General features: G+C 50.2%; 2 protein-coding genes across 14 annotated transcripts; one reads left to right on the forward strand and one right to left on the reverse strand.

The window, feature by feature from the left end:
• The first annotated feature begins 245 nt into the window (after positions 1-245).
• Positions 246-29,533, forward strand: LOC143831233 (uncharacterized). Its single transcript, XM_077324294.1, has 9 exons — positions 246-503; positions 17,048-17,316; positions 18,722-18,883; positions 19,551-19,629; positions 21,100-21,162; positions 25,034-25,449; positions 26,175-26,333; positions 26,904-26,979; positions 27,980-29,533. Exons 2-9 carry the CDS (start codon positions 17,178-17,180, stop codon positions 28,044-28,046), a joined length of 1,161 nt encoding a protein of 386 aa, XP_077180409.1. The 5' UTR covers positions 246-503; positions 17,048-17,177; the 3' UTR covers positions 28,047-29,533.
• A 5,870-nt stretch (positions 29,534-35,403) lies between these two features.
• LOC143833494 (uncharacterized) lies at positions 35,404-115,331 on the reverse strand. Of its 13 annotated transcripts, none has more exons than XM_077329365.1 (21): positions 81,469-81,651; positions 80,937-81,087; positions 75,925-76,039; positions 74,046-74,087; positions 71,620-71,924; positions 68,854-68,939; positions 68,102-68,142; positions 66,839-66,982; positions 66,533-66,667; positions 63,148-63,198; positions 62,495-62,563; positions 61,601-61,678; positions 60,280-60,345; positions 58,765-58,821; positions 57,701-57,787; positions 52,886-53,050; positions 42,563-42,754; positions 39,568-39,816; positions 38,213-38,323; positions 37,879-37,998; positions 35,406-37,016 (listed from the first exon to the last, which is right to left on the reverse strand). In XM_077329365.1, the coding sequence occupies exons 2-21, from the start codon at positions 81,044-81,046 to the stop codon at positions 36,555-36,557; spliced, it is 2,685 nt and encodes an 894-aa protein (XP_077185480.1). In that variant the 5' UTR covers positions 81,047-81,087; positions 81,469-81,651; the 3' UTR covers positions 35,406-36,554. The 13 variants fall into 13 exon arrangements, with proteins under 13 accessions (XP_077185482.1, XP_077185480.1, XP_077185478.1 ...); XM_077329363.1 differs by lacking the exon at positions 81,469-81,651 and adding an exon at positions 114,118-114,332 and having other exon boundaries at positions 35,407-37,016; XM_077329362.1 differs by lacking the exon at positions 81,469-81,651 and adding an exon at positions 115,157-115,330 and having other exon boundaries at positions 35,409-37,016.
• Between the last annotated feature and the right edge of the window lie 210 nt (positions 115,332-115,541).

Below are 115,541 nucleotides of genomic sequence, written 5' to 3' on the forward strand. Positions count from 1 at the left end.
AAACCTGGCGCGCTCGATTAGAGGCCACCGCCATTAACCATGACACCACGCTGGCTAAGAAAAAGAGGTGGCTTGGCCGTGATTTCCTCTACAGAGCCTTGCTTGGTGGTCTGCCTTCCAAGTCCTGACCCTGCTTGCCTTCTGAGATCTATCAACATCGGGCTGTGCCCTCCCGCCTTCCTTCCAACTATGCATTTATATGCAGCAAAAATGAGAAGCGGAACTGTAGCAGAACACAGGAAAGGTCAAGGGAGTGAAAGGAAACTTACAGTCAGCTAGGCTACCTCCTCCATATCTATCCAGGCCAGCGCTTTTCATAATCCTAGCTAGTTCACATCTATTGAACCATTTTGCATTGGCAACGGACAGAAGGAGGAAGACGAGGAGGGCTGCAATGTCCCGATTCTTCATGTCTGCAGCTCTTCCAGGGATGAAAGGTGGATTCAACCAGTCTCTTTTGACTTTTGTACCTCCGCAGTGGGGTTGATCCTGGCCGGCTGCGAGTGAGTAGGAAGAAGCTTAGTTCCTTGTGGGCATTCCAGGTACTCATTTCACAGTCAGCCTCTGCTTTATGGGCCAGGAGGTCGCCACAACTAAAAATAGCCCGTTGACTGGCAGGGCAGAAGCGTGTTTTGGAGGGATTGGAAGTCCCTTGCTTGGTTCGGACGGCACTTGTGTTCGTATGCCAGGGATTGATCTGTAAAGAAATATTTGGCACAGATTCCTTGGATGAACCCCTTAGGAATAAGATAACGGAGACCTCCATGTTCAGTGGGAGATGCAAATTGCACACGGCCAAAGAGCAGCAAAGCAAGGAGAAAAGATTAGGATGGGTTTTTTTTTTCCTACCATAACTTTTCTTGTGACTTATCATAACTTATTGGCTTCCCCAAGACACTGCTAGAGCATTCCGATAAAGCAGGGGCAGTCAACCTGTGGTCCTCCAGATGTCCATGGACTACAATTCCCATGAGCCCCTGCCAGCATTGTAGTCCATGGACATCTGGAGGACCACAGGTTGACTACCCCTGGGATAAAGGGAAAGCTATAGTTCCTGTCTGAATGTTCTGACACCGATGTCTGCTATTCCACTCCAGGTATACAATCTTGGATTAATCCATGTTGGTCTTAAAGGTACCATTGGTCTCTATTTTGTTGGGCTACTTCAGACCAACCGGGCTCCCCGCTTGAATCTTTGCTTTCAAGCCAAGGTTGGATATTCAAGCCAAGGTTGGATACACACTTTTCTTGGATGCTTTAGGATGCTTTGGTCTGATCCTGCGTTGAGCAGGGGGTTGGACTAGATGGCCTGTGTGGCCCCTTCCAACTCTATGATTCTATGATTCTAAGCTTGAAGACTTAGTGAACAGCTGTGGACTTGGGGTGCCCCCTAATGGCACACCTGAGTATCCACAGCCTTTAGTCCAAGGAGAGAGATTTCTTCTTCCTTTGCACTAATGCCACCAAGCGACCCTGGAAGTCAGAACAAAAGCAAGAAATATACCCACAATCGACTGTCCTGTTGACATCTGCAGGTCAAGTATGCCTCTTATGAGAAAGACATTCAGGACATTTCTTTGCAAGGCACTCCTTGTTCTTTCACCCACTGAGTAGACAAGAAATTCGTTAGCGGTTAAGCCTCAGGTCTGATTACTGTGGTGGAACCAGCCTGCTTCCGCCTTGCAGGCCCCGTTCGGTCTTTGCCCACCCCCTGATCCGGCTGGTTGCCAACTCCAGGCGGGTGGCACAACAAACGCTCTGGGTAACCGCTGCCACCATGTAGCTAAAGGACAGAGTCACAGCTGGGAGATCCAGGACCCTTTTCTGCCCCTTCCACACCTGAGGCCCCGCCTCTCTGGGACCTCCCACAGCCTCAGCTCCTGAGCACTGTGAGGGATGAGATACTGGGAGGGTTCACCCCTCTGGGCCTTCCCTTTGCACTTCCGCTAGGGCTTCCGAGGAGGGGGAGCTCTACTTAGATCAGAGAACCATGGCCCACTTTCAACTTATAAAAGATCTAGTCAGAGTACAAGTTTTTTTTTTAAAGCAAATCTTTAGCACAGCACAGAGTTAAGGAAAAGAGACCAAAAGAAACTGGATGAAACGCAGTCTTTCTGTCCCTCTGCTATCTGTCCCTCGGGTTAAGTTCAACTTCAATACCAGGGTATGTTTAGCAGAGGGACAGCTTGGTGTGTTGTTGTTGTTGTTATGTGCGAAGTCGTGTCCGACCCATCGCGACCCCATGGACAATGATCCTCCAGGCCTTCCTGTCCTCTACCATTCCCCGGAGTCCATTTAAGTTTGCACCGACTGCTTCAGTGACTCCATCCAGCCACATCACTCTCTGTCGTCCCCTTCTTCTTTTGCCCTCGATCGCTCCCAGCATTAGGCTCTTCTCCAAGCTTGGTGTAGTGGTTAGGAATGCAGACTTCTAATCTGGTGAGCCAGGTTTGATTCCACACTCCCCCACATGCAGCCAGCTGGGTGACCTTGGGCTAGTCACAGCACTGATAAAGCTGTTCTGACCGAGCAGTAATCTCAGGGCTCTCTCAGCCTCACCCACCTCACAGGGTGTCTCTTGTGGGGAGAGGAAAGCAAATGTTTTGAGCCTCCTTCAGGTAGAGAAAAGCCGCTCAAAGCGGGAATGTTCAGCCTGGAGAACAGGAGGTTGAGAAGGACTTGATGGCTCCCTTGGAGGATCTGAAAGGTTGCCACTTAGAGGAGGAATGGTAACGGGCTTGGGTACTGCAAAACCCAAACAGTAATGGGTTTAAACGACATGCAGAACAATACCAGCTGGATATCAGGAAAAATATTTCCACAGACTAGTTCAGCAGGCGAATGTGCTGCCTAAGGAGGTGGTGAGCTCCCCCACACTGGTGGTCTTCAAGCAGTGGCTGGACAGATCCTTCTCCTGGATGCTTTATGCTGACCCTGCACTGAGCAGGGGGTGGGACCAGAAGGCCTGTCTGGCCCCTTCCAACTCTATGATTCTGTGATTCTAAGCAGCGGCTGGACAGATGCTTCTCCTGGATGCTTTATGCTGACCCTGCACTGAGCAGGGGGTGGGACTAGAAGGCCTGTCTGGCCCCTTCCAACTCTATGATTCTGTGATTCTAAGCAGTGGCTGGACAGATCCTTCTCCTGGATGCTTTATGCTGACCCTGCACTGAGCAGGGGGTGGGACCAGAAGGCCTGTCTGGCCCCTTCCAACTCTATGATTCTGTGATTCTAAGCAGCGGCTGGACAGATGCTTCTCCTGGATGCTTTATGCTGACCCTGCACTGAGCAGGGGGTGGGACCAGAAGGCCTGTCTGGCCCCTTCCAACTCTATGATTCTGTGATTCTAAGCAGTGGCTGGACAGATGCTTCTCCTGGATGCTTTATGCTGACCCTGCACTGAGCAGGGGGTGGGACCAGAAGGCCTGTCTGGCCCCTTCCAACTCTATGATTCTGTGATTCTAAGCAGTGGCTGGACAGATGCTTCTCCTGGATGCTTTATGCTGACCCTGCACTGAGCAGGGGGTGGGACCAGAAGGCCTGTCTGGCCCCTTCCAACTCTATGATTCTGTGATTCTAAGCAGTGGCTGGACAGATGCTTCTCCTGGATGCTTGAGGCTGATCCTGCACTGAGCAGGGGGTGGGACTAGATGGCCTGTCTGGCCCCTTCCAACTCCAGGATTCTATGATTCTAAGCAGTGGCTGGACAGATGCTTCTCCTGGATGCTTTATGCTGACCCTGCACTGAGCAGGGGGTGGGACTAGAAGGCCTGTCTGGCCCCTTCCAACTCTATGGTTCTATGATTCTAAGCAGTGGCTGGACAGATGCTTCTCCTGGATGCTTTATGCTGACCCTGCACTGAGCAGGGGGTGGGACCAGAAGGCCTGTCTGGCCCCTTCCAACTCTATGATTCTGTGATTCTAAGCAGTGGCTGGACAGATGCTTCTCCTGGATGCTTTATGCTGACCCTGCACTGAGCAGGGGGTGGGACCAGAAGGCCTGTCTGGCCCCTTCCAACTCTATGATTCTGTGATTCTAAGCAGTGGCTGGACAGATGCTTCTCCTGGATGCTTGAGGCTGATCCTGCACTGAGCAGGGGGTGGGACTAGATGGCCTGTCTGGCCCCTTCCAACTCCAGGATTCTATGATTCTAAGCAGTGGCTGGACAGATGCTTCTCCTGGATGCTTTATGCTGACCCTGCACTGAGCAGGGGGTGGGACTAGAAGGCCTGTCTGGCCCCTTCCAACTCTATGGTTCTATGATTCTAAGCAGTGGCTGGACAGATGCTTCTCCTGGATGCTTTATGCTGATCCTGCACTGAGCAGGGGGTGGGACCAGAAGGCCTGTCTGGCCCCTTCCAACTCTATGATTCTGTGATTCTAAGCAGTGGCTGGACAGATGCTTCTCCTGGATGCTTTATGCTGACCCTGCACTGAGCAAGGGGTGGGACTAGAAGGCCTGTCTGGCCCCTTCCAACTCCAGGATTCTATGATTCTAAGCAGTGGCTGGACAGATGCTTCTCCTGGATGCTTTATGCTGACCCTGCACTGAGCAGGGGGTGGGACTAGAAGGCCTGTCTGGCCCCTTCCAACTCTATGGTTCTATGATTCTAAGCAGTGGCTGGACAGATGCTTCTCCTGGATGCTTTATGCTGACCCTGCACTGAGCAGGGGGTGGGACTAGAAGGCCTGTCTGGCCCCTTCCAACTCCAGGATTCTATGATTCTAAGCAGTGGCTGGACAGATGCTTCTCCTGGATGCTTGAGGCTGATCCTGCACTGAGCAGGGGGTGGGACTAGAAGGCCTGTCTGGCCCCTTCCAACTCCAGGATTCTATGATTCTAAGCAGTGGCTGGACAGATGCTTCTCCTGGATGCTTGAGGCTGATCCTGCACTGAGCAGGGGGTGGGACTAGAAGGCCTGTCTGGCCCCTTCCAACTCCAGGATTCTATGATTCTAAGCAGTGGCTGGACAGATGCTTCTCCTGGATGCTTTATGCTGACCCTGCACTGAGCAGGGGGTGGGACCAGAAGGCCTGTCTGGCCCCTTCCAACTCTATGATTCTGTGATTCTAAGCAGTGGCTGGACAGATGCTTCTCCTGGATGCTTGAGGCTGATCCTGCACTGAGCAGGGGGTGGGACTAGAAGGCCTGTCTGGCCCCTTCCAACTCCAGGATTCTATGATTCTAAGCAGTGGCTGGACAGATGCTTCTCCTGGATGCTTTATGCTGACCCTGCACTGAGCAGGGGGTGGGACTAGATGGCCTGTCTGGCCCCTTCCAACTCTATGGTTCTATGATTCTAAGCAGCGGCTGGACAGATGCTTCTCCTGGATGCTTTATGCTGACCCTGCACTGAGCAGGGGGTGGGACTAGAAGGCCTGTCTGGCCCCTTCCAACTCTATGATTCTGTGATTCTAAGCAGTGGCTGGACAGATGCTTCTCCTGGATGCTTTATGCTGACCCTGCACTGAGCAGGGGGTGGGACTAGAAGGCCTGTCTGGCCCCTTCCAACTCTATGATTCTGTGATTCTAAGCAGTGGCTGGACAGATGCTTCTCCTGGATGCTTTATGCTGACCCTGCACTGAGCAGGGGGTGGGACCAGAAGGCCTGTCTGGCCCCTTCCAACTCTATGATTCTGTGATTCTAAGCAGTGGCTGGACAGATGCTTCTCCTGGATGCTTTATGCTGACCCTGCACTGAGCAGGGGGTGGGACCAGAAGGCCTGTCTGGCCCCTTCCAACTCTATGATTCTGTGATTCTAAGCAGTGGCTGGACAGATGCTTCTCCTGGATGCTTTATGCTGACCCTGCACTGAGCAGGGGGTGGGACTAGAAGGCCTGTCTGGCCCCTTCCAACTCTATGATTCTGTGATTCTAAGCAGTGGCTGGACAGATGCTTCTCCTGGATGCTTTATGCTGACCCTGCACTGAGCAGGGGGTGGGACTAGAAGGCCTGTCTGGCCCCTTCCAACTCTATGATTCTGTGATTCTAAGCAGTGGCTGGACAGATCCTTCTCCTGGATGCTTTATGCTGACCCTGCACTGAGCAGGGGGTGGGACCAGAAGGCCTGTCTGGCCCCTTCCAACTCTATGATTCTGTGATTCTAAGCAGCGGCTGGACAGATGCTTCTCCTGGATGCTTTATGCTGACCCTGCACTGAGCAGGGGGTGGGACTAGAAGGCCTGTCTGGCCCCTTCCAACTCTATGATTCTGTGATTCTAAGCAGTGGCTGGACAGATGCTTCTCCTGGATGCTTTATGCTGACCCTGCACTGAGCAGGGGGTGGGACTAGAAGGCCTTTCTGGCCCCTTCCAACTCTATGATTCTGTGATTCTAAGCAGTGGCTGGACAGATGCTTCTCCTGGATGCTTGAGGCTGATCCTGCATTGAGCAGGGGTGGGACTAGATGGCCTGTCTGGCCCCTTCCAACTCTATGATTCTGTGATTCTAAGCAGTGGCTGGACAGATGCTTCTCCTGGATGCTTGAGGCTGATCCTGCATTGAGCAGGGGGTGGGACTAGAAGGCCTGTCTGGCCCCTTCCAACTCTATGATTCTGTGATTCTAAGCAGTGGCTGGACAGATGCTTCTCCTGGATGCTTTATGCTGACCCTGCACTGAGCAGGGGGTGGGACTAGAAGGCCTGTCTGGCCCCTTCCAACTCTATGATTCTGTGATTCTAAGCAGTGGCTGGACAGATGCTTCTCCTGGATGCTTTATGCTGACCCTGCACTGAGCAGGGGGTGGGACTAGATGGCCTGTCTGGCCCCTTCCAACTCCAGGATTCTATGATTCTAAGCAGTGGCTGGACAGATGCTTCTCCTGGATGCTTTATGCTGACCCTGCACTGAGCAGGGGGTGGGACTAGAAGGCCTGTCTGGCCCCTTCCAACTCTATGATTCTGTGATTCTAAGCAGTGGCTGGACAGATGCTTCTCCTGGATGCTTGAGGCTGATCCTGCACTGAGCAGGGGGTGGGACTAGAAGGCCTGTCTGGCCCCTTCCAACTCTATGGTTCTATGATTCTAAGCAGTGGCTGGACAGATGCTTCTCCTGGATGCTTTATGCTGACCCTGCACTGAGCAGGGGGTGGGACTAGATGGCCTGTCTGGCCCCTTCCAACTCTATGATTCTGTGATTCTAAGCAGCGGCTGGACAGATGCTTCTCCTGGATGCTTTATGCTGACCCTGCACTGAGCAGGGGGTGGGACTAGATGGCCTGTCTGGCCCCTTCCAACTCTATGGTTCTATGATTCTAAGCAGTGGCTGGACAGATGCTTCTCCTGGATGCTTATCCTGCGTTGAGCAGGGGGTGGGACTAGAAGGCCTGTCTGGCCCCTTCCAACTCCAGGATTCTATGATTCTAAGCAGTGGCTGGACAGATGCTTCTCCTGGATGCTTGAGGCTGATCCTGCACTGAGCAGGGGGTGGGACTAGAAGGCCTGTCTGGCCCCTTCCAACTCCAGGATTCTATGATTCTAAGCAGTGGCTGGACAGATGCTTCTCCTGGATGCTTTATGCTGACCCTGCACTGAGCAGGGGGTGGGACTAGAAGGCCTGTCTGGCCCCTTCCAACTCTATGATTCTGTGATTCTAAGCAGTGGCTGGACAGATGCTTCTCCTGGATGCTTGAGGCTGATCCTGCACTGAGCAGGGGGTGGGACTAGAAGGCCTGTCTGGCCCCTTCCAACTCTATGGTTCTATGATTCTAAGCAGTGGCTGGACAGATGCTTCTCCTGGATGCTTTATGCTGACCCTGCACTGAGCAGGGGGTGGGACTAGATGGCCTGTCTGGCCCCTTCCAACTCTATGATTCTGTGATTCTAAGCAGCGGCTGGACAGATGCTTCTCCTGGATGCTTTATGCTGACCCTGCACTGAGCAGGGGGTGGGACTAGATGGCCTGTCTGGCCCCTTCCAACTCTATGGTTCTATGATTCTAAGCAGTGGCTGGACAGATGCTTCTCCTGGATGCTTGAGGCTGATCCTGCGTTGAGCAGGGGGTGGGACTAGAAGGCCTGTCTGGCCCCTTCCAACTCCAGGATTCTATGATTCTAAGCAGTGGCTGGACAGATGCTTCTCCTGGATGCTTGAGGCTGATCCTGCACTGAGCAGGGGGTGGGACTAGAAGGCCTGTCTGGCCCCTTCCAACTCCAGGATTCTATGATTCTAAGCAGTGGCTGGACAGATGCTTCTCCTGGATGCTTTATGCTGACCCTGCACTGAGCAGGGGGTGGGACTAGATGGCCTGTCTGGCCCCTTCCAACTCTATGGTTCTATGATTCTAAGCAGTGGCTGGACAGATGCTTCTCCTGGATGCTTGAGGCTGATCCTGCGTTGAGCAGGGGGTGGGACTAGAAGGCCTGTCTGGCCCCTTCCAACTCTATGATTCTGTGATTCTAAGCAGTGGCTGGACAGATGCTTCTCCTGGATGCTTTATGCTGACCCTGCACTGAGCAGGGGGTGGGACTAGATGGCCTGTCTGGCCCCTTCCAACTCCAGGATTCTATGATTCTAAGCAGTGGCTGGACAGATGCTTCTCCTGGATGCTTTATGCTGACCCTGCACTGAGCAGGGGGTGGGACTAGATGGCCTGTCTGGCCCCTTCCAACTCCAGGATTCTATGATTCTAAGCAGTGGCTGGACAGATGCTTCTCCTGGATGCTTTATGGTGACCCTGCACTGAGCAGGGGGTGGGACTAGATGGCCTGTCTGGCCCCTTCCAACTCTATGGTTCTATGATTCTAAGCAGTGGCTGGACAGATGCTTCTCCTGGATGCTTTATGCTGACCCTGCATTGAGCAGGGGGTGGGACTAGATGGCCTGTCTGGCCCCTTCCAACTCCAGGATTCTATGATTCTAAGCAGTGGCTGGACAGATGCTTCTCCTGGATGCTTTATGCTGACCCTGCACTGAGCAGGGGGTGGGACTAGAAGGCCTGTCTGGCCCCTTCCAACTCCAGGATTCTATGATTCTAAGCAGTGGCTGGACAGATGCTTCTCCTGGATGCTTTATGCTGACCCTGCACTGAGCAAGGGGTGGGACTAGAAGGCCTGTCTGGCCCCTTCCAACTCTATGGTTCTATGATTCTAAGCAGTGGCTGGACAGATGCTTCTCCTGGATGCTTTATGCTGACCCTGCACTGAGCAAGGGGTGGGACTAGAAGGCCTGTCTGGCCCCTTCCAACTCTATGGTTCTATGATTCTAAGCAGTGGCTGGACAGATGCTTCTCCTGGATGCTTTATGCTGACCCTGCACTGAGCAAGGGGTGGGACTAGAAGGCCTGTCTGGCCCCTTCCAACTCCAGGATTCTATGATTCTAAGCAGTGGCTGGACAGATGCTTCTCCTGGATGCTTTATGCTGACCCTGCACTGAGCAAGGGGTGGGACTAGAAGGCCTGTCTGGCCCCTTCCAACTCTATGGTTCTATGATTCTAAGCAGTGGCTGGACAGATGCTTCTCCTGGATGCTTTATGCTGACCCTCCACTGAGCAAGGGGTGGGACTAGAAGGCCTGTCTGGCCCCTTCCAACTCTATGGTTCTATGATTCTAAGCAGTGGCTGGACAGATGCTTCTCCTGGATGCTTTATGCTGACCCTGCACTGAGCAGGGGGTGGGACTAGAAGGCCTGTCTGGCCCCTTCCAACTCTATGATTCTGTGATTCTAAGCAGTGGCTGGACAGATGCTTCTCCTGGATGCTTTATGCTGACCCTGCACTGAGCAGGGGGTGGGACTAGAAGGCCTGTCTGGCCCCTTCCAACTCTATGATTCTGTGATTCTAAGCAGTGGCTGGACAGATGCTTCTCCTGGATGCTTTATGCTGACCCTGCACTGAGCAAGGGGTGGGACTAGAAGGCCTGTCTGGCCCCTTCCAACTCTATGGTTCTATGATTCTAAGCAGTGGCTGGACAGATGCTTCTCCTGGATGCTTTATGCTGACCCTGCACTGAGCAAGGGGTGGGACTAGAAGGCCTGTCTGGCCCCTTCCAACTCTATGGTTCTATGATTCTAAGCAGTGGCTGGACAGATGCTTCTCCTGGATGCTTTATGCTGACCCTGCACTGAGCAAGGGGTGGGACTAGAAGGCCTGTCTGGCCCCTTCCAACTCCAGGATTCTATGATTCTAAGCAGTGGCTGGACAGATGCTTCTCCTGGATGCTTTATGCTGACCCTGCACTGAGCAGGGGGTGGGACTAGATGGCCTGTCTGGCCCCTTCCAACTCTATGGTTCTATGATTCTAAGCAGTGGCTGGACAGATGCTTCTCCTGGATGCTTTATGCTGACCCTGCACTGAGCAAGGGGTGGGACTAGAAGGCCTGTCTGGCCCCTTCCAACTCTATGGTTCTATGATTCTAAGCAGTGGCTGGACAGATGCTTCTCCTGGATGCTTTATGCTGACCCTGCACTGAGCAGGGGGTGGGACTAGAAGGCCTGTCTGGCCCCTTCAACTCTATGATTCTGTGATTCTAAGCAGTGGCTGGACAGATGCTTCTCCTGGATGCTTTATGCTGACCCTGCACTGAGCAGGGGGTGGGACTAGAAGGCCTGTCTGGCCCCTTCCAACTCTATGATTCTGTGATTCTAAGCAGTGGCTGGACAGATGCTTCTCCTGGATGCTTTATGCTGACCCTGCACTGAGCAAGGGGTGGGACTAGAAGGCCTGTCTGGCCCCTTCCAACTCTATGGTTCTATGATTCTAAGCAGTGGCTGGACAGATGCTTCTCCTGGATGCTTTATGCTGACCCTGCACTGAGCAAGGGGTGGGACTAGAAGGCCTGTCTGGCCCCTTCCAACTCTATGGTTCTATGATTCTAAGCAGTGGCTGGACAGATGCTTCTCCTGGATGCTTTATGCTGACCCTGCACTGAGCAAGGGGTGGGACTAGAAGGCCTGTCTGGCCCCTTCCAACTCCAGGATTCTATGATTCTAAGCAGTGGCTGGACAGATGCTTCTCCTGGATGCTTTATGCTGACCCTGCACTGAGCAGGGGGTGGGACTAGAAGGCCTGTCTGGCCCCTTCCAACTCTATGATTCTGTGATTCTAAGCAGTGGCTGGACAGATGCTTCTCCTGGATGCTTTATGCTGACCCTGCACTGAGCAGGGGGTGGGACTAGATGGCCTGTCTGGCCCCTTCCAACTCCAGGATTCTATGATTCTAAGCAGTGGCTGGACAGATGCTTCTCCTGGATGCTTTATGCTGACCCTGCACTGAGCAGGGGGTGGGACTAGAAGGCCTGTCTGGCCCCTTCCAACTCTATGATTCTGTGATTCTAATCAGTGGCTGGACAGATGCTTCTCCTGGATGCTTTATGCTGACCCTGCACTGAGCAGGGGGTGGGACTAGATGGCCTGTCTGGCCCCTTCCTACTCTAGGATTCTATGGTTCCATGTATTCCTTACTTGCAGCACCTGACTGCTTCCAACCTCGGCATAGCGCCACTAATGATTGTGACCTTCATCTGACCAGGGTGGCCCAGGATTACCCAGTCTCCTCAGAGCTCAAAAGCTAAGTACGGCTTGAGCCTACTAGGAGGGGAGACCCCTGCAGAAGTCCAGGTTTGCCAGACAGAAGCAGGCAATCACAAACCTATTCATCCCTTGCCTTGAAAAGCTCATGAGTTAACTGCAGCTTGATGGCACTTGCTCACAACTTCATCTAGCGCCTTCTTTAGCCTGCCTGAGGCAAGACTTATAATTACTTACTATGTGGAGAGAGGCTAGGCGAAACCATCAAGTGATACCACACACATAGTGCAAGCTGTCCATCAAGGAGGTGAGGTTGCCTGCATTCCATACACACCTGCATTCCAAAGTGCATAAAGTAATCAACATGTGGAGTTCACTGCCACAGGATGTGGTAGCAGCTCCAAGCACAGACAGCTTCAAGAGGGGGTTGGATGAACATCTGGAGCAGAGGGCCATCAGTGGCTCTTGGCCACATGGTTTAGATGGAACACTTTGTCTGGGGCAGCGATGCTCTGTATTCTTGATGGCTCAAGGGGCAACAATTGGATGGCTTCTGGAGTTCTTGCCCCATTGGTGGACTTCCTGATGGCCCCTGGGCTTTGAGCACTATGTGATACAAAGTGTTGGACTGGATGGGCCATTGGCCTGACCCAACATAGCTTCTCTTATGTTCTTAAAACTGCTGGTGGACCTCCTGATGGCCCCTGGATTTTGGCCACTGTGTGACACAGATTGTTGGACTGGATGGGCCACTGGTCTGATTCAACGTAGCTTCTCTTATTTTCTCATGGCCCTGATGGAGGACCTCCTGATGGTGCCAGGGTTTGGGCTACTGTGTGACACAGAGTGTTGGATTGAATGGGTCATTGGCCTGATCCAACACGGCTTCTCTTATGTTCTTCAAGCCAACATTAAATTACGGTTGGGAATCATTTCTGTGGGTAGACCCAAGAAGATCGGGGAAGCCTGCAGGTGTATGCAAAGAGGGACTTCGGCAAAGCAGGGAATCTTCTGCCACCATGTCAGATTCCTCGGAGAGCGGCAGGGTTGTTTGATAGCAAGTCTTTGCCTTTCAAAACACAGCCCTTGGAGCCAAACGCCAGCTGGCCAGCACCCACCTTTTAAACCTTGTGTATTTGTTACTCATGGTCCAGAACAGTGAAGAAATCGTTCTTGGAAAACTGAGAAGAGATAAGTGGCATTTAAACACTTTCTCGTTCAGGGTTAGCAATCGTTCCAGTTAGACAAGACAGGGTTTCCCCCTTTTCGTAACTACCAGGAAACGTCCTCGCGGGCTTCTCGGTACACAGGGGATGAGAAACTTGAGAAACTCAATCTACTGTTGCCATGCTGAACAGTGAACCAAACTGATCCTCTTTTCCATGCCCGATGCAGCACACACCCGAGGCATGAGTAGAAGCATGCATTAGAAGCATAGTTTCCTGTGGAGAAGAAAGCCAGCCACAGGTGAAAGGGGAATTCCTGCAGGATACCAGAGCAAGGGTAGCCAAACCGTGGCTCTCCAGATGTCCATGGACTACAATTGGACATGTAGATATCTCCACAGATATCTGGAGAGCTATGGTTTGGCCACCCCTGCCCTAGACGAAATGCCCAGAGGCCAAGAGACTTTGCATTGTAGTTCCTCTTCCAGCCAACTCCTGCTGTCCCTCCCTATCTCAAAAACTTCATGCACACTTCTTTTTGCACGTGCACACACACAACACACTCCATTCCCCTCCATTTTATTTACCGGATTTATATCCCGCTTTCCCACTAGGGTTATCCAACCAAGGAACAATTCGTCATACATGATACGTTTTCCTCTCAGTGAAATTCTGGTTTTGACGCTTTTAAACGGATTATGTGATATCACAATGTAATTTGTTTGATGTTTTGCTTTTGGATGTTGCATGCATTTGAGCTGTTCTACAAGTTATAGATTTAATGCAGGTATTGGCCGCTGAGGAAGTCCATCGAAAAACCAGGTCACCCGGTAAGGTTTTCAGCTGTTGCTTTGAATAAACAGTTATATTGATCACAGCTTATTTGGAAGCCCCAACTCAAGTGTTTTGTTTTGGGGCTTGGACATCCTATGGCTGAGGGGCTCATTGGCTAGTTTCCCTTCCCACGACAGTTGCCAAGCAACCAGAGGGAGATGCCAGGAAGTTGGGACTTCATCTGGCTTCATTTTCAAAAATACAACAGGACTCCAAGCAGAATCTCTGTGTCTCTCCTTCAGATCCACGTTAAAAGGCTTTAAATGGGTTGGGACCCACATACCTGAGAGACCACCTATTGTCCTAGGCAGGGCCTTACGCTCTGTGGGTGACAATATACTGGTCGTTCCTGGCCCCAAAAAGGCCTCAACCAGGGCCAGGGCCTTTTTGGTCCTGGCCCCGACCTGGTGGAATGAGCTCCCGGGTGAGCTGTGGGCCCTGTGGGACCTTTTGGTATTCCACGAGGCCTGGGGACCAAGCCCTGTGAGGAAAGGCGGAGGGACTTGGGGATGTTCAGCCTGGGGAAGAGGACGATGAGAGGGGACAGGATGGCTTTCTTGAAGTATTGGAAAGGTTGTCCCTTGAAGAAGGGCTGGAAGCGGTTCCTGTTGGTAGCAGAGGACAGGACGGGCAGTAATGGGCTTAAACTATGTGTACCGGCTAGATATCAAGGGGGGAAATTCATAGTCTGAGTAGTTCATCAGTGGGATGGGTTGCCTAAGGAGGTGGGGAGCTCCCTCTCATTGGCAGTCTTCAAGCAGTGGCTGGACAGATGCTTATCCTGGATGCTTTAGGCTGACCTTGCATTGAGCAGGGGGTTGGCCTAGATGGCCTGTGTGGCCCCTTCCAGGTCTATGATCCTATGATTTTTTGAAAATCCCATTTTCATAAGGGAGACCAGTAGTCATTTGGAAGGCCATTGCATTAATTCGGGAGATGAATGTGAGGCCTGCCTTTGGCTCATGAGCACACAAAGAAGACAACAGCAAAAAAAAAAAAAAAAAAAGGTGGGGCAGTGGGGTAGATCAATGGGCACTCCCTGGTGTCAAACTGCAACTCTGGCTATCTTGTCTCTCCTTCCTCTTGCCTCTAGAGCAGGGGTAGTCAAACTGAGGCCCTCCAGATGTCCATGGACTACAATTCCCATGAGCAAGGGTCCATGGACATCTGGAGGGCCACAGTTTGACAACCCCTGCTCTAGAGGTAGGGGTGGGGTGGGGATAAGGGGGGTTCCGCCATGTTGTTGGGGTTGCTTGGGTTTATTGTATCTTATATTTTTGCATCCATCTGTAACCCGCCACGAGCCGGCTTGAGAGTGGCGCATAACAAATTGAATAATAATAATTAAAAAAAAGAAATCCTGTTCCACCTAATGTGCCAGAGGTTCACACTGAACTTCACCACATTCTTTGTCTACTTCTTTCCGTTCTTTTTCAAGACAAATCTACTGCTTCTTCACTCTGATTGCCGTTCAGGCAGCATGGAGGGGCTGCCTCCATAAGAACATCAGGCTCTGATGCTGAGGTTTTAATGCTGTTTGCAATCTCAATGGCGCATTGTTTTATCCATAGGCTCAAAAGAAGCCAGGACCATTGGGCGTTCAGTCAGCTCGTTATTGGGATCTCAGCATGATGTTCCAAGAGGCAGAACTGAACTGAGAAACCCCTGAGAAAAACCCAGCTTATACACAGTAGCAAAAAATGGATCTTCCCAGCAGGGCATGCTATTGGTCAATTTCAGGGGTTCCACAGACTAGTCGTGCATTGGTCAATTTCATTGCCAGCTCCGATCCTGCCTTGGACCTCAAGCTGGATCTTCGCGCCTTCCGGTTGGCCCCTCTGCTTGTCAGTCCGGGAGCAAGGGACCAATCCGGGATCTCAATCCTGGACTCGGCCCACCCTGACTCCCCTTAGCCTTTTATTTATACCGCAGAGTGCGGTATACAGATATTTGTATTTTAACCTATTTTGTTGCTCAGCCTTCAGGTTCCCGACTATCTTGGTGTTTGTCCATGAGCCTAGCAATCAGGACTTAACACCAAAAGTTATTAGTAAGACATCAAAACACATTGTTGATGAATGTTGCAAATGTCAAGATGCTATCAGATCTTTCTGATGAGGAAATTTCGGATCAAAGTTCTTGTTCGATGTATTGTTCCTTTACATTCCATGTGAACTGCCCTGAGGGGAGGGCAGTATACTAATGTAAGAAATAAATGATAAATTGCAAGCAGTGCTTAAATGTAAATTTGCATTGGATCCAAAGAATATGTTGTTAAGCATTTTGTCCACAGGTATACCAAAACAGGGTGCTGAATTCTTCTTTCATGCAACAACAGCAACAAGACTCAGGGCACTTCCGCACATCAGTAAAAATAGCATTACGCCAGCTGAATGGTAAAGCACTAAATCTTTTCACACTTCACAACCCCTCCTCATGTTTTTGCTGTCTCGCCTTTGTCTGCCACCTTTTCACCCTCCACATCTGCTGTTGAAAATGGCAGAAGAGAGCAACGTGCTTTATACGCAACTCGCTTCCGTCTGTCAAACGATTCAGGCAACCAATCCCCTTTCTCCAACAGTTTAAAGGTCCCGTGGTGCCTGCTAATTTTTGTTTTTAATTCATACTTCCCAGTTGCAATGCCTATGGATGGAATCATAGATGCATAGTGCTTTTTTAACACCACCTCTTAGAGGATCACGAGTCCTCTGATACATCTAAAAATATAATTCCTAATATTGTTCCAGCTTGGTGTAGTGCTTGGGAGTGCGGGCTTCCAATCTGGTGAGCCAGGTTTAATTGAATGCTCCCCCACATGCAGCCAGCTGGGTGACCTTGGGCTCGCCACAGCATTGATAAAGCTGTTCTAACCAAGCAGTAATATCAGGGCTCTCTCAGCCTCACCTCCCTCACTGGATGTCTGTTGGGGGGAGAGGAAAGGAAAGGGGATTATAAGCCGCTTTGAGACTCCCTCAGGTAGAGAAAAGTGGCCTATATTATTTTTGGATTGTGTGAGCCAAAAAGCAGATGCAAGATGAAACAAAAACAAACAAACAAACAAACAAAAACAGAACCCCACCTGGTTGTTTACTCCCCAAACAAAAACTCAGCAAGCGGACTTTTTGTTACCACATAGACCGTTTATGCACTGGAGGTTTCATGCTGGGCTGCAGGCTGGAGTTTTAGTCATGGCAGGTTGCCCCACCTCTTCCTGCACCCACACGGGGGAGCATTTGGCCCAATGCACCTCATCTGCCCACAAATTGTGCTCCTGCACGAGAGCCAGGGCAGTGAAGTGCCCAGTGCATAAACGGTCATAGATGCTCACCTAATGTGATGAGTTTCGACAGATTCAATCAAGGTGATCCAGCCCAAAGCTCACCTTCTTGGAAACCACGGTATCTCCAAACTAATGCATGCTCTCCCCGCCACTTGTAGCCTTGCAGTCTTGTTCTCCGACAGGTTTGTTTCTTTGTCAGATGGGTATTTTTGCCATTGGTCAATGGGCTGTCCTCTTCCCTTTACTATCCAGGGAGCAAGAGAAAACAATGCCAATTAAGTAATTAGCATGTAAATCAGTTCCAGGAAAATCATCAGCCGTCTTCCTGCTCGCCGGCTATGTCCTAATGCAAAGGCCAGAGGCCTGGCCTATAAAAGCCCATGGGGAATCTGGGCTAAGCTCTGCCTCACCCTCCAAGAAGCTGCAGCCATGAAGATCCAGGGTCTCGCCGCTCTCCTCTTCTTCTTGATTGCCGCAAATGAAGCCAAAGTGATGGAAAAATGCGAAGTGGCCAAGATCCTGAAAAGCCATGACATGGATGGTTTCCACGGTGCCTCCCTGGGGGACTGTAAGTTTGCTCTTCATTTTCATTCCTTTCTGTTCTTAAGTGCTAGGGCCCAGGCCCAAGGAGGGGTTTGGGTCGCGTCACTCCCTGTGGAAACTCTCATTTCCGAGGGAAACAAAAAGTGTTCTTCTCCGAATTTCTATTCTATCACCTCGCTGTTGGCCTCAGGCTTCAGAGTGGGGCTGTCATAGAGTCAGAGAGAGGCTCGGACGCAGAATATTCTTTCCCACTCTGCTCGGCAGCTCTCCCTTGGATGGGTCAAATGCTACTGTGCGGGAACCTTCCTTCCTTTGGCTTTTGGTACCTACTCTCCACACCTTGGCGTAGCGGTTAAGAGCGGCGGCTTCTAATCTGGAGAGCCGGGATTGATTCCCTGCTCCTCCGCATGTAGCCAGCTGGGTGACTTTGGACTAGTCACAGTCCTGCTGGAGCTGTTCTCACAGAGCAATTCTCGCAGAGCTCTCTCAGCCCCACCTACCTCGCAGGGTGTCTGTTGTGGGGAGAGGAAAGGAAGGTGACTGTAAGCCACTTTGAGACTCCTTCAGGTAGAGAAAAGCAGCATATAAGAACCAACTCTTCTTCTTCTTCAGTAATATCAGGGCTCCCTCAGCCTCACCTCCCTCACAGGGTGTCTGTTGTGGGGAGAGGAAAGGAAGGCGACTGTAAGCCACTTTGAGATTCCTTTGGGCAGAGAAAAGCTGGGTACACAAACCAAGTCACCTGATTAGAGGCCACTGATGTTAACCACGACACCAAGCTGGCTCTATACCTTGCACACACACAGGAGAAGAGTTGGTTCTTATATGCGGCTTGTCTCTACCCGAAGGAGCCTCAAAGCAGCTCACATTCGCCTTCCCTTTCCTCTCCCCACAACAGGCACTCTGTGAGGGAGGTGAGGCTGAGAGAGCCCTGATCTTACTGCTCGGTCAGAACAGTTTTATCAGTGCTGTGGCGAGTCCAAGGTCACCCAGCCAGCTGTCTGCGGGGAAGGAACGGGGAATCAAACCTGGCTCGCCAGATTAGAAGTCCATGCTCCTCACCATGACACCAAGTTGATGCGCCTCTCCATCGAAGCCACAGGCTTACAACAGACTTCACAATTTATTCAGACAAGAGAGAACTTGAGGGCATGCAAGGAGAACCCATGACCTTCAGCAATTCTGAGGGATCCCCACGTTCTGCCTGGAGACCGGCCTCCCTAGTTCCGTGACATTTCTGCGGAGAGTTCTGTTTGGCTTTGGGTGTTGAAATCTTGAAGTAGATCCTTCCCCTGGGCTCCTTCAGGAGTACTGAAAACGTTTAGAAGGTTGGAAACCTAGTGGCAAAACATATGTTTCTGCACAGTTATTCCCTACTGCCGTTTCCTTGAAAATGTCCCCCTTCCCCTTTTCTGCTCCATTTGTTGCAGGGGTCTGCATGGCGCATTACGAGAGCGGTTTCAATACTGCAGCCGTGGGGCCCCCAAATACGGACGGCAGCCAAGACTTTGGGATTTTTCAGATAAACAGCAAATACTGGTGCGCCCATAACAAACTTCCATCGCACAACGGGTGCAATACCAACTGCAACAGTAAGTACCATGCTCATGTTGGCCTGTCTAGACAAAGGTCTGTGAAATCTCTCGAACGTGGATCAAGATGGGGAGCCATGTTTGTCTGTAGGAGTAGAAAGAATCCAGGAGGAGCACCTTGAAGAATAACAACATTTGTGGCAGGGAAAGAGCTTTCAGGAGTCAAGAAGACTCAAGGAAGCCAATAAAAGCGTAGGACTGCCCTAGTCTCAATCGTAGGCCTGGCGGAAAAGTTCCATCTTGCAGGCCCCTGCAGACCTTTGTCAGCTCCGTCAGGGCCCAGGTCTCAACAAGCAACTAATTCCGCCATGTTGGAGACTTGGTGGATGGCCTTGGGACTAGGAACCACTGGCAGATTGGGGTTTGCAGAATGTAATGCCTTTTGGGGATGTATAAACTCAATAATGCTATTGTATTGAAGATTCCCCTGAAGAATCCTTTTATGGACAAGATGTGTTTAAAAATGAGCAATAAGATAAATTTGTCGATGTGGCGCCATTGTCCTTGGTCTTGTTCTCCCTTGAGAAAAGTGAGAAAGTTCCAGAAGACTTCCCTGTACAATGAGAACGTTCCTGTGGACCCAATCCAGAGAGTCATTTGCAGAAAGAGTTTGAAAGAACCGGGACATTTGAAGCTCCTGTGTCTCCTAACCATTTTTCCCCTGCAGGTTTCCTGAACGATGACATCACAGATGACATTGTGTGCGCTAAGAGGATCATCCAGGACCCCAACAAGATGAATGCCTGGTGAGTCCTCCTCAACTTATCCCTCTGCTTGTGAGAGTCAACAGCAGCCTGTGAAGTTATAATAGGGACTAGGGGTGGTCTTAGCCAATGGTTAACATGGGAAACTTCTCAAGCCTGAGAGTCCTCAATCAACCATGCCTCCACACCTGATAGGAGCAAAAGAAGAAGAGTAAGGTCATGTTGAGCAGGGGGTTGGACTAGATGGCATGTGTGGCCCCTTCCAACTCTATGATTCTATGATTCTATGTTTCATCCAAGGCTCAGTCAACTAACATATACACGACCATGCAAAATTTGCTAAAGATCCCTGGCCCCAGAGAAGCAAAACTGGCCTTAGCCAGAGCCAGGGCCTTCTCTGCGCTGGCACCAGCCTAGTGGAACGTTCTCCTGAGATCAAGGTTCTGCAGAACCTAAAGCAATTCTGCAAGGCCTGCAAGACAACGTTGTCCCACCAAGACTATAGAAACATCAGCAGTAACTGGCCTCCATATGTAGACTATATCATCAATCACCCGTGCCTCCACCCCCCTGATCATCAAGATGCCATACAGGACATTCCATCTCAGCACTTTATTCTACCTCCTTGGTCAAGGTTGAGGCCAGGCGAGCTTCTCTAGGGCCGGGAACAACCAACAAATCAGTATCTGCAGAGCGTAAAGCCCTGTGGGGGGTGCAGGGCAAGAGATGGTCCCTCAGATATGTGGGTTCCAGACCACGAAGGGCCTTTAACCAAGAATACCAGATTGATAGGTTATGACTAGCCAGCTGTTGGGTGCTGGGAGGGCGGAAGAGGTGGGAGGGAAGCCCGAGATTTAGGCCTGGCAGAAGAGTTCCATCTTACAGGCCCTGCAGAACTTAGGACATTGATTTGTTGTTGCTGAGCAAAACACCCTCTGGGGGGTGTATGGAGACAGGAGGCCCCTTTGATACACCGGACACAGACCACATATGGCCTTGAAGGCAAGAACCGGAATCTTGAGGTGAACCCAGAACTCTACTGGGAGTTGTACAAATGGGGGTAGCTAGAAGCATGGTACTCAAATACTTTGGCCACCTCATGAGAAGGAAGGACTCCCTGGAGAAGACCCTAATGCTGGGAGCGATCGAGGGCAAAAGAGGAAGGGGACGACAGAGAATGAGGTGGCTGGATGGAGTCACTGAAGCAGTAGGTGCAAACTTAAATGGACTCCATGGAATGGTAGAGGACAGGAAGGCCTGGAGGATCATTGTCCATGGGGCCGCGATGGGTTGGACACGACTTCGCACCTAACAACAACAAGATGCATGGTTTGCTTGGGTGCTTAATCGGCCGCTGTCAAGAGACATTGAATGGGAAGGTTGATGGAGCCTCTCTTGGAAGCGACCTGAACCTCTATCTCCAAGAAGGCCCACCTTCCCTGGAGCTGTCCAAGAAAGAGGCCTGTGACCGATGCATTCCCTCCTGCTCATTCCTCTTTTTATGACTTTTAGGGTTGCCTGGGTAAGAAACTGCAAGGGGAAAGACCTCTCAGAATGGACTAGGGGCTGCAATCTGTGAGGACCTGAGCACCAGCACTTCTCTTCATGCTCTGCCAATGAAAGGAGACCTCGCCGTTCTTTGGATTCATCCAGTTCTTCTTGTTGTACATGTGTATTGGGTGGGGAGAATGCCTGTCGTTGCATACGAACAAGAAGTTAATTGAAAAATGTCTGTGGGGGGGGGGCAGAGCAGATTTTTGCTTTGAGTGAATGGTTTCCCTCCCTCAAAACCTTCAATAAATTGAGTGCAATCACATCCGAATGTGCTGTTTTGATGAATGGGTGAAAGGGAAATTAAGTAAGGTGTCCAGATCCTTCCTGGACACCATCAAGAGTTGGGGGGTAGGGTTGCCACCTCTGTGAAAACTCCTAGAAATTTGGGGGTGGGACCAGGAAAGGACAGTAGGCTTGGAGGAAAAACCTTCAGCTAGTTCCCCTGAAGCCTGACTGGGGTGGAAAAGGAACTCCCAAGGTGACCCGAGTACTTCTAGAACTGTTAGCCAAGGCCTTCTCAACCAGAGTTTCATGAAACCCTGGGGGTTCCTGAATGGGTGGGAGTTAATTAATTTTTAATATTTTTTTATGTGTTAAACATTTATCAGATGATATGACCATATAGAGCCTCTTGCAGCGCAGGGTGGTAAGGCAGCGGATGTGCTGTCTGAAGCTCTGCTCATGAGGCTGGGAGTTCGATCCCAGCAGCCGGCTCAAGGTTGACTCAGCCTTCCATCCTTCCGAGGTCGGTAAAATGAGTACACAGCTTGCTGGGGGGTAAATGGTAATGACTGGGGAAGGCACTGGCAAACCACCCCGTATTGAGTCTGCCATGAAAACGCTGGAGGGCGTCACCCCAAGGGTCAGACATGACCCGGTGCTTGCACAGGGGATACCTTTACCTTTATGACCATATATGGTCATGTCAACCTGCCCCTTCTCCCACAATGGCCAATGATGGGCCTGGAAGGGGTGGGAAGGGGAGGAGCCTTTGTGCGCTTCAGCTGCCGAAGCAGCCAGCACCATGGTGTGGGGGGGGGGGACGGGCGGCGCCAGTCTCAGTGCCACGGTGCTGCCCACTTCAGACTCCAACAGCCACCTTGGCAGCCGAATCGCACAACCCTAATCATAACTATATACATGGACAGAGTCTGAACTGGTGGTAACTGAGTGGGAAAGAAAGTGGCGTCATGGTAGACAACTCACTGGCGATGTTGACTCAGAGAGTGACCGCCATAAAAATGCCATGCCGGGGATTGAAATCCAATCAGCCAATGGCATCATACCCAAGAATAAATCTATATCTATTGATTGAACACCTCTCTTGGTTTCGTCTCGGAGTGGTTGCATCAATTTTAGTTATTGAAGTCTGGTTGTAGCCAGGAAATGTTAACATATGGGGAGGGGGAGGAAAAGGAGGGCAAAGGAGGCTGGAGTGAGGCCCGATATTTCTACAGTTGTTATCTAGCTCAGGGGTAGTCTATTTGTGGGCCTCCAGATGTTCATGGACTACAATTCCCATTAGCCCCTGCCAGCAAATGCTGTGGGTTTGGGCCACTGTGTGACACAGAGTGTTGGACTAGATGGGCCCTTGGCCTGATCCAACATGGCTTCTCTTAGGTTCTTAAAGCCACTGATGGACCTCCTGGTGGCACCTGGGTTTGGGCCACTGTGTGACACAGAATGTTGGACTGGATGGGCCATTGGCCTGATCCAACATGGCTTCTCTTAGGTTCTTAAAGCCACTGATGGACCTCCTGGTGGCACCTGGGTTTGGGCCACTGTGTGACACAGAATGTTGGACTAGATGGGCCCTTGGCCTGATCCAACATGGCTTCTCTTAGGTTCTTAAGCCTGCTAGTGGACCTCCTGCTGGCACTTGGGTTTGGGCCACTGTGTGACACAGAGCGTTGGACTGGATGGGCCATTGGCCTGATCCAACATGGCTTCTCTTATGTTCTTAAAGGTCTTGTGGAGCTCCTGATGGTCCCTGGGTTTTGGCTACTGATCCAACATGGCTTCTCTTATGTTCTAATGCTCACACATTCAAGGCCTTGTGTGTGTGTTTTTCTTTACTCAAGGCATTTTCCCACCTTTGTTAGAAGTTTGTCTTTCTGGATAAAAGCCAGCTCAGTCCCCCTGTGTATTGTTATAGTTTTCTATGTACTAATCTATCTTTTCTGCCTGACAAGTCTTTTTTTTTCTGCTTAGGCTATCTCAAATACGTTCCCTCAGCTCTCAAACTCTCCTCCCGCCCCACCATCGTTATGTCACTCTGATATGGCCTTTGATTAATACCTAGCATTTTAACACAACGAGAATTCACAAAGCACAGACTTTGAGTTACATCAGCAGAAATTACTTCATGGCTGAATGATACCTCCATTCAGCTTCTATCCCTGCTCTGACTGTTGACCTCATGGATGCCAAAAGGCTTCTGGGTAATTCATGACTTCTATTGTTTGTGCCCAGTGGTTGGTTCTGCCCCCCTTCAGAGTTGGCTGCCTTTCCTGCCCCAGAGTTTCACATAGCAAGGCTGAACTGAGAAGCCGGGTGCCAAGGTGCGGTACTCCTTCCCTTGACATTCAAATGGCCAATGAGTTCAAAGCCTAAAACTCTCCTCTTGATAGCTACCTGCATGGTGTAGTGGTTAAGAGCAGCAGCTTCTAATCTGGCAGGCCGGGGTGGATTCCTCGCTCCTCCCCATGCAGCCAGCTGCAAAACCTTGGGCTTATCACAACCTTGATAGTGCTGTCCTGATCAAGCAGTCTTATTAGGGCTCCCTCAGCCCCACCTACCTCAGAGGGTGTCTGTTGTGGGGAGAGGAAGGAAAAGCCATTGTCAGCCACTTTGAGACTCCTTCAGGCAGTGCAAAGTGGGGTATAAAACACAACTCTTGTTCTCTCAAGGTGTCACATTCCCGCCAACTCCTCAATGAACCACTCATCAGAGCAGCAAAAGGTGGTATAATGGGAAAGCGAGAAAGAATATGAGAGGCTTCTTGTTGAAGCTCATTTGCTAGTGACCTACAGATCAGAAGAAGAATAGATGGCTTTTATAGGCTAGCTGGGAGGTCCCTCCCGAGAATTGATGGTGTCTCATTGACAGCTGTAGGCTGTCATGTATCCATCACTGGGAGACATGCCTTTCTCTTCCAGCCTCCCTTTCCCCCAGTCTCTGTTCCTCCTGATATTCCTGTTCTCTTCTGTGAGTGGTACTCTTTGGGGTTTGTAAGGAATGCAAACGACCTTGTCCGACTGTTCATGCCGGAGCGTAGATGCATTTGAAGTATGGTTTCGCTTTGTCGTTGACTTTGCATAACCGTGAGAACCCCCTTTGGCGCGCACATTTCTGGGAGGAGGGACATGGTATATCTGTTCCTGGAAAACTCCATTAGGGGTCTTCAACGATGTATGGTCTGTGATGGCATCTTCCAGGGCAGTGGTCCCCAACCCCCGGTCCGGGGACCGGTACCGGTCCATAGATCAGTTGGTACATCCCTCAGCAAAAGACTACCCCCCCGGGCCTCAGTAAAATTGTCAAGCGTTGACCGGTCCCTGGTGATAAAAAGGTTGGGGACCACTGTTCCAGGGGATGCTCCCTTAAGGCTTCCAATAAAGCTACTTCTATTCATCTCGACGATGAGCTCCAAGTCTGCTTTGGTGTCTTCAGGAGTGCAGGTCCTCAGAGTCATCACGTAGACTGTGGTTGCATTCTGTGCTATCATTGGATAAACAAGTGTCCACGGTAGGATGGTCGGCATTTCTTCACTTACACCAGACCCACCAGCTGGCTCCTTAGTTGCCTGGGTCAGACCTTGCCACATCGATCCATGGAACAATTACCTCCAGACTGGACTACTGCAATTCACTCACCTTAGTTTGTGTTTCAGAATTACTGGCGGTACAGCACGAGCAGTTTGGCCGTCCTCCAGACTGAATGGAATTTTGGGATTGTTTAGCTGGGGAACAATGCTGCGCTGGACGGCTTTGGTTTTGGAAATCTGTGAACAAGTTCTAGTAACTGGTGATGGTAGCTCGAAGTTTCCTTGGGCTGGGCTGCCACAGCACTTGATCTATTTCCTGCCGAATCAACGGGGCAGTTCCACCTCTGACTGGCAGCCTATAAAGGCCCCAGTCGTCCTTCACGTAGCCACCACTGTTGAGATGACGACTCATGACTTAGCACGTCTCTTGCTCCTGCTTTTGGTGGCCCAAAATGGCGCCATCGTCCTTGACAGGTGCAGCCTGGCCGCCATATTGAAGGAAAATGGCATGGAAGGATTTGCAGGTGGCAAAGTAGCAGATTGTAAGTGCTTCCCTTTCCCCTCTGCTTGTATTCGTTGGTGTATGTGTAAGGGGAGGGGGGGATTTTGGATGTGGAGGGAGGGAGGGAGGGAGGGAGGGAGGAGGGAAGGAAGGAAGGAAGGAAGGAAGGAAGGAAGGAAGGAAGGAAGGAAGGAAGGAAGGAAGGAAGGAAGGAAAAGCTCAAGGAACTGGGGAGGAAGGAAGGAAGGAAGGAAGGAAGGAAGGAAGGAAGGAAGGAAGGAAGGAAGGAAGGAAGGAAGGAAGGAAGGGAGGGAGGGAGGGAGGGAGGGAGGGAGGGAGGGATTGAAGGAAGGAAGGAAGGAAGGAAGGAAGGAAGGAAGGAAGGAAGGAAGGAAGGAAGGAAGAAAGAAAGAAAGAAAGAAAGAAAGAAAGAAAGAAAGAAAGAAAGAAAGAAAGAAAGAAAGAAAGAAAGAAAGAAAGAAAGAAAGAAAGAAAGAAAGAAAGAAAGGTGGCCAGCCGGCCGGCAGGCCAGCCAGCAGGCCAGCCTCTGGAAAACAAATCACAAATCCCAGTTTGTCCGACCCTTTCTGTGCGTCAGATTCCTCTTGATCACTCACAAAACATTGTTTAAGCATCTAGTCAACGTGTCAGGCTGAGCCCCAACCCCAAAAGGTACGCCTTCCAAAAGCTACACGACAGGGAATTCCACCTGGAAAGATGTGTCTACTGACCTCATTTGCTGTCACCTGCTTTCTCGACCCACAGGGGTTTGTTTGGTGGCTCACAGTAGCCGCTTCAACACCTCAGCCATCAGGGTGGGCCCAAAAGCCACCAGTTACGGACTCTTCCTCTTCAGTGGGCGGTGGTGGTGTGAAGACTTCAAGACGCCAGTCAAGCGCAACAAATGCAACTTACTTTGTGACGGTAAAGGAATCTTCACTTTACAGCATGCTTTTGAATAAGACATTATATATTTATATTTATATTTATATTTATATTTATATTTATATTTATATTTATATTTATATTTATATTTATATTTATATTTATATTTATATTTATATTCACACACACACATACAAGAGCCCCTTGTGGCGCAGAGTGGTAAGGCAGCTGGCATGCTGTCTGAAGCTCTGCTCATGAGGCTGGGAGTTCGATCCCAGCAGCCGGCTCAAGGTCGACTCAGCCTTCCATCCTTCCGAGGTCGGTAAAATGAGTACCCAGCTTGCTGGGGGGTAAACGGTAATGACTGGGGAAGGCACTGGCAAACCACCCCGTATTGAGTCTGCCATGAAAACGCTAGAGGGCGTCACCCCAAGGGTCAGACATGACTCGGTGCTTGCACAGGGGATACCTTTACCTTTACCTTTAATTGAATATCTGACTTGATCGTGCATGTATAGGAAACCAGTCAGCCTTTAATAATTTAATTATGAGTATGCTTTTCTAGACATTTTACCCTTTCTGACTCTGTCTTCATCTTCTCCCTTCCAGCGCTATGCGATGATGACATCACCGATGACATCAATTGTGCGAAGAAGGTTGTACAAGCGACTGGCTTGTGGCCTTGGTAAACAACAGATCACCTTTGTCCCTATATGCAATCTTGAATATCCTTTGTAGAGGTACAAATGGCAAGAATGGACTGGCCATTGAACTGGCGCTCTAGAGTGCCCCTGGTGGCCAAGAATCTGTGCCAAGCCTCAAGATCAGGGGTAGTCAAACTGCGCCCCTCCAGATGTCCATGGACTACAATTCCCATGAGCCCCCTGCCAGCGAGTGCTGGCAGGGGGCTCATGGGAATTGTAGTCCATGGACATCTGGAGGGCCGCAGTTTGACTACCCCTGCTCAAGATGTTCTTCCAAGATCTCAAAGCCCCTTGACACAGATATTTTAGGGTTAAAAGTAATATACACTGGCAGTTCGCTTATGGCAATCAGGCTTTGAGCATTCAAAATACAAGAAAAATGTAATCAAAATAAAAACAGTACACATAGTCCATCCACGTGCCAAGAAAGGATATAAAGGAAATGTGAGAACATAGTCCTTTTACCCTACACTCGATAGTTGGCTGAACAAAGTTTAATTAGGACAAGTTTTTATTTCTTGAATTTTCAGACTATTATTCCCTAGGACCTCCTCCCATTCCATGGTCTCTGGAAGATATTCACGGTTCAGCCTCTATAAACATACTTTGGCAATATCTATGTTATATGAGCCTCTTGTGGCGCAGAGGGGTAAGGCAGCAGACATGCAGTCTGAAAGCTCTGCCCATGAGGCTGGGAGTTCGATCCCAGCAGCCAGCTCACGGTTGACTCAGCCTTCCATCCTTCCGAGGACGGTAAAATGAGTACCCAGCTTGCTGGGGGGTCAACGGTAATGACTGGGGAAGGCACTGGCAAACCACCCTGTATTGAGTCTGCCATGAAAACGCTAGAGGGCGTCACCCCAAGGGTCAGACATGACTTGGTGCTTGCACAGGGGATGCCTTTACCTTTTTATATTGTAGGAGAACAAAAATCTGAGTTCAATGATCGATTGCATTTTGACCAAGACATTTTCATTGCAGGGTTGAATGGAGGAAGCATTGCCAAGGAAAAGACCTGAGCCAGTATGTTGTGGACTGTGAACGTTAAGAAGCAAGCCCTATGCCTCAAGTCAGTGTTTCCCTCCTATAGTGTCCCATAGGACAAATACCAAACATTCAGCCATTGATTTCCCAAATACCATCTTCCCACCCAAAAGTCCTTGCAAATTCGCCACCTCTGAAAAAGAGCCCCCCGCCTCCACTATCCCACCCAAGGCTCCCCTCAAACCCACTGCCCATGAAAAGGAGCTCCCAAATCTACTCTACCAAGGCTCCCTGCCAACATACTGTCTCCATTACAGAGTCCCCCATACAACCACCAAATAGTCCCCCCAAAGAACTGCTTCTAACAAGGAGCTTTCCAAGCCACCCTCCCACACTAGACTGCCCCCAAACTCACCTTCCCTGCCAAAAAGCCTCCCACATCCACCACTCCACCTGAGATTCCCTCTCAAACCCACCATCTTCAGAGAAGAGTTCTCTATGCCCTCCCCCCCAAAGTTCCCTCCCCAACCACTCTTTCCACCAAGGAGCTGGCAAGCCCTGTGGTGTCTTTGGCAGGCTGAAAGACGTCTCTCAGCAGCAGCCATGCTTCTCAGGAAGTGGAATCCCCAACACTGCAGAAAGAGACAGTGTGACACCTGACGTACCACACACACAAAGCCATTGGCCTGCACCTTGCTGAAGAAAACCGAACCAACTGAAGTAATCACATGCCAAATGAGCACTATGGGCTGATCTAGACTTACAAATTACAAAGAAGGCTTGGAGAGACAGTGGGATTTTTACTTTGGAATGACAGCTAAGACTGTGATGATGAGTTTTTGCTATCGTCTCAGCTGAAGTCTACATATGACTTGCCAACCTCCACTGAATGGCCATTGTTGACAACTGCAACTTCTATTGATATCTAAAGGTGAGCTTGTAGAACTGTGTTTCAGAAGCTCCCTTGCTCTTGAAAACTCTCTTTGAACCAATGAAGAGAATGAAACCTACAGTATTTGTTTACAAATATTTGATGTTGGGCAAAAACTATGATGTCCAAGGTCTCTAGCATGAATGGAATTAGGACCTAGATTGTGCTATTTTTGCCAAAGCAATGAGTTATGGCCCTAAATTTTATAGCTGTTATCTGGATGGACCGTGAGCCGTAACATATTCCGCAAGAAAAAGAAAGTTAGGGGATACGGTACACTACTACAGCTCCATTTTAGGAAAGGGCCAAGTCAAGTGACCAATTGTTAGTGCTGTAATAAATTTAAACACACCTATGTTTTGGGCCTTTCCAGTTATTAGGTCATTTCCAGAGGAAGTCAGTACTCGTATCTATTTAGCAGTAGAATATTCATTTATCTTTGAGGATGCTTATGTATTTTTCTACTATCTGCCTGTCTCCTGGAGGTTAGCCAATGCTCAATAGAAATGAATCCTCCCTGCTCTTATTGTGGCCAGAAGAATCATAGTATCATTGAGTTGGAAAGGGCCATGCAGGCCATCTAGTCCAGGGGTAGTCAAACTGCGGCCCTCCAGATGTCCATGGACTACAATTCCCAGAAGCCCCTGCCAGCATTCGCTGTCAGGGGCTTCTGGGAATTGTATTCCATGGACATCTGGAGGGCCGCAGTTTGACTACCCCTTATCTAGTCCAACCCCCTGCTTACATTACAACACTGGAAAGATAAAAATGCCCACTTCCAGTAATCCAATGGATTGAGGATATTACAACTTGAATCAACTATGTTCATATTTTTAGATATCTGTAAACCTTTTCTTAGAGACTTGTCTGCAGAGACTTGTCCCCACCGTTGTTATATTTTGTTACTTTTATTTATTTGTTTCTGTTTGAGGTAATTAAAATAAAAAAATGAAAAGGTTCGTCCCTTGACTTCTCACCAGTGGATTTGGTTGGGTGGTTCGAATCCATTTACCAAATTCAATTCTGGTTCTGCTACCTCTGGTCCCATGCTGGCCTTGGGGTTTTTCTAATCTCCTCTGAGAAGTTTCTGTACCTTTTAAAGCAAAGGCCTACAAGAAAAGCTTCCCCATCAATTTACTGAAGTTATATTAAAATTCCCCTTTGCCCCGGGAGAGAAGACCGGAAAGGTTCCCGTACCAATTCACGGGGTTCAACAACCACCTTCCTGCCACTCTAGTGAAGACAACTGTTCAGAAATAAACCTTAAAGGTAAAGGTAAAAGGTAAAGGTCTCCCCTGTGCAAGCACCGAGTCATGTCTGACCCTTGGGGTGACGCCCTCCAGCGTTTTCATGGCAGACTCAATACGGGGTGGTTTGCCAGTGCCTTCCCCAGTCATGACCGTTTACCCCCTAGCAGCAAGCAGGGTACTCATTTTACCGCCCTCGGAAGGATGGAAGACTGAGTCAACCTTGAGCCGGCTGCTGGGATCGAACTCCCAGCCTCATGGGCAAAGCTTTCAGACGGCTGCCTTACCACTCTGCGCCACAAGAGGCTCATAAAATAAACCTTACGCTGCCATATTTTCTATATCTACAAAATGCCGGCTTCGTAATGCAATGCAAAGCAAGGAGACATTCACAGCCAAGTGGGTATTTTAAAAGGCCGGGTATGGTGGAAACAGTATAGCCTGGTGTTTCCCACTAATTGTTGGGTGACAGTTCGGAGGACTTCCCTTTCACTTTACCCTACCATTATGCTGGGAGGGGATTAATCCCACCCTCTTGCTCGCCATAGTATACTTGCCCCTGGGTTACTCTTAGGCGGTGGATAGTGGGCGAGTTTAGTTATATGCAGTCCGCTGCTTTTGGACATCTTGGGAAATATTTTCGTAATTATGGAATAGTCCTGGTTTTAGGGGAATGTTATTGGGGTATTTTATTGGGGGGGGGGTTATATATGATGTAACCTGCCACGAGCCATTGGGAATGGCAAGCTAGGAATACAAATATAATATGATATAATAATTATAATAATTTATTTATCATACTTCTATACCGCCCTCCCCGGAGGCTCAGGGCGGTTTACATTATAACAGAGAACAATACATAAAACAGTCTGTAGAACATGTATAACTGATAACTAATAATTGTAACCAAATAACAACACAGTATAACAGTAAACAATATAGTAATACAAACAGGTCCAGGGCTTATTGATGGGATTCTGAGGGGGGGGGGGAGCAGGGGCCCTTGGTCGCTGATTGATTACGTCTGGTCTCGGCCAAATGCCTGGTGGAGGAGCTCCTTTTTGCAGGCCCTGCGGAACCGTTTAAGCTCCGTCAGGGCCCTGATCTCCTCTGGGAGCTCGTTCCACCAGGTGGGGGCCAGAACAGAGAATGCTCTGGCCCTGGCTGAGACCAGGCAGACTTTTTAGGGCCAGGGATCCTTAGCTGATTGGAGGCAGTAGAGCGCAGAGCTCTTTTGGGGGCATAGGCGGGGAGGTGGTTGGGCCCTGTAGTTAGTAACCTCCAAGAGTTCTGAGCTGTTGCACTGCAGCTTTAAGTCCTAAGTTCTCATCACCCTCATGGAAACATGGCTGAAAGAAGGAAGATGCAATTCCTACATATCAGCAACACTGTGCAGTCCGTCTTCCTTGCTTAAGGGGACTGAATTTATACACATACACTTTACGGCTTCTATTTTGGCTCAGCATTGCAAAATCAAGCTAAAAGAATGCATACTACTTAAGTTGTCCTGCAAGCACATATATGGCCAAGGATGCTTGGGCTCCACCTTGTGGCGGTTTTCCCACTGAGCCAAACCCTGAGTTGAAAAAGAATTAAGGATTTCCTCTCAGACGCTTCAGAGAAAGGAGGAAAAGATAGTGATTGTTGCATGCTGAACTAATGTCAGCAGGACCAGGATACATCAAAATATAGGCCAATAGGGTCTGAACGTGCTGAGACTGAGAGGGGGAAATATATGGGGGCTGTAGTAGGTAGCTCAATAAAAGTGTCAACCCTGCAGTGGTGAAAAGGGCAAACTACGTTAGGGATTATTAGGAAAGGGACTGAAAACAAAACAGCCAACATTACAATGTCCTTGGTGTGGCCTCATTTGGAGCAATGTGCACAGTCCTGGCCAATGTCTCTCAAAAACAACACTGCAAAGTTGGAAGAAGTACAGAAAAAAGCATCCAGTATTATTAGGGGGTTGAGTACCTTCCCTATGAAGAAAGGCTGACAACTCCCAGAAATAAAGAAGAAGAGTTAGTACTTATATGCCGCTTTTCTCTACCCAAAGGAGGCTCAAAGCAGCTTACAGTCACCTTCGCTTTCCTCTCCCCACAACAGACACCCTGTGAGGTGAGAGAGCACCGTTCCACATTCCTGCTCGTTCAGAACAGCTTTCTCAGTGCTGTGGCGAGCCCAAGGTCACCCAGCTGGCTGCATGTGGGGGAGTGCAGAATTGAACCTGGCATGCCAGATTAGAAGTCTGCACTCCTAACCACTACACCAAACAAAAAGTCCCAGAAAAGAGACAATCAAGGGGGAATATGATAATGTTTATAAAATTATGCACAGGTTGGAGAGAGCTGACCCAGAGCAAGGCTTTCTCCCTTTCCAAAATAGAACAGCTAAAGGGTATCCAGTGATGCTAATGGGTAGCAGCTTCAGGCTACACAAAAGAAAATACTTCTTTATGTAGCGCTTAAAAGAGGGGATTTGCTGCCAGAGGATGCAGTGATGGCCACAGTCATGGACAGCTTGAAAAGGGGATTAGATAGATTCATGGAAGGTAGGTTTATCAGTGGCTCCAACCTATGGTAACTAAAGGGAACCTCCATGTTCAGGAGCAGTCAACTTCTGAATCCTAGAGCAGGAGGCAATCTCAGAGGAAGGCCTAAACCTCTCTGCCCTGTTGTTGGCCGTCCAGAGGAACAGGATGCTGGACTAGATGGACCACTGGTCTGAGCCAGCAGGGCTTGTGCAAGGTGGCCCCGATTTGGACCGTTTCGAATCAGACCATATTGGATCCGAATCGGGTCGATTCGGACAGCTCCGAATAGATTCAGACGGCTCCGAATCGATTTGAAGCCAATGCAAGTCAATGGGCCCATTGCATTGGAAATCCTTCTCCCGCCTTTCCCGGGGGCTGGGGGGGAGGGGGTGTAAATTGCACCCCTGAAACTTCTTGGGGCGGACAGGAAGGGTCTTCCCTGACTCCCCTGCAAGTTTCTAGAAGATTGGACCAAGGGGTTCCATCCTAGGAGCTCCCAAAGAGGCTGACACCATTCCCCAAAGACTTTAAAGGTGGGGGAAAAATAAATTCAGCAGGAATGTAACCAGGAGATTGGCAATTAACCTGCTGAAATTAATTTTCCCCACCTTTAAAGTCTATGGGGAATGGTGTCAGCCTCCTTGGGAGCCATCCCCTTGGTGCAATTTTCTTGAAACTTGCAGGGGAGCTCAGGGGGGGGGGCCAACCACTCTCCGCCCACTTAGCCCTTAACCAATTATTCATACCGCTCCCCAAGCGGTTTAAAGATGAGAGCCAGAAAGAGGTCCGTGATTGACTCTCGTTTTCAGGGTAACCACTTTCCTCAGTAGCTCCCAACACTAAATTGAACACTAGGGGCAAAGTCCATTGCATTCAGGAATACAATGGGCACTAGATTAGGGGGGTGGAGTGGAACTATGCAGACAGCTCCCCCCTTCCCCCAGGAAAGGCTGCAGGCAGCTGTTATGGAACTCACTGGCAGGGGCAGCTCTGACGGAGCAGTGATCTGCAGCCTCCGAGACTCAGAGGGAAGTGGAAGGAGGAGGGGGTGGCCAAGGGTGGGGGACGGACGGTGACTGGCTGGCCGCTAGACAGGCAAGCCGGATGGAGGAGGCAGCACTCAGGGCGGGACAGTTGCCCTGAGTGTGTATTACATGCCTCCTCAAAGCCCTTACCAGAAATATTAAGTGGAACCGATGGCCTTTTCGGCCGTGGCTCTAGCCTGGTGGAATGTGTTGCCAGTCAAGATCCAGGGCGACAGAGCTGTTGAAGTTCTGCAGGGCCTGTAAAATGGGATTCTTCTGCCAGGTCTGTGGTTGGGGTCATGGCGACTTAGAAACATGTGGGCCCCCTCTTTCCTCTCATCTCCCATATTCTTTCTCCCCTCCCCTTGGCTCATACCTTATTGGCGGACTGGAATGCAATGGTTGGTGGGAGGTGGAGCTCTGTGGTTTTAAAGCATTCTATTGTTTTACCTACATGATGTTTTCAACAACAGCTGTGAACCCCCCTGATCCTACTTTTGCGGGAATAGGTGGTATAGAAATGAAATTATAAATTACATCTATAATTATAGAAAATACTTATATAAAAGAAAGCTGCTCCGAGAAGACAATCTCCCGTTCCGTCAGTGCATCTGCACGGACACAGAAGGGGCAGGAAGGATGGTGTTATACTCTTCTGCCTCCATATTACAGCTCCTCCGCCAACCCGCATGGTTATTAGTCCATGGATAACCCAGCAGGGAAGAGCCTCTTGTGGCGCAGGGTGGTAAGGCAGCAGACATACAGTCTGAAAGCTCTGCCCATGAGGCTGGGAGTTCGATCCCAGCAGCCGGCTCAAGGTTGACTCAGCCTTCCATCCTTCTGAGGTCGGGAAAATGAGTACCCACCTTGCTGGGGGGTAAACGGTAATGACTGGGGAAGACACTGGCAAAATACCCCGTATTGAGTCTGCCATGAAAACGCTAGAGGGCGTCACCCCAAGGGTCAGACATGACTCGGTGCTTGCACATAGGATACCTTTACCTTTTAACCCAGCAGGGAACCCACTGGGCAAGGGAGGATAACGCAGAGAAGGTCCACAATCCTTAAGCAACTGCGTGATAATTAGTCTTGAAACAGTAGCTTGAGTGGCGCTGATCCATTCTTACCGTTAACGGGAGATCCTCTAGAATTAGAACAAGACCCTCGCTCCTAAGGAAAGAACTCTGACTGCTGCTGGGCAAGGGAGGAGAGAGAGGGAAGCAACTCCCCAGAACAGCCATCTTTTACGTATTGGAGATTTTGTGGGTTGGATAATTTTATTCTTCTTCTATTTTATTTTTTTTATTGTAAACCCCTGTGAGTCTTTGAGAGCGGCGGTATATAAGTCAAAACATGGATGGATGGATGGATGGATGGATGGATGGATGGATGGATAGATGGATGGATAGATACGTCATGTAATGCAAAATGATCACTGCTGCAGCTTGCCCGTAAACGAGGTTCCCGCCTTTGTGTGTGTGTGTGTGTGGTAACCAGCAGTTCCCCTATTCTACAGTTGTCTGTAGGTCCTGACACCTGTCCGATTTAAAATTCCATCGTCGACTCCATATTTACTTACTTCCGCAAAGAGGCTAAAAAACCCCAACGTGCCCAGAGAGAGAAAGGAAAAAATGACCTCGAGACTGTGGGTTGCTCGTTAAAGTTTTTAATACATTAAAAAAAATAGAGAGACCGGTTCTGATTTTGATAATTTCTTCAAGGGTAGGTTTCATGTTCTTCGGGGGGGGGGGGGGGGGAGGAAGAAGCACAATTTCTTTTTTTACAAAACCAAGAGTGCTGTGAAGGAGAAGGTCCGGGGGGGGGGGGAAAGGGAGGGAGGGAGGGAGGGGTTTTGCTGCTGTTGCCACCGACCCAACGGAAGACGCGAAACGAAACCACAAATTCAGCGAGGGACGCGCAGCTATGGCTTCTGGAGAAGTTCCCTGAACAGGACGTGCCGGGACCTCTCTGCAAGGGAGAGGGCCGGCTGGTCAGCCAGCTGCCTTGTGGCCTTCGAGCCTGGTCTGCTTCACCTTCTGCGTCCCCCAAACAGAACGCCCCTGGTCCTCCGACGGAATTAATCGTCCAAACTCCGAAAACAGAAAAACATGCCCGAGGCAACACTTCAAGTTTTAGATGCATACCGGGGAAAGGAAGGGCGAGGTCTTTGCCAGGAAGCATTCAAGTCAGAGAAGGAGATCCTTTCCTAAAGTCCTACCACTTCCCGTGGCTGGAGAAGGCCATACTGAAGATCTAGACGCCTTTGTGGAACGGTGCTAAATTCAACAGCACGGTGAGGGAGGAGGGAGGGGGTGAGGCAGGCAGGCAGGCAGAAGATGCCGAAAGTGACAAAGAGGCGGGTCCGAACCGGATGCACTAAAAAGTTCCCGCCAGGCCAACGTCTAGACCTACTCTGCTGGACGTCTGAGGTTTAAAGGAACGGAGCGGTGAGGAATCAAGGCTGCCGAGGGCGGCGCGCTGCGGCTCACCGCGCGATGCTCTGGCAGGAGACGAGGGAAGGATGGGAGCAGGACCGCAGCCTGGTCTCTGCGAGAAACTTTTCAATCTCCGTGAGAAACTCCGAAGCGGTTTACGGGGCAGGGGGCGGAGACACAGAAGACGACAAGGGGAAAAAACAAACATACCTGGTTGCGCCAAGCTACCGAACGGGAGGGGGAAAAAAATATAAAGCTATTTGCGGCAAGGAATGACCCTTTCCGAGATCCAAGCCGTTTCCAGTGTCAAAATAAAACTTCTGCCCGTTTGCCGCCCCGCAGGGCCGAGTCCTGCCCGGAGATTTCCCCCCTTCCCTCCCGCCGCCCCTCCAGCTCGGTTCTCAGCGGGTCCCGCTCCCTGACGGCCAGGGGTTCAGCCGGCACTGCGGGCAGCAGCCCGAATGCACCAGGACGTCGCAGGCCTGGGAGCGTTCGCCGGCGTGCCAGCCTGCCGGCCAGCCAAGGCACAGCCGGTAGGCCTCCAGGTCGCAGATCAGATCCACCACTTCGTCGACCGTGGTGAGGCGGGCGGGGTGCTTGGCGTAGAGTTCGTGTTCGGGGGGCACGAGGAGGTTCCGCATCACCACGTGGAAGAAGAGGCCTGGGCGGATGTGGATGACCGCCGCCGACATGGTGGAATGTTTCGAGCGCTGCACCAGGCGCAGGTCTGGGCCGCCCAGCAGGGGCAGCACCTCCCAGTGAGCGGGGAGCGGGATCTCGTTCAGTTCGGCCAGGAACTCGCGCAGGACGCTGTCCAGCTGGCCCAGGGGCTGCACGCCGCCCAGACTGTAGATCTCCATTATCTAGGGAACGAGGAGAGAAGCCAGATTAACACGGGGCAGAAGGAAGCTTTTCTCCCTCTCCCAAAGCGCTGGGACCAGGGGTCGTCCTCTGAAGCGGAAGAGTGGGAGTTTCAGAAAAGACCTCTTTGGTACAAGAGCGAGAACAGTCAGTGTTTAATATTATACATTTCTGAGTTAAAGGAAAGACAGGTGGTGTGGGTGTGTGTGTGAAAGAGACAGAGAGAGTCTAAAATCCTTTTGTGCAGTGGTTTCCAACCCCCAGTCTGGGGATCGGGAATGGTCCGTAGATCAATCAGTACCAAGCCGCGGCTCCTTCTCCTCCTCCTCCTCTCTGGCTGCTGCCTCGGGGGCTGCCCTGCCACTCTGCCACCAGCTCACCTTTGGTGCTCTCCGGCGGTCACCATGGCTGGGGCTCCCCCACGGCATGGCACTGTGCAGCTGCTGCTGGCAGCGCCCCCCAGTGGGCGGGGGGAAGTCAGGGGTGCCGCCGGGAAAGCAAGCGGAGCAGGGGCTCAGGCGGTGGTGGTGGCGGCGACGTCCCTCGGCAAAAGACCGGTGTCAGCAAAAGACGCCGGTCCCCGGCGATAAAAAGGTTAGGGACCACTGCTTTTGTGGACAGGTGATCCTATGAAAGATTCCCTTAGAAGCTCCTGCAGCCTTCTCGTTTTTAGAAAAGGGCCTCACTATGGCAACCTCAGCACCTCTAATGCTACTCTAGTAGTTCTGTTGCCCTCCCCCCAAATGTGGGTGCATACGGACTCCGCCCCTCACACACACACACGGTCACCCATCCTCCACCCCTGCAACAACGGAAAACGACCCATGGTTTCCGAAGGTTGCCCCTGACGCGTTCACCACTCACCACCGGGGGGCGTATCGGTTGCAGCTGCTCCACTTCGTCGTCCTCTTCGTCATCCAGCACGACCACCTCGCTGCCTTGCGTCTCCCTGGGGCCCTTAGACTGGGGCAGCCCCGCCAACACCTGCCACAACAAGCAAATGTCAGGAGCTCCAAACACCCACACACTCACACTGTTTAAGAAAGCAACCCTGCAGACACAGAGAAGGCCATAAACCTAAAGCAGAAATGAGTTGTTACTCCTTCTAGATTCCACCATCTGACCCACGTAGAGACAATCAAGCCTTGCATGGTGCAATGATTAAGAGCAGTCCAATTCTGGATACACTGAGGCTTACCGGTGAATCACTCAACGGGCGATGGTCCCCACCCGGTTCTGTGCGATCTTGCTTGATCCTGGGAGATGTAGCAAGGAGGAGGTTAACAGCAGGTAACCTGGTATCTGATTCCTGTAAAAACAAATTAGAGCTCATCAGGAGCACAACATAGGCACTGCAGGTGTGTGTGGGTTTTTTTGCCAAGAAGGGGAAGCTCTCATTGTGGACAGCACTTCAAAAACACCTGCACAGTGGTGTCACAGTCAACATCTGGACAGAGACCATGTGCACAGGGCAGTTTCAACAGAAAGAGAGGTGGTCTGGAGGGAGAGTTGTGTGAGCAGGTATCGCCATGTGCTGCAACACCTGGATTCTCAGGCAGATGGCAACCTGTAGAGAAAATGATTTGGCAACAAACAAACAAACAAAAAAGAGGAGGTACTTTTCATGTGAATTCTGAGGGGTTGCTCTGCCTGCTGCAGCTTTTTGAAACCAAGCCAAGCCAGCAGCTCTAAAATGGCCTTCTCAATCATGGCACCTGATCCTAGCAATGCTCCTTCCTTGACCATCAGAGGTCCATTCATTGGGGTGAGCTAAGGTTTCAAGCTGGTTTCTATAACTGCTGGTTTGCATTGCTGACCTTGCATTTTCTTAAGAGCACAGGGATTTATGCCAATTTCTCCTTCCGACCGTAGGCCCCATATGCTGTGCCCCACACTGTGCCTAAGATCCCTATCCCCGCAAGCTTTGGTGGGATTTACTTGGGGGGATGTTGTGCCTTTCACCCAAACAAAACTGACTTCGGTCATGGTCATCACTTTGAGTCATCTTCGCCCCATGCTAGGTGCTTCCCCCCTTTGATTCCTATTAGATATGGCTCCTTGCTCCCAGCGGAAGAAAACTTGAGGTTTAACAGGGGAAGGAGGTTAAACCTCAGGTTTAACAGGGGAAGGAGGAGGGAGGGAGGGGATTGGAAATGTTGAGTAAGAGGTTGCCATCTATCTATTCATCTTCTTTTATTGTTGTAAGGGTGTTTTATGGGGTTTTATTGTATTTTAAATAGTGTGAACTGCCGCAAGACCATTGGAAGAGCGGCAGTATAAAAATGGATGGATGGATGGATGGATGGATGGATGGATGGATGGATGGATGGGTGGATGGATGGGTGGATGGATGAAAGTACTTTCTAGTGGCGTGCTCCCTAAGGCGGGATGACGGATTTCATGACCGTCTACATTTTCGTTTGAGGGAGCACGGCAGTAGATGTTTCACATCAAAAGGGAGACACCTGAATGCAGTACCAATGCTAGAAACCTCGACCAATTGAGAATGACTCAACTGGGTAAGCAAGTGTAGCAGGATGTGAGAATTCTCACCTTCACCGGGACCTGAGTGGGTGGGGTGGGTTGGCAGGGGACTTCTGGCTCCTCTTTGACTGGCTGTGGTATCTGCAGCTTCTCCTTGGCTGGCTGTGGTACGATGCGGAGGTCCTTCACGTAGTTTTGAGACAACTCCTTTGCCTCCTTTGCCTCCTCCTTTAGCTTCAGTGGTTGTTGGTCAGAAATATCTCGGTTTGGCACCTTGGACAGATCGATCGGCTTGCTGACGGACGGCAGCTCCTCGGCCTGCAGTAAAATTGGGAGGGAACAGAGTGCGATTAGACCACTCTGTGGAATATGCTCCACAGACATGGAATTGGCATCCCAAGTAGAACCTGGCATTTCGGGGATCGTAAGCCCCTACAACTGATGAGAAGCCTGAAACTTCAGATGGGTCTAGCAAAATCTCAGAGGACAGAGAGATATAATCAGAGCTTCCAGGAATGGGTGTGGATTTCCTGAGATCTCTGAAGTGTCATGGAAAAGTGGCAAAGTTAACGCAAACCAAAATGTATTTGAGTAAATTAGGTATGTAAAATTAAGGTTTTTTTCGCCTTCTCCCTCGCATAGAACATGGGCCCTTGGTCTGAGCACAGTAAATTTTCACAGGCCACATAAAAAAGTAACTAACAAGCTAACCATCACGAAACCTCAGTGCGTTTTAACTTCGTGCAGCTTAACGCGACTGACGCTTTAACAACTGAAGCGTACACTGCTCCTATTTCAGAGGCATCTTAGTAAGAATCCTTGCCACAGAAGCTTAAATGAACTGCAGCTCTTCGGTTTCAATCGAGGAAAAGGAGCGTTCACCGCTTTCCATTCGCGGCCTTGCTCCTCACCTTTAGATTTTTCCCTCCGCGTTTCCTTTCAATTGGTGCTGCCACCAGGGGGATTAGATTGTAATATGACTGTACAGATTCAAGACTACCAGGATTCCGAGGGCTTCTTTAAAAAGCTTTTCTATAGGTTGCCCTGGGTTAGGATATGCATGTGCAGGGTTATGGGGTGAGGGAAAGAAGGGGCCGTATGCAATACCACGGGTTCGAGGTATCCGATCCTCACTAACCGCACAGAACTGTTTTTCATTCATTTATATTTGGAGTCTGCCTTTCTCAATTGCGCGTTTATTGCCAGTGCTGGTTCTCAAAGAACCGGTACGACAAGCTGAGAATTCCCAGTGCCTTCCTGACACAATAAGAATCCGGCGCTACTTCTGGGTGTCCATTTCATACTGCTCTGGTTGAAGCTTCAAAAAGGTCCTGAACAAAACGGAGAGGGTTCACAGGAGAGCGACGAGGATGATCCGGGGTCTGGGGACCAAGCTCGCTGAGGAAAGGCTGAGGGGCTTGGGAATGTTCAGCCTTGAGGAGGTTGAGAGGGGAGATGATTCAAGCAGCGGCTGAACAGATCCTTATCCTGGATGCTTGAAGTGGATCCTGCATTGAGCAGGGGGTGGGACTAGATGGCCTGTCTGGCCCCTTCCAACTCTATGATTCTAAGCTATGATCTAGGAGCATCAGAAGTTCCTTGAAGACATAACTGGGGGGGGGGTCCTTATTTCCCTTGACCAGACAGTACTAGGGATGCACACCAAGGTACACATTGTCTGCTTCTTATTGAACATCACCTCACCGGAATCACATGGAGACCATCAGCTCAACACTTTTACAGAGGACGCCAACAAACTGGGACAAAAAGGAGAGGAAAGTCTTAACCAGGTACCATCCTGCGTCAACGGACAAATGCTAGGTTTCAAGGCCGACTCTCCATCCATCAGTCAAAAACTGTTATTTGGTGCGCACAACTGCATGCACTTGCAGATTCTGGTACTTTGTGCTTTGTCCAGCTCTCCGCAGCCTGATCTAGCCATGTGGTTTTAATCTTCCCACGTATTCCACTCCCCCGCCATTTATTTTAACATATTAAGCCAGAATGGGCCCTAAGATGCTTGCAACCCATACCTCACACATTAATATGCACCTCACTGTACCCGCTAGCACTGTACCCTTTCTCCAGGGGTCACCACAGTGGCGGCGGCAGCCTCCGCGACCCCAAGTGGGTCGTGGTATTAGGAAGGTCGAGAACCACTGCGCTTGTGCCTTAATGGATTCTGAAATTTTCAGGAGGCAGCTCTTTTCAGGTGCTGCTGAGATGGGAGGCCAGAAGCTCAGAAGGCAGCAGGGCTTTCTTGGATGCGGGCCCCTCATTTCGGAATCCCCTGCTTGCTTCAAGAAAACAGTTCATGCTAAGCTTATTTTTTTTAAGGACCCTTTCATCCTGCAATTATGTTCCTTCACCTCTAAGCACCATGTGTTTGCTATGTACTTTTGGAGAAGGCTGGCAGCTGCTGCTGATATATGCTAAATCTCCAGACTCAACATAGGTCTGGCCAGCATTCATCTTAAATCTGATATGGGCAAAAAACCCTAAAGAAATAGCCATGAGCTCCCAGCAGCAAGTCATGGGCCTGTGGGCATACCATCCTGAACTAAACCCCCGCGAGGCTGGAAGTGTCTCTGGACGGCACCTTCCGAGCCCGCTGTCCCTACCTTTCCTTTGCCACAATCAGCCCGTAAAGCACACAGGAGTCCACAGTGGAGAGACACACAGCAGGGAGGAAGAAGAAGACACGAGTAAGACAGAGGCGGTCCAGGTCAGGAAGGAGGAGGCTGATTGGGCCAGAAGGAAACGTAAGGAGGTTTGAGGAGGAAACCCAGGAGCAGGCGGTGGGATGTGGGCGAGGTACATGGAAACTGTTAGATTTCCTCCGAGGCGCCACCCGGGATCCACTGCCTGCAGGGCAGGTTGCAGAGACGTGGCAGAAGAGGACTGAACGAGGAAAGCAAGGGGCACCAGCCAGCTGGGCTACGGTGATGCGCCCCAAGGAGAGACGTGGCAACGGTGCGGCTGGCCAAGGAAACCACCGGATGACGTGGGGGCAGAGCGTATGGGGGCTGCACCTGGGAGTGGGTGGGGAGGGCGGGGCAGTTACCTCTGGCTGGAAGCTGGCTTTTGCCCGGCGCTTCTGGCCACGCCCCTTGGCTCCCCGCCGCCCCACCTGCTTGATCCTGGCCGGCTTGCGGCTGCGGCCGCCGAAGGCGTTCCTCCTCCTCCTGACCTTCCATCCCGCTGCTGCCGCCCCCTCCGCCTCTGGGCTGCTCCACTCCTCGGGAAGCAGCCGCTTCTAGGGAAGGGAAGAGAAGAGGGAGATACGAAGAGGAGCCGGCTGTGGAGGAGGGCAAGCGGCCGAGCGCGGAAGAAGGAGCTTCCCCCTGCCCCGCCCCGAAGCAAGCAGCGCCGCGGCTGGGCCAGCTCCTTCCTGCGGCCGCGGCGCCCGTGCGATCCCCCCCCCCCACCGCCACCTGTGCCCCGCGAAAGCATAGCTTCCCCTCCTTAGCAATCCCCACCTCCCCGAGCACATCCAAGGCACCCGGGGCAGCCCAAGGCATGGAGCAGCAGATCTTCCCACCAGCCTCACAGGAGAAGATGCCAGGTTTGGACGCAAGCGGAGAGAGGACCCCCTGCCCCCCCCCCAGGAGCAAGGACCGCAGATTGAGACCAAGTCATGAGGACAGCTCAAGTAAGCAAGAGGGGGTGGCAGCAGGACCTAAACATAGAGCCCCGACCTGGAGGCCTCTGGCCAACCTGATCATGTCAGATCTCAGGAAACTGTGAGGGTTAGTGATTGGAGGGCAGGCCACCAATGAAGACTGGGGTTACTGTGTAGAGGAAGGCAATGCCGAACTGCCTCACCTCTGCCCTGACTAGATGGCCCCGGCCAGCCTGAACTCATCCAGTCTCACAAGCTAAGCAGGGGCTTGCACCTGGCTATCGTTCAAGAACCTCCAAGGAAGTCAAGGGCTGTGATACAAAGGCAGCCAATGGCCAACCACGTCTGAACATTTCCGGCCTTGAAAAGCCCACACGGGGTCAGCGTTACAGTTCGCTGCAACTCAGCGGCACGCAGAATCATAGAATTGGAAGGGACCTCCTGGGTCATCTAGTCCAACCCCCTGCACTATGCAGGACACTCACAACTTTTTTTATTTCTTGAACTTGTACGCCGCCACTCCTGGCCAGCCAACCCACAGCGGCTCAAAGAACCCAGCTAAAACCATTTCCAACCCACCAGCTTCACAGCTAACCACCCCCCCCAACTGCCTGTCTTTATGGAGGGGCAAGAGCTTCTATCAGTCTAGCCCAGGGGTAGTCAAACTGCGGCCCTCCAGATGTCCATGGACTACAATTCCCAGGAGCCCCCTGCCAGCGTTTGCTGGCAGGGGGCTCTTGGGAATTGTAGTCCATGGACATCTGGAGGGCCGCAGTTTGACTAGCCTCAACCAAACACCTGGCAGAAGAGCTCTGTCTTGAGGTCCTGCGGAACTGAACTAGTTCCGACAGGGCCTTTAGCTCTTCCGGGAGCTCTTTCCGCCAGGTGGGGGCCAAGACCAAAAAGGCCCTGGCTCTGGTCAGGCCAGATGGACTTCACGCGGACCAGGGACCACCAACCTATTTAAACTCGCAGACCGAAGGGCCCAGCAAGGGGCATAAGTAGTAACGAATACGTCAGCTTGGGAGTCTAAGGTCTCTTCTCGTTCACATCCCACTTTGTGCAGTGAGGAGCAAACCATCCCTCCAGCACCCGGCAAGTCCTGGCTCACTGGAAGACTTTTGCCTTCCGTCAGCAGAAGTGCCTGATGAACCTGCTCCACAGCACAGCAATAAAGAAGGGCTCTGAGCAAATGGACAGGTGGGCGGGGCGGAAGCCGAGCCAGCCACCTGCAAAGGGGACAGTCTCTAGTTCCCCCGTCACCTTCCAGGTTGCAAAGTACTGTGCGATCTTAATTAAGGTCAGGCCACTAAGTAGAGCTGCTGCATAGTTCTCACCTCTTGGTTGATCTGTTTTTTATTAGCCATTCATTTTTATCCTGAGTGTACCGTTTTATAGCTTTTTTGTTATGGCTGGCCATTGCTGTGATAAAATCTGATGGATGGAAGGATCGATGGATAGTTTCCAGCCTGCAGGTTGCAGACGGTTTGCAAGAGGTTTTGCCGAACGTTTGGAAAAGAAAGACGGTGGCCCGGGTAACGAGGGGGAGAGCGGGGAACGAAGCGGTCAGGACTGTTCAGAGACGTAAATGTCAGCTGTTCAGCACTCCCCCCCCCGACCCATTTATCCCGCTGCTCTCATCATCATCGGCACTTCCTCCCTCAGCAATGAAACCTGGTTCCGTGGTGGGAGCGTCTGCTCGGAACGCAGAAGGCCCCAGGTTCGATCCCCGACCTCTCCAGTTAAAAGCGATCCGGCAGCAGGTGACGGGAAAGACCTCGGCCTCAGACCCTGGAGAGCTGCTGCCGGTCAGAGCGGGAAAAATCAACTGAAGGCCCGTCGGCCGACAAACTCCAGGCCAAGAGAAAAGAATAAGCTGACGATGGCCGAACAAGCTTGTTCGACGAAGGTCTTGGTGATAGCAAGGTTAAGAGCCAGGGAAACGCACAATGGCTACTGATGAAGGAATTCTCAAAAACAAGCGGTTTTCTTAGGGTTTGATTTGGCTTTGTGTGTTAGTTTCATACATCCTTATCTACTATTCCGCTTAATATTTGTGAAACAGCCCTGGGGGCGGAGAGTGTCCTGGCTGCCCGAGTTGGAATAGGGCCAATCAGCTTTGCTGGCCGCATCCTGGTTGGCCCTGCACCTATGGCTCCCACCTTCCCTCCCTGGAGGCTAGCCACTTTGCTCTCAGACATTGCAGGAGCCAGCATCTGAGAGAGAGACACAGAGAGCCCTTCCAAACCGCAAACGAGCCCTCATTACCTGGTATGGCTCTTGCTGCGAGGGAGAGAGAGACAGAGAAAGCCACCCAAACGAGCCCTGATTCCCTGCTACAAACAGCCCTGATTACCTCCTATGGCTATTTATTAGCCGTAGACATTTATGGACATATTAGTGATATCACCATATATGGCGACACCAGCCTGCCTCCCCCCCAAACAGCCAATGATGGTGGATGGCCCAGGCTAGTTTGACCTCATCAGATCTCATAAGCTAAGCAGGGTTGGCCCCGGTTAGTACTTGGATGGAGACCCACCGAGGAAGTCCAGGATCACTACACAGAGGCAGGTAATGCTAAATTACCTTTGCTCATCTCTTGCCTTGACGTGGAAGGCCCAGGCTAGTTTGACCTCATCAGAGCTCCGAACTTAAGCAGGGTCAGTCCTGGTCAGTATTGGATGGAGACCCAAGGAAGTCTCCAGAGAGACTACGCAGAGGCGGGAGATGGAAAACCAACTCTAAATGTCTATTGCCTTGAAAACCATATAGGGTCGCCTCCCGCGGGCTTTGACTTCACGCCGCTTTTCACAGAGAAGGCACTGCTTGCTTAGTTAGTGATCGCATGGCTTGTATGTCGTGTAGCCAGGAGATCCGAGGACTGTCTGGCAGCCAGGCAAGGGGCATTCAGAGGTGGCTTGCCCTTGCCTGCCTCCACATCATGACCCCTGGTGTTCCTCAGAGGAACTCCACCCAAATCCTTGGAGGTCTCCCATCCAAATACTAGCCCAAGTCGGCCTTGCGTAGCTTCCAAGGTCTGGCAGGATGGGGACTGCCTACGCCACTTAATGTGTTGGCATCAGAGAAGCCTGCAGGAGAGGTGAAGGAAAGCATTAGCCCATTCAACTCCTGGACAGATGTGGTGGCAGAGGTGGGGTAAGCAGGGAGGGAGGGTATCGTTCCCTCCGTCACACCCGCCACTTCAGGCGACTGCCTCCCCCTTGCAAATAAGCCGGCCCAGCCAGTGATGTAATCAGGTTGTCGTGACAACCTACCTTGCCCTCCCCCCTACAAATCAATGTTCCCGCTACTATTTCCCCTCTCGTCCACCCCCCCCCCCCAAGTTCCGAGCAGAGCTGTTCACATCCTGAGCGGAACAGAACTCCCGAATTTTAAAAAGTCTTCTGAGCCCTTTGTGATCAATGTTTAAAGTTAACCTCTAGTTCAGTGGTTCTCAACCTGGGGGTCACGACCCGTTTGGGGGTCGAATGACCCTTTCACAGGGGTTGCGGCAGAGGCTTGGCCGGGGGGGGTACCATCCACACAACAGCCTTGCGGGGTAGATCGAGAGAGAGCGTTCGTCTGTCTGGAGCAGCGGAAAAGAGCGAGATCGGCATGGTGGGACAAGAGGCAGAACTGGACTGAGAAACCCCAGGGAAAAACCAATTTATATACCATCGTGAACAATGGATCTTCGTGCCATGGGTCAGTTTCGGTTTAATTTCTGGGAAAGAACCCTTGCATAATTTTAGGGTTGGGGGTCACCACAACAGGAGGAACTGTATTTAAGGGTCACGGCATTAGGAAGGTAGAGAACCATTGCTCTAGCTGGAACACAAGAATTCTTCTGTTAACAGCCAGATTGACTGACCCGCATGTTGTTGTATTTTTCTCCTGCCAACCACAATACTACGAACAACAATTTCACTTGGCCCCCCCTCGGCACAAATACGCACCCACTGGAACGGAAAAAGTGCCTATTACATCAGCACCTAGAGACTACTGCTTGGATGACAGCCGGGCGGACTGATTTTAACAGGTATCAATTACGATGCTTTAATTGACTGACAGTACGTTGGATTGCACTCGACAAACTAACGAATGGTTTTAAGATGGAATGTGTGGGAAACCACCCAGAGCTCGCTCGCTGGGAAGGGCGGTAAAGAAATCCCGTACACAAACACACAAACGCACAAACAAACATCCCCCCAGTGTGTATGTCCGCTCTGTCATCGTAATTTTAAACGGGGGCAACGGGCCGCCTGAGATTCCGCGCGGCTCCGGATGGCTGCTGAGCGGGGCTTCCAGCGTCCGCAAGCAGCCGCCTGCCCGCGCACACGGCTAGAAACGCAGCTGCAGCTCAAGCTCACGAGAGGAGACAGTCCCCCATCTCCCACAAACCCCTGAAAAGCGCTCTCAAAGGGAGCTGCCTTAAGGCACGGTTTACAAAGAAGAAAATCCCGATGCCTGGCATGTTTCACGCTGATTCGCAGAGCCCTCTCTTCAGCCAAAAGTGGCATGGAAGGTAGCATGTATGTCACACATGAGATGCACTCTCTATGCCAGTGGTTCTCAACCTGGGGGTCAGGACCCCTTTGGGGGTCGAATGACCCTTTCACGGGGGTTGCGGCAGGGAGAGCAGCTTGGCTTGGGGGGGGGGGGGGACTGTTGCCGCTTTTCCTGAAGGCGCCCGCCAATTTATATACGATTTATAACCAATTTATATACAATCCTGAACAATGGATCTTCACGCCATTGGTCAGTTGCGGTTCAATTTCTGTGAAAGGACACTGGCCTAATTTAATGGTTGGGGGTCACCACAATAGGAGGGACTGTATTAAAGGGTCGTGGCATTAGGAAGGTTGAGAATTGCAGCTCTATGCAGAATATAACAATGGCTAAGAGTGGTCTTCCTAGAGATTACGTATTTTAGGTGGTGCTCCAAAAAGAAACACCATGCCAGTATTCGTTGGGGCTACACCTAACAGATTTCCCTTGACCCCCCAGCCGTATTTCATAATGGGTTTTAGATAAGAGGGCATTATTTAATATTATTGACCACGGAGGAAGACCCAGTAGGGTCGAAACGCGTTTGGTCTGTTCATGTGCGGTTAGATCTGTATGGTTTTCTTTCTATAGTTTTTACTTGGTTTTTAACCTAACATTGGTGCACTTTAATAAATAATTGTTAACATTTTATATTGTTTTATAGCTCGTGATTCTACAGTGCCACCGGGATGGGGGAGGGAAGAGAATGCGGCATTCAGATACAAATATTCCATTTCCTGAGGACCTCGGCTTTCGCTGTGAGCGAGTGGTCTGTTAAGCCTGTCTTTACGACTTAAGAACATGCCCGAAAACTGTGCAGAAGAAATGTTTTAAGAGGTGGGGGCAGACTTCCTGCTTCCCTTCCTGCTAACGAAGCAAGAACGACGCAAAACGGCACAAGCCATGCAAGAAAGATGCCATGCAGATGGGCGTGATGAGTATAACTTAGGGTACAATGTGGATTGTCTATGCTCAGAATTCCACCCCTATTTCTAGCATGTCAGAGTTCACAGTCCTGACGACCCAGCTGCTTTCTTTTTTAAGTCTTTTTTAAGTCAAGCCTCCTGCTTGCCTCTTCTTGTGGGTGTCCGAACTGTTAAGAAACAAGCAAGTGTGCCGACTTTCAGTGGGCATCTTTGTGCAAAAGGAAATCGCAAAGGCAATCTTGCAAGTCAGTTCACGAGAATTATGATTCCGCACACGCGCGCACCATTCGCAAGCCTGTAAAGGGTACATTTGAAACACAGAGAGGAGTCCAAATTAGCCAAATGCTGCCCTCAAACTGGCCATGCATGGGAAGAAAGATTGTCACTCACCACAGGTGACCACATAGAACCACAGAATCATAGAGTTGGAAGGGAGTGCTTTACTGGCCACAGGTGAAAGTATTATTTGGTTACTTTACACAATGTTGTTGCTTTATTATAGACTATAATAATTGCAACCACTGAAGAAGTAACTGAAAGCGGGATTGAATACCTGGGACCCCGTTCTGGTTGCAAAACCATTTAAATAACCTAGGACTGCATTTTAAAAAATTTCAAGAAGATACCACTTTTTCCTATTGGGTTCGTTTAACTTTCAGATGTATTTCTACGAGAAACCAACGGTGTTTCTTTATATGGAACACATTTATTGGTGACGTGAATATATGATCGTCGACCTGCCCCCCCCCCCAAATAAATGGCCAATGGGGGGATAGGAAGGGAAGGGACCCTGTGTACCTAGCTATGCTTTCCAGTCATATTCTGCACAATCGCGCCACTTCTGGGGGGTCTCGTAGCCTGAAGAACATTTCAGGGGCTTCTCAATGGTAAAATAATTGAGAAAGGCTGCTTCAGAGTATGAGTTTCACGACAGAACTTCTTAAGCCCTCCAAATTCCCCACTCCTATCTCCAACAGGAAGAGCCTCTTGTGGCGCAGAGTGGTAAGGCAGTGATATGCTTTCTGAAGCTGTCTGCCCATGTGGCTGGGAGTTCGATCCCAGCAGCCGGCTCAAGGTTGACTCAGCCTTCCATCCTTCCGAGGTCGGTAAAATGAGTACCCAGCTTGCTGGGGGGTAAACGGTAATGACTGGGGAAGGCAGTGGCAAACCACCCCGTACTGAGTCTGCCATGAAAACACTGGAGGGCGTCATCCCAAGGGTCAGACATGACCAAAATGGCTTCCTAACCCATGGTAATATGCTAAACGCTCAAGAGAAATCCAAGTTTGGGCAAGACACTAAAGATGAAGGCTTGAATGTTCAATGGCCAATATAGTATTAATCGGTTTCAAGGTTAAAGGGAGCAATCAACATGGAAGGCGGAGCTTTAAGTGAGCAGACCGAGTTTGAACAATCACAAAGCAAAAAGATCATTTGCTACAATGGATATATGTTGCTTCTTAAATTTGAAACTGAAGAAGTGGGAAATGCGTCATGAAATAGATGTAAAATTTTAGAGAGCAAATACCTATGTTACAATGGGAACAGTTATGGGGAAAACGAAATGAGTCTACTGCCGATCAGATGTTAAGAGAAAACTGGTTGAAAATGTTTTTTTACGATGGTACCACTCCTAAGGATACTGAAAACCGGTCATGGGAATGTCAAGAAACAGATGGCCTTTGTTACCATATGGGATGTCAAAAAAAAAAAAAAAATCTGGAAGGAAATACATGGAAAAATGCAAAAATGTTCTAAAATTCAAATTCCCAATAGTCTCTAAGAATAAGCCAGAGGGAATTTTACCCTATCAACTACCAAAAATCCTGGAAGAGATATTTGAGTACATGGTGACTGCAGCTATGATTATTTATGCCACAAAATGGAAAATTAGCATAATATTCTGAAAACAAATCAATTTCAAAGTTTGAGGAGCAGGAGGTAAAACTTATAATGAGGAACGTTTTTGTTTAATGTATAACTATATATAAAAATATGAGCCTCTTGTGGCGCAGAGTGGTAAGGCAGCTGTCTGACAGCTTTGCCCATGAGGTTGGGAGTTCGATCCCAGCAGCCGGCTCAAGGTTTTGACTCAGCCTTCCATCCTTCCGAGGTCGGTAAAATGAGTACCCAGCTTGCTGGGGGGTAAACGGTAATGACTGGGGAAGGCACTGGCAAACCACCCCGTATTGAGTCTGCCATGAAAACGCTGGAGGGCGTCACCCCAAGGGTCAGACATGACTCGGTGCTTGCACAGGGGATACCTTTACCTTTACCTTTATATATAAAAATAAGCTGTATCATAACAATTTATATCTGCATTATCGTCCTCCTTGTGATACCTGATTCATCCTGAATATTATTCTGAAATATCTGTTCCACTTAATATTTCTGGTAAGGGCTTGGAGAAGGAGCGTGTCTCATGGCTTATGTGCCACTCGGCGCTTAACACCCACTCAGGGCAGTTGTCCTGCCCCTGAGTGCCTCCTCCTCCAATCTGCTTCCCTGTTTGTCCAGTGGCCAGCCAATCGCCTTCCGTCCCCCACCCCTGACCACCCCCTCCTCCTTCCACTTCCCTCCGAGGCTTGGAGGCTGCAGATCCCTGCTGTGTGAGTGCTGCTCCCACCAGTGAGTTCCCTGCCCGGGGCTTCCAGCCTGCAGCCTTTCCAGATCCTGGGGGGAGGCCATCCGCAGAGTTCTTTCACTCCACCCCCCTAATCTAGCGTCCATTGTATTCCTGAATGCAACGGGCTTGGTCCCTAATAGTATAATATCATCTTTGTTCAAATGCTAACGTGGATCTCTACAAATGTGCAATGGAATACGTAGCCATAACGGTCACATCGCAATAAACCTTGCTAAATATTAATATTAAGATTCAGATGAAGAGGAGACAGGGAAAAACTACATTAAGAATTTGAGGAGGAAAAGAGGACATGTATTAATCTGTCTTGCGTTGCATTTTACAATGCGTAATACTTCCTATATTGTTATGTATAATCTCTTTTTTTTCCCCGTTTGTCTATTTCTTTGTTTAAAATGTTTTTAAGGACAGACTTTAGGCACACTCAGCCCATAAAGTTTCTTCATCTAAAACTCCTTTACTAGTTCTGTTGAAATATTACATCCACAGCAGCTCGGCAGCCAGGGAAGAAAAAGGTATTATGATCTTCGGAGGCCCTGGTTCCATATTCTTCCCCTTCTCCCAGAGGCAAGATACACAGCTATGCACGGCCTTATCTGTGGTTGCCCCAAGACTTCGGCACCCCTTCCTGGCTTCATGTGCTAAACTCCTACATGGTAAGCTGGATGGGTGGGTGGGTGGATAGATGGATGGATGGATGGATGGATGGATGGGTGGGTGGGTGGATGGATGCATCTATGGATGGGTGGATGGATGGATTGATGGATGGGTGGGTGGATAGATGGATGGATGAATGGATATGGATGGATTGATAGATGGGTGGGTGGATGGATGGATCTATGGGTGGGTGGGTGGATAGATGGATGGATGGATGGATATGGATGGATTGATAGATGGGTGGGTGGGTGGGTGGGTGGGTGGGTGGGTGGGTGGATATATGGATGGATGGATGATGGATGGATGGATGGATGGATGGACAGATGATGGATGGATGGATGGATGGATGGATGGGATGGATGGTTCTATGGATGGATCTATGGATGGATGGATGGATGGATGGATGGATGGATGGATGGATGGATGAATGAATGAATGAATGAAACTGGCCAACAATAGGTTTAAGAGGCATAGGGGGGAAAAGCTCTTTGGCTAAAGAATATTCAGCTTACATTACAAGACTGAACTTACATGTCCAGAGGCAGGGTACTTCCACTTCCCTAATCTCTGAAAACCGGGGGAGTGAGTAATTTTGCATACCCAGCTTGTAAGCTTTCCGACAGTATCTCTTCCTGGCTTCTGGACTACCTGGATCCTCGATCGGACCCGGCAAAGCGTTCTATTACAGATTAGATGCGAGGTCACACAACATGCATCAGAGAAGACGAGACAGCGAGGGGACCACCACACCGGCACATGCTGGGGTGAGAGCTGAGATGGGCAAGGTTCTCGGGGCAGTCTGGAAAACTCATCTAGCCCTTAATATCTACGGCGAACCCTGGGGGGTTATAAGCGCAGTTTAATGCATGTTAGATGCAAAGCAAGCGGTCTTGCATTTAAGCGGGGAGAGAGAGAGAGAGAGATTGAGGAGGCGGGTCAAGGAGATGGGAAAGCGCCAGGAGGGGGGAAACAAGGAGAGGGACCAACCATCGCAAAATGGAGGCACTGTCTCCAGCGGCACTTCTGGCGCTTGAGGTTACCCCCGCCGAACTTGGGCTTGTCCCGGCAGAAGTCGCAGCGGCCGCAGTCGGTTTTCAGCTGGCAGGCTTCACAGTCGCCGCACTTCCGGTTCCGTCGGCTCTTCGTGGTGTGCTGCGTGGGTGGGGGGGGGGGGAAAGCAGTCAGAACCAGGAGGAACCGCGAAGGCTCTACCGTCAACGCTCAGCAGCGCAGGCTCGGGGGCTTAGGTGGACACCGAAACGCGCCACGGGAGCCTTCGCGGAATTCAGAAGCGACGGCGATGAACGCACGGGAGAGAAAGGCGAGGTGTAAATCAACTAAATACATAAATAAGTAGTGTGCTCATAGAGAGGCCTTCTCTACTGTGGCTCCCGCTTTACTGGACGGCCTGTCGGATGAGGTTAGGAAGCAACGTTGCCTCGGATTTTTTCCCACCCCCCTGACTGGGCAGGGTGGTTTACACCCTGAGCAGAATAGAACTGCTGTGATCTTAATACTAAGAGCCTCTTGTGGTACAGAGTGGTAAGGCAGCAGACATGCAGTGTGAAAGCTCTGCCCATGAGGCTGGGAGTTCGATCCCAGCAGCCGGCTCAAGGTCGACTCAGCCTTCCATCCTTCCGAGGTCGGTAAAATGAGTACCCAGCTTGCTGCTGGGGGGTAAACGGTAATGACTGGGGAAGGCACTGGCAAACCACCCCGTATTGAGTCTGCCATGAAAACGCTGGAGGGCGTCACCCCAAGGGTCAGACATGACCCGGTGCTTGCACAGGGGAGACCTTTACCTTTAATCTTAATACTGGTAATGGGCAGTGCGGGACCCTAAGGGGTTCCAGAGTGCCACTGAGCAGAGCTCCCTGTGTTAGAGGGAAGACTGTTAAGACTGCGTCCATTCACCTGACATTCTGCAAACTACAGAATATTCAGGAGGATGTAACAGGGCTACATTGCACTGCAGGGTGTCCCAACCAAGGATCCGGGAAACCCTGGGGTTCCGCGAGAGCTCCCCAAGGGTTCTGCGGCCTTTCCCAGAAGTTCGGATGGCTGCTGACACTGCTAGACGTCCCTGGAACCTGTTTTCTCTGTTGCTCAACAGGCCGAGTCTCTTTCACTCCAATGGAAATGGTCAACAATTACTTGTCTGGCAGGCTTACTTCTGCGCCCACTCCCAGGGTCCCTCAAAGCCTGAGGAATGCTGCAGGGGTTCCTCCGCATTCGGAAGTTTGGAAAAGCCTGTTATAATGGAATGGTCCGGAAAGGAGGCTTTAACGGAGGAGAAGGGCCTGGGGACTGCACCGCTGTGTCTGCCGTTACATGAATTATTCTGCTATATATACGTTTTGCATCATTTTATGTATTGTGTTAATATGCTTTGCTTCAGATTTCTGCCTGGATTCAAGTTGTCTAGTGCAGGGGTAGTCAACCTGTGGTCCTCCAGAAGTCCATGGACTACAATTCCCATGAGCCCCTGCCAGCAAACGCTGGCAGGGGCTCATGGGAATTGTAGTCCATGGACATCTGGAGGGCCACAGGTTGACTACCCCTGGTCTAGTGTATTGACTCATAATGTACAAATTGCCTTCGGTCTCAGTAAGAAATCCAGACTATATATATGAGAGAGAGAGAGAGAGAGAGAGAGAGAGAGAGAGAATGTTGCCGAAAACACACACACACAAGTTGTCATGCAGCCATGATCTGTTTGACCAAAGTCCCAGAACTCCCCACGGGGAACTGACCTGAAGCTGCCTTGCTCATTCCTCCTCCCTTCTGTTCCCACACTCTGAGGCCATCCAGCTCCTTATATTGTGCCCCGTTGTTGTGGTTGTGTCCTGCCATCTGGAGGTGTCAACTGCAAACTGTACTACCCTTTGATGAAACTTAATTGTGTTCAGAAGGGGCGGGGGGTTGCTTCTATAACTGCTTTCAGTTTTTGCTTGTCTGCGTCTTCGGCAACACGAGAGTCTTGTGAAGCCGTTTGTACTCTCCTGAATAAACTACTACGTTTCTAGCCAGAATGCTGAGTTGGCTTTCTTTGTGAGATTTGCCATGGTGGTCGTTATCAATCTTAGGACCTTTTGCCTAAAGCGGGTGGGCCTCCTGCAGGACTCGCTAGAGACCGCGTGAAGCTAGTTTCACAATGCCAGTCAGTCCCAGAGTGTTTTGTGTTTGTGTGTATGTGTGTGTGTGTGTGTTTTGCTGCTAAAGATCCAGGGCCAGAGGACTGACTCCAAATCTTCATTCCCAAGACTGCCAAGTGGGCAGCTGCATTTTTCAACTCAATGCTATGTCATCTGGTCACAACAGGAGGTGGCTGGGTGGGGACAGGGTACATCTAGAGCAAGGGTAGTCGAACTGCGGCCCTCCAGATGTCCATGGACTACAATTCCCAGGAGCCCCCTGCCAGCGAATGCTGGCAGGGGGCTCCTGGGAATTGTAGTCCATGGACATCTGGAGGGCCGCAGTTTGACTACCCCTGCTCTAGAGTCTCCCAGATGTTCTGAATTTTTGCGGGCTTTGTGCACACGCAGACTGTGACCCGCTCAGCAAGGCCTCACAAAACGCTGCTGGCAGCTAGGTTTTGAGACAAAGACCAACCACCTCCAAAAACCATCTCAATAGCAAGCTTTGTATCTCTTCTCAAGGCCAGGCTAATCACTGTAGAGAAGATGATCCTTCACTCAACTGTCCAGCACGTTTCCTGCCTTGCGTGGCTTCCAAGCTACTAAGTGTATACCTGGCCAAGAGCCACAACCCAAGAGATTTCTTCAACAAGATGTTCCACATCTATTGCTTAAGCCAGTGGTACCTTCCTTCCCTTCCTACCACCAGCATTACTACAGCTCACTTAAATGTCACGTTTTCCTTCATCTTGATTGGGACATGGTCTCTAAAGCCCTGTTGGGCCGGATTGCAGGAGGTAAGCAGTGCATGTGATCCACAAAGCTTCCATGGCCGTTTACAGGAGGAAGAGAGAGGAGAGCCATTTGGAGAAGGAGAAGACAAGCAAGCCATTTGAGTGAACTGTGGAGGGGCAACCCAGCAAGGAACAGAGATTTGGAAGACTTAAGGTACTAGAGAGGCTTCAGGAAATACTTTGACTGATCAGTGGGAGGAGAGAGAGAGATGATAAAGTCCTGGGCATGTGGAAGGAGGGTCTCTTTGGGGCTGATTCTATTGAGGCAGATGGAGACCTCTGCTGGGGTCTGCTGGAGGTGGCCATTGACATGTGCAACGCTGCAGGTCCGAGCAGACTCCAAAAGAACAGGAGCCTTTCAAAACCATGTTAATTTTAAAGCTTAAGCGCCTGCATCAAATTAATATCCTCTTGGGCAGGGGTGGCCAATATCCATGGACTACAATTCCCATGAGCCCCCGCCAGGGGCTGGCAGGAGTTTGGGGGAATTGTCGTCCACGGACATCTGGAGAGCCACAGTTTGGCCGCCCTTCCTCTAGGGCATGGCCAGAGGAATTGTGACTTACACTTTTCTTTTGGATCCCTTGCTCAGTCTGTTGCTGTGCTGAGAGTATGTGAAAGGACATTTTCTTTTGAATAAACGCGTTATGAAGTTTAATGCTGGTGGCAGTTCTCTGCATTACACAGATCTTTACTGTCGCGGACCCACTGTTGTGGCAGGAAAAGGAGAGGAGAGGAGAGGAGAGGAGAGGAGAGGAGAGGGGAGGGGAGGGGAGGGGAGGGGAGGGGAGGGGAGGGGAGGGGAGGGGAGAGGGGAGGGGAGGGGAGGGGAGGGGAGGGGAGAGGAGAGGAGAGGAGAGGAGAGGAGAGGAGAGGAGAGGAGAGGAGAGGAGAGGAGAGGAGAGGAGAGGAGAGGAGAGGAGAGGAGAGGAGAGGAGAGGAGAGGAGAGGAGAGGAGAGGAGAGGAGAGGAGAGGAGAGGAGAGGAGAGGAGAGGAGAGGAGAGGAGAGGAGAGGCTGTCTGTTGGCAAGTGGCTACTTCCCCAGTGGTGTGCAAGACACTAAGCTGTCCCTGTGATAACCAGATAACTGGCTAGCAGGAGGACAGCTGCGAGGGCAAAGCCTTAGAAGGTAAGAAGGTAACAGGTAAGCTGGGAACTGGTCCTCTCAATGGACAATATCTAAAGCAGGGGTATTTAACCTGTGGTCCTCCAGACGTTCATGGACTACAATTCCTACGAGCCCCTGCCAGCATTTGCTGGCAGGGGCTCGTGGGAATTGCAGTCCATGAACATCTGGAGGACCACAGGTTGACTACCCCTGATCTAAAGGGCCAGGTGATAGCAGTGGTTGAATCAGGAGAAGGAGAGAACACCTTCTGCACGTTGGGAAAGCCTGGTGAGTGGCATGTGCAAGGTAGAAATCTTGGATGGCCACCGGTGACCTGGTGACCTTGGAGGACCAGATGGAACACAGCCTGCAGGTCAGAGTGGAGCCAATCCGCCACACATGCATTTCAAGAATTGCTACATGATAACCTGATCTCAGGGGAACAAGGCAGAGAGACAGCAGTGAACAACTAAGGTCCATATCAGAGCTTGGGGCAATGCGGAATGAGCTGCCAAAGCCCCTACCCTTCCTCTCCCATCTGCTCCCAACCTGGATGGTTTCTGTTGCCTCACTTTGAGTGTGGCCTTCTTCGAGGACTCAACTGGTTCCCACAATGTGGCTGATAGAGAGACAGCCTTGATCTGTGACCCTCACACAGACATTAAAGGCTTTCCAAGTTACTCTTCTGGGGCGTTACTCCCCGAGGTCAGAGTTCAGCCCTTCCGAAAACAAGCCCCCTGACAAAGCGGAAGAAGCATTTACCACACTGTTCTTGAGCTTGGCTGTGGGATGCTTGGGTGGACGGCCAGCCTTCTTCTGCTCTTTCCCTGTACCCAACTGCTTCTTCTGCTGGAAGGAAAAGAGATGAGTCAGGGACAACGGAGGAGATGGCCTTTACTAAATTAGTCAGTGAAGAAGGGGAAGGAGGAGAAAGAGAAGAAGGAGAAGGAGAAGGAGAAGACTTGCTTTTCTCTCCCCAAAAGAGTCTCAAAGCAGCTTCCAATCGCCTTCCCTTCCTCTCCCCACAAGAGACACCCTGTGAGGGAGGTGAGGCTGAGAGAGCCCTGATATTCCTGCTCAGTCAGAACAGCTTTATCAGTGCTGTGGCGACCCCAAGGTCACACAGCTGGCTGCATGTGGGGGATCACTCCTAACCACTACACCAAGCTGAGGGGCTGTTTCATCCATACCCCACCACCTGTGCATCTAACACAGCCCTTCTCAACTTTTTTACCATTTAGAAACCCCTGAAACCTTCGGGCTTCGAGAAACTCCAGAAGTGACGCAATCGTAAAGAATATGACTGGGAAGCATAGCAGTGTACGTGCCGACTTGGGACCCCCTCCCTTTCCCACCCCCTCCAGGGCCATCATTGGCCACTGGGGAGAGGAGAGGAGGGGCAACATGACCGTTTATGGTTATATCACTGATAAATGTTTAATGAATTTAAAATATTGATAAAAAATTAATTACCCCCACATTCAGGAAACCTTTCCAGGGTTGTCGAGAAGCCCCAAGGATTCAGGATAAACAGTTTGAGAAAGCCAGATCTAGCCTATTCCCCACACAACCTTCCTTCCTCCTTCCAAATTCTGTAGCTGGGCCGATACTCTAGGCCAGGGGTAGTCAAACTGCGCCCCTCCAGATGTCCATGGACTACAATTCCCAGGAGCCCCTGCCAGCATTCGCTGGCAGGGGCTCCTGGGAATTGTAGTCCATGGACATCTGGAGGGCCGCAGTTTGACTACCCCTGCTCTAGGCCCCCATTAAAAAATCCAAAGCCGATGTCTGTACCGCAGAAACTTCGCCCTCTACTGTGTACTCACCCTACGCCGTACTGCGGGGACGCCTCCAGGATCCCGTTCCATGGTAGGCTTCCATTTCTAGAATTGAGAGAGAGAGAGAGAGAAGGGATTGTCTTTCAGAAATTAAAGGCATCAGGCTTTGGACACACAAAGAAACCCCAGGGCAACTAGCAACCGCAGGGAGGGTCAGAAGAAAGAGGGCGTTGAAACATGGTTGAGCTGGTTCCTCTGGCCCAGCTCCTGCGTAACCAGTCAAAGAAGCCAAGCATAATCCTTCCCAAGGAGCTCCTAATTTGATAACACTCTTTTGTGCGGCCAAACGAGAAGACGGTAAAAGACGCAAGCGCTCCACAGAATGTGCCCCCCGTACATTAGGGAGGACATGGACCACTAACCAGCTATCAAAAATGGAAAAATACTTAAATTTAGACGGAGAGGTTTGTCAGCTCTGTCACTCCGAGAGGCAGGAAGATTGAAGCAGGGTGTCTTCCAAGGCGCAGGACAGGAAGTGAAATTTAAGTCCTGCCTCCCTGTTAAAGTGGCGGGAAAACACCCACCGAGACGTCGTCCTGGATCTCAAGGGAGAATTAGTGGTGCCCTCAACACCTGCTTCACGTAACTTGTCCCACCTTAAGATGTGGAGGGTGTTGTAAAATATCCATCTCTACTTTTTGGCCTTATTGGAAGACAGTGGGGGGGGGGGGTTGTGCCCATGCACAATAGAACAGACACCGCTGTTGGGAATCGTCACAGTGACATCAACAGCGACGGTGACATCTTCACATAAGAGAAAGAAGAGTTGGCTTTTATACCCCGCTTTTCACTGCCTGGAGGAGTCCCAAAGCGGTTTACAATCTCCTTCCCTTCCTCTCCCCACAACATACAACTTGGGGGGGGGGAGGGGAGGCTGAGAGGGCTCTGAGAGAACTGCTCTGCGAGAACAGTGCGATCAGGGCTGGGACTAGCCCAAGGTCACCCAGCTGGCTGCACGTGGAGGAGTGGGGAATCAAACCCGGCTCGGCAGATTCGAAGCCGCCGCCCTTAACCACTGGGCCAAGCTGGCTCTCAAATTCGACTGGCGACCGGTATATCCGAAAAGTCGACAAGCTGATCGATACCCGGGCTCCCAAACCCAAATGAAAGACTTTCATTCAAAATGGGGTACCTGTCTGCGGAGGCAGGCCTTCCCCACCACACACACACACACACACACACACAAAACAAAAGGTAGAGACTGTACAGCAGGGGTAGTCAAACTGCGGCCCTCCAGATGTCCATGGACTACAATTCCCAGGAGCCCCTGCCAGCATTCGCTGGCAGGGGCTCCTGGGAATTGTAGTCCACGGACATCTGGAGGGCCGCAGTTTGACTACCCCTGCTGTACAGGCATATACGATATACACCGGCGCAGAAGTGTTGCGTTCTTATGAGTACAAACTGGCCTTCGTCTTCTGCCCACACGCAGCCCCACGTACCCTCCAGCTCCCTAAAACCTGCACAAGCATCCCTGCAAGCCAGAGCATGCAAACCACTCACAGTGGTGGCAGAACGCCTCCGACGTCGGCAGCCTGGGGCCAGCTGAGCCTTGGGAGGGGGCCCATCCTGACAGCCAGAGAGAGCGACAGAAACAGAGAGACAATGAAAGTCAAGAGAGAAAGGGTGAGGATACATTCCGAGACGGCGCAGGGGCCGGAAGGGGGTCGAATCGGAAAGCTCGGCACGGAAATACCAGAAGCACCCTCCTCTAATAGCCCATCCTTCCCCTTAGACCCAGGGCGGGTGACATCAAAATCAGGCAGTATATTCAAATTCGAGCAATAAAGTCAACGAAATCAATCTAAATTAGGTTTGCAAAATTAATTTAGGTCAAAAAGCTGTCTCTTCATTATAGTTAAATGCCTCTGAAAGGGGAAACTGGCAAACCTGCTAAACAGAAGAGCTTTGGAAGAATTTTACTATCGCTGGAATTGGGGTTTTGTTTAGAATTTCAAAATCAGTAGTGGATATTTTATTCTTGTGGTATCAGACAGATCCTTTCTATCCAGTATTTCTAACAAGCTTTAAGAGAAATATCTATTGGAGCGAGAGACATTTTGTACATTTTGAGAAATGTAACTTCCCTTGTTTTCTACTCTGTACATTAAAATCAGATTTATATTTTTAAAAAGCCACCGAGACGGGCTCAGTTGGCATTTGGCAGATTTCTTTAAGATGGTACTCTTTTTTCAGAGAGGGAGGCCAGGATTTTGTTGACATTTGTTTCCTGGCATCAGCTGTAGGCCTAGCTCAGGGGTAGTCAAACTGCGGCCCTCCAGATGTCCATGGACTACAATTCCCATGAGCCCCTGCCCGCGTTCAGGGTAGGGCGGTGAATAAAAATGAAAATGAAAATGAAAATGAAAATGAAAATGAAAATGAAAATGAAAATGAAAATGAAAACAAACACAAACATAAAAATACAATATAAGAAAGCAGCCAGGAACACACATCAAACGTGGTGTGCGTTAGCCCAACGTTTTAGACTTCTTTCCCGCTTGGCCAAAAGAGACTCAGCCAGCCCTGCCACAATCCTTGTATAAATATTTCCTCAGAACCTCCTGCAGCACAGACACCTTCCGGGTTGTATTCCTGGAAACGGTACGTCACTGCTGCCTCACTGAATCACACAAGTGACGTGACTAGAGAGAGGCAGAGCAGCACTGTTACACTTCCTGGGGTGACTACCGCACACAAATCGAGATCGAGAGCCGGGGATGAAGGGCGGGGGCGTGTGGTGGCCCACTGTGTTACAACAACACCCCAAGATTTCGTCCCGCCAGATTCTACAGGAAGTCGGTTATTTCACGCCCACACTCACTGTGGGCACCGGTGGTGCTGCGGACAGCTTCTTGCGGCGGCGCCTGGGGGCCCTCTGGGCCTTGGGAGGGGGCCCGTCCTGGCAAGCAGAAGGAAAGAGGAAAAGAAAAGAGGGGAATCGGAAGTGCTCAGCGGCCAGACTTTTCAACCCCAGGCACACAATCCTAACAGGCTGCTGTATTTGTATCCTCTCCTCTAAAGGAGTTCAGGGAAGCATGCACAGAAATGTCCCCATGTTACACTCCTGATAATCCTGTTCAATAGGCTCGACATAAAGAATGCAAGAACAAAGTCAGCCAATGTTGTCGACAGCTAGTCAGTTCTCTGTGGTTCTCCCTCTCACATTGACCTTTCTTATCCTGCAATGGCCTTGATATCTATAGTCCCGGAGTCTAGGGTTCCCAGATGCCCACTTAGGGCAAGAAGACCTCCAAGGTCAATTGCGGCACTTGCCCACCGATGGCCAAAACTGGGGCCAGGCAGCACAAGAATCAGGCCGGGAAAAATGAAAAAGCAAAACAAAGCCAAATCAGCTTACAGGACGTTCTGACCATAGAGTCCCCCCCACCGGTGATTCCTAGAGCGACCCTGCCACTCCCAGGAGCCTCTAGGAATTGCCAGGAACTCTATGGTAAGCAGCTACGGCCTCATTTTTCTCCCGAGACGCTGCCCCAAGAAAGGCCCTCCCACCAGTTGCCGGGCAACCTCCAACTTGATCCAACAGGCCCTGGTGATACCCAGTCGCGGACTCCGCCCCACAGCATCGTGGCATTGGGGTGGAGAGAAAGGGAAGGGAAAAAAAATACTCAAGCCCTCGATTGGTCTGCATGAGAACACACACACACACAAAGACCTGTCCCCACTCCAAACCGCAACCACAACGGGAGCCACTCACTGTTGCTGACGCAGGCCGCTTCAGCTGTTGTCGTGCTGACGTGGAGGCATCCTTTGGTGGGGACGCTTCCTGGTATGAACCGGGAAAGAGCCGGGAGAGGCTGTTAGGCACAGCCCTCGTTTCGGAGGCGGGGGTGGAGGAGAGGACACAACAACACAATATCTACTCAACGCCACACGGAGAACAACACCAGGCCATGCACAAGGCTCCTTCCGACTCACCATCAGTCACACTCACACCAGACTCTGAGCCAATAGTCAGAGCCCAGCGGCATGAAGAAGGAAGCTTTCTAACATGGTGCCAGGGGACATGCTTACCCTTCCCCATGTGCGAAATCAGGGGTAGTCAAACTGCGGCTCTCCAGATGTCCGTGGACTACAATCCCCAGGAGCCCCTGCCAGCATTCGCTGGCAGGGGCTCCTGGGAATTGTAGTCCAAGGGGATCTGGAGGGCCGCAGTTTGACCACCCCTGTGCTAAATAATCTAAAGAAAAAGGGAACGTGCAAGAGGCCGGGAAACCTGATTCCGAACAAAATCAAAGAAGGCATCTGCGTACAACACTTCGAAACCACGACAAAGGGGAGAGCAGGCCGAGGGAATGGAGAAGAGTTAGCAAGGAGACCCTTAGGTGGAGAAGCCTTGCATTTACTCACCACCACAAGCTTCTTGGAGGTGTAGCCGTCCTTCTTGGGAGGGATTTTTTTCTGGAAGGAACAAGGGTCGGTTACTGGCAGAATCAGAGCACAGGCCTCAGCCGGCATCCCGGGATGGGGTGTCCCAGAGGCAGAGAGCAGCAATTTGTCTCCGCAGAACTTTCCCGTGCCTAGATTCCTGCTCTAGGATGGGGAAGATGGGGGCACCAAGATCAAGGTTGAAGAGAACTGCTAAAGCAACTTTTCCTACCGGTATATGACAATCTCACACCATGGGTAAGTCTTTTAGCGTTCCGCAGGGCCTGCAAAACGGAGCTCTTCCGCCAGGTCTATAGTTGAGGCCGAGCGGCAAGGAAGATCATGCCCCACCCCCACCCCCGGTGGAGTGGCAGTAGCAAATGTCATTGGCACCCTCTTTGCCCCTTTCCCCTCTGGATTAATTGGGAGATTTTGGGTCTGGGTAGAGTTTTTTGTGCTGCGGCATCTTGTTTTATGGGGTTGACTAGTTTCAAAGCCCCTTTATAAAAAGGGGCTTTGAAAGGGGAGAAGGGGGAAGGGTAAGGGACACAGTCCCACCCACCCCCTGTCCTAGAGCCTCCCCCCGAAAAGTGGCGCCGCAGTCCTCTTTCCGAAGGCGAGTGAGAACGCGAGGTATACTCACCGGCTTCGCGCTGTTCCTGCCCGTTAAAGGCGCGGGCGTGGCCGAGGAGGCCGGGCACCATGGAGTAGACACGGGCCAGAGAGGCGCCTGCTGGCCAGCCCCCTCGCCGAGGCTTCTCAGCGGCTGTTGGCTGGCTCGCGGACGCAGCTGCTGCTGCTGCTGGGGCTGGTGGTTCCGGCTGCGGGAAGGCAGCTCGGACTCCGTCGCTGAGGTCCGCTCGTCGCGCCGTGGGTGGAGGCGAAGGTCCGTAGGCGAGGAGACGCGGGCCCGGAGAGGCGGCAGCTGGGCAGCCCCTTCCCCGACGCCTCTCTGCTTGTTTTCTATGGGGGAGGCCGCTGCTGCTGGGGAACAGGGAAGGGCCGCAGGAAGGGCGCGAGGCACTTCCTGTTTCATTGTTCTCCGTCGGGCGGCGGGGCCTTCGTCGGGCAGGGTTTGTTTTCGGCGGATCTGTGAGGCAGCGTGGGCGAGGAGACGCGGCCCCGGAGAGGCGCCTGCTGGGCAGCCCCTTGCCCTACGCTTGGTTTTCTTCGGCCTTGGGGGACGCGGCTGGTGCTGGGGCTCGGGGATCCGTCGGGCGGCCGTTTTTGAGAGTGTCTGTGGGGCGGCGTTTTTTTCTCGGCGGCTCTGTGAGGCGGCGGCCCCTGGGCAGTGAGCCCCCGACAGCCGCGCTCCGCGCGACTGCCGGGGCGCCTCTCGCCGTGTCAGGCCGCCGGGCAGGGAGCCCCCGGCAGCCGCGCGGAGCGCGGCTGCCGGGGGCTCCCTGCCCGGCGGCCTGACACATCGGAGGCGCTGCTGGGGCTCAGGGATCCAGGCGCGGGAAGGGCGCGAGGCACTTCCTGTTTCGTTGTTCTCCGTCGTGCGGCGGGGCCTTCGTCGGGCGGGGTTTGTTTTCGGCGGCTCTGTGAGGCAGCGTGGGCGAGGAGACGCGGCCCCGGAGAGGCGCCTGCTGGGCAGCCCCTTGCCCTACGGTTGGTTTTCTTCGGCCTTGGGGGACGCGGCTGGTGCTGGGGTGTCTGTTGGGCGGCAGTTTTTTCTCGGCGGCTCTGTGAGGCGGCGGCTCCTGGGCAGTGAGCCCCCGGCAGCCGCGCTCCGTGCGACTGCCAGGGCGCCTCTCGCCGCGTCAGGCCGCCGGGCAGGGAGCCCCCGGCAGCCGCGCTCCGCGCAGCTGCCGGGGGCTCCCTGCCCGGCGGCCTGACACATCGGAGGCGCTTCGCGCCTCCGATGCGTGAGGTCAGCAGCAAAGGAGCAACTGCGAGCCGCGCTGCGCGCGGCTCGCAGTTCCTGGGGCTGGGATTCGGAGGGACCAATTGGCAGGCGCTGCGCGCCTGCCAATTGGTCCCTCCGATTGTCTGTCCAGAGGAAGGGTCCAACCCGGACCCTTCCTCATCCCGGACACATCCCGCCCTAGAACCCCTTAGCGTTTTATTTAGTCCGTGGCGCCCGTGGCGCCACGGGCGGTGTTAAGATATTTATTGTGTGAGCCTCTTGTGGCGCGGAGTGGTCAGGCAGCAGAAATGCAGCCTGAAAGCTCTGCCCATGAGGCTGGAAGTTCGATCCCAGCAGCCGGCTCAAGGTTGACTCAGCCTTTCATCCTTCCGAGATCTGTACAATGAGTACCCAGCTTGCTGGGGGGGGGGAAGGGGGTAAACGGTAATGACTGGGGAAGGCACTGGCAAACCACCCCGTATTGAGTCTGCCATGAAAACGCTAGAGGGCGTCACCCCAAGGGTCAGACATGACTCGGTGCTTGCACAGGGGATACCTTTACCTTTATTTATTGTGTATTTTATATTGTATTTGATATTGGTTTTTAAGGTTGTTTGGGGGTTTTATATATGTTGTAACCCACCTCAAGCCTTCGTGGGGGAGGCAAGTAAGAAATTACATCATCATCATCATCATCATCATCATCAAGTACAACTGAGCACCCATTGGCATATAAGAAAAAACTCTTCTTCTAGTTATAGCAAATAATATGAAATGGGGAACTTTCGGGACAAATGCTGGAGGAGAAGGAAACGATTCATTTATTTATTTTCTTAGATTTTGAAACTGCCCTCACATCTTCACAGCTATGAAGGCTAGAAATCGGATTCGTTTTAAAAGGATCCTCAAAGTGAACACTGCATTTTGTGACGTTTTGAGCTCTTGTGGACATCAAGGTTTTCCCCACGTTAAATGCAAGTTGTGTGAGAGGCCCCAGATATGAGGCACGTCACATAATGGTGCTCGGGGGAGGGGGAGGAAGTGACATCACAGCATGAAGTCAGATGTCTAGGTGCTGAGCTCTCGCTTTTAACCTTCTCGCTTTTAATAATTAAACCGTCCCCTTCGCCTTCTCAAATGGGTAAATCCCAGCACAGGAAAGGAGGGTTCTTCAAAAACTTTCAAAGCGTCTTCCCCTCAGCTGATGAAAGGGGTGGGAAACAAGGCTTGAGTGGGGAGGAAGGAGGAGGGGATGCTCTAGGACTCTTGGATGCTTAGGGCTGATCCTGCGTTGAGCAGGCGGTTGGACTAGATGGCCTGTCTGGCCCCTTCCAACTCTATGATTCTGTGATTCTGTGATACAAAATAAAGGTCCAAGAAGGGATGCTGCGGCTAACTTTTTAAGTCACAGATCTCGCCTCCATTGTACTTTCGCCCTTGCTTCCGCTATCCCCCCTCTCCCCACCGTCACCGCGCCGGATTCCTTTCCGGGGGCGCAAAACCGAGTCGAGAGCGCACCTTGCGTTTGAGGCAGCGGCGCTTCAGACATTTCCACTGGCGCTTCATGCCCGGCTTCTGCCGCCGCACGCAGATGTGACAGTTCCCGCAGTCCTCGGTGATTTTGCAGGCCTGACACATACCACATTCGAGACCCTGCAAAGAGGTACGGGGGGAGGGGGAGGGGGAAAGGGGAGAGACCGTCAAGGCTTCCGGCACCCGGGCAGGGGGAGGGGTGGGGGGGGGGGAAGTCCAGGCTGAGAATAAGGAATGGCAGAAGCGGAAAGGGACCCAGGGGAGGGGATAAAAGCAGGGAGTAGCTGGTACCTTTTTGACAATCTTCAGGCATCGTCGCAGCAGGCATTTGATGCCAATGCGGAGCTCGGGGCTCTTGGCTCGCACGACACACACTCTGCAGATGCCGCAGTCCTGAGACATCTGGCAGGCTTGGCACACCCCACAGCCAACTTGCTGCAAGGGCAGAGGGGGAGGGGGTTGGGGTGAGCAGGGATCCAGGGAAGGCAACGTCGTGAGCCTGCCGACGCTTCCACAACGGCACGCCTTTCGAGCCCAACCAGCCAGCCTACTTCCGCCGGGCGGAAAAGCCGGCTCCGCTCGGATCACCCGGCCTAACCGCCCCCCAAGCTGTGCACAAAGGATGCCTCCTGAAGAGTCGCAAATGGGCCCAGTGGGGCCGGGGGGGTAGCGGCCGCTTTCCAGAGTCGCGGACCCGGAGAAAGGTCTGGCCCAGAAGCGGAAGGCTCCTGTTGTGGATGGGGGGATGGCAGTCGTGTAAAACGTGTCCTCTGCCAAAGTTATGGCCCCCCTCTGAAACATCACCATCACAGTATTCAGCTTCTATATGCAGCTCCCAGTAGACTCCTCGCCCAGGGATCGGCCATGCCCACATTACTCTGCTTTCAGCAGAGCTGCAGCAGCAGGGGCTTGACCGTATAAACGTCTCCAATGCAGAGCTCAGAGGCCCCAACACCTGTTGGCCACACACAGTGGTACCTATCGCTCAACCTTATTTTGTTTTAAGAGTGGCTGTTTCCGGCTTGGGGGAGTGGCCCATCCCACTGCTGGACCAATGGGGAAAATGGCAATTAAAAGCCAGCATCTCCTTCCGCTACCTAGATGCTCAACCGCTCCCTTAAACCCCGTCCGCGTATGCACACAAAGGAGGATTTCAAGGTACCAGCGATGACGCACCTTGAAATCAGGGCTTCTGGTTAGCCGACTGAGCTGTTCCTTTAAATACCCCTGCATGCTAACTCCATGAGAGCTATATTGGTCTACTGGTATGTGTCATCCGTTCAGGAAATCCCATTCTTGCACAGACAGGGTGGGAGCCGGACTAAACGGGCAACCTGTCCCGATTCCCTCCTCTTGTGTCGTTCCTTGGGGTCCTCTCTTCCCCAGGATACCCGCTTTCACAGAGAACAGTGGGGTGGCAGCAGAAGAAGGGAGGCAAGAAATTCCCATTCTGCTGATAGCACATTTAGGCTGGATCTGACCTACTTTTTCTGACCAAAGAAAATTGTCAGGGTGCCGTCGCTCGAGACCAAAAGTTAAGGGTCTAGGTCTCACCTTGTAATATCTCTGCTCCCGGTTGAAGTCTCTTCTCTGAGCTGAACAAGGGGAGGGGAGAAGGGGGGGGGAGAAAATTCAGATGTGAGCGAGAACGTGATCAGGAAAACGTTTTTCACAGTCAGAGTAGTTCAGCAGTGGAATAGGCTGCCTAAGGAGGTGGTGAGCTCCCCCTCACTGGAAGTCTTCAAGCAAAGGTTGGATACACACTTTTCTTGGATGCTTTAGGATGCTTAGGGCTGATCCTGCGTTGAGCAGGGGGTTGGACTAGATGGCCTGTATGGCCCCTTCCAACTCTATGATTCTATGATTCTATGATTCTATGATTCTATGATTCTATGATTCTATGATTCTATGATTCTATGATTCAGCCCTACCGAGGAACTCAGCTTATGCGGACAAGAATCCAAGGAAAGGATAAGCAAAGAGAGCAAAGTGTCGGAATCGCCGCCAATCCAATGCTCCCACGCCCAGCGTCTTGCCCTGCTCTCTACCACCCCTGAGACACGGAAGGCGCCCAATGTGCAGTGAGTGTAACCACAGCAGTGCTGAGACTGCCAAGACCCTTCGCTGATAGACCACGGGTGTTTTCCACGTAAGGCATGTGAACAAAAGCCCTAGGGCCTTTTATTTTACCAGAATGGCCTCTTAGCTCCTCCTCAAAGGTCACAATGGCTTTCTAGAGCAGGAAAGCAACATCGCTTGGACCTGACCCTCCCCCCACCGTCCCTGCCGCCGCCCCGGGCACTAACCTCTGCAGTCGGGGCAGAGCCAACGGCAGCGCCTCTGGGATGGAAGCATCACTCCTGGGAACTGGCCTTGACAGCTGGCGCAGCACCTGGAAGGAGGAGAGACGTCAAAGCTGTTAGAAGCAGGGGAGATCCGTTCGCTCATCAGCAAGGCATCTTTGGCCCCCCTAGGTTGGCTGTGCCGAAAGTAACTGTAACACAGCGTGGGCAGGTGAAAGACCCCCAGGCAGGGCAAGGGGGCAAGAAGCCCCTGCATGATGCTCTGCAAAAAAGGGACCCCAGGGAAAGTGCCTGACACTGGGTTGCTCAAGGAGGGATGCTCAGAAAGGGACGGGAATTTGGGGGATGTGTCTGGCAGAGGCACGAGACCTGAACTTCCGCTTCTCTTCCAGTTGCAGGTAGGAAAAGCCCGGACACAGCCAGAGGTGTTGGCCTTTGGGCGCTTCCGGCTCTTACACGGGCCCAACCCAGTGAATACAGGTTCAGACCAGGATGCTTAAGTTGTATTTTGTTCAGTGCTGGTGGAAGCTGGGGTCAAGTCACAGCGACTTATGGCAACCCCCTTGTGGGCTTTTCAAGACAAGGTTTTAAGTACACTCTTTGCAGGGAATGCCATCGTGCACTTTGCATAAAGAATGCACTTTACAAAAAGTATGCACTTTACAGAGTGCCATCATGCACTTTGCATAAAAAATGCACTTTACATAAAGTGACATCATGCATTTTGCATAGTGCCAATTTATGGTAACCCTATAGGGTTTTCAAGGCAATGGTTTGCCATTGTCTGCATAGCAACCCTGGACAACCTTGTTGATCTCCCAATCAAGTATTAACCAGGGCTGACCATGCTTAGCTTCTGAGATCTGACAAGATTGGCCTAAACTGGACCATCCAGGTCTGGGGCTCTTTTGTTTATATGCTGGTATTTTTGAAAGCCAGAATGGGTCCCCCTTGGGGAGAAAAGCAGGATTATAAATGTCCAAGTAAATAAGTGCATTTTGGAATCTGTTTAAAAGCTCATCTCACCACCAAAAGTCACGGACTCATCTTTGGAGAGAACAAGAAGTGAATACAGACGCCTAGACCCTGACTGACATCTCCCCATGTCTTCTTAGCCATTGTTGAAGCCCCCAACTACCAAGGGAGCTGGATTGCACACATTCCTGCCTGCTCTGACCTGGATAACCCAAGCAAGTGTGATAACATCAGATCTGAGGCTAATCCGGGTTGACCCTGGCTAGTACATCAATGGGAGCCAGGCGAGGGCAGACCACTTCTGAACGCCTCTTGCACCATATGGTGTTGCCGTAAGTCAGCTGTGACTTGATAGCAAAAAAAAAAAAGATGGGAGAAGCCAACAAGTGCAGAAACCATCTCATCACCAAGCAAAACTCCTGATGTGTTTCAAAACATGGCACGGATTACAGATCAAGGTTTTCTTCAATGTTGTTCAGCTTTTTAGACATATGAGCACCCGGACCAATGTGTGCTCTCTCTTCTAGAAGGTTGGAAGGTTCCGCATATCAACCACCGGCAGGCGGTAGCTCTTCAAGATCTCAGGCGGTATATCTCAACAGCCGACGCTGATAATGGTGTGCTCTCTCTCAGGTCATCCAAGCTTATCTTATGTTTTTGGTTGTGCAGAATGCAGTGGGATAAATTAAAACACTGAGGAAAGGAAAGATAATATGGAATAGGAGAGGGTGGCAGAGGAGGAGGTTTCAAGATCGCCCTTTTTTGTTCCCGACCGAGGACTGCAATTCGGCGCCAACGAAATCACGGTGTCAACGTCATCTAAGGCAACCTTCCTCCGAGTAGGGTGCTTTTTGTCAAGGTGCTGCTCAATCAACTTAAGCAAACATTAAAATTCACACACTCAGACTCAAGAATATGATTTCGACCATTCACAGGGTAACACACGTTTGTTTTCGAGTGGAGAGAGCTGTGCAGAGCAGCAACAGCTGAACGCTCTTTCAGAAGCGCTTCTGAATAGGCTTGGAGAAGAAACATAGGGGCAACCAACCAGGTTCTTGGAGCTTATGGGGACCAGGACAGCAGTTTAGCCCTCCAATGATATTTGCACTTCTCCTTTTCAGGCACAGCAGATCAGCATTTTGGGTATTTTTGTCACGTTCCGGCCGAGTTCCCCAATAAGCAGACTCTGGGTTGAAGAAATCTCTTTATTGAAGGGTTAACGAAGCAGGTACATGAAACTCTTTGCCAAAACTAAAGTTAGCGGAAGCCCGCCTAGCTTTAAAGCTATTCCCAATCCCCCGCCCCAAGCAACCTTTGGCGTCATAAACCTAAGTGCAATAACTCACAGGTCCCATGCCAAAGACCTGCCAACATAAAGTGAATAAAGATATACCTAGAGTAGCACCCCTGGAGATTTACTGCAAACCTCCCTGGGGTTACAGAGTTAACACAGTATAGTTCACATTTCCTAGCTGCCCCTGTTCTTTGGTCAAACATAATGAAATTCTGAGGGCTAATACATACCATAGAAAATACACAGGATAAGTGCAACATTGATGTCAAAAAATGCAACACAGGGCACGGAAACATGGCAAGTACGTGTGACAACCGAATCTTGATGATTTTAAACTCTGCGGCAGCATGCCTCTGGAACAGATGTGAACAAAGTTCTACCCTGCAGGAGTGAAAGACGGCCAGCAACGGAAGGCTCTTCCTGCCTTCGCATTTAAGGGTACCAAGGGAGGGAAGCTAGAGATTGCAACAAGGAGGAAAGCGGGTGACAAAAAGACTCACGCAATAGATTCCTCGGGGGTGATTTCTAGCATGGTGGCATCTCCCACTTTGCCCTCGGCAAGGATTGGGGGAGGGTGTTTCCGACGCCGTCGTTTGTGGGGTTTGGGGGGTAACGGATCCGCGGGAGCCAGAGGCTCTGGCTGCTGGGCTGGAGTACTGGCAGGGGGCTCAATCGGCATCTCCAGCTCTAGCTCTGGAGGCTTCTGGTCCGGAGGTGGCTCAGATTCCTGCAGGTCAGGTGGCTTCTTGAGCGGAGGGGCGGCTTCTGGCAGAGAAGGAAGTCGCCTCTTGCTACCCTTTTTGACCTGCAGGGGATGGGGACAGACAGATGGGGCCGTCAACCATGTGATGTACTTTGGCCAAGCAAGAGAATTGTCAACATTTAGGCTTCTGGCCACTAAGAAGGGAAGGAACGACAGATGGGAGGAGACGAGATTCTCCTTAACTCTGGAGAAACATGGGGCCAACACATAGGAGGCCCACCTGATAGAAATCTCCATCAACCTCCCAATGGGTTTGGGAGGCCAACCACTCAATAAACAAACTCTCTACTTTCCAAAAGCAATTTTCTCCTCCTCTCCTTCTCCTCAGCTTCCCTTCGGTCCCAATCCCAAAGACCTTCCAACCGCTCAGCAGACAGATGAGGCATTTCTCCTACCTCGTTCGTCTCCTACCCTCTGCCGCGGGCTGAGAGAAGAAATACTAACAGGGAGAATGGCCGCTTTTGTTCTCTCACCAGCCTAGAAACCCAAGATCATGTCCTTGTCTTTTGCATTAGTCTGAAATGTACTTCTTATCATCACTGTTAATGAGGACACTACCTTAGCCAATAACTATGTATGGGGAGGGAGATCCTGCCCTTCTTATAGCCCCTTTTAACTATGCCAAATGTGTGAATGATTAAGACAGAAGGAGGGGGGGAGGAGGAGGAGGAGTTGGTTCTTATATGCCGCTTTTCTCTACCCGAAGGGGTCTCCAAGTGGCTTACAGTCACCTTCCCTTTCCTCTCCCCACAATAGACACCCTGTGAGGGAGCTGAGGCTGAGAGAGCCCTGATATTCCTGCTCGGTCAGAACAGCTCTATCAGTGCTGTGGCGAGCCCAAGGTGACCCAGCTGGCTACATGTGGGGGAGCAGGGAATCAAACACGGCTTGCCAGATTAGAAGTCCGTACTCCTAAACACTACACCAAGCTGGCCCCATGAAGGCAAGTAAACTCATGCTGAGTGGGCTCAGCCTTGCTTGGCAGAAGGCTCGGCCACGGTGAAGCCTGAGAAACATGATTTATATGCTAAATCTGAGTTCAGCAGCCCCATAGAGACCAACAAGATTTAAGGGAGTTTGAGCTCTCAAGAAGTCATGAGCATTCAAAAGTCAATATCTGACAAAGGTAGTTTTGACAGTGTGATGCAGCGGAAAAGGCGGCAAAGCCAGTCTTGGGCTGTATCAAGAGGCATCATATCCAAATCACAAGATGTCCTAGTATACCGCATTGGAAAGGCCCCGCCTGGAATACTGTGTGCAGAGGCCTCACTGCAAAAACAACCCAGACAAAACTGAGTGTTCAGAGGAGAGTGAGGAGGGCCTGGGGACCAAGCCCTATGAGGAAACGCTGAGGGACTTGGGGATGTTCAGCCTGGAGGAGGTTGAGAGGAGACATGGTGGCTCTCTTGAAGGATCTGAAAGGTTGTGACATGGAGGAGAGCAGGGAGCGGTTACTATTGGCAGCAGAGGACAGGACCTGCAGGAATGGCATTAAACTATGTGCAGAATTGTATCAGCTAGATTTCAGGGGCTGAACGTTTCATAGTCCGAGTAGTTCAGCAGTGGAATCGGCTGGCCAAGGAGGCAGGCGGTGAGCTCCCCCTCACTGGTGGTCTTCAAGCAGCAGCTGGACAGACTTATCAAGGATGCTTTAAGCTGATCCTGCATTGAGCAGGGGGTGGGACTAGATGGCCTGTCTGGCCCCTTCCAACTCTATGATCCTATGAGTCTAAGCAGTGGCTGGAAAGATATTTCTCCTGGATGCTTTAGGTTGATCCTGCACTGAGCAGGAGGTGATACTAGTTGGCCTCTATGACCCATTTGATTCTATAACTCTTGAAACCTCATACTCTAAAAATCTTGTCAATTCCTAAGGTGCTACTGGCTCAAAACTCATCCTCCTCCTGCAGACCTACAGAGCTAACTTCTGAAACATGGCTAATAGCAGAAGTTTATAATGTACTCCAGGGGTTTCCTTATCAAAATAGGTCTCCACGGGCACCTTATCGCCTTGGACTCAGCGACACAGAAGCAGCCTCCAACTGCAAGAGATGGTCAACACTTCTGGCATTCTCTCTCCTTCACCCCCAGCCTGCCCTATTGCTTCCCAGGCATCGTTTCGCCTATGCAGCACACGGCTTCAGCCCCAGTCTACGCACTCACCTTCCGATGGCTTTCTGTAGCGGGTGGAACGGATGGCGCGGGCTGCAGCACAAGAAGGCAAGCAAAGCAAACGGTTAGGCTCTACGCTCGGATGCCTCGCTGGTCATCAGCTAACGCTGAGTTCTGGAAGCTAGTGTGGTTGACCGAGAGATGAAATCGTGGCATGCACCGATCCAACAAGCCTGGAGTTCTAGACTTCACGGCAAAACTGACAAACAGCAGGCTACTTACTTGTGGGACTGCTTATTTCCTTATGCCCTCCGCAGGGCATTGTGCTCTGTGGGTAGGAATCTGCTGATGGAGCCGGGACACCAGGAGGTTCGCCTGGGCTCAGTAAAACATGGGGCCAGGGCTTTTTCAGTCCTGGTCCCTACCTGGTGGAATGAGCTCCCTGAAAAGCTGTAGGCCCTGTCGGAGCGCTCTGAATTCCACAGGGCCTGCAAGACGGAGGTCTTCCGCCAGGCGTTCGGTTGAGGCCGGGTGGTGATTCCCGGGGTATGAGATCGGGTCGCCCCCCCTGCCCCTCCCCGGGCTCCTGGGCTCGATGGTAGACGGAGATGGGAGTTTTTGTCTTCTTCTCGTCGTTATTTGTATGAGCATAACCCATATCGGCTACAATGGCCCTGTCGTTGGGGTGGAGTAGTTCTTGTTTTTATCGCCATGTGAGTTGCTGTATATTGTGTAAAAAGGTATCCCCTGTCTGACTCTTGGGGTGACGCACTCTAGCGTTTTCATGGCAGACGCAATACGGGGTGGTTTGCAAGTGCCTTCCCCAGTCATTACCGTTTACCCCCCAGCAAGCTGGGTACTCATTTTACCCACCTCGGAAGGATAGAAGGCTGAGTCAACCTTGAGCTGGCTGCTGGGATAGAACTCCCAGCCTCATGGGCAGAGCTTTCAGACTGCACGTCTGCTGCCTTACCACTCTGCGCCACAAGAGGCTCTGGAGTTTTATTGTATGGAGTTTTTATTATTGTGATCGTGTTGTTTTTATCTGTTATTGTGAACCGCCACGAGCCAGCTTGCTGGGAGCGGCAATATACAAGTTTAATAAATAAATAAGATACTTTGCTCTGGTTCGGCCTCACTTGGAGTCCTGTGTTCAGTTTGGGGCACCCCAGTTGAAGCGGGATGTAGACAAACTGGAGCTTGTCCAGAGGAGGGCAACAAAGATGGTGAGGGGTTTGGAGACCAAGACGTATGAAGAAAGGTTGGGGGAGCTTGGTCTGTTTAGCCTGGAGAGGAGATGACTGAGAGGGGATTTGATAGCCATCTTCAAATATTTAAAAGGCTGCCATATAGAGGATGGAACAGAGTTGTTTTCTCTTGTCCCAGAAGGACGGACCAGAACCAATGGGATGAAATTAATTCAAAAGAAATTCCGTCTAAACATCTGGAAGAAGTTCCTGACAGTCAGAGCAGTTTCTCGGTCAAACAGGCTCCCACGGGAGGTGGTGGGTTCTCCATCTTTGGAAATTTTTAAGCAGAGGCTAGATAGCCATCCGCCAGAGAGGCTGATTCTGTGAAAGCTTAAGGGGATAGCAGGTTACAGTGAATGAGCGATAGGGTTGTGAATGTCCGGCATAGTGCAGGAGGGTTGGACTAGATGACCCATGAGATCCCTCCCAACTCTATTATTCTATGATTCTACCGTCAGTGCCTCAAGTTTGCATGGCTGTGGAAAGACGGCCCCTTGCCCAAGCAAGCAAAGACAACCCACTGAGCTCCCTTTCCATCAATGTCCTTAAAATACATGGTCCCAGGGACTACACGAAGTTATCCAGACATCTCCCCTCTACTATGAATGCAACTGCAGGTAGCTAGACAATTGACGTAAACCACCTCTGCTACTTCAGCCACTGCTATCTGGGATCCGTACCTCGGCACCTGGCTCAACGAAAATCCCTTTCTTGAAATCAAAGTCGGTCAGGTCCCTTGAACACCCCAGCAACCGCGTCAGCTCCACTCTGCTGCGGATCTTTTCTCCTCTGGGGCTAGGAGAAGAGAGAAACAGCTGTTAGAGAGGTTTAAAAAAACTGGATATGTTGTTGTTTTTTTTAAGTGAAGGTTACAGTTCTTCTTCGGGCTCATCTGAAGACGTTCATAATACAGTTAACAAGTAGTCTCAGTAAGTGTGTTGAGAAGGTTATTAAAAAATAATCTCTGGAGAATAATGCTCTGAAGATGCCTTACTGTTAAACTATCACTCTTTGCTGTGCAGAGCAGAATGGGAATAACCTCAACATACTCTTCAAAGGAAGAACCATCAGAGCTGAATCCTCAATATAGGGCAAAGCACTCTGCTACGGCAGCTTCAATGGTTGCTGGAAGAGCCCAACTCAATGCCTGAGTCATGGCCACACCTCCTCGGGCTGCCCCCCCCCCGGCTCCAGAAGTCATCACCAATGACACAGCGGAACTGCCAATGGGCCCAATCCCCTTGGCCAACTGGAATGACCACATGGCAGTCACCAGATCTCTTCCCTGGCCCGGGCCACAAAACCCAACACCCAGTCAACTGGGTTCAGTGCTTATCGTTAGCCAAGAGTCCATTGCTAACCCTACCCAGTTGCAGGATTGGTTTAGGCCTCCATTGGCCAAGACCATAAAGGAGGTCACTCCTTGAGATGCCACTTGAGACTCATTTCTCTTTCATCTCACATGATGCTTCACAAGAAGACATGATGCTTCACAAGAAGATCAGTCTTTTTTTGGGATTTATTTTTACTGAGCCCACCTTCCTGACTCGGACTCAAGGTGGATTACGCAGCGTGAGACAACAGAATCGACAGGATGCGGTATTCATTAAACCAGACAATAGGATTCAGCTTGGAGAACCAATCAGTAATCTAACAAACAGAACTGATGCAAAACAGGTCTTGATGGGATTTAACATTAAACAGGGCACAAATTATACAGATCCCCGTTTCGACACTGTTATGCTATTATGCACTGTTGTGCTGTTATATTGTATTGTGCGCTGTTACAACTTTATTTGTTGGATTATTTAATTGTTACAACCACTGTTGTTAATATTATTGTTTGATTATTAATGCAGATTGTTTCATGTATGGTTCATAAGTTCAATGTAAACCGCCCTGAGCCTCCGGGGAAGGCGGTATATAAATATAATAAATATAATAAATAAATAAATAAACAAGCTACACACAGTGGTACAGATCAAGGTCCCTTAATAATTTATCTACGTTTGTGACTCCTTTAGTACAGCACAGCTGTATTGCTTATGTAGGAAAGTCCTATTTAGTCTAGCTTAGTTTGTGGAAGCCCAAGAGAGTGGGAGCCTTCCTCACCTCCTCAAACACTCCATTCCGCAAGACGGGGGCCCCAGTGAAGAAGGTCTGATACGGACAAGTTGCCAATGTTGTCCATGTGCAGGCCGACACCTGCAGAAGACCTTGCTGTCTATGCTAGCCTTTCTCAACCTTTGTGCGGTTGAAAATCCCCTGAAAGATTCTTCAGACTTGGAGAAACCCCAGAAAGGAGGTGATGGTACAGAATAGGGTTGGGAAGCATCGCTGTGGACACGCCCACCCAGGGCCCCTCCCCTTCCAGGCCCATCACTGGCCATTTTGGGAGGGGGTGGGTGGGTCGACGTGACCGTACATTGTCATATCACCGATAAATGTTTAACAAATTTTTAAAAATGTATACATTCATTAACTCCGGCTCATTTAGGAAATCCTTCCCGGGCCGTCACAAAACCCTGATTGAGAAAGCCTGGTCTACTCTGTCTCAGGAAAAGAAGCCTTTCAGATTTCTTGACATGGAGGCACCAGAGATGGAAGCTGGCTTCCTCTGCATACAACGCAGGCATTTGTCTGAGGAAGGGTGCTTGCACTCAAAAGCTCAGGCCTTGAATAAATCTTTGTTGGTCTTAAAGGTGCTACTAGACTCTGATTTTAAAGCAGGTATTCTGTCACTCCACCAGGAGCCCACCCCCCAATCACTGTCAAATTGGGAATGCAACACATAAAGATTCTAGATAAATAAGATCCTGAAGATGAAACTCAAATACTTTGGCCACCTCATGAGAAGGAAGGACTCCCTGGAGAAGAGCCTAATGCTGGGAGTGATTGAGGGTAAAAGAAGAAGGGGACGACAGAGAATGAGGTGGCTGGATGGAGTCACTGAAGCAGTCAGTGCGAGCTTAAATGGACTCCGGGGAATGGTAGAGGACAGGAAGGCCTGGAGGATCATTGTCCATGGGGTTGCGATGGGTCGGACACGACTTCGCACCTAACAACAACAAAAAGATTCTAATATCCTGATTTCCCCCTGCCTGGGAGGTCTTGCATCTATCCAGCTATTTGACATTCCAAACAGTGCTTCTTTCAGGAGGTCACAAATCAGTTCGGCTCAATTGCTGCATGAACTGTGCAGGTGGACCAACAGCTTCTGAGCCCGATTTGGAATGTCAAATAGCTGGATAGATGCAAGACCTCCCAGGCAGGGGGAAATCAAACTTAATTGAAAACGGTTATAATCTGGAGGCCGTTTTGGTTGTTCAATTAAAAGAAGAGATAAGACACGTTTCAGAGAATGAGGTGGATGGATGGAGTCACTGAAGCAGTAGGTGCAAACTTAAAAGGACTCCAGGGAATGGTAGAGGACAGGAAGGCCTGGAGGATCATTGTCCATGGGGTCGCGATGGGTCGGACACGACTTCGCACATAACAACAACAACAAAGACACGTTTAGTTCCATTCATTGCGAAATTGTTTATTGTGGCCTAGGATAGGTTCTTTTTTTCTGTTAGCACATTCAAGAAGGCAGAAGAAAACACGAACCTTAGCAGTATATAATATACTAGTAATCAAGCCCGCTGCAAAATAAATACAGCGGGCGCTAGGCAAGGACACTCACAATCAAATAAATAAATAGGTTGATTAGAATAAATAAATCTCCCCATCTGGGCACACTGCAAATAAGTGTGAAACTTCCCCCCCCACAAAACTTGGTTGGTCTTAAAGGTGCCCCTGGGCTCTAAATTAGTTCTGCTGCTTCAGAGCACCTTGATTGCCCACTGGAACCTATCTGCATGGCCAGCAGGGCAGGGATGGGCCAAACAATGTACCTATTAAGACCCCAGGCGAATGTCCCTGAAATTATCTGAAGACTTTTAAGTCCTGATAAAGGCTAAGAGTCATGATTAGATAAGACTGCAGGAGCCCTGAAAGCAAATCTAAGAAACTTGGTTGAAATTAAACTCTACGCGAACCAAGCGAACCAAGAGCTAAGCGAACCAAGGCAATAAGAGGCTGCATGAAGAAAGGGCCAGGTGAAGATCGATTCTGGCCGGCAGAGAGCACCACGACGCGACATTATTCGTAGACGAACGTGAAGGGCGCCCGAGGCTTTGTTTCCCGGGGAGAAGAAGATTGGGGAGTTCGAAGCACGCCACTAAAAATAACGACCATAATAAAAAGATTCCGATCCTTCCCTCCCCCCAATGTTGCATGGATGCGGGAAAGGGGGTCGGGGCTGGGCTGGGATTCTCAGGCTTCCAGCCGTCGCTGGGAAATTCAGGAGAAAGGTGAATTGGGCGCTTTTGCAGGGCACGGAGCTTCCAGGGGGGTCAGTGGCCTTCTCCTCTTCCATGGGGGGGGGGGGCGGGGGCGGAAGGCAGCGTCCCTTTCCGTGGCTCCTACAGCGGGAGTTAGCAATCTCTCCCCCCACCCCCCGGGGGGCTATGTTCCCAAGCTCACCTGGGAAGAGAAGGCCTGCAGGGAGGAGGAGGAGGCGCAGAAGTAGAAGGCTCGCATGGGGGGGGGGCATGTCTGAGGACGCGGGGAAGGCAAAGCAGCACAGGTTGCGTGCTCGCTGGGAATCGGCGAAGGCTTTCGGGCAGGGGTGGACTCCGGGCGCGTAGCAAGGTTCCGAGAAGGCAAAGGAGCACGGGAGCGGTGCTGCGCAGCCTTCCCAAAAGCGTTCGGGCTCCGTCCAGCTAGTGGCGTCGTTGCAGAGTTCAGGGAAGGCATGGGCAGGGTGCTCCTGTGCCGTCTCCAAATGGCTTGTTCCTCGGCTGTCTTGCGGTGACGGCTCAGCCTTGGGCAAGGAGCACGGGTGGCACATCCCTGCTCCCTCGTCATTGTGGGGGTGGGCCAGGCAAAGGACCAGTCCCTTTGGCTGGGGTGAGGGCTCCCAATGTGGGCGGCAGTCGGTGGCCTCCAGGAACGGCAAGTGTAAGAAGGGGATGTGGTCAGGTCGCTTTGTACGCCGTAGAAGAAGCTGCGGGGCCCCCCTAGCCGCCAACGTCCCGTGTCAGCTGGGCGCGTCCCTTGGCCTTATCCCGGTGTCGGGAGCAGCCTCGCCATGTCTGCGACGCGGTCAGGCTGCTCCCAAATGAGGGAGAAGGGTGCCCCCCCAGCCACCCAGCCGCACTCCCCCAGCGGTGAAGGCCAAGGGACGCGCAGCAGGGAGCCCCTGGCAGCCACGCAGAGCGCGACTGCTGGAGGCTCCCTCGGGCAGCGGCCTGATGTGGCAAGCCACCGGGCCTTCCAACTCTATGATTCTATGATTGCTGAGCTGCAGCTAATTGTAATGCTGATCCCTTGTGGGCTTTTCAAGGTCAGAGATGTTCAGTTGTTACGGATGGGCTCATTTTTTTCTCACATTTTTGTCTTAACGCTTGCTTCCTGATATCTCGTACCAACATGGCTACCTTGAGGGGGGAATTATTCAATCCCTTCCAACCATATTGAGGATGCATTTTGGAACAGCCTGGGAACCTTTCCCATGTCGGGAAGAGATTAAACTTCCATCTCCTAGGATTCCCCCTTCCCCAAGGATGAGCCCTTCTGGGACTGAAGGCTCCCCCCAACCACCACCACCCCCCCACTCCTTTCCCAAAGGTGACCAAAGCAGCATTACCTTACATAATAGGTGTCTGAGTGTCCTGGCCTCGTTCCGTTTTTGCGCAAGACTTCACGGCGCTGCCAGCCGGGCCCCAACGAGGGGCAATCCACCCAGCCTTCGGTCATAGTGTTGAGCTAGGGCAGAGGACGGTGCGACAGGACGAGGGCTGTAAAAGCAAGGGAGGAAGGGAAGGGTCATCATGATAGTCGTGATCGATTCGCAAGACATCTGAAATAAGCATACACAGAAGTCGGGATTGCACCGAGTATGCAAAAAAGAAGCCGCAACATGCATTCTCGGGGGCTCTCAAGTCCGGAAATGGGTTCTGGGTTTATCCCTTTCTGCACTTGCATGGCTTCCGAACAATGGCAACCCTGCCGTACAAGTTCAACAGCTCGAGACAACCCCCCACCACCATCACCATGTCCTCATTTGTTAAACTGCAAGTCTGTACACCTTTTGGGAAAAGTTTGAATACGAATGAGCAAGGTAAAGCCCAAGTTAGAGGAGGCTAGGGATGCCAGTGGAAAGAATACAGCTCCTCTACCTTCTGCCAATCCTTGTTGACTATCACGGCTCCTCCTCCCGTTAGGCATGCCTCGTAAAGTGTTTGAAAATTCTCCCGAAAGCCTTGATCTTGCAGAGTAAGTTGTTTACCGTGGCTTATTTCAGCGTAACACGCCTTCCTCAGAGCAGGGCACAAGGCCCCGTGTATTAAAGGCAGATTGTGCAAAAACAGCTGGCAATTTCAAGTCTGTTACGCAGGCAAGTGAATTCTCTTCCCCTCCGTAAGCTGGAAATGGGCCCGGGAGTCTTTGTGTTTACAGACTGTAACGAATGCCCTCAAGCTTTCAAGACACACACGCACAGACACAGATGTTTAGATAAACGGCAGAACTGCACTGTGCTGACTTTACTAGTAGGAATGGGCACGAACCAGGAAAAAAGCCGTTCCGTTTATAACCAAACAACAACCAGAACCAAACCGGTTTGTGGCCCCCGCAAACCCTGTTGAGAAAAGACCACTTTCAATGCGTTCTGCAGGAAGTCGAAAAACAGCTGAGCAATGGGAAGCAGCTTGCTACCCGCCACTTAGCTGTTTCGGGCTATCTTGCGCACTTTAAAGAGACTATGCAAGGCAGACTGAAACAGCTGAGCAGCAGGGAGCGCCTCCTCACTGCCCGGCTGTTTTTTGTGGTTTTCATGGGGAACAAAAAGCAGCAGTTTAAAGGGACCCTTGCTTCCTGCTCCATTCACGAAGCACCACAAAATGTTTTAAAAGTTCATGTAAGTTTGTGACCCATGAAAAACTTCCTTCTCTGAACCACGAACAGGGCAATTTGCTTCACGGTTCGGTTTGTGCCGTCCCTTACTAGTCCTTAGAAGTTCACTGGATACTTCTAGGACAAACTGAAACGCACAGTTTCAGATCCAGGAGGTCCTGAACTGCAGGTCCCGGAACTGTTGACAGAACCACCACGAGAGAAGATACGAAGACACTAAAGTTGCACTTGCAGCTTGCAGAAAATTATAAGCTCTCTCACTGTATACAGGGATGCCTTAAAGTTGGGCCCGAAACTTCCACTGGTTAAAAATGCAACAGCACAGGTTCTTACTGGAACCCAGGAGACAGCACCATTGCTATCCCAGCAGCATTGGCTCCAGATTGGAGACCAGATCAGTTATTGTTTTCAATCAAGGATAATCCTAATTTTAACCTGAATGAATTTAAATTTTAAACTTTGATTATATTTTTTATTATATTCGATATGGCTATAATGTTTTTTAACTTGCGTGAGCCGCCCTGTACACTAGGGCAGCTGTCCCCAACCCCTAGTCCGGAGACTGGTACCCGTCCGTGGTTCAGTTGGTACCGGGTCGCGGCTCCTCCTCGTCCTCCTCCCCAGCTGCTGCCTCGGGGGCTGCCTTGCCACTCTGCCGCCAGCTCACCTTTGGTGCTCTTTGGCGGCCGCCATGGCTGGGGCTCCCCCTCAGCATGTTACTGCGCAGGTGCGGCAGTTGCGCCAGTGGGCGGCAGGAAGTCAGGGGAGCCGGCGGGAAAGCAAGCAGAGCAGGGGCTCAGGCGGTGGCAGCGATGTCCCTCAGCAAAAGACTACCCCCCCTGGGCCTCAGTAAAATTGTCAAGCGCTGACCGGTACCCGGTAAGAAAAAGGTTGAGGACCACTGCCCTAGGGGAAGGGTGACATATAGATTCCAAAAGTAATAAAATAAATAAATGTTGCAAAGGCAACCCCGAGAGCTGCCCCAGTGCAAAATACGTAGGTTTATAATCCAGCAACAGAACAAAGAGTAGGAAGATCTGTTGCCTGCATGCTGTTCCCAGCCTGTGCAGGGTAACCCACAGATTGATAACAAAGCCAAGGACAGGCAAGCTTTTCACTGCAAGGAAGATCCCCCTGCTTTTTAAAGGACAACCCCCACACTGTGGGAACGCAAGGAGGAGATAAGCGCAGCTATTCTACATTTCCATGCGCCAAGGTCAGCGAGAGGGGATCTCTTTGTCTTGCAGAAGGGTAGGCATGTGTTAGTCGGTTGTAGCAAAATAAGAGAGAACTCCGAGGGCACATAAGAGACTCAATAATGGGCAGAGAAGTTAGGATGGTTACCCCATGGCAGTCTTGGCATGTCCGGAGGAGCCTCTCTTGTGGCTTTACTTTCTCAGGCTTGCAGTGTAGTGTTTAGGAGCGCCAACTTCTAATCTGGCGAGCCGGGTTTGTTTCCCCACTCCTCCTCCACATGCAGCCAGCTGGGTGGCCTTGGGCTCGCCAGAGCACTGATAAAGCTATTCTGACTGCGCAGTAACATCAGGGCTCTCTCAGCTTCATCTCCTTCACAGGGTGCTTGTTGTGGAGAGAGGAAAGGGAAGGCGATCGTAAGCCACTATGAGACTCATGGTAGAGAAAAGCGGCATATAAGAACCAACTCTTCTTCTCCTCCTTCTACTGCTCCAAGTTTCTGGGTATCGAATGAGGTACAAGGGTGGCCATATCGATAAGTGAGCTTATGCAATCTTCAGTTTCAGCAAAGAACCTCATCCACCTGTTTTGCTATATTTTAATAAAGAGATTTCTTCTTCAAAATTGTCTGCTTATTGAGAATTTGACTGGGCATTGATAGTACTAGCCCTTCTTGGCTACTGAGACTGGGCTAGCCTCAGCCATTCAGGTTAGGCAAATTCCACATTTTAATCCAACTCTGTGTAAAGTTCAATTTCCTTTTGTGCATCCTAAACCCTACTGGCCATCAGTTTCTTTGGATGCCCTCGAGTTTGAGGATTTGGGGAGGGGGAAGAAAAATTTCTCTTGGGTCAGCTCTCTCCATCCTGTGCATCATTTGATACTTCTTCACCACGTCCCCCACTTTATGGTCTCTTTTCTAAGTGGAACTGCCCCAGATTCTTCAGCCTTTCCTCATACAGAAAATGCTCCAACCCCGTAATCGTCTTGGTTGCCCTCCTCTGTACATTTCCTAGCTCTGAAAAAATGGCTTTTTTTTTTTGAGATATGGTGATCAGAACAATATAATTTATTATTTCTTTTCAAATTTGTATACCGCCATTCTCCATTTGAACTCGCAGCGGTTCGCAATAAAAACCAGTAAACCCCAAAACCCACTTAAAAACATCAACATTAACCATAAACATAGCAAGATGGAAATGCAAGGGCCCATAGCTCTTCCGGAAGCTGATTCCAGTACACGGTATTGCAAATGAGGCCACACCATAAATCTATACAAGGGCATTACGCTATCAGCTGTTTTCTGTTCGATCCTTTCCCAGCAATCCCTAACACAGTTTGTCTTTCTCACTGCTGCGGCACGCTGGGTTGGCGCTTTCACTGACCTATCTACTACGACCCCGAGATCTTTTCCCCTAACAGTCTCAGCACGTTCAGACTGCACGAGCCTAGCCGACACGTCGTCTAAAAATAAGGCACAGTCTCCCCACCGAGAAAGACTGCTTATGGATCTATACATCCTTACAACTGAAGAAGCAGTTAAAATGCAAGCTGATTCTGCACACACAGAATGCCCTGGGAGGCGGGTGGAGGATGAGCGAGGTGAACACCACAGTCACCTTCAGCTTTATTGGCAGCCTGTGATTTTCCCCTTGGCCCAGTCTGCAGATACTGGGTCCCAGTGGCCCAGGAGGCAGACACCTGGCTCTGTACAGCTAGCCCTCGCCTGTTCATTTGAAACAATCCCTTGTGCTCCAGCAGTCTCTGGCTCAAGGACACACAATGCCCACGCAGACCTTGTTCGGCGAAGATAAAGGTTGCATCCAAATCTACCATTAAGCAAAGGCTAGAAGCGTGGCAGACGATTTACAATTCCTTGTATGTATACGTGCAGCAATTCAGAACCACCAATCCCATTTGAGAATCTCGAGCGAGGCAGTATTTGAGGTGGGAGTGGGAGAACGGGAAGACAGTGAATTATACGCTGCCTAACTCTGTCTCCTTGGCCTTTTCCCACACATAAATCAGAAATATACTTGAAAGAGACAAAAGAGGGGCGGGCGATTCCAGAAATTTGTGTGCTTGGCGACTCCGTCTCCGGTCTCCGACAAAAAACGTAAACTGATACCAGCTAACCATAACCCCGTACAACTGAATCTGAAGGATCCTATAGAGCATAATGATAGATTCCCTTTTAAGTAGTCCCAGGTTTGACATTCCGGAACGCATCTGTCCATTAATCTTTAAGCTTGACATTTTTATTTCCTTTACTATGTTTTCCCTTCAGAGTTGAGGCCAAATGAATGATGGCCTAATAAACATAGCTTGTTATTTCCATACGATCCTTGTTATATTTGTTCTATATTGTTATATTCTATAAATATTTGTGATATTTGTTGCAATGTTCGAAATAATTATGTTATGCATCATATATGATGTAATATATAAACCACCCAGAGCCATATGGAAGGGCGGTATAAAAATCTAAAATAAATATCTGGCAAACATCTTCATTATGCTGTGTACTAATCCATGACCCACTCTCAGCTTACATACGTGGTCTTGTAACTGCCTTTTCATTGCCTGACAAAGTGTACGGTGCACACGAAAGCTTACACCTTGAATAAAATTTAGTTGGTCTTATACCACTAGACTCAAACTTTGTTCTCAAGAATCCTGTGTACAGGGGAGTGACCTCAAGACTACCCCACTTATCCACTGAATGTCATGTAACGCGTTGGTGTTCTCATACTGGTTTCTAAATCTTGTGACTCTTGACACCAGAGCTGTGTCCATTTATCCTAACCTGTTTGCCCCATGTAGACAACCAAAGGGCACTGTTGGCATTTAATTAGAAGATGAACAAGTGAATGAACCCGAGATGGCATAAGTCCATGTTGTTAGGTCCATTGATGCAAAGCTGGCATCCGGGTTTACTGCAAGCTCTGGCACCAGTATCCGTGTTGAAGTTAGGTGCTGTATTATTGTGGGTAAGGAGTTAATATTGGGAGGTCAGTATCTTTGGGAAAGAAAAGGTCTGCCCCCCCCAGGGCTTGTGAAAATGAACAGCCATTGGTTAGCTTTCCAAGAAGAGTTCATCTCCTCTGAGGACAGGAAGGCACGAACAACTTTTCTTCTTCTTCCTGTCTCTCCTTGGTTGGAGTCACACCCTCCTTTCTATGCTCCAAATGCTATGCTCTGCTCTAGAACTGTAAAAACTAAGAGACAACATTGTGTGGGACAACAACTTGTGACTAATAAACAGTCAACAGTAAAGTAAGAAGTGTGATGCAGGAAGAAGGAAAGATCTGATACGGTAGTAGGCTCATATCCCACAGATGAGAATGAGTTGAAAGGGACAAGATGTCCTCCTTTCCTTGGAGGAGAAGGAACCTTCTCAGTAAGTAAACCATGGTAGTTCTCCCTCTGAGGAGGAGGACATCTTGGTAGGACCTCCCATAGCAGTATCCTAAATTCTGGGTATCACCATCAATTTCCATGACATGCTTGAGAACTCTTCTGCCGAAGGTAGCATATGATGAACCATACAGGTTGATCTTACAGTGTTTAAGAAAGGTTGATATTGAAGACCACCTTGCACATCTCTTCCACTGTGACATGTCTTGTACATGCGAGGTAAATCGCAGCTCTCCTGAGTGGGCAGTGAGGTCCAGAGCTGCCTTTTGTCTTTCAGCCTTATATGCTTCCTATATGCACCTTTTTAAACATCTGCTAATAGTTGACTTAGATATTTTGGATTCCATATTAGGCAGAGAAACTGCAACTATCAGTTTTCCTGATGCTTTCCGTTCTTCTGATGAATAGTCTTGAGTGCTCTTCATCAGGTGGATATTCTAGTTCCAAAAAGGTTTGTTGTAGATCCCTCAGATGAGAATCTCTGTCTGTATCGTTGGAACTGATGTGGTTGTAGCGTAAAAGAAGAGTTGGTTTTTATAGCTTGCTTTTGACTATCTGAGCGAGCCTCCCCACCACAGACAACCTGTGAGGTAGGTGGGGCTGAAGGCGCTCTGAGTAAATTGTGACTGACCCAAGGTCACCCAGCTGGTTACGTCAACAAGTGGAGAACCAAACCTGGTTCTTCAAATTAGAGTCCCCCACTCTTTAACCCCTACACCACTCTGGCTGTATAGAGCCTGGCTGTACATAACAGATAACAGATTGTTGCCTATGCATCCATCATGTAGTCGTACGGTGGTGTCCAGAACATGCATTTCTTGTATAGACTAGCTCATTGTCAGGTTGATGGTGGGATGACAGTTGTTCAACGCCTGATGGAATCTGTCCAGGGCTTCTTCACCATACGTCCAAGCATCAATGTTTAGAAAGTGTTGCTCCAAGCCAGACATGAAGATGCGATTACCCATGACTGCACCATTAATCTGAAGGTACAAGCAATCACTCCCTGCACAGATCCATCTTGAAAGGTCGCCCGGTACTTCTTCTAGTGCAGGGGTAGTCAACCTGTGGTCCTCCAGATGTTCATAGACTACAATTCCCATGAGCCCCTGCCAGCAAATGCAACACAACAGACACCTTGTGAGGGAGTGGAAGCTGAGAGAGCCCTGATATTCCTGCTTGGTCAGAACAGCTTTATCATTGCCGTGGCGAGCCCAAGGTCACCCAGCTGGCTGCATGTGGGGGAGTGCAGAATCGAACCCGGCGTGCCAGATAAGAAGTCCGCACTCCTAACCACTACACCAAGCTGGCTCTCTTGTCTCAATCATGGGATGCTCTCAAACAGCAACTTTGAAGCAGGAAAGATCATTTATTTGCTCAATCCTTTGGCCCTTGACATTTTTAAAACGAAAACATTAAAAGAATGTAACAAAACAGAGAATGGGTTTTCCCCACTAGGGAGAATGGTGTGAAGCCGCACAGCCTGGCAGGAAGATGAGTGGTCATGGTGGAAAGAAAAGGATAGAGGGAGAAATCCTGGTAGGGGGCGTTACTCCGGGGAAATGGCTCCCCAAGAGTAAGCAAGAGAGCTTGCGGGAAGAGCCACCTTAGCATAAACATGCCACTCACATTTTGGAGCAATCAGGAACTTTAGGCAAAGTGCCGTAACAAACTTTTCCAGCAGCCCCCCACACATGCAACAAACCAACCCCCACATGCTTCGCATTCTTTGATGTGCAGAGAATTTACGGCGACATTGTAGGGGGGAAAGAACAAAGAAAACAGTTCCGCGCCCAGCTGACGGGCAGCTATCGTGCTAAATTGTGGCACGTCCACCACTAAATCAGGACTTTGCTCTGAGAGCAGAAAGGGGCCATTGTTCAGGCTGCTTTGAATGGCTGAGGTTTTTTATCCTGTATTTCAGCAGGGCGCACAAAGGAAAACAAGCCACAAAAACCCAACAGGAAGTGACGGATCACGCTTGAGGCTCTGCTGCCCCTCCAAAATTGCCTAATCTATCGTCTAGTTCAGGGGTAGTCAAACTGCGGCCCTCCAGATGTCCATGAACTACAATTCCCAGGAGCCCCCTGCCAGCATTCGCTGGCAGGGGGCTCTTGGGAATTGTAGTCCATGGACATCTGGAGGGCCGCAGTTTGACTACCCCTGGTCTAGTTAGTCGACTAATCCACAGATCAGATTGAAGTTTACGGTCCGAACACACGCCAACATCAAGAAACCAAAGTTGTGGGATGGTTTTATTACGGCCAGCTGAAATATTGTATTTCTCCCAAAGGAAGATGACGACTCTGAATGTAAAAAACTCCCCCCAAAACCCTAAAGTCGTTTTGTTATCATTAATGGTTGCTGATGTTGTTGCTATCATACATAACTATCATACACATATGAATTTAAGACAGAGCCTTTTTCATGATGGCACACGCAGCAAAAAAAAAAACAACTAATTTTCCTTTCAGGTGAGTTGGGCATCAGATTGACACACAATTTTCTGATACTTTCTTCAGACCTAAAGGATACTGGGTCGGATCCCCCCAAAATTTCCACAGATGGAGGGGGACAATTTCCCCTGATATCCCTATCCCGTAGAACAGGGGTAGTCAAATGCTGGCAGGGGCTCATGGGAATTGTAGTCCATGAACATCTGGAGGACCACAGGTTGACTACCCCTGCCGCAGAAGACATCCAGTTCTCACAATTTGTGGTCTCCTCCCGCATCTTGCAGATGGGCCAGAGCAGCTCCCAGCATCTGCCACCGTTATTAACTTTTTAGGTAAGTATAATAAAATCAGAATCCAGTAGCGCCTTTAAGACCAACTAAGATTTATTCAAGACGTGAGCTTTCGAGTGCAAGCTTAGTCTGAGGAAGAGTGCTTGCATTCGAAAGCTCACGCCTTGAATAAATCTTAGTTGGACTTAAAGGTGCTGCTGGACTCTGATTTTATTGTGCTACTTCAGACCAACACGGCTACTCATTTGAATCTCTTTTTAGGTAAGTGCATTCAATCCGAGAATTTTTTAAAAATCTTGCATTTTATTTGTGATTTCTGTTTTTTCTGCAAACCGGAAAAGGGCCTGGAGAGTCACCCAAGTTTGCAGGGAAATTGTTTTAGTGCCAGTGTGACCCCAATCCACAGATGTGAGTCGCACATCGCTATTAGACATACAGATACATTCGTAAACTGAGTGGTACTGACTAGGGCCGGGCAATTCGTTTTGGATCAGATGGCGATTCTGATACTTAATCGATGCTGATTCCGATACTTTTCAGACATAGCTGAGCCGGATTGCCCACCCCCACCCCCACCCCAGGTCAAACCATCCGAATCAGCCTTGTCCGCATCCAGATTCTAATGCAGATCGCGTACTTTGAAATTGAAAGGGAGAGAAAGGAAACAAACTGACCTTCCCGCTCTTGCTCCAGCCGGTCTTTCCCGCCTTTTACACTCCTTCTCATGGCAACAGGGAGGGGGGAGGGGGAAGAAGCATTCTGAGAGACCAATGGGAGGTGCCCCCTACGGAGAGCTTAGCCAATCACTGCAAGGCAATTGCAATGATGTCTGGAAGCTTGCAAAGGGGGAGGAAGGCATGGGTGGGGGGGGAGTTTCAGCCAATAGGGACTGCTGGTTCAGGGGGGAAACTGCTCTTGGCCAGTCACAAAAGGTTGTTCTTTTATGAAATCTTTCTGTGCACAGTCAGAGGACATAAAAGCAAGGGTCCAACTCCATTGCTTTGCTAAGTCTGGTGAGAAGAGACCTGTGACTAGGCAAAAGTCTGACTACATGACTCTGCTGCCTGGAAGACCCTGTGACTGAGCATCTGGACTACTTGGTTGGACTGGAGGATAATCTTTTAAAGAATTTTCATTTTCTCTTTCCTTTTACTCTTTGGGTTCAGTGGTGGGTAGTAGGTGATGGGGGGGAGGGTGGCCAGATTCTGTTGTGTTTCATTGCTGAGGGGGGGTTGACCTTCCGCTGGTGGGGTGAGCAATTTAGAAGACCAACCCATCTGATCTCTAGTCTTGTCCTTTTTCTCACCAAAGAAGAAGAAGAAGAAGAGTTGGTTCTTATATGCCGCTTTTCCCTACCCGAAGGAGGCTCAAAGCGGCTTACAGTCGCCTTCCCATTCCTCTCCCCACAACAGACACCCTGTGGGGTGGGTGAGGCTGAGAGAGTCCTGATATTACTGAAGAAGAAGAGTTGGTTCTTATATGCTGCTTTTCTCTACCCGAAGGAGGCTCAAAGCGGCTTACAGTCACCTTCCCATTCCACAATAGACACCCTGTGGGGTGGGTTAGGCTGAGAGAGCGCTGATATCACTGCCCAGTCAGAACAATTTTATCAGCGCCGTGGCGAGCCCAAGGTCACCCAGCTGGTTGCATGTGGGGGAGCACAGAATCGAACCCGGCATGCCAGATTAGAAGTCCGCACTCCTAACCACTACACCAAACTATGGTGGTTGGATGGGGGCACTCTTTTTGGTGCTTGTGCTCCTTCAAACTCCACCCCCACCCCGACCATGGAATAGACAAAAAGGCAAAATTTCTCACTGACTTTAATGGTGCCATAGGGTATAATGCTGGGAACGATTGAGGGCAAAAGAAGAAGGGGACGACAGAGAATGAGGTGGCTGGATGGAGTCACTGAAGCAGTCAGTGCAAGCTTAAATGGACTCCAGGGAATGGTAGAGGACAGGAAGGCCTGGAGGATCATTGTCCATGGGGTCGTGATGGGTCGGACATGACTTTGCACCTAACAACAACAACAAAGGGTATAATGGCGCCAAATCAATTTGGCCAAACCTGAATCAGTGATTCAATTGATTCAGCTGAATTGGTTGGGCTGAATCCAAAAAGTACAGACCTTTATCCTGTGCCCATCCCTAGTACTGACTTAGCAAAATCATTGCGGATAATGCTGGAATGAGCTTCTAGACCAGCTGCCTCTTGGAAATTTGATTTATTTAATTTATTTATTATTAGATTTCTATACTGCCCTCCCATACGCCACAGGGCGGTTCACATACAACATGGACAATGGATTAGATCCAACATTTGATTAGATCTGAAAATTCATTACAGCTGTTTGGGATGATATATCCACGTGCATAACCCGACCATGGACATAAAATATGAATATATAATGCAATTACGAGCATGCAGTTTTGCTGCTAAAATGCCACTGCAGGCTCTTACAAACTCTGTTCAGTTTTCTAGCTGAGGCCAAAGCCATCCTCCCCTTTCCGGAACCTTTACCGCACATGGAACAAGCCTCAATACTAATTGCGGCATGCAAATTTTCATTTCAAAGGTCACCAGATTTCACATCCACACGTCATGCTAACCGTGTGTCACTCCGAAAAGGGACAGAAGGTTGCAAGCGCTGTGAGAGAGGGCAGGAAGGAGGAGCACCACGAGCATCTACCAATTTTAGATTTGTTTCCTTTTACTATGAACCGTCCTTAAGCATCGTGTAACCTTTCTTCCTTAGGGAGCGAAAGACTGTCTGCAGCAGACAAAGCCATGAGAGGCTGGGAAGCCCCCGCGAAACCTGATGTGCTCAGCAGGGGAGAAGCTTCACCCCACAGTTTTGGTTTATTGAAGCTGTCAGCTCTTTGGGGGCAGAAGCCGCCTCCCGCTGCGTAGCCCAGCCAGGCTCCGTGCAGGAGGCCACAAGCTCCAGGCAAAGGATCCAGGCAAAATTCTCATGGAAAAAAACAACAACAGGCACAACGAGTTGCAGAAGCAGCCATGTTTTCACAGCCACGGGAGTCAGCAGAGCAAAAGCCCGGGGCACGCACAACGGTCTCGTGACCGTTTTTTTTGCATGTTGCTTTAGAAAGATGTCCGCCAGCCTCTCAGAAGCTGCGGTTGCGTTGAAGGCTTGCAAACAGGCAACTCGCACGGCTATCCAACGTGTGGAACGAGGCAGCAGGGCAGTCCCGCAACACGTTGGTTTCGTTTCCAATAACGCTAACAGAGTTTTGTATATTATCCAAGGTAAATGGATGCTTAAGGCCAAACCTTTCCAAAGCTAGCACCTTCTGCTGACTATGTAGTCAACAAGGTAAAGTGTTCAAGAGCTATCAGGAGCCGCGACGGCTTTATCAGGAGACAAAGGGTTTGCATTTGTCAAAAACAGAGAGGCACTGCGGTGCAGTGGTTAAGTGTCGAGACTAGCATCTGGGAGATCCAGGTTCGAATCTCCACTTCTGCTATGAAAGCTCGCTGAATTTGGGCCGGCCATACTCTCTCCGCCTAGTTTACATCACTAGGGTTATTATAAGGATAGCGTGAAGAGCAGGAGAGTGGTGGTTGTGTCTGATTCTGCCGAGGACCAAGCTTGAGGTCTGAGGTAGGATTGGAAGCCTGCCCTGTAATTGACCAATGGGCGGCTTGATCCCGTCTGCTGGATCCAGCCAGTTTAAAGTGAAAGCGACCAATTGTGCACACTTGGCGGGAAGATCTATTGAGGGGCTTTTGTATATAAGTTGGGGTTGGCTGTGGGTTTATTCGTTCAGTCTTGCTCCCTTTCTGTACTGTGCTGGGTTCCTCGTAAAGAGCTGGAATCAATTCCAGTGTCTGTGTCCCCCTGAACCCATGGATTTAACAGCAATGTAAGTTGCTCTGGGTCCTCAAGTAAAAATGCACATTTGGTTATGGTCTCTGAGCAGAGCTCTCAATGATTCAAGGAGCACTTCCTTTTATTGATCAACTTTAAGGGACACATAAGCGTTAAGCAGAGAAAAAAAAACTGTGCATGCCTGTAGAATTTGACATTTAACCTTATCTATGCTGCCATGTAGAGGATGGAGCAGAGTTGCCCCAGAGGGACGAACCAGAATTAATGCAAAAGAAATTCCGTCTAAACCTCCGGAAGAAGTTCCTGACAGTCAGAACGGTTCCTCAGTGGAACAGGCTTCCTCGGGAGGTGGTGGGTTCTCCATCTTTGGAGATTTTTAAACAGAGGCTGGAGAGCCGTCTGACAGAGAGGCTGATTCTGTGAAGCTTCAAGGGGGTGACAGTGGATGAGTGATAGGGTTGTGAGTGTCCTGCATAGTGCAGTGGGTTGGACTAGACGACCCATAGATGATTCTGTGAGTGTACTCATCAGTGATATATATAATGAGTTGCAAGCTCACGGAGTCCTCGGGAAGAGAAAGTTCCACATGAGGGCGAAATTTCTGGCCTGAGATGAAGGCCCTGGCTTGGGATAAGAGTCTTGTGCAGATCTAGCGCGTTTGCACCTGGGTTTGCCCAACCGTGCAATTATGCGAGATCTGCGCCAGCACTCCTACGTCGCAGCGTCTACAATTTTATCAAGCTCCGAAAGGCGAAGCTGTTTATAGGCATATCTCATTTGTTTGCGAGGACCCCAGGGGACTGATGGGCAAATCTTTGCATTCAGGAGGCACTGAATGCAACAACAAGGGGATATTAAGCAGATGATCACTATAAACAGATAGAAAAAGGCTTGATGCAAGGAGGAGAGGTCTGGTAACCGATCTGTTAATCGACCGAACAATCCTTCGTGGGCACGGACATTAGTAATCATATGCTGGAGGCCCCATAATTCATCTTGATTCGTATTACGAAAGTGTACTTGGCAACCTTTTATGTCCTACAATCTTGCAAAATCCTCCAGATTCGGCTAAGAGGTAATCTAAAGCTGTAGGGATCTGTATGTGTTCCTGATGGAAGTCTTCAATCTCCTGTTATAAATCCGTAATGATTGCTCCAGTGGCATTCACCGATTCTTCTCCTGATGCCGGGTTAGCTTCCTAATGGGAGAACCCCTGCCAAAGAACTAATAGGACAGCCCACAACTCCAGTGTATGACAATTGGGCATCAACAATCACCTCATCTTGACAGTGTGGACCCCAAGGCCCCATGCTACGGAAGGGGCGAGGGCAAACGGCATCATTAACTACGTGAACAGGGAATGCAAAGTTGCCACCCCTTACATAGATTCCCTTGCAATGTATGGCTGCGAATGTTGGACCATAAAGAAGGCCAAGCGTCAAAGAATTGAGGCTTTTGAACTCTGGTGCTGGAGAAGACCCTTGCGAGTCCCTTGGACTGCAAGGCGAACAAACCGGTCAGTCCTAGAGGAGATCAGCCCTGACTGCTCCTTAGAAGGCCAGATCCTGAAGATGAAGCTCAAATACTTTGGCCACCTCATGAGAAGGAAGGAAGGACTCCCTGGAGAAGAGCCTAATGCTGGGAGCAATCGAGAGCAAAAGAAGAAGGGGACGACAGAGAATGAGGTGGCTGGATGGAGTCACTGAAGCAGTAGGTACAAACTTAAATGGACTCCGGGGAATGGTAGAGGACAGGAAGGCCTGGAGGATCATTGTCCATGGGGTCGCGATGGGTCGGACACGACTTCGCACCTAACAACAACATAGATTCCCATCTCCAGAAAAGTTGACCGGGGAGGTGAGGAAATTATCATAAATATCAATAATCATAGAGTGGGCTGAAGTTATCCTGGGTAAGAAAGAAGACCTGAGCCCACCCCACATCCAAAAATATTCATCATGGGCTGAATAATTACGACCTGAGTCTGGAACAGGTTTAGCATGAGTCCAATTTTCCTATTTAGAGTGCCATATTCCAGCGGAGTAACAGCAAAAGCACGTTCCTCTGTTAAATCATGAAAAATGTAAAAATCGCCAGGGGGGTTTATTACGTTCAGCTGGAGGATGAGAAAAAAGCATTGATTTGTGTGTAGCAAGAGGCTGCAGCTGGCCCACACTCATAGCGGGGAACGAAATAACGGCTGGAAGGAAGGCTGCAGTAGATAGTGCAAGTAGGTGCTCATAAGACAGTGTGGCATTCTGCCCATGGACCTGCATGTAGTATGCACGAGGCCAACCAAAGGTTCGTGACGTATGAGAGGACCAGGGGTCGTGCTTGACTACAGGGGAAGCCTGAAGGGAGAAACCACACACACAGCAGAAGAGAGTTGGCGATCACCACAGCAAATAAAGCCAGGATAAGATTATCTGGAGTCGGCTCCCGTCATTGTTCCTGCAGCATTTGTTGACCCTGCGTGGTGAGAGCCTTAACATCACCCCCAGGTTATCGGGGACCTCCTCCTGGACCACAGTTGCCAGGTCATCGACATAAGTTGAGGATTGAAGTTCGGAATAGGATGGGTCAGATCTTTGTGCCACATTTTGAGTTCGATGAACAGTGGACGGGAACCCAAACAGGACCTGTAGAAGTGGAGACAGCCGCATGCCCATGGCCCCACGTAATAAGGGGCATTGGACCCTTCCTGGCAGGATCCGGAAGTTCTTTGAAATATACTAATGGGGAAGGGAGGGGTGAGTGCATAGCCAAGTGTCTCTGCATGGGTGTGTGCCCATCTGCATTAAGGGTAAGCTGGTTGACTGTAAATAGCACTTTGACTGGATACTGTGGCAAAATTACAGTGGTTGGGAGTGGGCTACATTCTAGGACCACTTTTAGTGTCCGACTGGCCCATTCCACTATGGCTTGGCCTGTGGAATTATAGGGGATGCCATGAGTTAAGCCAGCGGTTCTCAACCTTACCTCTGCCGTGCGGCCAACTTTGGTGGTGGTAGCTGTGGCAGTGGCAGCGTGCACCCAGGTAGCATGCATGTGCGTGGGTGTGTGCACATGGGCACAACAATCAAGGCGGCGTAGGGGAGGCCATTGCCACGGCTTCGCTGCCTCTGCCCACCGGCGCCAGCCGCCACCTCCACCCGCCTCCACCACCACCACCCGCCTCCGCCACCATGGTGGCCAGCAACCTGGCGATCCCAGGGAAGGGGCTAAGCAACCCCAAATGGGGTCGCGACCCCAAGGTTGAGAACCACTGAGTTAAGTGGATCTGCCATTAAGTGCAGAAACCTGCAAAATATTTAGAAACATATACTGGCCCGTTATACATCTTCAGGTACTGGGGCCTGCTCATGATGGCAATGGCCACAAGCATGTGAGAAATAACACAAGCTGTCATTTCCTTACGAAAAGCTGAGGCCCAAATAAAACCACAGTAAGTATCAATGATTACAAGCAAGCGAGACAGGGGAGCCATAACAGGGCACACAGTAACCTCCATTTGCCGTAACTGATTGGCAGCCGTCCCTCGAGCATAGGGGAAAGGTGGAGGAAGAATGGTGCAATGGGGACAATTGCTTGAGCCTGAGAAAGAGGCAAAGAAAATGCCTTGGCTAGAACCTTAGCAGATTGGTGGGAGAATGGATGACTCTCAAAAGGGTCATCAAAATGGGGAGGCAGTGAAACTATGCAGCGCCTGGTCAGCAGCCATATTGCCTTCGGCTAAGAAACCAGGGAGATTAGAGTGACTTCAAATGTAAGAGACAAAGAACGTCGGATTACGATGAATGAGTAGATTCTTCAGAGTTAGAAAGTGTCCCATAAGATCAGCATCAATATGAGAATTAACAAAAATGGCGGGTAAAAGGTTGACTACAGGGGAAGGTTGAAAGAGCACATAGTATTCACAACAAGATTAAAAGGAATAGAAGAAAAGAGACAAAGAGCCAAAATAAGAGCAGCTGAACGGGAGAGAGGGTTGGTATTTTATCATCTGCCATCTTGCTATGCCACATTATATTTTGTATTAAGGGGTATTTTAGGAGATTTTAGGGCATTTGAGAGCAGCGGTATATAAATATAAACATAAATAAATAAATAAAAAATTCAGCCCATTCACTTCTGAGGTAGAATAAACTGAGCTTGCCAAGAGCCAAGGTCAAGAAAGGTGGCGACACAGTGAAATGAGTAAGTGCATCTGGAATAGGACTGTGCTGATTTTAAAGCATGTGGGAGAGACAGAAATACTGTAAGCCACGGGTCTTTAGGAAGGTTAAACGCTACTTCCCCCACATAATCAGTCAGAGCGATCTGGAAATTAGTGGAGGATGCAAACAGAAAGAAATACTGGCCTTTAGAAATTGGTAATGCTAAAGTCACTAAGTCATAGCGCACTAAGTGGGTGGAGCGCCTGCGAGCCAGAGACACAAGGTCAGCTAATGCTGTAGCGTAAGGGTAAATGTTTCGAGGAAGGGGGATAGAATGCAAATAGAGCCATTCCACAATGACGACTTTAGAGGGAGAATCTAGGACATAAAGCACTCCCATCAGAGAGTGTTTAGTCGCTAATGAAAGGAAAGAATTACAAGGGACTCGATCTACAAATCGACCCCGAAGAAGCTGGTTAATTTCTTCAAGTATTTCTACATGTTCTGGTGGCATGGGGACTTTAAGAGTGGGGTGACTAACACCCTTCAACCAAGAAAACAGTGGTTGTAGAAGAGAAGTAGGCAAGCGAAAATAAGGTCGGGCCCAATTTAATGTACCAAGAACATGTTATAATTGAGTCAACGTGGGACGGCGAGGTAAAGGAAGTGCAGGAACTTCTGGAGCTGCATAAGATATCAAGAGTTTATGTCCAAGGTAAACATAAGGGGACTCACATTGGACTTTCTCAGGAACCACATGAACCAGAATAGAAACTAAGTGATCAAGAACAGGAGGAGGAATCATAAGGTCCAGCAACTAGAATATCATCCATGTATTGATACAACACCAACTGTGGGTGGCGCTGATGGAAAGGAATAAGAGCCGTGTGAGCAAAGTGTTGAAATAATGTGGGACTATTTAGCATCCCTTGGGGGAGAACATTCCAATTATATTGTTCCATAGGTTGTTTATGATTGAGAGAGGGCATTGTAAAGGCAAATTTCTCTCTATCTTGAGGGCAAAGTTTGATACTAAAAAAAGCCATCCTTTAAATCAATAATGGCCAGTTGATAATCGTGGAGAATAAGGTTAGGATTGGGGGGCCCAAACTGAAGAGGGCCCATTGGATTTAAGCGTTTATTAATTTCCCTTAAATCATTCAACAAGCGCCATTTTCCCAATTTCTTTTTCAAGACAAAGACTGGGGTGTTCCAGGGGCTGGTAGTGGATAAAACGTGACCAGCTGCCAGCTGTTCAAGAACCAGAGCCTATAAAGCTTGCCATTTAAAGGCAGGGAGGGCTACCCAGATCAGCTCACCAGGAAGCCATGTAAGAGGAAGGGCGAAAGCAGGAGGAGAGTGATTGTGAGGGCAAATCAAGAGCCTGCCCAGGGAAGATGAATCCAAAAGAATCTTGTATAAGAAGATCTACAACCAGCTGTGTGAGATCTGTGCCAGCACTCCTACAGGGTCCCACTTGGGAGAAAGGCGGGGGAAGTGAAATGAAATAAATATATACTAGGTACCATGGGATCTGTGCCAAGTCCAGCCTGAGGGGTTAGTAAGACTTCCCAAAACCGTACTTCTACCTTTCAAGGTACCAAAGCAGCTGTACAGAACCAAGACTGAACCCAACCCAAGATGCATTTTACTAGCTGTTCTCAGACACTAAGGCCTGCAAGCTTCTCTTCCCAGCAGGGCTCTGCTTCCAACAGAATACCTAAACACAGCCCCTCGTACAGTGGTGCCGTACTTCTCCAAGGGCTAACCTAACCCCCATCTCAACCATATCCATAGGCCTTCCAGGTCCCACCAGATTCCACCACCACCACCCAAAAAAAGGTTATTTTGATTGATCTGGGGAAATTTTGTTTTGCTTGTCCAGAGCTCAAAGCAGCTAACGCGGATGCTTCAAACCAAGCAGTATACGATAAAACTCACCCTATCGTGAAGGAAACGTTTGAGGATGCGAATAAAACAAACTCATACCAACAGCAGACATCTCCAGAGTCTTTTGCTTTTAGCGATACGGGGATGTTCAGTGGAGCATTTGACACAAAAAAGCTATCAGGGAGGAAGCTCTGTGCGTTTCATTCAGAATGCTTGTTTCAGAACAGGGGTAGTCAAACTGCGGCCCTCCAGATGTCCATGGACTACAATTCCCAGGAGCCCCTGCCAGCAAATGCTGGCAGGGGGCTCCTGGGAATTGTAGTCCATGGACATCTGGAGGGCCGCAGTTTGACTACCCCTGTTTCAGAACATGGGCACCATAACTGTAAGGGAGCACATCTTAATGGAAGATGCCCAAATGCGATGGTTAGATGGAACTGCCAACAAAAGACTCTGGACATGTGGGATGGTTCAAGAGGACCAGAAGCCTTACGAATGAACGGGCAGTCCCAAAATGTGCCCTTCCTAAAGGTCTGCTGGATTTAGCAACTTTCACCCCCACCCCTTTTTATTTTACGGTGCTCACTGTTGCCCCAGGGTAGCATAGGATTGTACTTTTAGCTATCTTTCACTGGTTAAGCTTCTTGTATCATATCAGCTTTGTGCTCCAAGAAGGCCCTTCCACCACCCCTCTCACTGGAGCACAGTGAACTTCCCAAATTCTGCCCCTACAGATCATGGAGCCTTCACAAACAGCACAGAGCAGGGATGCCCGAACTTTTTGGTATGATGACCCATGATTCCAAAATGACTTAGTGTTTGATCCATCCAGGGCCAAACCAAGATTTTTGGACACCCTAGGCCAGTGTTTCCCCAACTAGTGGCCCACGTGGTTTCTCTCTTCCTCTTGCTTTTTACGCGCTGAAGAGCTCTTGTCAACTCTTCAGCCATTTTCCTCTCCTTGTCCGGCTATTACCATAAAGTTACTAGTTGTCTGACAGATTCTCCACCACCTCCTTATTATTGACAAGGGAGGTGTGATGTGGCAGAGTAAGCATCACAGAAACAAGGATATAAGTGAGGAACTTTATTCCAGAAAACAGAACTGAGTAAAAAAAAGAAAATGGCGGTATAGAAATCTAAATTGAATGAATGAATGAATGAATGAATGAATGAATGAATGAATGAATGAATGAATGAATGAAACAGAACTATGGCCATTGGAAGACCCTCTAGGACAGGGGTAGTCAAACTGCGGCCCTCCAGATGTCCATGGACTACAATTCCCAGGAGTCCCTGCCAGCGAATGCTGGCAGGGGCTTCTGGGAATTGTAGTCCATGGACATCTGGAGGGCCGCAGTTTGACTACCCCTGTTCTAGGAGAAGATCCTGCCTTGGTAACACAAATCAGCAGCTTTTAAACAGGTCCACAACAAAGAAAGTTGCTTTGACTTGGATGAATGTTCGTTCGTTCGTTCGTTCGTTCATTCAATTTATATACTGCCCCTGACTGCGATGTCTCGTGGCAGTGTACATAAAACCAGCAGAGAATGGGAAAGGTACGTAAAACCCTTGGTACAATATATATGAGAAAGGATAGAAACAGTTAACAGCACAACATACGGGTAATCATACACAGTTGAAGGGGATAGTATCAACAATTGGGACATACTAGATGTCAAGGTTGTCTAGCAAGGACACAGGTTGTAGGGAGGTCCCCGTCTTTGGCCTCACCTGAAAGCCTGGCAGAAGAGCTCTGTTTTGCAGGCCTTGCGGAACTCTTTGAATTCTAATAGGGCCTTGATTTCGGTGGAGAGCTCCTTCCACCAAGTTTGGGCCACGGATGAGAAGGCTCTGGCTCTGGCTCTGGCTCTGGTCAAGTATGCAGCTGAGCCCCCCCCCCCGAGTTACAGAAGCCATTTTTCCTGCTCATTTGGAAGCCAAGAATGTGAGAATTTGGAGGATGAGGAGAGGAAGAAAAGGGCAAAGGGCAGGGGTGGCCATTAGGGTGGGCTGCTCTGCCACCCACTTTGCAATTTGCAGGTCGGTAAACACTGGCACAGAGGGCAGAAATGGGGGACAGCAATCACTGAAGAAAACTAACCCAAATTCAGCCCACCCTCTTCAATCAATGGAAGTGACCTTTCAGCACTGGAAACAAGACTGCAAGATTGCAAGCCAATGAAATCCACTGCATTTTTTCAAAATTATACCTCCTTCATTCTAGGCAATGTCTCCGTGAATGTCTCCAATGACCACTCTGTCCCTTCGGATTTTATCCTAGAACAGCAGAGGTCAAATTAGAGCTGCATTTTTTTTAGGTGAAATTAAGACAAAAGCAACAGCACCCACGTTTTCGGAAAAGTGCTAATTTTAACGGCAGTCGCGCCACTAGCGAACAGCCAGCAGAGACAAAGGGGGCTGGACCTTCGCATTTTCTTTGGCGTTCCTCTCTGCACTTCTTTCTTCCCCGCCTCCTTATTCCCAGTCTCTAAAAATGGCTAAAATTGGCTCCAGAATGACGTGATGAGCTGACGGCTGCAGATTCCAAATCCTCCGCATCCCACCCCTACAGTACAAACAAGCACATGGTAGAGGAGGCCCAAGTAATGCCATCTCATGTACATTCAAAGGGTTACCATAATCTGGAAGCCATTTTCACACATACTGGGATTTATCGTGAGAAATGATTGCAAACAATTTTAAAAAGGGCATGAGAAGCATGTGTGAAAACTTTTTTACCATTGAGAAACCCCTGAAAGATTCTACAGGCTTTCCCAAACCTCAGAAGTGGCGCAATCCTGCAGAATAGGGTTGGGAAGCAGAGCTGTGGACACACGCACATGGAGCCCCTCCCCTGAGAAGCTAAGCGGGGTCAACCCTGGCTGCTATTTGGATGGGAGACCACCAAGGACTATCAAGAGGCGGGCAATGGGAAACCGCTTCTGAACGCCTCTTTGCCTTGAAAATCCGGTGGGGTTGCCACAAGATGGTTAAGGTAGTTCACTAGACCAGGGGTAGTCAACCTGTGGTCCTCCAGATGTTCATGGACTACAATTCCCATGAGCCCCTTCCAGTGTTTGCTGGCAGGGGCTCATGAGAATCGTAGTCCATGGACATCTGGAGGACCACAGGTTGACTAACCCTGCTGTCGGGATCAGTGCCTGTTCTCTGCCATGTTTTTATATTAACCTGAGTCCCTCCATGTTTTCTTAGCCTATTTGCCTTTTGCTGCTGGGCCCCTATGTAACCCTGGCCCATTATATTAGCTGTCTGCCTGAAATCGAAACCTGTCTGCTGTGTATTTGTTATCATGATTTGCTGTGAACTATTTGTCTTTTGAACCCGGACAGCAAGGCCTGCTCAGTGTAACAATAATGGTTATGTTGTCAGTGGGCGCCAAGCGGTCCAAGGACGCACCAGAAGTAACACTCCTTGGCTAATTGCCCGGTCGGGCACGTGGAGATCTTCCCCCTCCCATCCCTGGGAACCTTCAAGTTTTGGGCGGGAGAATTCTCTTGAAAAGGGGTTGCTTTTGTGTTAGGCAGATTTGACTTCGCTAGTTATAATGACTGAAGTAAATTCCAATAATGCTTTCTTTTTACAGAAGTACATTGTGAGTTCTTCTAGCACTTGACACCTGCACTAGACCGATAACCCTGAAAATTCCCAGCCACGGAATCCCACTAAGCTGCAAAGATGTGGCAAGGGGACATGTGAAAGGGTAGACCCCTTATCAGTGTCAATGCCAGAACTCGAGATGTCACCCCAAGAATCAACACTGACTAGTGAGCAACTTCCCCTTGCCAACCTGGTGCTCTTCTCAGTGAACGTGCAAAGCAGAGGCTGTTAGGTTGACATCTGCAACCTGCCATGGTGTTACTGGATGCATCATTTGCCTCTCGGGGGCTCTCCGTGGGAGGGGGATGAAGCGAGCAGTTGGCGATCTTGGGTTTGCTTTGATGCATGGGTTTATTTATAGCTTCACTTTGATCTCTGTGTAGGCTGTGTGTTAACTTTACGTTGATAGATGGGTGCTTGGGAGGAGAGGAAACCTGGGTGTTATCTGTAATGGGTGTGATGCCTTTGCAAACAGGGAGTCTGGAGATTGGAATTTGCACCTGGGTGTTACAACTAGGCCTCAGAAAGTGGGGAGGTTACCTTATACCAGAGGTGATCTTCCAGCCAAGCGTTGACTAAGTCCAATCCTGCATAGCTTCTGAGATATGACAAGAGTGAGAACATTACTGATGATACCAGAGGTAGTCAAACTGCAGCCCTCCAGATGTCCATGGACTACAATTCCCATGAGCCCCTGCCAGCATTCGCTGGCAGGGGGCTCATGGGAATTGTAGTCCATGGACATCTGGACGGCCCCAGTTTGACTACCCCTGCCTTATACAGTGTGTGGAGGGCGTGGCAAGAGCACAAGCCTGCTTATTGAGAAGTCAACTAGGGACTTGACAGAAGCAGGAAATTGTGACTTGGTCGCCATGCCTGCAGATTGGCAACAGGCCCTTCCAAAACACAGCTCTTCCCCTGAGCCTCCGGGGAGAGAGGTATAGGGATGGAAGGATGGATGGATGGGTTGGGTGGATGGATTATAAAAGTGGTAGCAGCAGTGGGATCTACTGAAGAGTCGCAACTCATGGGTAGAAAACCCTGGTTGAAAACATAGTGAGATTCCAAGAACACACACGAGAGCAACTTCTCACTGACAAACTTCTACATCCAGATCCAAAGAACACCATCCATATCACGTACACAAAGATCACACCTCTGCACTCTATGTTAATACAAACTGCCTGCCTTCTCTGGGCTGCGAACTGACAACTGCTGATAAAAAACGAGAATCTCGGAGAAGAGCAAGGCAGATGGAAGCATTCTGTCCCCCTCCCTGAACACATTTACAGGATTAAAGAGAAACAAATCCAAATATTTGTCTAGTTTCTCTTCCAAAGATAAAGAGCCACTTCCGGTTCATCTCTGCCAGCTTTCGAAAACTATGGCTTAGTCTGGTATGTATGAAAGTGTTTGGTTATGAACGGGGGTCGCTCTGAGATAAAAAATACAAGCATATTTATCGGCAATTGGCAATCGCATCCGCCAGCCATGTCTCGGGGCATGTATGGCATTTTTAGTGTGACGCATGACTTGGGGGGAGGGGGAACCCAGGCAGGACTGTACAGCATCCCCGTGATGCTACTGTTTGTCTGACAGAAGATTCTGCCTTTAGCCCCTAAGGCAGGGGTAGTCAACCTGTGGTCCTCCAGATGTTCATGGACTACAATTCCCATGAGCTCATGGGAGTTGTAGTCCATGAACATCTGGAGGACCACAGGTTGACTACCCCTGCCCTACGGCACTAAGAGTCAGATTGACCCCACACTAAATAAAGAGCTTCTGATCCATGGCGGTGGTGGGAAATAATTTATTTATTGCATGGTGTGTGGAACGTAGCCAGATATCCAGGCGATCCGAGGACTGTCTGGCAACCAGGCAAGGCACATTCGGAGGTGGCTTGCCATTGCCTGCCTCTGCAGCATGACTCTTAGTCTTCCCTGGAGGAACTGCATCCTAAACCTCGGAAGATCTCCCATTCAAATATCAACAAGGGTTGGGCCTGCTTAGCTTCCATGATCTGATGGTATCGGGCATGCCTGCGCTATCCAGGGCAGGGCTGGTGGTGGAAAGGGTCATCAAGTTGCAGATGACTCACCGTGACCCCATAGGGCTTTCTAGGCAAAAGAAGAACAGAGGCGGTTTTGCCATTGGTTGCCTCTGCATGGGAACCCTGTACTTCCTTGATCTTCCAGCCAAGCGTTGACCAAGTCCAATCCTGCATAGCTTCTGAGATATGACAAGAGTGAGAACATTACTGTTGAAACCAGTTGCTATTGGTCCTAACAAGGGAACACCCTGCCTGTGCAATCCAAGATATAGGATCAGAACGAGCACAAACGGAATCCAGTTTTCCTCGTGACGCTTGTCGTCTGGCCGGCTTCGCTTAGGCAAAAGCAAACGATCTTCACGGATTGCGATAAGCTCAGACATCCCTAAGGACAGGAAATGGGAGTTTTTCATTCGCCAGAGAAGATAGCTGCACTGCCTGATCACGTACCAGATGGCGTGTTGTTATGCCTTTCTGAAGCGGCGCATTCTGCTCCCTTGAAAAGGAAGAGCGACTGGTCTTGTCACTTGAAGCAAAAGCCAGTGGCAGTGCAAAGCATTTTGTCACCTGCTGTTGGTAACTTCCCACCCCACTGCCCCCCCCCCAGTGACCCTAAGCTTGCTGCTGGAGCACCCGCAGAAGGAGCTCGAACAACAAATGCTTTTCTAGCCCCAGCTACGTGTGGCCAACAGGGCTTTCCAAGCTCTTGTGAGGATCCATCTTCCTCTGGATGAAGGTGATGGCAGAAGACTTGGGAGAGTAAGGAAACGCATGAGAATCCAGAGAGCGTGATCAGCTTGCCCAACTGGTTTTAGGGAGGCTTGAGAGAAAGGAGACAAGGAACATTAGCAACTCGCTCCTTCTGAGAGGGACAGTGGAAAGGTGGGGGGGGGGCAGGGAGATGACCCCCTCCAAAATCCATCTCATTAGTCAACTCACATAAACATATGAAACTGCCTCATATTGAGTCAGATGCTTGGCCCATCAAATCAGTCTTGTGTACTTGGATGGACATCAGCTCTCCAAGGTCTCCGGTACAGGTCTTCCCCATCACCTACCATCTTATCCTTTATAACGGAGATGTTGGACATTGAACCTGGGACTTAGCGCATGCCAAGCAGATGCTCCACTCTACTTCACTCCACCACTGAGCCATGGCCTCCCCTGCCTCACATCACTTCACAGATCAGCTGGCCACAGCCAAGGTCACCAGGTCACTCGATTAGTAACAACCTTCCCACCCAAAGTCCAATGAACACATCCCCTTGGTCATAAGCACCCTAAAGCAATGATTCTCATTCCGGATGATACACCCTTTGCTTCTCATGGAGGATGTGCAGAACAGAGAGGAACGTCCAAGAAGCAGGCCTCAATAGACAACTTTCTGGTCATTTTTATTACAGCCACAGGCAGAGAGTACTCATAAGCCACCCACAATTTTTCAAGGGGGTAAAAACCCATTCCATACTTTGCTGTATTTCCTAGTCTTCAGTGCCACAGGAACCGTTAACCCAACATTCCAATCTGCTTTAAGTGGAATTACGTCTGTACATACAGCTCAGTTGAGTATTTCTTGATTGGACTGCAGGCTGTTGTCAGAGGAAGTCACTGGGCTCAGTGCCCAAAGAATGGAGAGGAGGGGGGAGAGACATGTCTGTGCATATACAGATCTTGGTGATTTGCCATTTGTTTGCCATCAAGACACAGCCAACAGAAAAACAAGGAACCTATCCAAGGCAATATGCCTGTTCTAACTATAAAAGGTGAAGGTATCCCCTGTGCAAGCACCCTTGGGGTGACGCCCTCTAGCGTTTTCATGGCAGACTCAATACGGGGTGGTTTGCCAGTGCCTTCCCCAGTTATTACAGTTTACCCCCCAGCAAGCTGGGTACTCATTTTACCGACCTCGGAAGGATGGAAGGCTGAGTCAACCTTGAGCCGGCTGCTGGGATCGAACTCCCAGCCTCATGGGCAGATAGCTTCAGACAGCATTTCTGCTGCCTTAACACTCTGCGCCACAAGAGGCTCTTTGTTCTAACTATATATTCAATTATAATACAATTTTTATATACATGGAAGATTCAGCCATAACGGTTTCTAGATAATTTCCGTTTTCAATATCTTCTTCAGTGGCTGAGTCCTCCAATGTAAGATCGTTGTAACAATAGTGAAAAATTAGTGTGGAAAATTCCGACAGTATTTCCTTATATTCGTGTTTTAATAATATCAATAGGGAATGTTAGTTATTCCCCAACATCCTGGGGTTCTATGATTCTATATGATCCTTACATATTAATTGGACAAAAGATGAGGATATCACAATGGTGATCCTGTAACATAAATTTAAGGAAGTCCTAACCTCATGATACTGCACAGCACCTTATATAATGAGCTGAAAACAAGCAGACAAGAGTTCAAGCTTCGTAATCCGGGAGACAGGCTGACTAATATATTGTAGACCAGTGGTCCCCAACCTTTTTATCACCGGGGACCGGTCAACGCTTGACAATTTTACTGAGGCCGGGGGGGGGTAGTGTTTTGCCGAGGGACTTCGTCACCGCTGCCTGAGCCCCTGCTCTACTTGCTTTCCCGCTGGCGCCCCTAACTTCCTGCCACCCACTGGGGGATGCTGCCAGCAGCAGCTGCGCAGTGCCATGCCGAGGGGGTGCCCCGGCCATGGCAGCCGCTGGAGAGAACCAAAGGCAAGTTGGCAGCAGAGTGGTAGGGCAGCCCCCAAAGCAGAAGACAGGGAGGAGAACGAGGAGGAGCCGCAGCCCGGTACCAACTGATCCGCAGACCGGTATCGGTCTCCGGACCGGGGGTTGGGGACCGCTGTTGTAGACTAGCAAACAACTGTGGGAAAGCAGGTGACATACCCAGATGCACGCCTGTTTCATGGCTGAACTTCCTCAGAGGTTATTCTCACTAGGTCTTCCTCGGGAAGTAACCAGAATCGTTATTACTTAAAAATCGCCAGGTAGCTGAATGGCATTTAAGTCTTCAATGATGCTGACTTGCCTATTATTTGCAACTGTACGCTTCTATAGGAAGCAAGATAGTCTTTTTGTTCTTAATCTGCTGCAATGCCTTCTGTTCTGACACTAGCCAGCAAAACGCTCCTCGAGCATACTAATCACACTATCCGACTTAAGGCAAATGCAACGCGGTAATTCCATGCCACTCCACGCGCAACTACCACAGTCTTAAAGTGCTAGATTGCAATCGCAGCCTTTGTGACCAGCCAACAATCAGAACACCAAGGCATTGACAATTGTGAAATGGAAGATAAATGATATTATTAATATTAGAACATGTCTTAATTGAAACCTATGATCATGCTTTATTACCACAAGAGTTGCAGGAAGAAGGTGGACGATTCCAAAAATACAACAAAGAAGGAGAAGAAGAAGGAGAAGAAGAAGGCGAAAAAGAAGAAGAGTTGGTTCTTATATGCCACTTTTCTCTACCCGAAGGAGTCTCAAAGTGGCTTACAGTCACCTTCCCTTCGTCTCCCCACAACAGACACCCTGTGAGGTGGGTGAGGCGGAGAGAGCCCTGAGATTACTGAAGAAGAAGAGTTGGTTCTTATATGCTGCTTTTCTCTCCTGAAGGAGTCTCAGAGTGGCTTATATTCGCCTTCCCTTTCCTCTCCCCACAACAGACACCCTGTGAGGGAGGTGAGGCGGAGAGAGCCCTGAGATTACTGAAGATGAAGAGTTGGTTTTTATATGCCGCTTTTCTCTCCCCAAAGGAGTCTCAAAGCGGTTATGGTGCTATTGTTATCGTTATACTGTTACAATCCATTTATATGTCAAGTTTTGAAGAAACAAAGTTTTACGTATTCTTTATGTCCCATGTGAACTGCCCTGAGCCTCAGGGGAAAGTGGTATACAAATAGAATCAGTGAGTGAGTGAGTGAGTGAGTGAGTGAGTGAGTTGAATGAATGAACGAACAAACGAAAAAACGAACGAACGACGGCAGGACCTAACAACAGGCAGATCCTGATATTGGGACCATTTGTTCCCATGCAGCGTTCACCATAACCCAGGGGTAGTCAAACTGCGGCCCTCCAGATGTCCATGGACTACAATTCCCAGGAGCCCCTGCCAGCATTCGCTGGCAGGGGCTTCTGGGAATTGTAGTCCATGGACATCTGGAGGGCCGCTGTTTGACTACCCCTGCCATAACCGATCAGAACACACGGCGTGAATGACACCACCTCCGCTTGACACATCAGCAACAGAGGAGAGCAAAACAAGCCTGCCTGGCTGCCCAACCCTCCCCCAAATGCCCGTGGCCGTGTTGACCTCAAGTAGGGCCCAAAGGTGGGCAACCGCTAACATTGCTCCAGTCGCTTGGTTGCGTGCAAAGAAAACAAATTGCTCCATCATCTGCAGTGTAGGCAGATGAGATTCTAACGGGGGAGGGAAGTGAAAGCCAGCCGAGAGGTTAAAAGGAGGAAAAGAGGACAATTTAACACCTCCTCTGCTCTCTGCATCATGAACATGCGTCAAGCCGCCCGCCTCCGAGGGTTTACCGCAGCCCTGGATTGAAGAGAGGTTTGTATTTACTACAGTTGGGCTCTGCCCTGCCCTGGGTAGTCCATGTAAGGCCAATCTTATTATATCGTGAATGCTAAGCAGGGTCAGCCCTGGCTTGCCTTTGGATGGGGGCCCATCAAGGAGGTCCGGGGTCATTATGCAGAGCCAGGTAATGGCAAAACACCTCTGAATGTCCCTTGCCTGGCAGCAAGGAGAGGGGAAAAGGGAAACAGGGAAACGGGAATGGAGCCCAGGGGATGCTGGGACTTTGGCTCGCCTTTCCTAAGAACCAAGTTGTGTAGAGCGGGTCTACAGGAAAATGGGAGGGCATCCATGTATACCAGGGTTCTGCAAACCACCTCCGAAAACACTGCGGGCTTGCTGAATGTTGACTACGATTTGATGGCGGAACCTCCCAACTAGTTCGTGCTCTGGAGAAGTAACATGTCTCTTTGGCACCTCACTGCCGGAGGAGGGATTCTTTTGAGAGCAGCAGCAGCAGCAACAATGCAAGCGGAAGCATATACGGCAGCCCTACCCCTCCAATCCACAATGCTGATGCTGTGTCTTGACACGCTGATGCAGGCGCGTGCCGTTTTGAAAGAGATACTCCCTCGCTTCCCGCATTGCCAACAGATCTTTAAATACTTTGCAGCTGAATTTTCTACCCCAAGAAGAACTAGATTTTGATCGTCTGCCGATTTTAGAAGAAGAAGAGTTGGTTCTTATATGCCTCTTTTCTCTACCCGAAAGAGTCTCAAAGTGGCTTACAGTCGCCTTCCCTTTCCTCTCCCCACAACAGACACCCTGTGAGGGAGGTGAGGCTGGGAGAGCCCTGAGATTACTGAAAAAGAAGAAGGGTTGGTTCTTATATGCCACTTTTCCCTACCCGAAGGAGGCTCAAAGTGGCTTCCAGTCGCCTTCCCTTTCCTCTCCGCACCACAGACACCCTGTGAGGGAGGGGAGGCTGAGAAGAAGAGCTGGTTCTTATATGCCACTTTTCTCTACCCAAAGGGGACAACGGGGGTCAAGGGGTCATTAAATGCAGGAAGGTGAAGTGCGATTATGTAAAATTCAAACCTACTCAAAAATGTATTTGTGATGCCAAAACCAGTCGACACCCATAAGGGACAGGCAGGCCCATGCTTTGCTAGCGACGGAGGTTCGAAAGCGTAGAGCAGGCATTTGAGGGTGCAATCTGAAACTCCTCGATTCATCCCAACTAGGGTTGTGCGCTTCGGCCGCAGAGCTCTGCGCCTGCATGCGTGCACCGACTCGCGCACCAGCGCCACCCCTCCCCCCCACACACACACACACCTCTAGCTGCTTCGGGCTTCAACGGCCACTTTGGCGGCCAAAGTGCACAAGCCTAAACACTACAGCAGCACATACAGGGACAAAGCTGGCGTCTTAGTTTGCTGCAGGGTCTGGACTAGGTCTTTTACTGGGTTACTCAAAGCGCTTTTTAGGCATCTTTCTCCCTTGCAGAAATCAGGAGGGCCTCCGATATAAATAAAGCATTACATTCTTTAAAAACTGCCATAAAAACAATTACAAAACCCATAAAGTCGACAGTTTGAAAACTCCAAATCGGTTTGAAAACTCCAAATTATATATAAAAAATAAGTCGGTCCAAATGTGGTCCTCAATTAAACTCTCTTCCACTGCCTCCTGAAGATCGACAATGTGGGAGCCAGGCCCACCTCCCCTGGGGAGGTCGGGCCATGATTGTGGGGGCTGCCACAGAAAAGGCCCTTTCTAATGTACCCACAAGACAAGCATCTCTGGGTTGTGGGACGTCAGGAAAACATCTCCCCACACTGCCGGGCAGCCCATCGTTACCCAGAAGTTGTTTAAGGTTGGAGAGAGGTTTGCAAGCAAAGGAAGGAGGTGAAAGACTGTTGATGCTGAAATGGATTGTTTTGAGCTGGGAGCTGTTAAGCAGCAGCTACTGATGTTGTTAAGTCTTTCAGGCGTATCTCACAGCAGGCCATTTCTATGTACTAACCTACAGGGGAAAAAGCTTATAATGGCCTGCCTGCCTCCCCACCCACCCACCCCTGGAGCCCAGCATATGAAAGCATATGAACATGGCAAGGAAGGGAAGAAACTATTGGAACAGGTAAACAGATAACATGTGAGCATGGCACGACTCATGGCAAGAACATGGAAGCACGGGGGGCAGCAGAGGGGAGTTTGACTCTTCAGCAACCAGAGGGAGAGCCAAAAGCAGGCAGGTCAAGCAAAGAATTGTAAACAAAAAAAGATTTCTGAAGTGTCCTGCATAATGCAGGGGGTTGGACTAGATGACCCAAGAGGTCCCTTCCAACTCTAGGATTCTATGATTCTATAAATTCCGACATAGATGAAGCACAGAGAAATAATCATAAACCAGGTTGCAGATCACACTGCAGATCACTAGAAAGTCGCTGCAAGTGAGTGGTCAGTCCTGCAGCAGGTACATTGGCTCCCAGTGGAATTCCGAATTTGGTTCAAGGTTCAGTGCCAACTGTTAAGGCCATTCGCGGTCTGGAACATGCATATCCAAGAGACCACCTGTCTAAATATGTCCCCCAGAGAAGTGCAATGGGTTTTGACTAGGTCTTCTCAGCCTTGGCCTCCGCCTGGTGGAATGAGCTCCTGGAGAACATTGGCACTCTGCCGGAGCTAGCACAGTTCTACAGGGCCCGCCAATCAGAGCTCTTCTGCCAGTCATACTGTTGAGGTCAGTATGCCCGGAAGATCACATCACATGGGCTCCCCCTACCAGTTCAGAGACTCCGCCTACATCCTCCCTTTTACGGGGAATCAATCAGTGAAAACTCAGTGTAGGATATTTATTGTTAGCTATAGTCGTTTTTGCCGTGTTTATATGTTTCATCAGCTTTCTCTGTAATGCTGCATGCCGCACCAAGATAACAGGTCCAAGAGGGGTGGCCTACAAATCTAAATAATAAACAAACATCTTCTGACAAAGTAAGATGTCCATCCCCAACAATGGACACAAGTACCGAAAAGCCCTAACATCCTATAACCCCTAAACGATTACTAATTGTTCGTTCGGTGGTTTGTTTCTTTCTGAATAATCTTTGAGCCTGTTCGGGTTTGACCTTACTTCGCCTCTGTTACCAATCCAGGCTTTGGTGGGTTTACAGGGATTCTAGGTGCCCTTGACCCCTTTCAAATGGTTGCTTGGAAACTTCACACGATGGAGTAGGGGAGAAGTTGCATGAGAAGGCAAGGGATGGTCCCCGGCGCCCAGCAAAATCTGTCACGGCACCACAGTAAGGCTTTTAATTCACAAATCCCAATTATAGCCAGGAGGCTTGAGAAAGAGAGTAAGAAATAGCTCACAGATACTGAAACAGGCTTATCTGGGAAGTCCTTAACCAGCAGCGCTGAGAATGAAACCGCTTTCCTTCCGCCATCAAAGCCCAGCATTTGCCGCCAAGCTTAAAAAGGAGGGCTTTCCCCCCTCATTCTAAGAAGCCAGTGTCTGATTCACACATGGATGTTTACTGCTTGATAACTTCTAACAAGCCAGTTGGCAGGAGAAGGCTGCCATCCACGACATAACACCCGAGACAGGAATTTTCACCTTGTCAAAGGCGGTGCCTTTTCAAACAGGCACCAACGCTTCATTCCCACCTGCATAAAGTTGCCCTTTTCTTCTCTCCCCTCCGTTACGGTTCACCTGATAAATTGCAGCTGGATAAGCAGCCGACAACAACGGCAACAGAGAAATGTGCAATCCTTCGGGAGAAGGTCAAACGGAAAAGCCTACAGAACAAAGCACCACACGTAAAGGCAGGCCGACACATGCCAAGCCGTTGATACGCAAGAACAAAATCCCCATGTGATCAGCCTCGGTGGGTCGTAAAGCAAGGAACTGTTGCCTGCACAGTTCAAGGCAGTTACTACTTTTCCTACTACGGGACAGCCGGCAGTATTACCAATGCGTTTGGCGCCTTGGTAAGGGCAGCCTAGACAATGTTCAATACAGACAACATGTCAATGAAAGCAGAAAGGCGATTTTAATCTGCTGTAGAAACCCAGTAACCTTCAGCTTGAGCACTGCGCTTCAAAGGACAGCACCGCCAGCTCCCGAAACAAAGGCCCGCTCCGTTCCGGTCAGGACCCGAAGGCTGAGCAACGAGACAGATCATAATTAAAAATACAAATGTTTACTAGGAAGCTGAAAAACGTTACAACCGAAGACGCAAAGCCACTGCAATATTGTACAGACAGTTTCAAAAGCACGACCACAGACCAAAAGCATTTCAACAGCAGTCAAATAAGCCGTATGCATACAGTGTTAAGAGACCCGAGTACGTTCCGCATTTTCAATGCTATTTCAAAGCAGATTTCCCTGTTTCGCTCAGGAAAACCCAGCTGCAACAACAACAATGCATTTTTATTTCCATCCCGCCTTTCTCTGTCACTTACTTTGGACACATCATGTGATCAAACTCGCTAGAAAAAAATCATTCAAGCTCAGCACGGTCAGCGGCAAAAGGAAACGTGGTTGCCGCTGGCTCAACACGACCAAAGCCGACACAGGGATGACCGCGAACCAACTAAAAGAAGCAGTCGGAGACAGGGGCGCGTGGCGGAGACTTTCCTATAGAATCGTCGAGGAGGGTCGGACACGACTTAACGAATAACATCATCACCATCGTTTCTGTATCGTTCAGGGCGAGGAGCGACGATGAAGCAACAGTCAAAGATAAAAGCATTTACAATTATCGCTAATGCCCGCCCCCCCCCACTAAAATTCCCAGACTAGGGAAGGGGCTGGGGTTGCAAGGAGGCCAGCCTTCCCCCTCTCCTCCCCCGGCGGGGAGGCCAGCCTGCACCAAACGGGCATTCGGGGTGGTCAAACTGCAGCCCTCCAGAGGTCCATGGACTACAATTCCCATAAGCCCCTGCCAGCCTTCGCTGGCAGGGGCTCATGGGAACTGTAGTCCATGGACCTCTGGAGGGCTGCAGTTTGACAACCCCTGCATGTGCAGAAGGGGGCCTGGTCGGTGGCACGAGAACCCCAAATCGCGGACGCAGAAGCGAAGCAGTCAAGAGCCAAGGCCGAGGCTCCATCGGGAGCATGCCTCCGCCTGGGCAGCCCAAAAGACAGCGAAGGAGCCGCACAGGACCCGCCAACCAGCACCCAAAGCCCAATGAGCTGGGCAGGGCAGGGCAGGACATTCTGCGGCAGCCAAGCGGGACTGACTGATTGACAGGGCACGCCAATGACACAGAGACCGGGCGCAGCCTCCCCAGGGCATCACGCAGAGACGCGGCGGGGAACCTCCCGGAGGGTGGGGGGGGAGAGGGGCGTGGCCCAGACCCGCCAGGAGGCGGAATGAGCGCCCGGCCAGCCCCGCGGGAGAGATCGACCCCCCCCACCCCCGCGAGGATGCCACGCCCCCTCCGCCTCCCCCCCCCCGGCCGCTCCCTCAGTCAGCCACCCCCCCCCACGCCGCTTTACCTTCCTGGAGCGCAGTCCGGATCAGGCCGTGGCCTGAAGGCGGCCCATCCGGCCGCCGCGTCCCCTTCCCCGCCTCAGAGCCCAGCGAAGGGTGGGGGCGACTACCCCCCCCCCCTCTCCGGCGCCAACGACGTTTTTCCCCCCCCGCCGCCGGAAAACGGAAGCGGAAACGGCGTCGCGGAGGCGCCCGCCTCGCTCGGCACGCGGGAGAGAGGAGGAGGAGGAGGCGGGGTGGAGAGGCGGGAGAAATCTTTTCCCCGCCCAGCGGTAGGGGCAGAGCGGACTTCCGGAAGGAAGGGGGTGACAAGCCGTTCTAGGACTCTGTGGCTCTATGGAGGAAATGTGCAGTTGTTGTCAGGGTCGGGGAGTGTGTCACTGGGGAACA

Source organism: Paroedura picta, chromosome 3 (assembly GCF_049243985.1).
Source record: "Paroedura picta isolate Pp20150507F chromosome 3, Ppicta_v3.0, whole genome shotgun sequence".
Classification (NCBI taxonomy): Eukaryota; Metazoa; Chordata; class Lepidosauria; order Squamata; family Gekkonidae; genus Paroedura; species Paroedura picta.

Bases quoted from the DNA above. Each gene is read 5' to 3' on its own strand.
- LOC143833494 (XM_077329365.1), bottom strand. From the start codon at position 81,046: ATGACCGAAGGCTGGGTGGATTGCCCCTCGTTGGGGCCCGGCTGGCAG. The intron at 76,040-80,936 runs GTAATGCTGCTT...CTCTTCTCCTAG, and splicing joins TCAGACACCTATTATGTAAG to CCCCAGAGGAGAAAAGATCC. The intron at 61,679-62,494 runs GTGAGTGGCTCC...TCTGCTTGCCAG, and splicing joins AGCGGCCTGCGTCAGCAACA to GACGGGCCCCCTCCCAAGGC.
- LOC143831233 (XM_077324294.1), top strand. From the start codon at position 17,178: ATGAAGATCCAGGGTCTCGCCGCTCTCCTCTTCTTCTTGATTGCCGCA. The intron at 18,884-19,550 runs GTAAGTACCATG...TTTCCCCTGCAG, and splicing joins GTGCAATACCAACTGCAACA to GTTTCCTGAACGATGACATC. The intron at 21,163-25,033 runs GTGAGGACCTGA...TTTGTGTTTCAG, and splicing joins TGGACTAGGGGCTGCAATCT to AATTACTGGCGGTACAGCAC.